This window comes from Falco cherrug, chromosome 3 (assembly GCF_023634085.1).
Source record: "Falco cherrug isolate bFalChe1 chromosome 3, bFalChe1.pri, whole genome shotgun sequence".
In the NCBI taxonomy this organism is placed as follows: domain Eukaryota; kingdom Metazoa; phylum Chordata; class Aves; order Falconiformes; family Falconidae; genus Falco; species Falco cherrug.
The window spans coordinates 115026579-115162468 of NC_073699.1; the positions used below are offsets into that span (position 1 = coordinate 115026579).

Sequence of the window (135890 nt, forward strand, 5' to 3'; positions counted from 1 at the left end):
CGCGCTGCCTGTATAGATGTGAACAGGGGATGCTTCATTCAAACAGACCCTCACACGTGCTGCCAGAACAAGATCAAGTACGTTGCCAAGGAGTGAAAATAACCCTGGACAGTGCTCAGGAGGGAGAGCCGAGTAGAACAGTATTCCCAGCAGCACAAAGTCCCTATAGCTTTTGCAAGGTGGGACAGAAAGTACCTGCCATGCCTAATATATTCCCTGCCCCAACACGTTTTCCCCCTTTCCCATCAAGTGTCAGCTGGCTAATGGATGCTGAGCATGTGCACAACATCTCAGCGTTCATGCCACAGGAAGGTGCTGGCCAAGCCACTTCAGACTGCGACAGAAGCCCGGCCAGCCTTCCGAGGCAGACCAGTACCCCTCCTCACCCCCAGAATGGTCTCTGGAGCCTCCCCCAGGCAGGGCTGCCGGGTCCTTTTGCTCAGACCCGGGTGACAGCTAATTGGCTGTTTAGCATAAATCCAAACTGTCTCTCCCGCTTTCCCTTGGGATGGAGGGAGAAATTTTTAGCGTCTCTGAAGTGAAGAAAAGCAATCTTGTAGGAAGGGGGAGCGAGGGGGGTGGGGTGGGCTCACAGCAGCTGCAGGGTGATGGATGGGTGTTCAGGGTGCTCTCCCCTGCTTCAGCCCCAGGTCACAACAACCTCCAGGAGCAGAGGGGGGTGACAGGTTTCCCTGGGACATCTCTTGCTATGAAGAGCTAGCACGAACCCCACAGCTGAAAGCAGAAGGGAATTACAACCCCATCCTGCTCCTTTGGAACCTGGAGGAGAAGGAAGCAGCTCCTGAGGGGGTGGGAGGAGGAGAATACTCAGCCCCACTCCCCGAGGGTCACAGCAGCAGCCCTACCTGCTTGCGGGCATTATCAGCTGGGCAGGGAACCTCCGTTCCCCTGCCCCCCCCCACCCCCCGCCAGGTCCCCTCAATTTCTGTACCGACCTTTGCTGGGCTGGGCTAAGCCAAGGGAGTGGGCAGAGGCATTTCCCCACTTCTTGCACCTCCTGGTTGTTCCTACAGCAACTCTTATAACTACCTGCCCATGCTCAGGGAGGCACTGAGTCCCTGCCGCTGGGGTTCCCACACTGCCCAACAGTCCTCCCCCTCCACCTGCAAGGCAGAAAGAGGGAAGGGTGAACAAAGTCACATACAAAACGCTATCAGGGCACAAAGCACTTCTCCCAGCCACAGAATGCAACCACCTCTGGGCTGATTCACAGCAAGAGCAGCAGAAACATTTAGCACAGGTTAAAGAGGACATCTCAGTTATACTGGACAAAGAGCCAGAAATACAGATAAGGAAACAAATCCTGAAGAATAAAAGCAGCAGCACAGAGTAGCCCAAGAAACAGCAAGAGCAGTAGCGTACCTTTCTCCTCTCCTCCTTGGTGGTGCTGCTGCTCCTTTGGCAGGGGCAGGAGGACCAGCTGCTCCCCCAGTATCACAGGACCCCAAACATCACTGTGGACCACCTCATGGGGCTGGGAGAAAGCAGAGAGGGGTTTGCTTTTTCCAGCTGTCTTCAGTTTAGCTGCAAAGCAGAAGCCTGAAAGGCACAGCTGAACTGAGGCTCTGCCTGAGCTTCACACACTCCCGCAGGCAATGGTGAAAGCAAAAACTAACCCATTATTAATTATATCTTTCTATTTCGTGGATGCAAACACAAGGTAGAAATCCTTGGAAGAAGCCTGAGACAAGAGCTGCAGATCACCTCACATTAACTCTGAAACCCAAAGGCATCCCCACGGAGGGGTGTCTTGGAGCCAGGCAGGGGAAAGCAACATCCTTCAGACCCACAGTGCCCGTCCCTGCTCAATGAGCACCCCAACTGAGGTGGCTTCTGCATACCTGCTGGTCCTTTGAGGCTTTCCCCATTGGGTCACGCTACAAAATTAGTGTCTCCAACGCTTCATTATAAAGTGGTCAAAATTACAGCCAAAACTGGATCCTGGCAGCTTGTGGACTGGACATAGGGCAGGGTCTCAAACACCCCAGCTTGCGCTCAGGCAGGCCTGAGCTGGTGCCATTAAGATGATCCTTTTGCAATGGGCCATGCAGGGGAGGGCGGGGGGGGGGGGGGGGGAGGGGAGGGGATGAAAAAGTTGTAAACCAACTGCTTTGATTAAAATGACTGATATCGGAGCTGTTCTGTTAAGCCACACAACTACCCACTTTATGGCAAGAGCTCTTTGCAGGAGCTGGTGGTTGTAAAATTGGTTTCCCTTCTGCTCTGAAAGCAGAGCAGCAGGGTGATAACTTGAGAGGGACAAGAGTTCCCTTTAGCTAGAACAAGCATGCCTGAAGCCCTCCATTCCAGGTCCCCATCTTGGGCTGGGGACATTTGCCAAGGCCCCAGCTGGGTCAAGAGTTTGAGCCTTCTCTGCTCACTCCAGACTGCTCCAAGGTGCCCAGCAAGCCCTAAGTCACGAGCAGGATGGAGGCGCCTGCACCCACTATTGAGAATTTGGGTCCAGGGGCCCAACCTGACCTTTCAACTTCAGTGTTTGACTTAAGACAGTGGTCAGGTACATGTTCCCACATCATATCCCATGATGGCAGCTGTAAATATGGTCTTTTCTGGGTAAATTCTCCCATGGGAATACTCAAGGAAATCCATTAAATTTAAAGTTACACCAAGGTTTAAGCTCCTCACCAGAGCTGTGGCACCGACAAGACTCTCCATCTATAAGCAGGCAGGTGCTCTGCATGGCTGGGCCACCAGGACCTTCAAGCATCTCCTCCGATTCAAAGAGTTTTAAGGCAGCACTTAAAATGAAAGCCTCTCCCCTGTTACCTTAACAAAGGACAAAAATCATTGACAAGGAACATTAAAACTCCTTTAAAAGCACCAGAGGCAGGAGCCTTCCTGCAGGCTGCAGAGCCGCTATTGAAGCCAGGCACCAACCGCACCGGCTGGCCACGCCACGCCCCGGGACAGCGGTGGGCAGCAGCAGGCACCTGCTGGGGTCGTGCTGGTTTTAATGGGAACCCGCTCACCTCGGCCGTATTCAGCGCACGGTGTGAAGTGCCTCTCTTTGTGAGACGCTCAAAGTAATCCCGGCTTCCCGGTAAGATAATTAAGTTCCACTCGATGGTGCGACTGCTACGATTTAAAGCACGTGCACAGAATGAATAAAGCCTTGTGGGGGGCTTTCTCCCCCTGAATAAGAATAAGTGGCTTTTACCAGTTGAGGGTGTTTCTTCTCGCCTTCTCAGCAGCACTGTTGCGGCAAGCTGAGCCCGCTCAGTGCTGGAGCTCGGACCATCCTTTCCACAGGAGGACCCCATGGATGTGGTACACCCCACGCAGCACCAGCTGGATGCACACAGAGGAGCTCTGCAGAGTTCATAGTCTAAATAGGCAAGAAAACAATCACAGCAGTGCAATCTGCCTTTAGGAGCAATAGCTGATGTGAAAACAGAGAATTACGGGGACGACATCCTGATGCTGTCTCTGTTTCTGGCACGTGTTTGACATACCCATGGGAATAAACACCCCCATGAGCTGGCCCTGCTGTTGCCCACACTGTACGGTGGTGACAAATGGAGGCACAACGGCAACTATGACAGTGCCCTGGGGACCCTGGGCTGAGTAAGACTGCTGCATCCTCAGGCCTGTCTCATGCACCCATTTAGCTCTAGGGGGGCCCATATGGCAGCGGCTGCTGGCACCCACGAGGTATAAGGGCTGCTCAGATGAAGGCTGTCTCCAAATCCCATCTGCTAATGTGGGCTGAGCCACTGCACACGGGGCTGGAGCAGGCGAGGGGGCTATTTGCAGCCTGGAAAGCCTGAGCATCTCAAAGGGGATAGGATCCAAATTCAGGAAGCCATGACATCTCTAAGCTTTGAGCCAGATAACATTTATCTGAAACATTAACATTTTCACCCAAGGCATCCTGTAAAATACTCACCTGCTCCATCACAGCAGCGGCACATCCCTAATAGTCAAAGAGACATCAGAAGACCTACCCAGCAGCCCAATCTGGGCTATTCCTACCCAGCAGCCCAATCTGGGCTATTCCCACCCAGTTTCTGAATGAGGTCCATCTTTATAGATTGCTGCCACTTCTCTGGAAACAGAGCTGTGCACGTTAGCATCAAGAAAGGGTTAAATTCCTGAGTGAGCCTGTAATTACATTTTTACTGTAGTTTAAAAAGGCCATCTGAGGCCCTACAGGAGCAAACATTTTCCCTTTTAATGACACTGTAATAGATTAAGAGGGACCTGTCTCCCAAAAACCATTAAACAAAGGAGATGGATTACCCTGGCGACCAGAGGAGTTGATCTCCTGTGCAGACACCAGAAAACAGGCACAACAACTTCGGCACAGATGTGGCGCAGGCAGGTCACCACAGGTTTTCTCACTGTCCCTGCCAGTCTCCTAACAGCCACTGAGGCAGCGAAGCTGGGCCAGAAAAAAAGAAAATAGAAAGTGCTTTTGGGGTGGGAGGAGGTGTTATTGCAGATGTTTTGGTTACTGCAAGATATTGCCTGGGAGAAGGACCGAAGGGGAGAGACAGTGGGGGAAATATTTATCAAGCTTCAAAAGATGCAGATGGTTGCAGTGGAAGGGAAAGTGCATGCAGGATGATGCCAGTAGGAGCAGGATTAGTTCCAGTCTTGTAAATGTTTTGAAGTGCTCCCTGCTCCAGGCCACCACATCACTGCTGAAGCTCCAGAGTGCGCTGTACTAACCAGGTGCTCTGTGCAAAGCAGGGTGCCAGTGTCTGCCCAGTCACCGCAGCCAGTTCCAGGGTTTGGGAGTAACTTCCATCAGCATCCTCAGCGCTTTGCACCAAGCAGCCAGCCAGGACACATGCTCCCCGAGCTGGCCTGGGGCCGTGTCACCATCCCAGCAGGCTCAGTTGATGCCTGGGCTGACCCCAGGACATGAGCCATCTCCAGCCAGGACCGGAGGGGGACACATTGCTGACCCCCTCCACTGCTCGCAGAGGGATGCTGGCCCTGCCGGGGCTTGCCAGCAGAGTCACCTGCCTGTGACTGGCAGGATGGAAATCTGCCTAATTAGTGCCAGTAAAAGCAGCAGCAGCAGCAGGGGCCTGGGCAGCCCCTGCCAAGCAAGCATGTTCAAATCAAACGGCAGCATCTTTGCTCCAGAGTTTACAAGATGTTTCTTTCAAACCCTCATTAAGCCCTTCTGTCATCCCCCCTGCAAATGCCGGCCCCTGCGCCCAAGCTGAGATGCCACCACGCACAGCCACAGCTCGGTCCCAGCCCTGCGCTGCTCCTGCTGCCGCTGGGGATCCGCGGGTCTCAGCACGGGTGGTGTGGAAGGGCCCAGGAAACCTGAGGGACTGGACTTTTCCTCTTTCTGGGCCATCCTCCAGACACAGCCACCTCTGTAAAAGGACACAGGATAGTGTGTCTGGAGAGTCCCAGGGAGCAGGGCAGCTTCCCCTGACACTATAGATGTATCAACCCATGTTTAAAGCCAAGCTGGCCAGCCGAGACTCCAAAATGCCTGCAGAGAGGCAGGTATCTCCCAGGTGCAATGCCACTTAGACTGGGAAAGGTAGGGCAGGACGTGTGTCTGCTTGAGTCTGGTGAAGGACCCAGCTCGTAGCAAAAGGCTGGGAAACTCCTGGACCCCAAACAGGGGCTGGCAGGGAGCTCAGTGGCGAGAGAAACGAAGAGAGGTGATAGATACGTAAGACATCTCACCATGATGGTTAGAAAGGAAGAGTCTCCACAGGGAGGGGGCCAGTCCCTGAGGATGGATGCGTGGGGAGGGGAGGGGTAGGCAGCTAACTGGGACATAGTGGGCTCAGCAAGTCCCTCACCACGGAGGACGTTTCGTGCTTACCTTGCCTTTATTCTCCCCTCTTGATTTGCTGTGGTTGGAGACCTCAGATGATGGACTCGCAGCTCCTGCACACTTCAGGCATTTCCTGCTCGGTGCAGCATCAGGTGGCAGTGGGACAGGGTCTGAACTGGAGCTCAGCTGCCCCCCTGCACACATACCCAGGTGAAGCAGGCAGGGAAGCAGGCAAGGCATGCAAATACATCCCCATCAAGCTGTTCTTTGGCATCAGCAGAGGGCTATCAAATGGGAACAGCCAATGTCTTGGACACAATTTTTAAAAATAAGTTGATTTCCTTGGACTCCCATTAAATGCTCGGCAGCAAGTCCTAGCTCTGGGTGAGTGCCCAGGCACCTTCCATCATTACAGCAGCCTGGCCCGCGGCTTCACTGCTAATTGCACAGCCCAAACCCACCCATTCACCAAACCGTGCCTCAGGTGTTGGGACACAGCACCGAGGAAAGTGCCTAACTGCAAAGCCCCACACTCTGCAGGCAGCTTTTCCTCCCCAGCTACATACCTATCCTTTGTCACAAGGACTGGGGTGCACCTGAATGGGGGTGGGGAACCCCAGACTTTGTGCCAGAGGAATAGAATGCCCTTGGCAGGTCCAGCCTGAGAGCAGGGAGCTGGGTCGGGCCATGTGGCTCTTGCTGTGTAGAGGGAGCACGGAGAAGCCCAGCCAGCACCACACCTGGAAGTGGGATAGTGGTAGCGCTCTGTCAATATTTTATTCAGCGCTTTGAACAATTAGTCCTTTTCCTTTTGCTATGCTCATGAACCTGTTAAGTGCCATTTATAAGCAGCAAGATGCCCGAGAGAGAGCCTGAGAGGCCAGGAGGCAGACATCAATAGGGGAAATGAGATGGAGCAACTCAGCCCAAGTCCCCAGCCACAAAGAAAACCAGCCCTCCTGCTGTCCTACACACAGTCACTCCAGTCCTCCCCTCGGAGTACTGCCTGATTTTCCCTGCACTGGCTGGCTCACACAAGCACTTTCCTGCCCAGTGGGGCATCCCTGCAAGCATCTCCTGTCAGCCCATGCCTGGACTCTGTAGAGGCTCCACAGATGGCCACCTCCATCACCTGCAACTAGCAGGTGATAAAACTAGCACAGAAAGAAGCTGTTCAGTTCTGGGCTATTCCTGGCCTCCCACCACTGCGCATTACTCAGAAATGGTCAGGGCCCCTGTGCAGCATACCTGCACCCTCCTTCAGGGCAACTAAAGTAGAATTCATAGCAAGAGAGCACAGCCATTGAGTTGGGTGAAAAAAAAACAACCCTTGAGAATAAGTAGGTGGTAAAGCAGAGCCACATGTGATCAGCACACCCTGCAAAACCTGCTGAGCAAAGCCCCAAGGCATTTGCTTGTGCAGAGGTTTGCTCCCCTCCAGCGATGCTCCCGCCCACGCCAAGCCCAGGCGCTTGGCCAGCCCTGCCACATGCTGCTGGGTGACCCAGCACCTGCCAGGGAAGTGCCGGCTGTGGCGGCTGTTAGACATTCATGGGGCAAGGGGGGCAGCTGGAGGCGAGGGACAGCCTCAGTCAGTTTGGGAGGTGTGTGCCCTGTTGCTGCCCAGCTGTGTGCCGTGCGGCATCTGCCCGGAGAGATGCACGTTGATCAAACAGCCACCCAACAACCAGCACAGCTGTAACGGGCATAGCTGGCAGTGCTGGCTCCAGATCAGAATCAGCATCGACAAAGAATATGATAAAGGCAACTGGCAGGCTCTCGGTGCCATGGAGCAAAGGGCTTCCTCCCACGTCGCTGGTCCCTTTCTTGCGGTGGCACAGCCACTGGTGTCACCCGCCACCGTGCCTGTGGCCAGGACGGGGCTTGTGCTCAGCTCAGCCCTGCCAAAGGAAAGCAGAGAAAAGACTTAATAAGGAGGTGTGCGCACAGAGGGGCTGGGTATGGGGCAAGACTGGAACCAGCCCCGCAGGAATCTGTCTTGGCAACTCCATCAAAAATGCATTCCAAGCTTCACAAAATCTGTTCTGGTTTTTGGGCTGGGGGAAGGCCAGGGGAGAAGCACTAGAAAATATCAGGTTCCAACACTTAGACAGTGTTGTATTATTCCCCTTTGGATGCTACTTCTTATTTTGATTGAAAAATATTTTGCAGTCTGACACAAACCTCACTCTTGCCTGAAGAGCCAACATCAACATGAAGTTCTGTGAGCTCCTCAGAGGGCAACACTTAAAATTACAGAATGAAAAAAAAGTAAAAAGCAGCAGCCGCCTTTTCCTATCTTAGCTTCTTCCTTCCTAGGACTTTTGGCATTTGTGTCATAGGGAAAAGAGCAAAAACAAAGTCACGTTTTAGGGTCTCAAGCTTCCTGCTACACTACCCACAGCTTAAGGGAAGGCCAGCTCCCAAGCAGCAGGGCAGTGCCCAAACCCACTCTGCTCCCACTCCAGGATTACCACCCCCAGAGAAAAGACCCTGGCAGGCTTTTCTGTGCAAAATTATTCCTCCTGGAGCCAAACCAAACGCCTTCCCCTCTTGGCATAGCATCCAGGGGCCAGGCAGACTGTTGATAGTTGTTTAGTTAATGCTGGAAAAACCTTGGATCAGGAGAAAACCAACATTTTCCCCACAGAAAAATGCAGCCCTCAACCCCTTCCTCAGGTCAATTAAGGCAACACTGCTAATTAGGCTTCCATCTAACCATCTCACACCCTTTCCTTAGCCAGCAGTTTTCTACCCACCCTTGTGGGGTCATTAAACAGCCTTTCACTAAATGAAAAAGCCCATGAAATTGGGCTAGGGCAGGCTTGCAAACACCTTCAGCTTCTGGATCTCAGCAATATGTTTAATTTCTACCAGAGAAACTCAAACCAAGAGGCCTTTGCAAATGGTCTCTCTATAGGGCAGTCCATGCATGGGCGTTAAAAGAATTTGTGCCCTCTCTTTGCATTTGCTCTAGCAGTGTGGAAGGGAAAAACTTCTATTTGCACGTGCATTTTTTGTGTATCAGAGTGCCTCCATATAGGCTTCCTACAGCATCTGCCTGTGTGGATGTGTTTCAGGCTTGCTAGGGGGTGTGAGCCTGTTTATTTGTGTCTGTTTATGTATCTGCATGCTGGCTGTTTGTTGGTACGGGCTGCATTTCCCTCCACATATGTCTCTGTGGCTACGTGCCTGATTGCGTAGGAGAGTTTCCCATGGCTTTTTGATGCCATTCCCAGGCAGCTCTGACAGCAAAAGGCACACTCTGCAACGGGAAATTATTAGACAGCAAGGGAAGAAGAGAAGAAGCACCACAAAATGATTCATTTGCAGAGAAAAGCCAAATGGGGAAACAGTGCGCCAGAGGGTGTTTCTGATGGCTCCCCCCGGGGGCACCGCAGGGGGCAGATGGGGTGTTCGGGAAGGGGTGTTGGGGTTGCGCAAAGTCACTCATAGCCAAGCAGGGTGGAAGGGAGAGCCACAGAAAAGGGAAACACATTCCTGCTGCCTCAAGGGATGGTTTTCAACCTACATATCATTCCTTCAGGGTTTTAAAGGCATGTTTCCCACTCACATTTCTCTGGCGTCTAAACTGAGAAGCATCCAGAGCAACAAAACCATCTGCAGCATCTGCATGGCTCACAGGAATGCCATGCCCATGACACCGGTGTCCTACACCACAGCAGATGGCTCTTCCCAATGGAAGGGTAATCCAGTTCCTCCCACATGGACTCCAGACACAACAGCCTCCAAGATAACCAACTTGAATAGCCAGCTCCCCAGTTCAGACACTGAAGCAAGGCAAGGATACATCATACACCGAGCTGTGATGGCCCCAGGAGGTACATCCTTGATGCATCTGCACTGCAGGAGCTGCTTTCTCCCAGACTAACAAGAGGCCCAGCAGCACCACCCTGCAGACATCACACTAGGCTTTCTCAGGCACCTTGGGATGACAACCACCACCCCCCAGATCCCAGGGATCTGCATAAGAACACTCCCTGGCCCTGAGGTCCTGCCCTCCTCCATCGCTATCACCTGTGAAACATGAGACCTGCCTGCCCTTGCTAACGAACGAAGGCTGATGGCTTAATGATTCATCCATCTTTCAGCCTCCTTACGAGCTTCCCTCCCCCCATACTGACAGGCCGGGCAGCTCTTCTCTGCTCTAATTGCCTTACAAGAGGATTTCTGGTTGCATTGGGTGCCTCATGCCAGCCTCATACGGTCCTTCCATGCTGTATTCTGGGCTTGTTCACCACTCGTGACCAAATTTCCCTTTTCTGGGTACATCTCTGCACGTGACTGTGCAAAGCATGCCCTCCTACCTGCCTGCCCGCCCCCACCAAAGGTAGTAGGAGCCACTGACACCCTCCATGGGTGAGCTCAGCTCCACAGCAGAGAGCAGATTCCCCTTCCACAAAGAAATTTTGCCCTTCTGATCCCAGAAGCTCCTCAGTGGCCAGACATTCACCTTCCAAATCCCTTGGGATGCCAACGGGGTAACAAAGAACCACCCACGAGGAAGCTGCCCATGGAGGACCGTGGGCTGCAGGTGGAAATAAGCCCCCCCAGCAGTCTGCAGACACCAGACACCGAGCGATGTCGGCTCTCAGCGCCTTCCCCCAGCCAGACCCACGCTGTCAGCCCCATGGTGGGCAACCCCACCTCTGCCCCACCCATCTGCACCCCTTGCATAGAGAGGAGGCATGACAGGGGTGCTGGGCTGAGGCTGCTCATCTGCACAGACCACCCCACCCCACCCCACTCCACCAGCTATTCATTCTATTTCCAAGCAGGTATTTAGCTTCAAGTTTTCCTTGCACCCCATGAGGTTTCCCCCCATCCACAGCACACAGCAACCCATAACAGGCCACTGAGTAGAAGCATCGCTTGGGTCATCTCCATGACAAAGGTCTCTGGGGATCCCATCCATTACCCTCTTATCAGCACCCCTCTTTGGTTCATTTCTTTAACAAATCTTCCCTGTGCATCTTGGTGGAAACAGCCCAGAGATAATAACAGCAGATATGTGTTGACCTATGGGATTCCTGGAGTGATCAAACTGTCAGATAACAGAATAAATCTTTCTCGTGGGCTGGGGATTAAATCAGAGAGTGTTAGCTGCTGCGGCTTCTTATTTATTTCTGTTCTCTTAAATTGCATTTCCCTTCCCCCCATGAAGAGCACTTGCTGCCTACAGCTGTAAATTACTGCAAACCTTTATGGTAAGTTTAGACACTGAGTCTCTTAACCTTGCAAACACCTCTTGTTTCTCTTAATGGTCTCCGAAAGCTCTCAGGATAAAGAAAGCAAAAAGAGGAATATGATTTGATACTAAGCACATACCTTGGCATTGCACAACAGCGTGACCCAGTCTGAAGATCACCTAAAACACACGGGCTCAGTGTTTAACTCTTGGCTATTTCACTGCCTGGCTTCATGACCTTGGACACGGAATTTCATCTCTGCTTTGCCCAGCCCTTCATCTGTCCCTGCTTCTCCGCAGCCTCTTGAGGCTGAGGATGGTCTGGACCCTGCCAACAGGGCTGCAGGTTGCTGAGGGCACTGCTCTCACCCACAGGCACGCGTCCTTCCCCCAGAACAGAGCAGCTCCCCAGTTGCTTTGGCAGGGGCTGCACTTGGGTACCTGGGCATCAGGCAGCATTGCTGGGATTTGGGTACAAGATCACCGTGACAGCTGTAGACCACCGAATCGCCTGGTTAGCTCCAAAAGAGTGGATGAAGAAATATCCAGAGGTTAGGTCTGTAGTGACTATTTAGAGAAATTTTTGATGTGGTGAAGTACGTTCTCCTTCCCCCCCCCCCCCCCCAAAAAAAAAAAAAAAGAAAAAAACCCCACCAAAACAACAAAAATCCCCAAAACAAGTTAAGTGTGAAATTTACTGTGAAATGATTACTCCCCTGGAAAAGTTTTTACATTTCACTGCTTAAGCCCCAGTGTCAGAGGAGGGTCCTGCCCAACCCCCTGACGTCCCTCCACCTCCCCAGTGTGAGCTGCCCCGGGTCCCTGTGAATTAGCAAAGCAGCTGCCTCCAGCACGGTGCGTCTGGATGCCACTGCAGCCACCCGGCGGTTAGCACGGCTGTAAGACCCTGCTCTGCCTCCGGCAGGATCCAGCCCCTCCTGCCCACCCCCTCACAGCCCAGCAGCCCGGCTGCCAGCGGTACCCACCCCGCTGCAGGCAGAGGATGGGGCCGGGATCCCGGAGCACTGGGAGTCACACCAGACACGACGAATGCAACAAAAGAAGTTTGGTAGCTGGTGCTCTTCAGGTGCAGTAGTGCATGTCCTACAAAGAAAAAACACCCCATCGGAGCTGACACTGCACAGGCTTCAGGCTGCCGTCCCGTGCTGCAGCCGTCCCAGCCCGGCCGTGGGACTGGCACCAGAACCAGCCTCCGCAGGACAGATTAAGCCGGGTGCCAGTATATCGCCATCGAGATTGGCAGACTGATATCAAGTCCAAATGTGGCACGTTAAACCAGAGGGGAGAGCAGCTCATTGCTGCTCCTGCAGTGCCAGGTCCCCTCTCCCTCCCCTCGGAATTTTCACCTGAGGAAACTCTGTTTGCATGTGAAACAACATTTCTAGAGTCACCTCCCGTCCTATTTGCACCAGCTGTTGGTGCTGGGGGCCAGCTCACCTTCCTCATCTTCCTCGCCTTCCTCCCTATGCCAGACTCGCTTGCAGATCGACATGATCGCATGAGAAAGGGAGCCCGAGGGAGGCAGGGACTGACACACTGATGGACAACCATGCAGCTCTACGCAGACAAAACTGTCTTGTGACTTTCTAATCCTTCCTTGGAGCAACAACTTTCTGAATCCCACCCCAACAGCCCCTCATCGATGCCCTTGCCAGAGCCCCAGTGAATTCCCAGGGCTCTGTCCTCAGGGCTGAGCGCATGAGAGGAGGCCATGGAGATGAGCGGGGGCTGGAGCATCTCTGCTGTGAGGACAGGCTGAGAGGGGGCTGTTCAGCTTGGAGAAGGGAAGACTCCAGGGAGACCTTAGAGCAGCTTCTAGAACCTAAAGGAGCTGACAGGAAAGCTGGAGAGGGGCTTTTTACACGGGCATGCAGCGATAGGGCAAGGGGGAATGGCTTTCAGCTGGAAGAGGGCAGATTTGGATGAGGTACTGGGCCCAGGCTGCCCCGAGCAGCTGTGGGTGCCCCATCCCTGGCAGTGCCCAAGGCCAGGTTGGATGGGGCTGGGAGCACCCTGGGCTGGTGGGGGGTGTCCCTGCCGGGGCAGGGGGCTGCAGCTGGATGGACTTTACAGTCTGTTCCAAACCAAATCCTTCTATGATTCCCACTCCCTCCCCAGCCCTTCCTGCAGCCACTTCAGCCTCCCTGCTGTGATCTAGACACTTCTTGCTGTTCCTGGCAAGAAAACCCCAGGCTACGAGACCTAGTTCCCAGACAGACACTTCTAATGAATTTTGATTTTATAAAAACAAAAATCTCAAAGATGCCAAGTCAGCTGATCCCTTTTCAAACCTCATTAAGTGTCCCACAGAGCAGGGAGAGACGAGCTGCTCCATATTTCCTATTTCTTTTTAAACACCATCCATTTAAGAATGGTGAAAGCTTGATCAATAAGCAGCACCGACATGGGCTGCCCGGGGTGCTCACGTGCTGTTTCATTAGAGGATGATTGCTCTGCCAGCAGCCTGCCACCAGGAGCCCACACTGTGACCAGCGGGGAACAAGCAGCCAAGTTCAAAGCCAGCCCTGCAAACCCACCCGCTGGCAGGGCTCGAGCCGGGAGGGCAAAGGACTAGGGAGCAATGTACATGGCCCACCGGGTGCTGGGGAGACAGCGCTCCTTTTCATGCTCCAATTTAGAAAACAAAATAGCGCTGGCACCCCTGGGGAGCTGCAGGAAACTTCCACTCAAATGGTAGTGAAAAAAAGTTTCAGGGAAGGGAAAAATCAGTGCAAAGGGCAGCTGAGTGGCAGGGGGATGGCAGCGGGGGGACGGGGGCCCAGCTGGCCGATGGACGGGGCGTTGTTCTGCACCTCCCACCCCATCACAGGGGAGAAACGTGCTCGAGCCCCCAGCACTCAGCCAAAATCCCGGTGCTGCAGGCAAAACCTCCTAAAAGTCATCTAAATATGCAACTGCCGTGGGCACGGCTCCTTTGGGCCACGTTGATTTTTTCAGCATCAGCCTCTTGGCTCCCAGCACACCACATTCCTGATGGCCAGGGGCGGTTTCACCCTGCCGCTGACCTGGCTGCAGCCCTGTGGGGATGCTTCAGGCCCTCCTTTTCCAACGTCCTTGGTAATTCTGGGAGCATTCATCTCTGACTGCCCCCAAGAGAGGCCCGAAATTCAGCCACGGCTGAGTGCCTCCTCCTCTTTGGGTATCTGGCAGCTTTACCAGCCAGCTGAGCCCTTTTTGATGGGCAGCAACAGCATTCCAGGCGCCCCGAGCAACTCCTGCTTTGTTAAGCACTGTGCTGTCCTTGGCCAAGAGTTCTGTCAGAGCAGGGGAGGGCAGGAGGAGGCAGGGTCATTGTCCCCAGGGTGACAGCGATAGGAGATGCTCTGCCCCATACAGGGGACTGTCCGGCGCCCTTCCCCAGCGATGCTGCACACAGAGGAGCAGCTCACCGATTCCAGCTCAGACAAGGTCATCCCGGTTTTAGAAAGGGAGAGGTGAAGCACTGAGAGATCTTGTCCTGAGAATACCTCAAAGAATCACCAACAAAACCAAGCAGCTGACCCAGGTCCCCTCTGCTCTTGTCTTACCCGAGGGACCACCCTCCATCCCACCAGCAAATGGGCAATTCTTCACTCCACCAGCACTGCCAACGTGGTCTCTTTGGGATTGAAAGTCCTCCCATGACTTTCTTCACCTCCTGGGACTGGATAGAAAGAAGTCACTTGGCCATCAACCCCCAAGTGCAGAGGATCTGGCACATGGAGACATGGGTCCAGCACATGGAGACATGGGTCCAGCACGTGCAGATGCAACACCAGCAACCGCTGACATAGAAGGACAGAGGTAGCACCCATTGCTGGCCATCAGAGGTTTCCTTTTGACTCAAAGGGCTTTGGGCTGCTCAGGGTGGGGAAGATCAATTACCCGCTGCCGTTAATCTGCAGGGACATCCAAGACCACAGATGTATCACAGATAAAAGCTGTTCTGCCTCTTCCAGGAGGAATACCTTCCCTGTCCTGTAAACCTCAAAGACACTGAGAGGGAAGTTAAATTATTAATTTGTTTTTCAAAATTACGTCCTGAGAAAAATATCAAATTTTCTAGCCAGAAGAAAATTCTTTTGGCAGCCTGAGCCCCCGTGAGCTGTTTGGGAGTTCATTTTAGTTGACTGAGTGTGCTTACACATCTGTGATTAGACACCCACTCTACAGATCTTTTTGTTAGCTTCCCTATTTGAAATTCTCCCCAAACTTCCTGAGCAGGATTTTCTTGTCCAACCATTTGTATTTTATATCCGTGCTGAAATACTGCTTTATAAATAGCAAGAGCTTTATCTTGACTCTAACCAGCAACCTCAACTTAAAGCTAAATGCATAATTTACTGCAAATTAAACTTAATGGGACTGGAATAATTATGTTGACTTTTGGAAGTACTTAAGGATAAATACATGATTAGATATTTTGCACACCGTGAGGAAATATTTATTTCTAAATACAAATTCTTCCCATTGAGCCTTTTGATGGAACATTTAGAGGTGACACTATCAGCATATAGATTACAGTACGTTAAGGCTACTTAGATAAATTCCCCCGCTGCATTTGCAGCACTGGAGAGATGGGGAGTCTCCAGCAAAGCGTGGTGGCTGTGCCGCCAGTTTGCTGCACTGGCCTGGGGAGCTTGGCACAGCCCTGGACGTGGCTCTTCAGCCTCTGCTCCCCATGTGCATCCCAGAAGAAGTGCCATGAGCATCCCTGCAGAGCCGGGCTGTCTGTGGCGACAAGTCATCCCACAAGGGAATCCCACTCGGGGACCCTCCACATACTTCTTCCCAAAAAATGAACCAAGCAGCATTGGTACTAAGTCATGTTTTCTCCCAAGGGTTTGGTTTTTCATGGAAATGGCTCAATTTCAGGGTTGGCTTTCTTCTTTTTTCCCTCCTGCAAGTCAAAAATTTTGGGAGATTTCAGCAGGAGGAGAATTTGCAAGATCCTTACCAGTAGTTCTTGCCATAAAACCAATGATGACCACAAATTGCTCCTGCTTTTTGCTTGTATTTCAGGCTCCAGCTGCTCTTAGCTGCCCAAGAGGTGAGCAAAACATTTCCAGCAAAACACTTTTCCAATGGGAAATCCCAGCTGGTTGCTGTGCGGGGTTAAGGCAGCCCTGTGTTAACAACCAAAACAGCAGGTAGGGGAAACATCAAGGCAAAATATCTCACCCTCCTCCTCCAGGCTGCAGCTCCCACAGCTGCTGCTCTGCAAGGACATAAATCCCCAGCACGGACCAGGCTGCTGCGGGCATCGCTCCCCACCCGCACAGGTCATCAGGCATCACCCTGGGCTTAAAACAGAGATGATCGGGTGTGGGGGCTCTTTTTTCCTTCAATAATGTTAGCAGAAGGGAGTTTTCCTTTTGCTTTTCCCAAGGGGGTTCCCCATCACAGCCCCCATGAGCAGCACTGCTGAAACACTGGCTGGTCTGGGGTTTTCCTGGATTTCAGGATCATGCTCCAGATGGACACGGGGGCTTTCCATCTCTGCACACACCCCCAGGGCCACGGGCTGGGAATAACCAGGCTGTAACATAAGTGAAACCGGGTGATATCTGCACGGGACAGACTGAATTATGGAGGTGAAACATGGCACATTGGACAGGGGGGCTGGTGTGGCATCCCAGTTTGCTCATTTGGATCGCTTCAGCTCCCAGCTTTGGAGGCAGGCTCTGATGCTGCTGGGAGCACAGAAGTAAGAAATAAACTTAAAAATTAAAAATTTTTACACATGTCCCAATGTGGAGCCTGAGGAGCGCCCCAGAGCACAACGTGCAGTAGACACCCCCCAGTCTGTCCGCCTGTGCCCAGGGCCACATTTTGGTGCCATCAGGACCAATTGTTCACGACCCATCCAGGCTGTTGGGCTCATCTGCAAAGGAAAGCTGGCCGGGACATGGCTGGGACATGGGGCTCTGCCCTCGGGGGTGGCAGTGACAGGCTTGTCCACAGTCCAGCCTCACCAGACAGGCTTGGGAAGCGCTGATGCTCAGCAGGGTCTCTAGAGTCTGAGGATCAGCGAGGGGATGGAGATGATCAGCCCATCCTGAGCCACAGGCAGCACTTGGCCTCGCAGATACATCACAGGCAATAAACGGGCCACTGTAACTAATTGAATTTGGGTTTCGCTTTAATGAATTAATCTGCCAAGGTTAATCTGGAGGGTTTTAACACACCCTTCCCCCAGCCCTGCTTTTGCTCTCAACCTTGACGCAAGACAACTTCTAAAATGCCACATAAAAAGGAACAAGGCAAAACGAGAGGGTGAACGGCCATGAACTGCTGAGAGGGACAGGGGTGGGCTGCCCCAGGTAGGACCCCCATGCCGGGAAGGGAACCACTTCACCTGAAGCGCTGAAGAAGAGGGAAAAAGAAGCACTTGCTCTGCCCATGATTCCTTCGGCTGCCTTGGCCGTGTACCTTGGTAACTACAAGGTGGCTCCACTCAAAAATGGGTGGATGAGATCTGGGTGCCATCCCAGCACTCCCCGTGCCCTAAAAACGTACTTGGGTTGCAGGTTCTCCAGGGGCTCTGCTTGCAGACAGACCTTCATGAGCCAAAGATTCCTTGGGTGGTACCTTAAATTCATTTTTCCTGCAGCCCCAAGGAGAGGAGTGCTGATGTGAGGAACAATCCACCCCATTACTGGCTGACCCAGAGAGGCAGAAGGTGGGCAACCTGGGTTTCTCCTGCCCCAGGAAGATCAGCACTTTTCTCCATCTCACAACTTCGTCAGACGTCACACGCTATAGCTGGGTCTTTGCACACAAGTAGCTGCTGTGAGAAACAGGGCCATAGCCAGAGATATGGCATGGGGAACGCCAGCAGGGCAGGAGGGTTGTGGTGGGGTTGGGGAGGACAGATCTGAGCATCCACCAGTATTGCCAGCCCTCCTGGGCGGGAAGACTGGGGGTGATGGGGACAGAGGTTCCCACCTGCCACCTCTGCAGCTACCGTAGGACACCAGCTGTGGGCTGGAGCCGGGGTCCCCCAGCACATCCAGCACTGTCTGTCAGCCCGGATTAGGGAACAGGCCTGTGAACGGAGCAAGAATATCCAGGTCACCTCCAACAATACCATGACATTGGCTTAGGGAAATTATTACCAGCTCTACCAGGACATGCATGCTGCAGATAACAGCACAAAGGAGGCGTTGAGTTGGCAAGTAATTCCCAAAGGCCAAAAGTTGGGCATTGGACAGTGTATTTGAATTAGTTATTGAAATGCAAAATGCTCCTTTTCAAGTAGCTCTAATCCATCCATGCCTGGCAGAAAGCAGCAGAGACCTGGGCACCTGCGGCTATGCCAAGGCACTCTTGGCTCTGCAGACCAGGAAAAGAGGTAATTCCCTCCATCCCATCCCCATCCTCAGGCTAACCCCGCAACACGTCACTCACCAGGACGTGCTGATGAACCAGAGCTGGGAGAGGAGGGACATCTCCATGGGATGGGCACCTGGATTTGTGGTCCTGCCCCGGCTCCGCAGGATGGTGCCAGTTACCTGTTGGCTCTCTTGGGCTGTCCATGCCTCTTCGAGATGTTGCAGGGATGAAGCAAGGAAGGAAAGAGATGCCACCCACCTCACCGAGCTCCCAGGGCCTCAGAGAGCCACAAAACCCGGTCGCCACCACCCGTCCCCACAGAAACAGCTAATTTTTTTACCTTAATGGGGCACAGCAGAGAAGGGGCAATCCATGGTGGAGCAGGGCCCCAGGGAGCAGCTGCTGTTTCTCTCTTCATTACGGACCAGCCGATGGAATGATGGCTTTCATAAAACCAGGGGGAAAGTTTTTTTTCATCATTAGCAGCCGGCGACAGCAAGTGCCCAATGAGCTGTGGCTGAAACACAGCTTGGGAAGACCAAGGCTCCAGCTCCGGCGGGCAGGGGACCACAGGGAGGAGAGTGACCAGGCACCAAAGATGGAAGAGCCACCAAGCCAGTGGCCAGCCGAGCTGTGTGCCCTGGGGCCAGGCTGCTGCAGGGCAGCCGGGGAAGCTGGACACTCGGAGCCGCACAGCGGTAACTGTGCAGAACCCGCTCCTCTTCACTTTTTCAGCGATGTGAATGTATCAGATGCTTTCCAGTTCGGTTGGTTTCAGGGTGGGCTTTTTTGCACGCAGTCATCCCCATGGATAGCAAGTGGGAAGGGAAAGGAATAGGCAGCAGTGGGATATCGCTGATGGCTTGGGGGCTCCAGAAGCTGCTCCAGCATGGAGCCCCTTCCCCAAGCAGGGGCTGACATGCCCAACCTCCCCACCCCCACCAGGGAACAGGGCACCGGAGGCTGCAGGGGCCAGCCCAGCTCCTGCTCCTTGTTACCCGGGGCACTGCCACTGCTTGAGGCCACCCTGCTCTGTGGGATGGCACCGCGGGACTTGGGGACAAGCTCACCCCCAGGGACACCCCTGCCAAGGGCTGACCCCCAGAGCCCTTCCCAAGTGCAGTTCTTGACTTTAATTTGCATTATCCCCCTTTTCATTATTTATTGGTAAAATGTAATTACTGTATCCTTCACAAACCTTAATTAAAGATGAAAAACAGTCCTGACAAGTAAATTGGTTTTTTTTTTTTCCCCTTGGTCTCCATTAAATTAAGACTCAAGTGTTACTGGAAGTGTTTAATATCACAACACATTTAACTAAAGGCTGCTTTGTAATAAATAAATCACCGAAGACAATGCGGGAGCTTTCTTCTCCTGAAGGCTTTTCTTACAATAGGATTTCATTTTCCAGCTGGGAAATGCACTGAAAGTTTCTTCTTCCTCCGTAACACCTTTTCCACCAATGGAAAAATTCCATCAGAAGTGTTGCATGAAGCTGTGGGCATCGAGGTTGGCTGGCAGAACTCGTCCAGCACAAGCTCTCACCGCGCTGGTATTAGGAGGAAACCCACAACAAAGCTCCACCAGCACCAAGCAACCCCATCATCTCCTCTGCGTGGTGACGGGCGAACACGGCTCCTCTGTGCTGTGAAGATTTGGCAGTCCTGGAATTTAGCCCTGCAAAGGTACTCCCCCAAAACACCCCTGAACAGCAAGACACAGCCGCTACGGAGATCTCTTCTGCAAGCTGGCTGGTGGGTACCTGCATCAGGGCTCCCTGCATCACAGCTCCCAGACCAGAGCCAGCGAAAGAAATCCAGAGGCCATCACAAATTTGGAACATTTATTTATGCAACTGATTTTCTTAAAAGGAAAGAAAGCCAAAAATAATAATAATTAAATTAAAAAAAAACAGTTGACAACAGCTGGATGTGCGTGGTACAATCCACATCAGATGTGTCCCTCCTTCGCCATCCCTCCCTTGGTCCCACCGTACTGTCCTCCCCCATGGTGGAGCTGCCCCATGGTACCAGTCCCTTTGGCAGCAGCTCTTGGACTGCCAGCTTTTGGGGTCACTTTTTTCTGCATATAGACAAAATCTTTCCGATGTGGTGTTTTTCTTGGGGTTTAATTTTTTATTTTTTTATCGTTGTTTTGGTTTTATTTTTTAAAAAAAGCACCACTCCAATCTGTAATACCAATAAACATTATCCATCTTAAGAACAGTATTTATATTTTTTATATATATTTCTATATATATATTTCTATGTACAGGATGTCCTTGCCTCATGTCATGTGAGCATCTCAGTAGGAGCTGGAGATCAGTTAGCTTTTGCAGCACTCAGATTTCAAAGTCTGCCCTTCATAAAAGATGCCCTAAAAACCCAGAGACGTCCAGCAAGGAGATATAAAAAAAAAATAATCTTGCTTTTAAAACATATATACAACTCTTCCAGTCTCTGCTGTGTCTTTAGGACTAAATGGGGTTTTTCAATTTTCCTTTTTCTTCTTTCTGTCAACACTTTACCTGTGAAGCACTGCAGGATGCTCCCTCCCTCTGGACCAGAGATAGGATGCAGGTGGTCTAGGCTCCCGCAGGGTCTGGGATGAAGCAGCAGCATCCCTCCAGGCTCCAGGGCTGAACACTGCCAACATCATCCCATTCCCAGGAATTTCAGAGGCTCAGCTCAGCCATTTTCATACAGAACCAAAAAAATTCTGCACCCTGGGACCTCTCTGCACCCACCACACAGCACCTTCCCTGCAGCGCCCTGGGACAGCATGGACACGTCTACAGAGAGATGAAGACTGGGAGAAGGACACTGATCTACTCTAAATCAAGGCTTGCAAGGAGAGTACTGGTGTTACCAAGTACTGGTGTAACTGGACCATTTTGCAGGCTCTGGTGGGGTAAAAAGACTGTCACAAGACAGAATGGGCACATGGCACGCATGGGAAGAAGGGCAATAATGATGTATAGCCCTTGCAATAAGTTACTGTCAGGCCATGTGGATCACTCGGTGAGCACAGGGGAAAGCCAAGTGTCTGGGCAAAACCTCCTGATGCTGATGAAATCCCCATCGCCACCCCTGGGCGTTTGCAAGGCAGCGAGGGGAACATCCTCCGGGGCGAAGAGAGGGCAAAGATTTATCTCCTTGCTCTCCTCCACCCTTGGAAGGTGGATGGTGGATGGAAATACCTCTGGGTTTGCTCACACAGGGCACAGCCATTTTGGCTCTGCAGCCTTCATGCTGCAGCTCGGTCCAGCCAAACGGTGTCTTTCAAAGAAAGCTTTTGTGGTACGGATCCAAACACAACTCCCTGGGGAGAGGGACCCCAGCCTCCCAGCAAGTGGGGCGGGGAAGCTTCCCTGCCCCAGGCACATGGGGCTGATGGATGGGGAGCATGGAGGATGGGGGGATGAAGGATGTGGGGCAGGATGAAGGATGGGGTTCCCACATGCAACCTCCAGCGTATTGAGGACCGTTTCTCATCTGTTCTGCTCCACCCCCCCAAAAAATGACTCTGAAGGGTTCTGTCCGGCCCTCAACACAGAAGCAACCTCCTCTTGGTTCCTCGAGTCTCCAAAGCAGACCCCAGACCTGCATCGCTCTGGCTGCGCCTTCTTGAGACCATTTGCAGGGAGAGAAAACCCTGACCGCAGCTTTACTACAACCAGGCTGTAAACAAAAACCCCTGTAATAATCACATCAGAAAAAGTGACATCTCACACCTGCCTGCAGCAGGATGAAGCCAAGAAAGTATCAGGTACCTTCAATCACCAGCCCCATATGCTTGTCCCTGCCTGGGTGGCACCAGGGGCGTGGGGACCTCCCCGTGCCCAGCCCTGAAGAGCTGCCATGGCTCTGGGCTTCAGCACAGCTTGCCCCGCAACAACGCCATCACCAAACCCATCACCAAAACCACCGTCCCGCCTCGCCAGCCCCAGCAAAAGCTGAGCAGCATCGATGGACAACTGCCCCGGGTGGCATCCAGGAGCCACATGGGATGGACCCAAACATTGAGGATTTTACTTCTGGGCACCAAAGGTTGTCTCATATGCAGCAATGCAAATGCACAAGGGAAGGGTTAAAAACAGACCTGTGGGCTGGTGCCTTTGGGTCAGCCCAGGAGGAATTCATTGCTACAGATGGAGAAGATGGTGTGGAGATGCCAGGGAACCATCACTTGAAAACCTTGCAAAGGCACCAGGAGGGCTCCGGGTCGGTCCCTGCAGAGGGACATCGCCTGCCCAGTGCCCCCCGCCCCACAGCCTGAGCCCAGGCAGCCACTAAGCCCTGCCCACCCGCCTCCCACCCCCCATCCCTGCTCTGTCCAGGGCTGGATACACAAAGGGTCACAACTCACAGAACTAAAAAAAGCGAAGATCAAACTCATGGTGTGAATGGGCAGAAACTCAAGAGCTCCTCTCAGGCAAAACCTGCCAGCAGCCGTCTGGGCTCCTCGGAAGAGCAGCTCCAATTCCACGCACAATTGAAAAAGCAACATCTCTTCTCCAAATATCCATCCTTCCCTGCTGGGAAATGGCCTTGGCTCCTTCTGTCCTCCTCCTCCCCTCCCTGGCCTCCTCTCCAGCTGCTTTAGAGATGCCCAGGCAGCACCGCAGGGCCACATCCTGCACACACCGACCCACGGCTGTGACTCAAAGCAATGCAGGGACTGGACGAGTTGTGACATCCATCCTGTGGCCACTCGGACACGCTCGGGGCAGGAAGAAAAGATGGGAGAGCGGAGGATGAAGATGGGGAGCAGCTGACACATCCCCACATCCTTGCGTTTTTCTTGATCTGATGGGTTTTCTCATTGGGTCCTTTGCTGCTTCCCTCCTCATCGTCAGCACTAACACAACATCTGAGTGCGAAATGCACAGAAATGCGCAAGCCCTTGCCGCCCCTCACCAGGCAAGGTGCTATCTGGTCTCCAGGGACTCCAGATATTCCAGTGCTATGTCGTAGCAGAAATGATACTGCTCCTGTTTGGAGAGAGAAGAGAGTATGCTATGACTCAGAGTAAACGAGCTCCCAAAACTACCCCTACTCAATCCAACAGCCCTAAGGAAAAGCCTATGGGGGGCTCCTAAGGGATGAACACAGGCGTCACCCCTCGCTGGGGGCTGCCTCCCCCTCTTGGCCCCTGTGACAGCCCCGCTGAAGCAAAAGCCAGGAGAAAATCTGTTTCTGGCAAACGACACCCGTTGCTGGGGAGGGGGGGATGAACCATCCTCCGGATCCAAAGGCACCGCACGCGCCGGATTTCCTGCATTTCTGGGGCACATGGCACCTTTGCCTCCCCCGAAGGACAGACAAGGACTGCGATTTCCCCTTCCCACGGAAATATGGTTTATTCACTACACCAGGGTACAAACCGGGCAGCACCAGTGCAGGGCTCCACCGACCAGCCTCACCCATGTCCGACCACGACCCCCCTCACACAGCGACTGACACGCCTTAACCTGATGGTGGCAGAGCTGTGGGAATGATGGGCTCTGGGGTCAGAGGCGTCTGAAAGAAAATCCCAGGCATGATATCAAGGGGAGTTTTTATTTTTGAGTTCAGCAGAGGCTGCTAACAGGAAGCATGTCCAGGCAAGCATCCATGGTCCAGCACCGGGATTACCGGAGACACCCTGCCCTGGCTGCCAGGACATTCCTCATCACAAATTCTCTTGCTGCAGATAAAAAAAATGCCATTTTCCATCCCTAGCAGGAATTTGGTCTGGGCGTTTGCTTTGCATGGGCGGGAGGACAGAGATGCAAAGGAAAGTCCCGGAAGCTCTCACTTCCAAAAATCCAAATTTTCCAAGGGAAATGCCAAACAAATGAGCATTTTGGTGCTCAGGTCAAAGTCTGACCTGCCTGCAATGGCTGAGCTGGAGCCAAGGGGTGCAAGTGGGAAAGCTCGTCTCCGATCCTGCAGCAGGACCAGGCTCGCTCTGCCACCCTTCCCCTTTCCCAAGACAGCTACGGACTGTGTCAGCATCTTCCCAACCTTTGCTCTCCCTCTAGCTGGCTCCCCAGCTGCACAAAGGGAAAGCCCCGTGTGCCCGGCTCCTGGTTTTATAGCAAAAAATCACTGAAATCGGGCTTGCGAAGGCAGCCTCATCCATCCTTGGGCTCCTTTACGTGATCTGTTCTTGTGCTCTCCTGTCCTCGTACAACTCGCAGCCCAGAAAACTGCAGTGGAGCTCAGACCTTGGAAGTGACCATCCGCATGAGATGTTGCTCCTCGGAGCATCCGACAAGCAAAACCAGCCAGAGCAGGGAAAAGAAACCAACTATATCAAGTTTCTGATGCTGCTGCAAGTGCTGGGACATCAGGTGGGAGCATTCCAGGTGCAACAGCAGGGAGGGAAAGGGGAGAGCTTATCTCCCCAGATCCCCAGCAGCAGCACAAGGATTGCAGCTTGACCACCAGCATGAAAATCCTGTTATTCCCCACACAGGTGGGCAGCTGCTCAGGGAGTGGGCAGCGGGGAAGGGCTTCAAAGCAAGGAAGCTGCGACAGCTTAGATTAAAAGCACATAATGCTTTCTAGATTAAGAGAAGGGATTGCTTTCATTTATCATCATATAAAAATAAAGCCCACAAGCAAACAGAGGAGGAGGATGCACAGGCAACAGGAAACTGCTACGTGCTGGCTGCTCTCTGCTGGGCTGTGGCTCTTTATACCAGGCGAGGATCTGGCCCCCCAGTGACTCCAGTAGATTGGGATTCCCAGAATAGACGGTTCAGGTTCATTTGAGGCTGGAGGACGCTTGTGCCCTGATGTGAAATGTTGCCTTTTTTTAATACCTTTGCAATTTAGCCCAGTGGGTCCTGGTGGCTTCATGCTTGTCACATCATCTTTCCATTATCTGCATCCATTCCTCCCTCACCTTCTCCTCCACTTTAATTCCTAATGCAAATCACATCCCCTCCTCTAAACCATTTCATTTTGTAACTTAGGGATTTTAAATCCAAATAGGGTAAATGTTTCCAGCTGATCTGCTTTTAAAACATTATGAGGCACCTGGATTTCTCCACCACGGGGATGACCACGCATCTGCTTCATCCCCTGTCCCCTGATTGAGGGCCTGAAATAGGGCACGGGCTTTTCACCCTGACCCGCTGCCACCTCCAGCCTCCTCACCGTGAAATGTGAGTCCATTGCTGCTCCCAGCAGCTTGTCCACTAATTAATTTCACTCAAAATAGAGTTCCCTTTTGTATTTCCAACAGGAATTTGTCTGACTCCACCTCAGAGCTCTCGGCACCACAAACCCTCCAAAGAACTACAATTACATCCTGTGAATTAATGTGAACCTGCCTTATTACCCCTGGGAAGGACTGCCAACAAGCCCGGCGCTGACACCAAGGGCATGTCGGCACAGCGAGATGAAGGCAAGCCCAAGGCTGCTTTCAAGAGCTGCTGTCTCACCTCCCCGCCCGCCCCAGCCCGTGGCACGGTGCTGGCACACTCCCCGAGACACACTCTGCATGAGGATGCCCATAATGCGAATTAGGATTTGGGATGGAAAAGGAGGTCTTCTGGGAGGTGGGCATCCCCTAGCACCTCTCCCCTCTGCTGGAGGGATGCACCAGCAGCCAGGGCAGACGCCGGCGGTGCCTGCTGCTTACCAAGGTCTCTACCATGTTTGGCTTGTAGTTGCGGAGGGTCTTTGCAGCATAGAAAACATCTGCCATGTTGTGACACTTGATCATCTCCAGGATCATGGTGGAGGCACAGAATGTGCCGCTCCGGCCACCTCCGTTCCTGGTGGGAGAAACACACGTGTCATTGGTGAGAAGGTGGCATTAGAGCATCTTCCTGCTCCCTCTAATTCCTCCTTCCTCTACCCACCCCTGCATCCCAGGAGATGTTCCAGAGCAGAGGCTCGTACCCCACAGACCTTCCAAACTGGAGGACCTGAAACAGAGCCACGTGGCTGCAGGAGCTGTGATCCTGCCCTCCAGTCCCCACAAGAGCCAAAACAGAGCATGAAAACACCTTTTTGGACCATCAAGGCTGGGTCTTGGACATCTGGACTCAGTTTCCAGCCCTGCCATGGACCAATTCCTCATGTGACCTTGAGGAAACCACTGTGACCCTCTACCATCCTCTTGCATCTGCAGGGTGACCCTGGGCTGGTGAGCTGTTGGGTAGCGCTGGCTGGAGGAAGGTCTGACCCAGCACACAGCTCACTGGATGCCTCCCCCATCCTGGGCTGAAACCATCCCGCACCACCACGTCTGATCCCTGGCAGCAAAGGGGAGCGGGGAGGGGAGGAGAGAACATGGTGCCAGTGTTGTAAAAGCACGTTCTCAAATTATCCTTCCGTTAATGAAGATGGACGAGGCTGTTAATTGATTTTTGATTAAAGGCTCTCCTGCTGTCTGTACCAATCTGCGAACGTGCTAGGTCCCATTCGAGGGGAGCATGCACGGGTGTGTGTGTGAGCCCAGCCCAGCTGGGAGGAGGGGGATGAAGAGCACGTCCACCTCGATGAGAAGCAAGCGGTGGGAGCTGCGCAGCTCCTGCCACATCCCTTTGGAGCCCGTCACTCACGGGATGTGGCGAGGGGGCTGGGATCCGCTGCAAGGCAGGCGCTGGTGTGAATGGCAGGGCTGCCGAGCATCCATCTCGGGGAGGAGGTTTGACATGGTGACCACAAGGTGCCTCACCCAAAACCCACGTTGTGGGAGAGGCAGCACTATCTGGAGACAAAGCCATTCCGGTGAGGGTTTTTTAGAGGATTTCCAAGAACTGTGGACACGTAAGCTGGTGGCATCTCCCCCACCACCACAGCCCGCTCCTCCCCAGCTGACACTCACAGGCAGTGCACCACGGTCCTGCCATCGCCACTTTCTTTCTGCCACCTCTCCACTTGGGCCAGGAGGTGCAGGAAGGACTTCTTGGAGTCTGGGGTGTCCCGATATGCCGACCACCGCAGGTACTGGAAATGTCGGACCATCAGGTGCCCCTCCTGCAACTAGAAAAACAAACCTCATCAGCTTGAACCCATGGTCTGCCCTCATTTGCCTCCACTGGAGGTGTGATGGAGGACAAGAGAGGTTTGCCACGCATCAACAGTAGAGGAAGAGAGGAAAACCCTTTCCCGATGCTTTAAGATGGTGGTTCAGCCCTTTCCTCTGCAGCTCGCACTTGTTCCACCTCCCCATCCCACCCAGGGGAAGCTCCACTGACACGGTTTATCCTAACTCACAGCATCTTGGGCTGTCTGTCACCCAAGCCCTGTTACCAGACCCCTTAGCCTCCCCAAGGCTTCTCCATCACATCCTCGTCTTGCACGCAGAAGATCCCAGGGGATGTGGTTTTGTTGTGTTTGCTTTAAACCAGGAGGCTGATGAGAAGCTGCCAACCACAGAGGCGGGAAGCGGTGGAAGTACGCCTTAATACCCTGGTAATCTGGTTAGTTTTGAAACCTAATCTGGTTAGCAGGCTCCAGGAGGAAAATTACGTCCGTAAAGCTAAATGAGGCCAGGCTTTAGCCAGGCAGATGTGGGGCTCTTGCTCCGAAGTGCTCAGGGCACCAGAAGTACCTGATGGGATGAAACCACAGGTCACACACCCCAGCCGCATCTCAGGGCTTCGTGGCACACATGTCAGGAGCGCTGAAGGAGAAAAGGATGCAAATGGGGGATCCTCAGCTCTGGAGGGCTCCAGCCACCCAGTTTCAGATGCCTGATGAGCAGGATGAGCACCAAAGCATCTCCAGCCAGCAGGCTGTGGCTCTGCAGGGAGTCCCGCCTGGCGAGGGCATTGGGGGCATTTGGTGCCCACTCCAACCAGCACACCCCACACGCACGGGGGCTTCCCTGAACCTTTCCGGGAGTCAGTGATGTGGCTGGGATGGGCTGACCTCCCCGGGCTTGTCGCTGCTTCCAGCTGGAAGCCAGGAAGACAGAGGGAAAAGGTGAAACAAAAAAGTGAAGTTAAACAGGAGAAAAACCCCTCTGACAGCCATGAAGGAAAGCTCTGGGATGCGTTCTGAAGCTCAGGTGAAAGCTCTGTCTGGCTCTGGAGGACTTCTGACACCCCACAACGCCCAGCTCCCCTCCAGACAGCGAGACTTGTCAAGAAGCGGCTCCAGACGTTTACCAGCACTCCTCCAGCGATCTGCTCCCTGGGGAAGTCTCTTCTTAGATGCAGAGATTTCACTCGCGCTGCATTTTAATTTAGCACGGAGTTATGTTCTACCACCTGAGAGCAAAGCACATTTTTTTTTGTGTTGACACCCAGGAAATGCCAGATGCTCCCACTGGGAGCTCAAACCAAAACCCTCTTTGTTTTAAGAGTCCAGATAATCAGGATTTATCTTCTCTGACCCCAGGTCCCGGGCCAAAGCGCCCTTCCCAGCCAGGCCACCAGCCAAGCCGTACACTCTCTTCCAAGCTCTCTAATTCCCATCTGCCCAGTGACCTCCAGTAGGACGCTGGGCTCAGCCTCTTGGCAACCCTTGGGAGATTTAAGGATCTCAAGAATGCCAGCTCTTCCCATCTGGCTTTTGCAGTTAAACCAGCTTTCTTTTCTGCGTATTCTACACCCAGGTGCGCTGTTCATCGCTGTCCCTTCCCGCTTTCACTACGTTTCTCCTTGTTCGAAGGCAAGCTGAACCAGCCAAGCACCAATGCAGCAAGGACAACAGGTGAAAACCTGCATGGATCTTCTCGCCCTGCAGGAAAAGGTCTCTGCTGGTCCCAGGGGAGCTGCTGTGCCCATGTGGGGAGTCTCCATCCTGTGATATGTACGTGGCAGGGCAGAGATGGACCTCCAGGCAGGATGAGAAAAGTCTTCTTACAGAGTTATCTAAAATCCCGCAGGGAGCTGTGAACTCCGGAAAGGTTGGATGGAGCCAATGACAATTTTACAGCCACCATTCTGCCACGAGGAAGGCTGGGCCTGCATCCTCTGGAGAAGCTGGGCTGGGCTGCAGAAGACACCAGCATCTACAGCACCACTCAGTCAGTTTATATGGAAAATTACTCGGCCAAGCAATGACAAGCTCTGGGACAGCGTGGCCTCACTAGATGTATCATCCTTCTGGCTCTCCAAAGGTCTTTGTTCACATAAAGCAGCTCTTCCTCAATGCAGAGGCTGACAAAAGCGATCCACTCCCTGCACAGGCGCTCCCCCAGCCCTGACCCCTGCACTGGGAGATGCCTGGGGGGCACCTGGGCGCACACACAGGCATGCACGGAGCCCCCCAACCACCCTTCACTGACATGAAGCCAGAGGAGAGACCCTCACCCGTGTGATGTTCTGGACTCGGAAGAGACGGGACACAATGTCCTCATCCGCCGCTCCGGAAACGTACTCCACCTCCATGGGGCCGTACTGCTGGAGCCCCGGCTCAGGCCAGTACTGCAAACAGGGCTGCGGAGAGAAGAACAGCTCACCAGGACTGGGAACATGTACAGGGACACGGGGAAATGGCATCATGCATCACAGACAACGTGGAGTGGAACGGAGCAGTTGGTACTGGACACCGAGGGGCTGTTGGCACAGGGGGTGGCCCCAAGATGGGACACTGGACCCATGATGCTGTTGCTCACTCAGGACCCATGGCACACTGATGGATGGAGGATCCTTCAGCTTGTTGTGGGATCAAAGCTGAAAGGTCAGGTCCACCCCCCAGTATCCACATAGCCCTCTCCCCACTGCACAAACAGAACAGCTGATGCTCCTGGAGATGGACCTTGGTGGTCCAGAATGATGCAGGTGGTCCAGACCTGACCCTGCACAATGACGGAGCAGGGCTTGGCTGCTCCAAGTCCACCCTGTAACCCCACTGGCTTTAGAAGCTGCTCTGCCATCAGCAACAGCAACGTGGGGTGACAGAGACCCTCGCCCCACGGCCAGGACATCCCACCAAGCCAAAGCCACCCCAGGCTGCAGCCCAGCAAAGGGCTGGGGAGTGACTCCTGCTCCCCCGCCGTGCGTCCAGCACAGCACTGATGGATGCCTTGGTCCAAGGGTCACAGATGCGATTGTTTTTACACCATGACAGCTGGGAAACCAGCATTGACACAAAATATATGATATTTGTCACCGCACTTTAACAGGGCATTTACCATTTCAGGTCATCTAACGGCTTGGGCCTAACTGCATGGCAAATGTCTTTGAGAAATAATTGGTTATTAATAGGGGCTATAAATCTCCACAATCTCCAAGCCTTCTAGACTCAGAACTATAATTTGGATATTAAAAATTCCTTCAGCAAGACACAAGTTCAAGTGAGGGATATACCCTCCAAGTCACCTTTCAGAGCTGCCTGCTATAAAGGCTGATTTATTACCTGTTGGTCCTAAACTGGTAAACATTTAAGATCCAGCTAAATATTGTAACACAGACATCCCTGAAGAATCGACATCCAGAGAGAGAGGGAGGGCTGACTAATGAAGAAAAATAGCAGAGCCCCGTCAGACCGTGCCAGGGGACAGCGGCCACTGCAGGGGATGGGGACCTGGGTGAGGATGGCACAGGAGCGGTGAGCTCCTGCGAGGCTGAAGGGCATTTCTGGACTATGGAATGAAAGAACAGGATAAGAGAGAGAGAAATTAAATCAGTTTTGCTGTCTCCTTCCCCGCCGTGGTCCACTGCAGCTGGGCAGGACAGTCAGACGGTGGCACTGCTGTAGGGCTGGGTTTTTGAGGGGGCACTTGGTCCCTAGCAGGTATCTCGGTGCACACGAGGGTAAACATGAATCCAGATGAAAAACACAGGTGGGAGCGAGCATCGGTCACCCTGCCCTAGCTGGACCTGCCCACTGCTGGGGCAACGCAGCTGCTCTCCTCCGCAGCCACCTTGCTGGCAGAGCCCTTCCACCCTCCCACCTCCAACACCTCTGCACACGGGGAAGCCAGGCAGGTCTGTCCTGTCGGGACCTGCCCGCAAGGCTCCGGGCAGCCCCCGCTGCCAGCCAGGGCTCAGTGCAGCAATGTGCCAAGCCCCGTCCTCGTGCTGGGACCAGAGAGCCTGCTCGCCCATGACAGAGCCACCCTTGGGTGCTGGGTCTGCACTAACACCCTCTGCTCTGGGCTTGCAGAGAAACAGAGAGGCACAGCCACCACCAGAGCCCCCTTCTCACACCTTCAGTCACACCGTCCTGCAGAGGGGCTGGCACTGAAAACAGAACGGAACAGTTCCATCGGAAGGGCCCCACAAGGGTCCAGCATCTGGTCCAACTGCCTGAACAATTCAGGGCTGACCAAGGGTTAAAGCATCCCATTAAGGGCATGGTCCAAATGCCTCTTCAACACTGACAGGCATGGGGCATCACCCACCCCTCCAGAAAGCTTGTTCCAGGGTTTGACCACCCTCTCGGTAAAGAAATGCTTCCTAATGCCTGCTCTGACCCTCCCCTGATGCTGCAGAGAGCAATGAGGTTGCCTCCAGCCGCCTTCTCTCCAAACCAGACAAGCCCAGGGTCCTCCTCCGCTCCCCAGAGGACATGGCCCCCAGCACCAGCACCAGCTCTCTTCACTCCTCTGGACGCACACAGCAAGGCTCATGGACAGAAACATTCCTGATGAAGTCGCAAATGTCACAAGGGCTAATCCAGAGAGGGGGTTGTCACTTGTACCGAACCAGGTGTTGAAGACTTCTGGGCTTGTAACACGGTCTCCAGCAGTGAATACCCACGTCATTCCTCACTCAGATTTCCTATGGCAGTGGTCTCCACAGTGGCATGTGTGAGGCAATCCATCGAGATGCAGGAAGGAAATATTTGAACTTCTATTTATTTTCATTCTATTTATCTTTTTCTCATCCAGAGAAGGTATATTCTCAACACCAAATTACTTGTTTACAACATGTTGTAATGGGACAGGGAGCACCCACGAAAATCTCTCGTCCCACATGGAGACTTGCTGCTTATCTTGCAGCAAAGGGTTTAAAAGAGCTGTCGAACTTAAAGGAGTTTTATTTTACAAAAAGACAAGTGTTGCAAACTTGCTGATGACCAGTTGCTCTCAGTAGCGTGCTACCTAGCTGATCTTGCCCAAAAAATAAACACACCTAATTTAAGGCACCCTTTCAAGGTGAAGGTGCTGCTTGGACAGTAAGTGAGAAAAGTAACTTTGAAAAAGTGCTTTTTCAAATAAATTCATGCTATGGAAAAAGCATTTCCTAAAAAAACCCAAAAGCAACACAGGCTGACACCAGGCAGATGGCCATTTACCAGCCAAGAAAACCCTTTGCATAAGCAGTGGATGGATTGAAAAGCAAGTATGGGGCTTTAATAAGCACAGCCGGCGATGCGCTTCTTCCATTTGCATCTCCACATCTGCGTGGGGAATTCTGTTCAGCAGAGACAGCCATTAAAACCAAGTATCAAAATAAACTGGACTTGGAATGAGCCCTTCCGATGGCTCTGTCACAAAGTGCTAAACCAAAGTTTTCAAAACTAATGAAGCGTAGGCAATCACAGAGCCCCTGCTATAAAATACTGGTATTATTAATGGTATTTTTTTTTTTAGCAAGAGCAAAAAGGGAGGTTGACCATTAATACATTAAAACAAAAAAATGTCTCTAAATATTGTTCATCTTTATTGCTTGCTTTGTAAATTTATACTGCCTGTGTACACCTTACAGGGTACCTAATATATTAGTACAGGAGAACGTACGTATGATTTATAAATATACGCAATATATATAAATAAATACCCATATATTGGGGGGGGTGTATGCTCAAAAATCTTCTACTGATAGGAGTGTGCAATCAAAAAAATTCTCTTAAACAGCAGCCAGCAATGACAAGATGGACCTTTCCTTCCCACAACGCTCTCCAGGAAGACCCTCAGCCACAGTCCAGCTATTGCACTGATTGTCACAGAGTCATAGAAACATTTAGGTTGGACAAGACCTTTAAGATCATCAAGTCCAACCATCAACCAAACACCACCAAGCCCATCAAGTAAACCGCATCCCTAAGCACCACCGTCTACACATCTTTTAAAGACCCCCAGGGTTGGTGAGCCCACCACGTCCCTGGGCAGCCTGTTCCAGTGCTTGACAATCCTTTTGGTGATGAATTTTTTCCTAATATCCAACCTAACTCTCCTCTGGCACAGCTTGAGGCCGTTTCCTTTGTTACCGTGTTTCTCCTCACATCCAGTAAAGCACGGAGATTCTCCTTAGCCATTTGTTTGTTGCTAATCCACTTACAGAAACACTTTTTATTGTCTTTTATGGCAGTAACCAGATTGAGTTCTAGCTGGGCTTTGGCCCTTCTAACTTTCTACCTGTCCAACCTCATGGCATCCTTGTTGTCCTCCTGAGTCACCTGCCCCTTCTTCCTAGAGTCATAAGCTCTCTTCTTCCCTAAGTTCCAGGCAAAGCTCTCTGTTCAGCCAGGCTGGTCTTTCCCGCTGGCTCGTCTTTCAGCACATGGGGATGGCCTGACCCTGTGCCTTGAAGACTTCCTTCTTGAAGCCTGTCCAGCCTTCCTGGAGCCCTTGGCCTTTGGGACGCCCCCCCAAGGGACTCTGTCAGCCAGGTCCCTACAGACGCCACTGTCTGCCCCCAGGGAGTCCAAGGGAGCAGTTCTGCTGATCCCCTTCCTTACCGCTCCAAGAATCAAAAAACTCTTATCTAAATTTCATGATTGCTGAGCCCCAGATAGCCTCCAAACATCATGTCACCCACCAGTTCTCCTCTTCTGGCAAACAGCAGGTCCAGAAGGATGTTTCCCTCACTGGCTCCCTCAGCAGCTGAGTCAGGGAGGTCTCTTCCACACGCTCCAGGAACCTCCTGGGCTGTTTCCTCTCCACTGGATTGCATTTCCAGCAGACATCTGGGAAGTTGAAGTCCCCCATGAGGACAAGAGCTAGCGATCGTGAGACTTCTCCCAGCTCCTTACAGAGTGTTTCATCAGTCTCTTCACCCTGGTTGGGTGGTCCATAACAGACCCTCACCAGGATATCTGCCTTGTTGGCCTCCCCCTGGTTCTTACCCAGGAACACTCAACCATCATCATCACTACCATCACTCGAACAACACCATCATCAAGCTCTGGGCAGCCCAATCAGTCCCAGCTGCTGGTGCTAGACGGGGCCTTCCAGCGATGCTGGTCACACAAGTTTGCTCACTTCAGCGCGTCCACGGGCAGATGGCTTCATTAAACATGAGCCTGATATCAAAGCGACTCCTCGGAGTCAGCATACGAGCTCGGAAGCTCGTTGGGGCCAGCTCTGCCTCCTCTGCCAGCAAACCTCCACAAGGAGGACGTCATCCCAGGACATCCTTCAATGCTCAGGGTCTGCTCAATGTCACCCCACAAAGGTCCTTTGGAGCACGTGGCATTAGCTCAGCATGGAGGGACGCGTGGGCGCGCTCCATAGCTCTGCATGTGCTCAGCATATTTATATATATAAATAAATACCAGCTTATTTACACACCAGTCAGTACCAGTGCCGCATCCATCTGCATCCTGGTGACGAATGGTACAACTGCTGTTTTGGGTCATTTACATCGAGTATCTGATCTCAACTCATAAAATAAACCAGCTAATGAAGTCTTCTCCAGACATCCATTAAGAGTATGTAACGCTAATTTTATGTAAAAATCCAATAAGATTCCTCATTGAATTAACATTACAGACCTGTAGCAGACTTTTACATCCACTCTGCTGGCAGCAAAGGTGCTCGAGGCATCCCCCTGGGAGCAATGCACCGAGGTGAGGCTAAGCATGGCCCCCGACTCCCTGGCTTCTGTCCCCTCTCCCCCAGGTGACACCCCTCCTCCAGCCTGGCGGACTTGCACATCCCACCACACCATAAAACCCGCAGGACAGCTCCTTTGCAGCAGGCTGATTTATAAAGCAGCCTTCACAAGCCACCGGTGCCCTCGGAAGATGAAAGCAGGAATCCCCTGCGCCTCACTGTCCCCTTTGTAAAAGGAGGATAAAAACCAGTTATTTATAATGACAAGGTTATACTTGTCATCAACCTCGTATCTCCCTGGGTCATCCACAAAGATTAGGGTACAGTGAAGCAATGGCAACGCAACACCGGGAGGCTGGTTTGCTGCTGAACGCATCTTTGGTTCCAGCTGGCCAGCCCTCTGCTTACAGGGGATAAATACTGGCTGCTGCAGGCAGTCCCGTCTCCCCTTGCAGAGAAGAAGGAGCTGAGCGAGCAAGGCAAGGGCGGCGGTACTGCCAAGGCGGTGGGGACAGAGCAGGACAAGGCCACCCGCGGGGCTGGTGCAGTCCCCAGGGCGGCAGCACTCACCCAGGCAGAGTTGGACTGGTTGAGCTGGTTGAGCATGACAATGGAGGTGCAGCCGTAGTCGTACACCAACCGCCAGAAGTCGGTGGTGGTGTTCTGCAGCGGGTGCAGGGTGACGATGAAGGCAGCGCTCTTGGTGTAGCTCTGCAGAGACGGAAGACAAGCACCATTAAGGACAGCGCTGAATTCATTGCTATCGCACCCCAAAAAAAGCCAGGAGATGAGTGGCACCAAAGTCATCTCCGTGCTGGAGCAGAGCTGGCCTCCCTGGCACAGCCTCAGTCCCTCCATGCCCTGGTGCTGGGGAGATTCTGTAACACCAGGTCTAAGCCTTCCCTGCTCTCGGTCAGGATGAAAGTGCTGGCTTCCCGCTCTCACAGGGAAGCGCGTTTTGTACAACGACCAGGGAAAAGATGCCACCTTTGAGCCAAGAACAAGCAGAAGCCGTGGCTGCAAGGTGGCCCCAGCCCCCAGCTCTGGGCTGAATGAAACCATCACCCACAGCATCACCCCCCCACAGTGCCCCAACACCACTGGGCACCGAGAGCAGCGGAGACAACCATTGACACGGGCTCAGTGTTTTTGGGGGGAGAAAAGGAAACCCCTAAGCAAAAGATCCCTATACAAGAAAGAAAGGGGCCGGGGAGGGAGGGAAGATGATTACTGTATTTCTCATTTGTGCTTCGATCGAGATTTGTACCCTGGGCCATCCTGACACTGGCTTGCCAAGGGACTGGGAGCCCACAGCTTAGCTCAACGCTGCATCAATCGGACTTTTCAATTTACACACTTTAGCTCAAGCCTCTTCAGATACAGGAACAGAGCAGAAAATGTTCTGTGCCTGCGAATTAGCACAGCTCTCCGCTAACAGGGAGTCCCCTGGCTGCTGCAAAACCCCCTCATTTAGCTCCTGGAAATGCCTTTATTGGACCTTTCCTCCTGCCCTGTCCATGGGGCGGTGGAGAGAGCTCTCCACCCTCAAGGAGGGCAATGGCAGCAGCAGGGCGAGGGGAGAGTTCACCAGGTGTGCACCAGGTTTGCCATGGCACCGCAGACCTTGGGCACCACTGTAAATGACAGCAGCCGGCATGGAGCAACGTGGCTCCTCCAGCATCGGCACAGCGCTCGGCACCAGTGATGGGCAGCACGGACCAATTTAATCTGACAGATGGACAGAACGACTAAGCAAACCACTTTGGCACTTAAAGGAAATGAGACTTTTTTTATTTTCCCTCCTCAAAAGAAGGAAATGGGTTTTATCCCTTCAGCAAGAATTTCATCCAAAGGGCTTTTTCTGTCTATAAAAAAAAGTTTTATTCTCTGACCTTGTAGCAGAGATTAAGGGAGGCTCAGTGAGGTATAAAAATAAAATAGATATGCAAACAGCAAGCAAGCTGAAAACAAAGCTCCCATCCCACAGTAGCCAAAGCCTGCAGCCCAATGGGTGCAGCTCCTCCGCTTTATAAACTGCTTTTTGCTGCAAGAGCAAGTATCGGTGAGATGAGATCTGCACAAAGATGCAATGTGATAAATCACCCGTGGGGTAAAAATGCAGGGCTCAGCTGCGAGCAGGAGGGTTCAGGGAAGGTGCCCGGGGCGCAGCAGGGCTCAGCGCTGCCCATGCAAAGCACCCCGGCTCGCTTCCAGGAGAGGAAAGTGGCTCTGGTGGCAAAAGGCCCATCGCTCAGGGCGGACTTCTGCAGTTGTCAGCAGGTAGGACACAGCTTTGCTACTGCAGGTGTCCTTTCTGACTGCACGGGAGGGATGCACGGCGGTGCTGGGAGCAGCTCAGAGCCCCCTGGATTGCCCCGGGAGGATGCACACCAGAGCGCTGGCAGCACATGGGGGCACCTCAATGCTACCAACCCCTCCTGTGCTCCACTATCACCACAAAATAAATGAAGACCCTTTGCACACAGCTTGTGAGAGCAGGTGAAAAGCTCTTTCGAGACAGACAAGATGCTGCTATACAAAAGGGGTGAAGCACCCCGCTACGCCAGTCCCAGCCCTTCCTCCCCACCCCCACAGCTGCCACGTGCCTTGACGCCCTTGCACAAAATTCAAACCAAGTGGGGTTTTGCTGTGAAAAGCAGCCCAAGACAGGGGAAGCCAGCCCCTCCCCCCTCCCCCACACGCTCACATCAGTTAAGGCCGCGTTGATGTAGTTGTTGCTGTCTCCATCCACGGAGATGAGGAAGGGAAGGCATCGGTCGGGCGGCAGGACGTCCATGCTGCGGTTCCTCTCCCGGTTGCGGGGCAGGAGGGCAATGCTGCACTCCTCCACGTCCAGGTGGGGAGTCACCGAGTTGAGGGTCTGCAGGCACAGGTGCTCCCCTCAGCTCCCCTCCAGCCTCCACCGGGGCCAAATCCCCTGCCTGCTGCTCGCCACAGCCTGCTGCTGCAGGCAGCGGTGGGCACTGGGAGGGCGAGGAGCAAGGGGGTGTTGCTGCGGGGGATGCAGAGGTTTTGGGGCCGCTCACCTGGAACTCCTCCCGCAGCTGCGAGGAGTTGCTCTGCGGCTCTATCCTCACCATCTCCTTGTAGGTGGGCTTGAACTCGCTGGCAGGGATGCTGGTCTCCCCGCACAGGCAGGCTTCCAGGATGGCGTCGTGAATGAAGACATACTGCTCCTTTCAGGGGGGAGGGAAGGGGAGAGGGCTGAGCCTCCGCAACATGCTGGTGACAGTGGCCCCCACATGTCCTCAGCTGTCCCTGACACCCGCTCACCTCCGTCTGTATCATGTTGATCCTCCGTGAGCACAGGGTCTTCACACAGTTGTAGATGTCCACAACACCCTCGCACTCAGCCATGTCCAACATAACGTCCAGGACGATGTAGCAGCCTGTTCTCCCCGTACCAGCACTGGGGATGGAGGAGGAAAACACAGCAAACACTCCCAGTCTGCACAGCATCCACATGCAGCCCAAGACGCCAGAGGGCACAGAGCAAGGTCTGTGTGCGTGAGGGCTCGATGTACGGTCCCTGCCTATGAACGTGGGGGCAGCGGGGGTCCAGGCAGGGCTGCCAGGACCTCACACACCTTCGGAACCAAAGCCCAGTTTTGCCTTAAACCACCTGCCCAGACACACCCCTGCAGCGGCTGGGGGTTGTGCCGTGGTCAGGCTGTGGGCACCCACGCCTGCAGTGCATTTTTACCGTAAGACAGCAAACCACATGCTTTTTTGCAACAAAAGCTGCAGCTAAACCACCTGAGCGCTGACAGTCCTCCAGGACGCCCTGCCCAAAAGGGGTGAGGAGGATGCTCAGTACCAAGCCCCAAGAGTACAGGGAGGCACCCCTGGCACAGAGCGGGTCCAAATCCCCCCCAGGGGAGACCCTCAGGTTAAGGCTGAGCCCAGCAGGATGCCCAGAGCCAGACAACCCAGCAGCTCCCAAATCCTGGCATGCTTGGACTTACAGCAGAAGACCTCTCAATGCCGCAAGCCCCCCGCGACACATCAGGAACAGAACTGCTCCCCCCGATTCCTTTCCTACAAAGTCTTTTCCAGCTAAATACTAATTTCTTGGGCTGATGAATCACTCATCGTGATTATCACTGATTACAGGCTACGGGCACTAACCACACTCACTGTTGCCAGTGAATGAATACTGATGAGGCAGTTGACAGGGAGAAATCAAATAAAATAAAAATCCCTCCTGCTCATCAGCTCCTCCTTGTTTGCCCAGCAAAAGAAGAGCCATTAACTTGTTGCGTGGGGACGCCCGCTCAGGGGACGGAAAGCCACTGCTGCCACTCAGATGTGCCACTGGCGTCCTCCCAGCTCTGGGGTCCTGGTGGCTGAGCCCTGCCAGGCTGTCCTGCTGTCACTCCTCACCTCTCCCATCGGCCAGACCCAACATCCTGACCACCAGCAGTGGTCAAGAGAGCTGTGTCATCAGTAAGGGGTGCTGGGACAGCCCCCCCAAACATGCTGCTCCATGTTTGCCCCCTGGGACCTGCTGCCACCAGCCTGGTGGTGCCACTTTACAGCTGGATGCCATCGCAGAGGGACATCCAACCCCATGCCATCAGCCCTGGTGCCTGCCCTTGCTGTGAACCCAAATTACACATTTTTGCATCTCCCTGCTGAGTATTTTAACATCATTTGGAGCTTTTAGCATCACTCAGAGCCAGAAGCTGAGCACCCACCTAAGACACACCGTGCTCCCCTCCAGGGCCACCCATACCCCCCCAAACCCCACCCCAGAGGCAGATGCTCCCCCACAGCTGGCTCTGCCCCACGGCCACGCACGTACCTGCAGTGGATGACGATGGGGCCAGCGTCGGGCGGCGTGGATGCCTTCACCCTGCGGATGAAGGCCAGCAGCCCGGTGGCATGGTAGGGGACACCATGCTCGGGCCATGACGTGAAGTGGAACTGCTTCACCTCGTGCCGGGCCGAGTAGCCCCGCTGCAAGGGAAGGGTGAGAGGGAGTGAGGGCGCACAGGGAGGACAAAGCCACCCAAACACTTGATTTTCTTGGGAGTCCATGATCTTGCCAGCTCAGCATCCAGCCAGATAGACCACGCAGTGGGCAGCCACTCTGGCAGCCCCACAGCTCCCTCCTCCTTGACTGCAAGAGGGTTAAAAATCAGCTGAGGAGGAAAAGGAGGAGGTGGCAGCAACCACAGGTCTCATTCTACATGCATCTTTGTTACTTGCCCTATAACTAGACAGTAATTTCACATTCCTGTAGGTAAGGGGTAAATCGCACCGGCTCCATCCCCAGGTACCGTGCCGCAGAGTAATGGCCGCATAACCTGCGCTCCAGCACGGAGGAAAAAAAGCATCCTTCACCTCTGTCACATTTACATGGTGCTCACATGGAAATTAAATACTCACTCACTGCTGAAACCAGAGCGGGGCTGAGCTGCTCGCCCCAGCAGAGGGCACAGAGCCAGGGAAAAGGCAAAGGAAGAAGCTACCATCATCCCTGGAGTTCAGAAGTTGCACCTCAACCAGGGCTGAAAGCCCCGTTTTGGGGTAAATAAATAGGGTACTGGTAAATGCCAATCTAGCGATGGTTGGAGATGCCCAGAGCGGCTGGTTCTCTCCCTGTGAGGGCAGGGCATGGCCAGCAGGACCGTACCCTCTCGAGAGCGAAGGTGCGGACAGCATACTCGGCCAACGTCTCCGACTTCACCAAGGTGATCTTGATGTCCCCATACATCTCGGAGTCATCCGGCCAGTATTTGGAGCATTTCACCTGCAAGGGAAGGACAGGAAGGGGTGTAGGCTCTGTGAAGGAGGCTTCTGGCAGAGCCAGAGCCCGGAGAGAGAGGGATGGGATGGGGTCCTTACCCGGCCCACCTCCACCAGCTTGGTTATCATCACGATGCTGGAACAGTGTTCCTGCCACACCATGCGCCAGAAGTCATACACCATCTCCTGCTTGGGCCCTGCAGGACGAAGGAAAGGCCACAGGGGCTGGATGGGCACGGCCAGCAGAACCCAGCCCCGGCAGCGCCGCGGTACCACTGCCCATCCCCTCCCACGCCGGCAGCACCAGCACCAACGCAGCGCTGGAAGCACCCATCTGCCCCGGGATGTGCGGTGCCGTGGGGGACCAATGCTCCACATTGCTGTCACCCAAACTGGCCCACTCCTGCCTCCCTTGCCCACACAAGGTTAAATCCCAGTGGGAATGGAATCGGGAGCTGCTGACCCACTGGCCAAGAAGGAAGGGGAGGAGGGAGGGGCAGCTCACCTTGCGTGGCTATGAAGTGGTTGGACCTGTGGTAGCCCTGCAAGGGAAGCAGAGACCTCGGTCACCAGCTGGGGGGACACAGGACACTCAGGAGCTGGGGCACAGCCCCCTAAAATGTCTCACAGTCACCTAATTAGTAGCGACTCCCCACATCTGTCAGGCCAGGTCCTGGCCACCGGCGCAGTGCCACCCACCGCTGCAGGAGGAGGAGGAGGCTCAGCAGCCACCTGGCACCCGGCGCACCCTGTCCCGGGAGGGCGCACACCCCACAGCCCGCGAAAGGCTCATGCAACACCAGCTCTCAGCGATGCTCTGCACCAAAGTCCCCAGCAGCTCCCAGCTGGCATCCTGGGGTCCACTAGTTCAATCCCAGCTCTTGCTGCCACCACACCGGGGCTGAGCACGGCAACACCACCATGAGAGCCCCATTAATGATACCCCAATCCTACAACAGCCCCACGGTGCTGAGTGACTGCCCCATTCCCCTCCTTCATGCCAGCTGCTTACGGGGGCCGTTCCCAACTCTTCACAGGGACGTACCAGCCCAAAGAGCATATCCCAGCGAGACCACTGCCAAAGGGACCGGAGACCCAGCGTCCCACAACCTTGACCACAGGTCCAACAGAGTTAAGCCACATCACATGCATGGAGGTGGTGGTGGCTTCTCCATCCACCGTGGGTCCTTTCACGGGGCATTTCTGTAGGCTGAATTCAACCCTTCTTCCGAGCACACAGGCCTTGCTCTCCATCACCCCAGGGAGGACGTGCCATGGAGAGCTCGCTCTCCCCTTCCCTGGACCATACCCAAGTTTATCCACAGATTTTCCCAGCCTGCCTCTCCCTGATGCTATTTAACAGCATGCTGCCCAGTATGACGCCTGGGAGGACACGGGAGCAGAGAGGAGAGGGGAACCATCTACTTACTTCTCGGTTTATCCGAATCTTAATGATCCCGTTGGGACACAGGTTTAAGAGAAAAAGATCAGAGACAGAGACATTAGTGAGGCAGAAATCAAGAGCCAAGTTAGAACACCTGCCCCGGAGCAGGGCATGGACAGCCAGACAGCCACAGGGGAGAAAGGACACATGGGGACAGGGGACAGGCACAGGGATGCAGCTCGGGCACAGGGAACCCATCGCGGTGGCATCAGGCCACCACTGATAAACGACGTCCTCCAAGCAGGTGGGAAGAGTGGGATTTGCTGCCACGTCCAGGAAATGCTCGAGCCTGCGCTCGGCGGAGCCTCCCTGCACCTTCCCTGGTCTCCGCACTGCTGGCAGGGAACATCGCTGGGGGGGACGTTGCTCTCAGAGGACACCAGGGCCCAGCTCTGCCCAGACTCACGTGCATTGGGAGGACCCGGGTATCCCGGTGTGAGGCCCCAGCTGGTCCCCTCAGCCTCTGCATCCTCCACCCAGCAGGGAGGGAGGGAGCGCTATGGACATGAGAGCAGGTGAAGGGAGAAGAGAGGATGGAAAAGGGGAGGAGAGAGGGGATGAGAAAGGAGGGACAGAGCGGAGCACAGACAGGAGGGACACAGCAAGCAGAAACCGAAGGTGAAAAGAACATAAATAAATCAGGCAGGCTCTTCATGGCATGTCTCAGGAACGCACAGATCAACCCATTCCGGGCTGTCTAAGCTCCTCCAGACGCTGGACAGACCCTGACAGTCCACAGGGTCCACAAGAAGCTGCTGTTCCAGCCTAGACCCCCCACGGAGACAGGCACTGTCCCTACTTACATCGATGTAGTTGGCATTGATGTAGTCCGAGTTGGGATCACCCAGCAGCGGGTGCAGCTTCACTCGGTGACGGTCATCTGGAGAGCAAGGGGAGAAGGGACTATCAGCCCCTGGGCAGGCGAGCACGGGGACAGCGTGTCACCCCCCATGTCCCAGGGCTCCTAGGTGCCCTTTGCAATTGTTTTGCACCAGGAATCTGCAAAATGCAGGCAGGTGGGACATGCTCAGGAGCAATCAATACAAACTGGTGGGGGTCTTCCCAAAGATGGTGGTTTAGACCAGCAGGGACACGGGCGAGCAGCTGTCAGCGCAGCATCTCCCTGACCTCTGCCCAGTCCTGCCAAAGACAGAGAGCACCCACCCTCCAGCATCCTGCCATCCTCCCTGGCAGGGCACCAGGATGGCCAGAGCCCAGACAGGCGAGCAGAAAGCTCTGTCCAACCTCCGGTGCCCACCTCAGCCCCAGACAATGCTGCAGCGGAAGGGATGAAGTTGCGGACAAAGCATGCAGGAGGTAGAGAGCACCAGAGGTCCTGGAGTGCCAGGCTTGGTGCCTCCATTCAGCAAGAACATCACTGGAGATGAAGCAGGAAGCAAAGCGGCTGTGCCAAACTGACTGGAGGGAGCTGGCGAGGAGCATCCTTTCTCTGGTGGGGTCAAGCCCCTTCCCAATCTGCTGTCCTAACAACTCACCATTCAACCCCTTTGTCTCATCCTGCACATCCCCACCAAGGCAGGGCTGTAGTTTCTAAGTCTCCATACAAGAAAACACACCCCAGGTTATCTGGGGCCTTCCAGCACCAACCAGAATATCATAGTGATGTTATCATCACCCCAAGATGTCCCATCCTCAAAAGTTATGCAGTTCCAGCCCTCCTATTTGCTCTGGTGTCCAATGCCCAACAGAAGCTCTCAGTCTGGGACCCCAGCACTGAGCAAGGACCCTTCTGCTGCTCTTGACCAAACAAACCCCACCAGTTTATTCTTGCCATGGACCACACATCTACCAAAAAAAAGGCCCAAAGCCCTTCAGAAGGTTTTTCAAGCTGCTTGGGGCATCTAAGCCTTTGCTAATGGCACTCACATGTCGACACATGATCCTGTCTCCCTTTGGTCTTGTCTTTCTTCTTCGAAGCATCCCAGCCTTCAAAGAAACTCTGTAAGAAAAGGATGGTCATCATGACCCGAGGGCAGGACTGTGGGGTCCCCCCCAGCACCAGCCTGGGGAGCAGGGCAGACAGGGTGGTCCCTCCACCCCAGCACCTGGGTCCTGCAGCCCCAGCTCCACCTCCATGGCACGCTCTGCCAGCTACACGTTTCTGTTGCATCCACAACATGCCCCATTTTCCAGCAAATTATAGACAGCCTGGGTTTTTTTCCAGGGTTGGTTTTGGTTTTTTTTCTAAACCTCCCCAGCCCCTTTCTCTCCCCAGCACAGAATAGGTTTGTGTATAATAACAGTAGTATTCATAGATTGGCGTAAGAGGAGGAAAGTGGAAGGAAATTACATGTTTTCTCCCCTCCCATAATATCTGAGTGCTTTCAAATGACTAGTTCCAAGAACATATAGCAGCTTTTCAAGGAGCACTAATGATTATAGCAAGCCCTGGTTTGTCCAATACATGAAAGGCGGGGGGGGGGGGGGGGGGAGGGAGGGAAAGCTCCTGCACTTGAAACAACCAAGCATTAAACAGTATTCTCACTGGGAAATTTCAATCGCCAGACCTGTGGGACACCGAGGAGTCAGGAATCAACTCTGTTGGGTGTGCTGCAGTAGACATGGAGAACAGTGTGCTCCGTTACAAGCACTCTGGCCCAGTGAGGTGGGATGGACCCTCGGGGGGGACTTCCCTCCCCTGGGATCACACCCCCTCTCTCTCCCACATCTCTCCCTAGGGTCTGCACGGTCTTGGGAGATGCCATACTCTAGAGGACTTGCTTGTCCTTAGGCTATGGCCATGCTTATCACAGGACAAGCGTGCTGGAGAGCAGCAGAACACAAGATCGTGGTGCCCAGGAGGACCTGAGAATGGGAGAAGCATCCCCAGCTCTTGCAGGAGAGAGGGGATGATGCACTGCGGACAGGAGAGGTGTGGGCTGGCAGGACTGGCTTGGCTGATGATTAAATCCTGAGCTGCCAGGACCAGAGATTTGATCCAGACCCAGGGACACCCCACGTGCTGCTAACGCCTGCCCAGAGAGCTGTGAGCTCCAGCTCCTGCTGTCCAGAGCATCGCAGCTCCAAGTCTGCAGCATCTCCTCCCTGCACAGGGGTCCTACCCGCGCCACCTTCTCCAGCCTACCTCCCACCCTCCCCAAGACACCAGCACAAGATGTTCCCACCTCGTACTCCTGCTTGAAGCCGTAGCCTTCTGCTGTCTTCATCTGGTTGATATGCTGGAGGAGATCTGCCACCCGCACGGCAGGATGGAGCTGCCCAGTGTGATATGGGGACCCTTTGCGGCCGCACTGGCGGCGGGGGGAGCCCCCCAGCAGGCTGCTGGACTCGTTGACCACGCTGCTGCGCTGGTCACCTGCAGAAGCAGAGGGAGAACCAGGGGCCATCAGGAGAGCAAAGCCTTAGACTGCATCCCCATCACCTCCTAGCACCCACAGAGGGGTGACAGGGCACCTGGAAACATCCCCAGGGGATGCCGGTATTGCAGCCAGACCCTCTCCAGGCACCACAAGCAGCCCAGACACCCCTCTGCTCTCTGCAGCGCTTCCCATACCACAAAGCTGAAAATACCCATTACAGCCTTTTAGGACCACAGCAGATCTCTTAGAAATCAGTGGGCAAGATCTTAAGGGGATTAATAAACTTATTTCCCACCTACTGGAACAATTAACTCCCCTGCAGACAAGTAAGAGCTACGTGCCCAAATATTCACACAAAGTCCTAACTTGAAAAATCACATTGCCAAAGGCTCCAGCCCAGCTTAACAGTTAGTTTTCCTCACTCCTAGATACCGGTGCCATATTCCTAGCACTGACACAAATGGAGCTCGCTGCTGTTTAATTGGGGAGTTTATGCAGCATTTACCTGCTTTATGCCTTTGCTGTGTAATTACCAGCAGAACCAGACTAAGACCTCACCTACATTTATCAGGGGAAGGTCCCACACCAGATCTTGAAATCTGGGTCTGCACAAAACCTGACACACTCCAACAGCTCCCCGAGATGTGGCAGGCATGGATCCTGCAGCAGCCAGCCTGGAACGCTGTCCCCACACTGCTGGGAAGCAGCTTTGCAAGACAGTGCATCCTGGGTGCACTTTCCCCTAACAACACTTCTGAAAATCGCCCTTGCCATCCCCCCTCGCAAAGCTCCCAGGCTTGGTGGTTTTGATCTGCTTGAATGCAAGGAGCAGCCCCTCGCCCCCTGATGCACCTCCCGGCTGCTCGTGCAACACTGGTGCAGTGTGGGTACAACACGGGTGCAACATGGGTGCAGCACATGCACAGAGCAGGGTCTCCATCAGGCATCACAACCCCTAAGGAGATGATGCTGCAACCTTTGCAACCAGAAACATCTCCCTCCCAGGCTGCCAGCGCATGGCTGAACCAATGGGACAACATGGGAGAGCCATGCTGCACCCCACGGCGTGGCTGACGGGTGCACTGACCGCTGGGTTTTAAGAGAAATTAAATCCACGAGTCTGCGAGATGCTGACAGCTCCATGGAGCCACACACCGAGGACGCACCTGCGTTTCTGTAAGAAGGATTAGTGACACCTTTTAAGTGCAAAGAAACTGAGGCATGGTGGGGAACAGCCCCCAGCTGCTCACGGAGCAGCCTGCTCATTTACCTTCGTTAATTAACGATGCTTATAGGCAGGCAGTGGCCACAGCAGCGGCTGCCCCCAGCTGTGGCAGAGAACCCAAGCTCCTCGCATCTCCTCCTCTACCAAGCAGAGGGATGAGTAGCAGCCAGCAACAGAGCCAGCACACAGGTGGGAGCAGGATGCGGCCCCACAGCCCCTTCCCTGAAGAAACCGAGGGCCAGCAGTCCCCGCTCAGAGACCCATCAGCCTTTGGGCATGTTGAGGACAGCAACCAACAAGTAATACACCTAGCCAGATGTATTAAGAGGAGGAAAAGTTTGCCCTCTGGGCTTCCATTATCCGTGAGACAATGCTGCGAAACGTATTAATCCCGCAGCCGGCGGAGAAGAGCCGTGTGTAAGCAGCATCTTGAAGTTACTGTAACAGATGTTATTAGCATATGGTTGAAACTGGGGCATCCAACGAGTTATTTTACAACTAAATCAGCACAGAGATGCATACTCCAGTGGGTGTTAAATTATCAGTCTCCCTCTGATGTGAACACTGTGGCTCTTTTAACCCTTCAAAGGCCAGGACTGTGCAGAACACCGCGGAGCAGAGCCACGTCAGGTGTGCGGGGTGAAGGCTGGTGCAAAGCTTTCAGCCTCGGCATAAGAGAAGAGTTGGGGTTCACCCAGCTCCGGGGGGCTGCAGCCAGCGTTTGAGCCCACAAATGGCCTCAACCCTCCCAGCCAGCAGCTCAGCTCTCTGCTTCAAGAGGCTGAGATGCAGAGACCGAGCCCCAGCTCAATTTCCTTCAGCAAAGCCTGGATGATAACAAAAGCTCCTACAGACACCAATGAGATCAATGTCCTTGGAGGTTTTATGCAGAGCAGGGAAAAGCCTGCAACATCCCACACATATCAGATTCAATACCTGCTACTGAGCCTCGGATAAATGTTTCAGCTGTTTTGGGGATATTTAGGGATCACCGAGGACCCTCGCTGCAGCTGGATGGGGGCAGGGGGACACCACAGGTCCCTGTCCTCACCTCGGTTGCCGTAGTTGTGGGTGTCCATGAAGGAGAGCCCCAGGCGCTCGTCCTCCTGCAGCGTGCTCTGGTCGGTGAAGCTCCTGTCGATAGCACTCATCATGTGCGTCTTCTCGTGGCGGTAGTTAATGGTCGCTTTGGTCATGTTGACGGGTTTTCTACAGGGGGATGCAAAGGGGAGGAGGGGGAAGAAGCGCAGGTAAGTAGGGCTGACCCAGCGGTGCTGTAAGATGTCCCCCCAAAGCTACAGGGCTCGGATTATTTCAGGGAGCAGGATGGATTATTTCCATCAGCTATCAGCATGCTTTGCTCTTCTGGTGCCCCAAGCTGGTCACACACATGGGTCAGCTCTCACTGGCTGCAGCAAGTCCAGCTGCTCATCCTCAACGTGCCCTCCCATCCCCTCCCCAAAACACCCAGCGGCTGGCACAGCCGGGAGCGCTCCTTGTGCCAGCAAAGGCTCTCCCCGGCTGCCTGGCCCCGCACAGGTCTGCCCCAGCTCTCCCCCAGCCCCATTTCCCCAGGCATCACCCACCCCTCGCTCCACACCACCTCGCTGGTCATCCAACGCGCCAGGCACATCGCTGCGCTGCACGGTGTGAGCGCAAGAAGCAGAGGGCAGATGGGGAACTGCCGGAGCGGGTCCAGGGGGACCCACACGAACGGGGAGAGGGCTGGAATGCTGCTCCTGCGGGGACAGGCTGAGGGAGCTGGGGTTGTTCAGCCTGGAGAAGGGAAGGCACCGGGGAGACCCTACTGCTGCCTTACGGTAGGTAAAGGAGGGTTGTAGGAGAACGACGGGGATGGACTCTTTGATAGCGCCTGTAGCAACAGGACAAAGGGTAATGGTTTGAAACTAAAAGAGGGAAGATTCAGACCAGACAGAAGGAAGAAATTTTTTTTATGATGAGGGTGGTGTAATGGTGGCACAGGTTGCCCAGAGAGGTGGTAGATGCCCCATCCCCTGGAAACGTTCAAGGTCAGGCTGGACAGGGCTGTGAACATCCTGATCCAGTTGAAGTTGCCCCTGCTCACTGCAGGGGGCTGGACTAGGTGGCCTGTAAAGGTCCCTCCCAACCCAAAGCCCTCTGTGATTCTATGAATTTTCATTTGGGACCATCTTCTTTTTTTCAAAGCCCGCATGAACAGATAATGCCCACCACAAATCACAATAATATGTAATTCTATGAATCTAAAACCATGCCTGGGGGCCAAATCCATCCCAAGGGACAGGCTAACTGCACATGTGCTCAGCACCCACCAGGGAGGCTTTTTCCCCCCCACGCAAGGTCCCTGTTAGGCACCTAATGAAGATGCTGGGAAAGCCCAGGAGCTCTCGCTAGAACCAAACCTCACACCACAAATCCAAGACATTCAGGCAAAAAAAACCCAACTGAGTGTTTTTGAGAGGCACCATCAGGCTCCCAAAACCCAGAGCAGGGATTAAACCAGGGGAAGGACGAACAGGGGACCCAAGCCCATGTCAGATCTTGGAGGGGCTGGGATGCTGCCAAAATCCAGAATTCAAGCCAGAGTCACTGACCCTTTCCCTTTATGCTGTCTTTAGTCTAACGAGCTCAGCAGCATTATTTTCCCCGAGCCAAAGAGGCCTTTAAAATGTACTCAGCAGAGAAAAGGACTTGTTGGAGCAGCAGGGCAAGGGGGGCGGCCGAGAGGAAGGGTGAAGGAGAAAAAGAATGACAATTACTTACGGGTAATAGGAATAAGAATAGTAGTTCCTCCTGGCAAGCATGCAAACAAAGAGAACAGCAGAAATTGCATAAGCAGCTTTTCTCCAGCATAGGGAAGGGGGGTTACAGGGCAACTCGGCTGCCATAAAATTAAATGCACCGTAAAGAAACCCGGCTCCCCTTTTGCATCCGTATCTACTCCGGGCAGGAGCCGGCATCCCGGCAGCAGGGCCCAAGCACCGGCTCTCAGGGTGACCTCAGGCCCCGCACCAGCAGTGGGGTGTCCATAGTACCGTTGTCCAAGGGGTTATTCCACAAGTTTTAAGGCTGAACAGCAAACGTATCCAAAATATAGGGCATCCCCAGGGAGCCAGCTAGGGGCCGGGCAGCCCCAGGGGGAGAAGCAGGGTCAGGACATCATGCTTCCAGTGCACTATTTATTAGGGGCAAGCGTATTCCGGGGGTGCATAGCCCTTCCACCACATCGGTGTTTTTCCAGCAAAACGCTCTGGAGAAGACTTATAAGCTTGTCCCACTTTCCAACAGCCCCAAATTCAGGGCCCTCACCACCGGGTCTGATTTGTGGTTCTGGTTTGTCCTTCAACAGGTTCACCCCGGGATGCTGAAGCAAAGCTGCTCCTCCTCCTCCTCCTGCCCTGCAGCACTGGCAATGGGAATGCAGCAGCCGCACTCATGGCTTCCTACCCACAGCGTCACTCCCAAAAATACATCAAAAATACATCGGCACCGCCGCCACTTGCTCTGTCAGGGACAGATCTGATGCCATACGCACAGGCATCTGCCCAGAGCAGCAGCAGGCGGGGAGCCACGGGCCAGTCCTGCACCCCTTGCAGCGTGCAGGGATGCCACAGCCTTGCTTCTCCAGCTGGCATAAATCAGCAAGAATCCTTTCAGGGTGAACGAAGCCATAAAGAGCTTTGCAGATTTACAGGGGCTGAGGTTGTGCCCTGCTATTTTTCTCTCCCCCCTGGCTGTTAACGTACTTTCCTCCCATCATCCCTGCACGGGGAAGGCATTTAATTGCTGCCCTTTCTCCCCTGCTTCGAGAGCCCTCCAGCTCGGCGCTGCCTCCAGCCCCGCACCGTCAGAAGCTGCTTTCCAGAGCGCTGCACCCAAGCAAAACGCAGCGGCCACATCCCCAGCACTCCCGGGGCTGAGTGTCCCCAAAAGCCCTCGCCCTCCTCCCTTCCCAAGTGAAAGCCCACCGCCACGGCAGCCGCGCTCAGCTCCCCAGCCAGCATGGGGAGCATGGGGACCCCCAAGGGGGTGGGAGAGCAGTTTGGGGGTCCCCAGGAACCATCAGCCCTGGGAAAACCTCCCCTCCAGCACGCACCCAAATCTTAACGACTCATTTAGAGCCAGGTGGAGGCTCTCAGCAAGGGATTGCTCATGTTTCACTGGAAGCTCAGTGGCTCCCCATTAAAACAAGCCCAGGAGAAGCTGGGATGGTTTGAGCACCCGCACACCAGGGCACCCAGCCCCCGGCAGCCCCCTGCCCAGCCCCAGAGGAAGGGGGGATGCTGCTCCTCCCAACACTCTCAACGAACTAGAGCCCAAGATGAGAGCCAGAGTCTGCCCCAGTATTTCAGCAAGACACACTGCACCACTTTCCAGGTAAGAGCCATGGATGGAAATTCTTTTTCCAGCCATCACCCCAGAAGCGAGCACCCCCAGGGCTCTGTCCCCCAGCGCTGGGAGGTGCTGGGTGCTCAGCAGAAGGGTGATGGTGAAAATGCCTTCCCCTCCTCCCTGCCCCCAGGAATGCCAGCCCGATGCATGGGAACCGTGTGCAGCCCCATCCCCAACACCCCCCATGGCAGGGCACCAGCACGGCCAGAGCAGAAGCATTTCCATCAATGCAGAACTGACAGAGCAGCACAAAATTGAGAAGCAGCAGAGAAAGAAGCAAAAGATTGAAAAATACAGGGGAGAGGGCCAGTGGAACAGAGCTCCAGAGCCCCGAGGGCAAAGGGATGTCCCCAGAACTTTGCTCCTCAAGCCCCAGCATCCCCAGTGCCTCCTGACATGTCTCATGTCACAGAGCAAGGAGGGCACCATGCCCAGCAGGATGCACAAGCACATGGAGGCACAGCTCAAGGGAGGGTTTGGAGTCTGACCAGCGCAGCGGTATCACCACCAATAACTCCCAGTTAGTGCTGGGATAGCGGAGAAAGGCTGAGCTGGGAGGAAGGCATGGATGGTGGCACCAGCCACGACACCAGGTTGCCTTACCCTTTCCGAATGATGACGATGATGGCTCCCAGGAGGATAATCAGAACGATGAGCCCTCCAGCACAGATCCCCAGGATCAGGCCCATCTCCTCCGAGTGCTGCGACACCTCCAGGGGACGCTTGCTCTCTTTGCAGGCAGCTGCCAGGGGACAAGGACAGATAGGAGGGGTCAATGCTCAGCTCTGTGGGGGGAGAGGGGGTGGCAACATCAGACAGGAAAACACTGGGATTTGTCCGGTGGGATGCACATTGCTCCTTGAATATATTTTATTCCACCGAGACATTATGGGGCTCTGCAGTGCCACACCATGACCATTGGCAAGTCCCTCTCTCAGTTCCTGTGGGATGAGACCGTCCCTTTGTGCCACTTTCCATCACGCCCAACATAAGCTTGTCCATCCCTGGATTCAGCATCCAGCCACAATAACGGCATTAGGAGGAAAAACTCAACCAAGGGAAAAAACCCAGACACTAAAGAAAGTGCAAAACGAGTGCAGGATAGGGCTGTAATAAACCACCATGCGCACCCCGACCACCGCCAGCACTGGTAACGGCACCCACCGGCACGGCCCCGACTGCCAGAGCAGCCGCAGGATCGGGTCCGCAGCCTCGGCGGGATCCCACCAGCTGGGAAAGGGAGGGCTCACCTTTGCGAGCAATCCGGACACAGTTCAGTCTGGTTTCCTATGGAGGAAAAAAGGAGGATCAGTGTCGGGTAAGCACCCTGGCGACTCCGCTCCCCGCTCGGAGTGAGGCTGGGCGGACACAAGGCTGGTCCATTGGTGCTTTGACACCCAAACTGAGGGAGTCTGCAGGTTATTTGTGCTGCGGCACCCACTGCTGAGCCAAAGGAACTCCTGAGAACACAGAGCAAGAGATGCTGCTTAACGGCGTCCTCAGCATCCCGTACACCAGCATCCCCAGGTCTAGTCGAGGCCATCGCTCCTGGCACAGAGGGGACAGTAAAGCTCAAGATCATCGAAGGAGGGACCCAGCAGATCCAGCTGAGCCGCATGTCAGCAGCACGTCACCAACTGCAGCTAAAACTCCCAGGTCATGATTCAGAGCTTTACAGGGCTGTTTTTCACGAATCAAAGTTTTCAAGCCCCAGCCCCAGTGCTCTGCACATGCTGCCAAGGTTGCCATGAGGGCTTCCAGCTCAGGTCTCCAACGGTTTCCACATTTGCATTTTTTGGGATGGCTTCAGCTAAGATATTCCATCTTTCCATGCATCCAACTTCTGTTACAAAATAAAAAGCACCATTTTGGCAGGACTGCCTTCTTCCCTGAGCATCCTCCAGCCCCTCAGGATATCAGTGCTGGCAACGCTGCTCCATCCACCCTCGGATCAAGACCTGCCCACGCAGCGTGCCCAGGGCAGGGCCAGCTCCAGCCCCTCTCCCCAAGGTCACCAGCTCTTGCTTCTCCTGCTTCTTGCTCCATCTGGCACAAAACCCATGAAAAACCCAAGCTGGGATCTAGTTTTTTCATGACATCTGACAGCAGCCGGGACAAATCCATTGCCTCCCAGCAGGAAGGCTATAAAACAGTGTCAGCTACCAGTTATTATCCAGCAATGCCCGAGCGAGGCAGAGCAGAGATGGTCCCTGTCTGTCTCGGCTCTAATTACAACCCAGTGAGGTGTGAATGATCCCGGAGCAGAGGAAAGGATTCAAAAACCAGCACTTTTCCAGCAAGGTGGAGCCGTGCAGGATGAGGATGCTGCCGCAGTCCTGCTGCTTTGCTTCACAGCTCATCCTCCCCTGGGTGCAATGGGAGCTGCTGGAGCAGGTGAAGCTGGGAAAGGTCCCCAGGGGTTCCCAGTGGTCCCACCGGTGACTTGGAGGACACCAGCCTGGGGGGATGGACGGGCTGCTGCCAGAGCAGGGCTGTTACAGCTTCGCTGAGAGAACCGGCAGCAGCAGGCAGGGAGAGGGCAGCCCGGGAATTCAGCAGCTTCCCAGGAGCTCCCTGCAGCAGCCGCTGTGTCAGCAGAGGGTCCCAGCAATGTGCACACAGCTCTTGCTGCCCAAATGGTCCTTCACCCCAGGATTAGCTCCTGGAATGTGGTCTCCCCAGCACCGGCGCTGGCTGGGGTCTCAGCTGATACCGCAGCAGGTAGCAGAGGTTGGGCTCCTCCACCCCCAGCATCGGCACTGGGAAGGGGACGGGCACAGCCCAGGGTGCCGGGAGGAAGGGGGACACCCATCCATGACCCCCATGTGCCACGAGGGTGGCCCGGAGCAGCAGCTTCCCCAGGGCAGGACCCCAGGGTGAGACCAGAGAGGGACAAGCCTCGTTTTCTTTGACTCCCCCCCAGACCCCAGCTGGGCTCCTGCCTGGTCCAACTGGGACCTCAGACACGCTGCTGGATAGTGGGGTCCCACGGCTACTCACCCCTTTGAGGTTGCTCATGGCTTGGAAGTAGATGAGATAGGCTTTCTTGGGCTCCAGCGGCGGGTTCCAGTAGCCGCTGTAGGTCTGGTTGTCCCCCACAGTGAAGGGTTTGGCTTCGGTGAGGCTGCTGGCAGGCAGCTCAGCCCCAAAGTAGTGTACGGAGCCACGGGACACAGCGTCGTCAAAGGTGAGCGGCACCGGGAAGCACTCCTGCCCACCCAGCTCCCGCTTCAGCTTCTTGGGCCGGTCTTCTTCTACAATGACCTGGTAGGTGCTGGCGAGGGCCAGGCACACGTTAGCTTCAGGAAAAGGATGATCCTGCCCTTTCCTTGGTGCTCAACCCCACCATCCATGCCGTACCACCCCGTTTGGGGGGGGGGGGGTGTCTCACCCTCGTGCAGCCCCAGCCTACCTGATGGGAGCCCCTCTGCCCTGTGCCGGACGCAGCAGCACCGTGATGGTGCTCTCCGACTCACTCAGCGGCGACGGCATGTCCCCATAGTCAAAGGTGGGAGCTGCAAAAGGAGCAGGGGAGAGTGGGCAGGGGGGAGTCCTGGTCCCCAGGGATGCACCTGGGGCTTCCCTCTGCTCAGTGGGGAAACTGAGGCACAAGCAGCCTTGCCCACAGCATGGCATCACCAAATGATGTAATGTGAATTATTCCAAATAAAGAAAACCCCTCCAGGTCTTGAACAAGTGTTATAGTTGGGAAAGGACCCATGGGTGTGCGCTGAGGGGGGCTACCAACACCAGTCTGACAGACTGGAGGAGACTGGAGCAGGATCCAACCTCAGCAGGACCCGAATGCTCCCACCTTCAGATGCACCCCTAGACAGCACCACTCTGAATCGCCAGCACAGCATGAACGTCCCACCCCAGAGCAGAAACAGACCCAAGCCAGCCCAGCAGCACCCCCAGACCAAGGTGGGGGACCCCCCTGTGTCCCCAAGCCACCAGCCGCCACTGGGGTCTGGCTGACACTGCTTTGCAGTTTCGGTGCACCCATTAGTGCTCATCTCAGCCCATTTGCTGCAGTTAATAGCGACGCCACGGACGTGAGCAAACGGCCCCAAGTACTGCAAGGCTTATTAACAAACCCCAATTAATCCCTTGCTTGTACACCGATAGCTCAGACAGCACCAGTGCACTGGGCTGGCTGGACTCCCCAGCCAGAGCCCCATAAGCAGCTCAGCTGATGGGTCTGGGGGGCTGCCAGGGGGCTCCCGGCACAGCTGCCACCACCAAGAGCATCCTTTGATAGCAGCATCCAGTCACCAAAATCCATGGGAACACACCGGAGGGTCAGCACTGCCATTGGACACCTGGGCAGAGGAGAAGCCCCAGCACCAGGTGCAGAGCCTGGGGGAACATACCGGAGATGTTGGTGGTGATCTCGGTGAGTGCTGTCTGGCCAAAGCCCTTGCCGGTGCGGGCTCGGACCGAGAAGAGGTAGGTGGTGCCGGGGTGGAGGTTGGAGAAGACGTGGTAGGTCTCGTTGCGTAGTTTGGAGACGGTGCGCCGCGGGCCAGGCACGTTGACTGCCGGGTCGGAGGACTCGATGCTCTGGTAGCTGATCTGCAAGGACAGGGAGAGCATTACCAGCGGCCTCAGGAGAGGAGAGACCTCAGATCCAGGTGGAGAAAGGGTTAAGGGATGGATTCAGAGGAGGGGATGGGCATGGGGACAGCCTGGAAGCCAGAGGCTTTTTAGGATACATCAAAAGCAGAGGTTCATCAGAAAAGCTGCTGCTGGGTAACACCGGTGACCCTGAAAGCAGGGTCCGCAGCAGGGACAAGACCTGTGAGCTGGACCATGCAGCGTGGGTCCGTGCTCCAAACAAAGGGCTTGGGGGCAGCAGTAATGCTGCAGCCACCTTTAACCCCCACGACCGAGAGCCAGAAGTTGCCCCAGATCCTCCCCACTGCATCCCTCCAACAGGACCCTCCCACGTCCCCGCGGGTACCGCAGCCAGGGCATACCTCGTACTGCGTGATGAGGCCATTGGGCTCCACCGGTTCCTCCCACTTCAGGAATATCATGTCCTCCAGCGGGGTGAAGGTGAGGGACTCCGAGGCAATGCCGCCGGGCACTGGGGAAGGAAAGGGGATGTGCTCGGACGTGGCAAAAAAACAGCTGGAAGAAGAAATCCTCCGGGAAACCCCTCCAGACGGCTGCAGCAGCTCTGCCCCACTGCTGAGCCACCGCATCCCCTCTGCCACGTCACCCAGCTCCAGCACCCACCAGACAGCGGTGGCTCCCCAGGGAGATGCTCTCCCAGGCAATGACGCTCCCGCTGCACTCCCAGGCCCACCGGTGACACTTCGCTGCTGGGGGTAGGTCCCCATGCCACAGCACAAGCCCCGCAGGTACCATTTCTGGTACCGCGCTCAGTTTCCAACAGCAGAGCAGCAAGCACCCTGCCTCAGCATCACCAGCAGAGCTCGCCTAAGTTTGCCAGTGTGAGGAAAGAAAAAAGAAACTCCCTCTTCTCATACAATCCAACCCCTCCCCCAGAGCCGCCAGCATCATCAGGAGACATTGCCGGCACTCCCCGCAGTGAGCGATAACCTCCTCATCTGCAGACAGGCTTGACATGCCCCAGCACTTCCCCCCTAATTAACACCACCACCACCAATAACCACAAATAATAACCGCGATCGACAGCACTGGGATCAATATTTGCTTCTCTACCATGGCTTTCCTGACCCGAGGGGGTCAGCAAGGAACACTGCCGAGCCATTGCCTCCCCCAAGACCACGATTCACCAGCAGCATCCTCCGCTGCAGGCTCGAGGAGCCAAAACACACACCCTCTCACTGCAGAGGGACATCAGCTTTTCCCCTCTATTTTTCTTTTTTGCAGCTTTTGTTCAGATCTAATTACAGGGCCAAGAGAGAGGGATCGCCTTCCGCATGCTTCCCACTGTGCAAATACACAATTTCCACTTGATTTACAAGTTAATTTAATCAGAGGCGCCATGTCCTACACGTGTACACAAGGCACTTATTAAATTCACAGAGAATTACGGAAACCTTTAGAGCAGGAAGTGTGCACCTATATAGATATTTTATATATCTATATGTATTTAAAAAAATGTATAGGCACTATATATGTGTACATGCACACAGGCACCATGCGCTTCTGCATGCACCAGGTTGAGACCAGCAGAGGCACGCAAAGGCTCCCAGGTGTACATATACCCCTCTGCCATCCATATACGCATATGTATGTATTTGTACGTATTTATTCTGACTTGCGTTGCATGCACCCTGCCTGCAAGGGAGAGAACTGGCTCCCCACACACACCTCCCCATGGTACCGACATGCTGCACAGGTATTTCCACACACCTGGGGTTGAGTCTCATCGTTTCACGCAGACCAAAACCAAAATCTCCCGCCGTGGGTCACCGACCTTCCCTGGATCTATATGGGGCACCTATACACCAGCTGGGCAACTTATAGATGCCCACCCTCTTCTCTCAGTGTCACGCCCACACACCCAGGAGCCAGCAGGACTCAGCCCAGGGTCCAAGGAGGACGCTGTGAGAAACACCCTTGATTTGGCCCAGTTATCATTGCCCCAGAAATACGTTTTCCAGCCCCAAACCAGGGTTTATCCCTTGGGATGGGGGTGTGCATCTTTGCAGCCCACACCAGGCCTCCCCTCTGAGACAAGCCGCAACGGATGCTGCAACTGAAGCTGACCTTGTGCCAAAAAAAAACATAATCAAGGGTCCTATTATTAATGAGCCTTCACCAGCTTGACTTAATTGCACGGGTGGCTGTTCATCACCCGGTTCTAGATGCCTGAATCCTCATCACCCTCCCAGGCAGGCAGGCAGGCAGATGCTGGGCCAAGCCTGTGTGCAATATCTGCAATATATCCATAGGCAGACATCCATCAATCAACCTCACCAGAGACCAAACGCATACACAGCCCCAGGTTCAATCCAAGGGGGAAGCCACAAGCCCCAGTTAATCACGGCATAGGGGAAAGCAGCTGGAGTGATTACAGTACAGCAAAAAGACATCTGGAGCTCCTGTATTAATATTCAATAAGAAAACAGCTGGAGCAGTCACAACACAGTGAGAACAGCTGAAACAATTATAGCCGGAAAATAAACCGTCAGGAGCGTGAAGCTGGGTGCCCCCAGTCGGGCACACTCAGGGCTGGGGATATAGGAAGTGCTGAAGCGCAGAGAAAGGTGCCAAATTTAGGCTTTCAAGATAAAAACAGGACCCAGAGACCCTCCCGGCTCTGCTCCCGCTCTGCAGGCTTTGTTTTCCAGCCTGGGAAATGGGAACGATGAGTAACACGCACACAAAAGCTGCACGTTTCGGTGGGTCCCAAATCAAGGCGAGTCCCATGCAGGGGAGTTTCACGGCAGGCTTCTCCTCAGGGGTCATCCAGGGGATCTGGAGCTGGCCAGATCCTTTGCAGTTACCAGTTCTTCCACCTTAACTTCTGATTGTTGATGCTAAGAAGTGCTTTGGAGATTAATTATGTTTTTGCTGAACAGTAAGCGCCGGGAACACGGTGAAGCCAGGGATGCTCCAGCCACACTTGGCACCCAGCACCCACGCCAGTGCACAGTGGCTCTTGCACTCCACGCGAGCCCCAACCACTGCTGCCCTCCATGAAGCAGGACGAGACTCCTGGAGCCCACCAGCTGCAGGACCAGCCATCAGCTTTTCGGGGCTGCCTAGCTGTCCCTGAAGGCATCTGGGTCATCACAGCACACAGAGATGCTGATGGGGCAGTGAAGAGGATGTGATGAGCAAGAGGAGTCATTAGCAGGAGATGCCAGCTCTGGATGTGGCCTGTCACTGATGGGTGGCACCAGAGACATGGAGCCAGCTCTGCCCTGTACCCCCAAACACGTCCACCAGATCTCCATAGCCCAAAATGACCCAAGCACTCCGCGGACAGAGAGCCAGGGACCGCAGTGCAGGGTAAGCACAGACCTGGGAGACCTTTCTGGTGGCCCCAGCCCCAGCACATCCTCAGGGAAGGGCTGGGCAGGAGCAAGAGATGCCAAACCCAGGGGTCTTGGCTCAGCGCTGGAGCCTCCAGTGAGGACATCAGCCCCGCTCAGGTGCTGGCAGCAGGGATCCAACCCCAGGGCACAGCCAGGACAGAAGAGAAACAGCTCAGCTGTTCAGGAGCGATGCAGCTGGCAAATAACAGGAGCCGGACACCCCTTATCAATGTGCGCTCGTCCACAGAGCTCGTTCGCACAACCCAACCCCACTGGGGAGCAAACCTAACTGGGGAAGACCAGTGGGGTAGCCGAGCAAAGCTGCACCCAGCTCCGGTTAACAGCACTCCCAAAGGAATGTAGCAGTGCCGAAGTTATCAACAACCAAGCGGATAAAAGGTGTTCCCTAAGTGCAAAGCATTAGTTACTTTAATTGTTATTATGATCACTGCTAGGCTTTGGTTCCACGTTAAGGGATGAGCCAGGATGACTCATGCTGGGAGAAGCAGGGCATCAACCAACCCCCACCCTCTCTGCTGGACCGGGCATGGCTCAAACGCTGCGCTCAAAGGACGAGGGCAGCGTTTCTGCGCTGATGTCCCCATCCAGTTCCCTCATCCCTGCAAGCCACTCTCAGCATGTCCCTTCCCCAGCCACCATCGCTGCCCCCTTCTCTTGCCTCCCCTTGCACAGCCCTGGGGCTGCAACCGCCTTTTCCCCTCCCCATTAGCATGATGGCCGCAGGAGATAATTGCATCATGCCCCTGGCCGAGAGCCACAGATGAGCACCATGCCACAGGGAACACCCCGCAGCTCACCAGCCAGAGTCCCATTTCTGGGGATGATGCACCTCCCTGAGCAGACTCACCATCCTCATCCGTCTGGAATATCACCTCCTTGCCCTCCTTGCGTCCCTCAGGGTTGGAGAGGATGAGCTTGACATGGATGTTCTTGTAGGGCAGCAGGTTTTTGATGGTGTAGCGGTTGGTGTTACGCTCCATCTTCATGCACTCCTGGAAGGTTTGGTTGTGGCCAGTGCCCACAAAATAGCGGTAGCAGAGCAAGACGGTGTAGGTGTGACAGCGGGTCAGGTTGTAGCCCAGCGGCTCCCACTGCAAGGTCAGCTGCCTGGACTGGATTTCGGAGAAAGCCAGGCCTTTGGGGGCCCGCATGGGCTCTGGGGGGGAGGAGAGATGGGGAGAGATGAGTGATAAAGCAAAACATCTCATGGGTTTATATGTATTATCAGGAAAAGCCCTTTTACAGTGTAGGAACAAGACAGGCAAGTGCAGAGAGCAACCCTGACACCAAAACTGGGACCAGCCCCAGCACAGGATGACGCTGCCCTGCAGACAGGGCTGGGGACATCACTGGGTCTCAAAGCCACCAACACCACAGGGACAGCAGCCCCTGTTGGCTCATCGTCCCCTACAGAGGTGAGGCCGGGTACCAGCCCCGCTCCCTCGACCAGCACCAGGAGCATCCACAAGGCCCCAAATAACCAGATAAACACGCCTGCATGGTGGGAGCCCTCGCATTTTCATTGAGCCCATGTCAGACGCTCGAAAGGACAGAGATTGAGTGCCATCACTGGGAAGAAGTCTAATTAGCTCTAATTGGTGTGAACAGGAGAAGTCGGATTTAATGAGCTGAGCTTTTGCCAGCAGCCCACGCACACAGGTGGTTTGCGTTAGCAGCAGCAAGCTCTTCTCACCATCCCAGGGTGGTGGGAAGGACACCGAGAGGGAAGGAGGCTCTCTGTCCATCCTGTCCCAGAGCTGATCCCCCAGGGAATTCCCCTGAGGTTTGTGCAGTGGAGGAGCTGGGGCAGCTCGAGGTTACAAGAGGCTTTTGCAACCCCAGCAGATGCTCCCACAGATCCCAGTGCCCTTGTGGGACCCCTCAAAACGCCAGCTGATTTTGTCAGGGGGCAAGCACAGCAGAAGGCACGCAGCCCCATGCTGTGGGCAGCCCAGCCCTACGCCCATTGCCACGTCCAGCTCTACTGAAAAACACCAAACCTCAGCCCCCATGCCCACCGACGTCACTCCCACTGGGTGGCCAAGGGCACAGAGACACCTCCTCCTTCCTCTCCCCGAGGGGTCTGGAGGCCCCCAACCTCTCCCTGGCAGTGCTGAGTGGTGCCAGGCTTCAACCTTCCCCTCTCCCTTTTATCCCAGTGTATTTAAATGCTGGGGGGGGCGGCTGGCAGTACGGCATCCAGGGCTGATGATGGCCGGCAGTGTGTGGCTGCATCAGGAATCTCAAACCCGCCACGACCCAGGGGAAGCCAGGGAGAAAAACACATCGTGATGGTACGTGGGAAGAGCTGGGGGAGCCTGAATGCGGTAGCTATAGGATACTAATCACAGGGCACTGAGGGCATCACACGGCGCCTGTCACTGGCTTCAAGGCAACAGGAATCCTGGGCTTTCTCGCAGCACCTCTGAAAACTGATCTGAGATGCAAAGCCGCCGCCAGCCCCTCATGGCAATGCCTGTTTGCATCTCCCCCTCCCCCCCTGCACTGGCACCGGCCGCTCTCCTCTCGCCCACCCGTCTCCGAAGCCGACCCTGCTCGTGGGGCTCCCCACAGCCCAAGCTGCCGGGGGTGCCCCACAGCCCTGGGGCTGCAGCCGTGTCCTGCTCCGCTCCCTCCACGTGCAGGATGTGCCCACCGGTCCCCGCCTGCAGGGCAATGCTCCCAGCTCAGCAGCATCACCTGCACTTGTGTAGGGCTGGGTGTTGGGGTGTTGTGCAGGGTCCCAGCCCAGCATCGCAGCAGTGCTGGGTCTCGGGGTGAACACGGCACAACAGCCCTGTGCCTCCACCACACCTCCTCCCTCTGCCTTCGACTTTGCTCTGTTACCAGCAGCTGAATGCCAGCGCCGGGAAGGCGGTTGCCATGGAACATCTGAAACGCCACCCCCAGCCCAGCAGCCAGGGAGGGGAAGCATCCCCCAACCCATGTCTCCCCCCGTAGGGATGCAGGGTCAGCCTCCCCTGCAGCCCCACAGCACTAGAGAGGTCCTCACCCCCTCACCCCCCAGACCGACAGCAGGGCTGCACTTGTGGGCTGTGTTGCTCCATTTTGGTAGAGACAAACCCCAGCTCCCACCTTCCCCAGGGAAACCCTGAGGGGGCTTCAGCAGGGATGGGATTGCCCTGAATTACCCCCGGGGCATGGCTGTGTGGGGGAAGGCAGCCGACCCCTGCAGCCAAAGCTACCACCCCTCCAGTGTGGCACAGGGTTAACAGTTTTAGAAGAAATATTTTTCAGAGCCACAGACTACTCCAAACCAGGCACCGGGGAATGATCTACAGTTCCTCCAAAGAGGGAACAAGACGGGAACCTCCCCAGAGGCAGCCAAAGGGCTCATCCTCAGGGGCAGCCTGAAATTTGGGAATGCCCTGAGCTGGATCCAGCCCCGAGCCCACAGCCCCCGCCGAGCAGCAGCCACCACCTCTGCCAGCATCTGTCCGGCTCCAGGGATGGAAAGCAGCCGCAGCACTGCTAGCCCTGCGCATCCCGCTGCTGGCCCTTCCTGTGCCGAGGTCATACCTGGGTACTAATGACTGATCAGCAAAAACCCACCGTCCCTCAGGGCATTTTCAGGCTGGACCGATATTCAGCCCCTCTGCACAGCCTGCCTCATTCAGGATCCAGCCTCGACCGTGCACCCTGCTACCCGCCTGCCCCTGATCATAACGTGGGTTTAATTAGCCGTCCCTCCCCAGATGCTGCATACAGCCACCAAGAAATCAGTTAGAGGTGTATCTGTTGGAGCAGTGATGCCCCGCACTGGCAAACACCCTCGGCACCCAACCAGCGCCAGCCATGCTCCCTGCCTGGGGCTCAGGGTGGCAGGGGACCTTGCCAAGGCCACCTGGGGTGGCAGGGATGCACTGTGGGACCCACCTGCGCACTTGGTGCGGCTGATGAGGGGCGGACCCGGTTTGCCAGTGCCCCCCTCGCCGGGCCGGGTGAGCAGGACGCTGATCTCGTACTCCGTGTCTGGATCCAGGTGCCAGAGCTTGTAGGTCTGCATGTTGACAGCGTGGACCTCCGACCAGGGCCCCGAGGTCATGCGGTACTCGATCTCCTTGCGCACGATGGGGCCATCGCCGATGATAGAGTTGGTGTTGAGCTGAATGATGAGGTAAGTGGAGCCAGCCCGGAGCAGCTGGGGGGGTGCGATGGGTGTAGGGGGCTCTGGAAGAGAGCCAGAGAAGGGGTAGGTGGAGCATCCCCTTCCAGCAGAAGCTCTGCAGCATCCCCAAGGCCAACTCTGGCACAACCACAGGTACCACAACTTTATTTTGGTTTTTACTAGGTACAGCCAACACGGTCACATCTCTTCCCAAGCAAACCCACCACCTTTGTGCTGCAGGGCACACAACCAGCACAGATCCCCTGCCCCAAGGACACAGGGATCAGCGCTGAAGTGTGGGAGGGCACCATCCCGCCTTTGAACTGCAGCCTGCGCACGTGCCCTCCGTCGCTTTCAGTAAAGCTTTAAGAGCTGCCATAGGGTTTCATCTGATCAAACCTTAATTATTTTTCTAAGATACACTGCCCAGCGTGGCGCTGCACAATTTCACCATAATTAATTAACTCCCACCTACCGCAATCAAAAATAAATGATCTAAGTCCACCAGGAAAGGTAGTTTCCTGCTTTTATGGCGAACCATCTGCATGTAGCAACTTATTCACAACGAGAAACTGCAATCCCACCACCCAAGTGTCCCACCTTCCTCTTCCTCTGCAAGCAGCGCAGCAGAAATAGCCCGTCCGCAACCCAGGGACCTGGCGGGCAGCAGCAAGTCACCCACCTTTCACGATGAGCTCAGCAAAGTTGGAGACACCAGAGCCACGGCTGGACTGGGTAATGCAGCGGTAGAGGTCCTGCTCCTCCTTGGACACCTCGTCCAGCTGGAAGGTGGCCAGGAAGCGTCGATGGCTGATGTGCTTCACGGAGGCGGCCGGGACCACCTCGCCGCTCTGCCTCTACCCCACGGGGAGAGACACAGACGTCACCAGGAGGCACAGCGTGACATCCGGAGCCACCAAACACATCCCCAAATGATAGCTGCTTAAAAGGTGGGGGGGCTGCCCTCCCCCTCGCTGCCCAGCAGGGCTTTCTCCCAAAGGGCAGGCACAAAGGCGCTGCAGAAGTGATGCGTGGGCTTGACAGTGGAGATGCTGGTTTCAGCCCCGCTGCTGCTCACCTGCATGAGGAACCGCTCTGCCTCAGCTGCCTTGCCAGCGGCCACGCACTGGAAGGTGGCATTCTGCCCCGCGTTGACCTCCACGTCGCCCAGGCGGGAGAAATGAGGCGCTTTGGCTGCCAAGGGATGCAAGAGGTAGGTGGCCGAGCTCTGAGTGGAGCAGCAGGAACACTGCTGCAAAAATCCTATCACAGCCCAAAAACCCACCCAAGATGCCAGGGCTGGAGCTGAGCTCTGGACGGGCTTGATCCCCATCCTCACAGCCCAGGTCGGAGTCAGGAATTTGCTCCTGTCCTCGTACAAGTGTCCCAGGGAGGGATGCAGCCCTCCCCCCTCCAGCACCCTGCAGTGCTGGTGCCAGAGAGGGCTGATGGAGGAGGGCAGGTCTCCTACCCCAGCCTGGAAGAAATAGGGGGTGAACCCCAACAGCCAACGTGCTCGGACAGCCTGGGATTCCAGATCCCCACCACCAGTCCAGGTGGCCCTTTCCCTTTCTGATGGGGACACTCAGGCCACATATTCAGTCCACGCTTCTCCAAGGTCGCATCAAAAACATGAAGCAATGTTGGAGGTGGTAGCGATGGGGATGAAAAAAGGAGCCCTGGAGGAACTCGGGAGAAGGAGCTCCACCAGCCTTGGTGACAACAGGACACCCAGGTACCACCAGGCTGCACCCCAGCATTAGCCCATCAGCTCTCCCCAGGACCATCCCAGTGGGCACCAGCTCCAAACACTGCTGCCCAGCCCACCCCCCACCGCCCACCCTCACGTCCCGTCCCCTGGCACTCACAGCACGGATAATTCAAGAGCAAAATGTCATCCAAGCCAAGATAACCCCTGCGCTCGCTGGAGACCATCGCCTCGAAGAGGACCTGCGGCACCAAACAGAGGGGTCACCCATTGCCAGGGGGGTCCACATCATTCATGCAAGGGGGGGAGGGGGCTCTTCTGGGGCTCACCTGGTACTCGCTGGGCCAGAACAAGCTGACGGCCAACTCTGCCTGGTGCCACTGGCGGCCGTGGGAGCCCGAGGCATTCCAGACAGCACTGCCCACCGGGCCCCCCGTCACCCGGACGTAGGCGCTGAGGGTGCCAGGGCTGTGGCCGTCCCGGCTGTACATGAAGTAGCTGAACTGGAGGCAGTGGGTGTCATTCTCACTCAGTGCCTGGAAGAGCAGGTGAGCTTTCTGGCCTGGGGCGTGCTGCGAGGAGTTCACCATCAGGTAGGAGCCTGCAGCGGGAGGGAGAAGGGAGGAAAGCGTGGAGCGATCCCCCTGTCACACATTTCCTCAGCTCCACCAGCAGTGATGGAGAAGGCGGAGGATGTGGGACTGCAAAAATATTCACGGCTCAGCAATGATGCTTGGGTCCCACTGGGTATGGGACATGCAGGACAGGAGCAAGGGACCTGGGACGGAGTCAGCATCCAATGCCTCTTTGGGCAGCACCAGGACACTGAAACAGGACCTGGGCGCTGGAGGAGGAGGGAAGGATCAGACCCACTGCCTCCAGGATAAGCTGCCCCCCCCAGGACGCCGAGGTCGGTAACCGCTTCGATACCACCAGAGACCCTCCGCCTGCTTTGCTTTAATGCTCACAGCTTCGGCTGCGTCAATACTCCCCTCCCCAGCCGGGCCCCAGCCATTTAATTTCCATTCCTATCGCCTCGTATCATTTACCACACAGTTGTCGCCGAGTTTAAACTGTGCTCGGCAGGCACTCACCAGGGGAAAAGCGCTCATCGGCTTAACCAGCAGCAGCACCCCAGCTCTCCGGGATGCTGGCCCCAGCCCCAGCTCCGCCCATGCCCCAGCCACCACTGGTACTCCACCTCCCATCACCCAAAATCACCAGCAGCAAAACCAGGAGTCCCGGTGTGTGCCCCAGTGCAACTCTAAGGCCGTACTTATGGGGCAGGCAGGATGAAAATCAAAAAGGGGATCCTAAAGGCAGCAGCCTTCCCTGCCCCACACCCTCCATCCCAGGCAGTCCAGAGGCAGGAGGGGGATGCAGGAGCCCCAGCAATTCGTGGCAGCTCCCAGAGCCATCCGACGTGGCCGTGGGGCCAGGACACAGGGTGGATGAGAAGCTGCCCTGCCAAACCCTCCCCATCACCAAAGGCGAGGGGATTATTAATATCCCTTCAATTTTAATAATGGCAGAAGCTGTAAGTAACAAAGCTGGGCCATTTATTCAAGTCTGCCATTGTTTTCCTGACAGTAGGTGCTTAATTATTAATAGCTTTCACCACCAGTTAATTTAAACGAATTCACAAGCTTTCCTCCCAGTGAGCGGCATGGAGAAAAGCCTAATGAAGGCAGCAGGGGATCGTAGGGGACACCCATCCATCTCCCCCAGTGTCTGTAAGCTGCACCTAGTAGGACTTCAGAAATGCCTGGGGAGACCCCAAAACCCCCAGGGGCTCACAGCATCACCTAGGGAGACATGGTACCAGGTACCGCACCACACCTTCCAGTGCATCCCTCAGGGATGGGAGCCAGAGCAGGGCAGAGAAATTACCAAAAAAGCAAAATTTTCCCTGTGTTGCTGATCCATGTGTGCGCTTGGCACCCCCAGCTCCTCTGGGCAGATACTCAGGGTGAAATAAAATGATAACGATTTATTTTCTCAGAGCCAAGCACAGCCACATTTCAGCGACAGAGGGAAAGGCACTCTGTCCACAGCTCTTCTGGCTGGGGTGGTTTTTTTCCCCTCTTGTTTCCCCCAGCAAAATTATTTCTGCACCAACAAGATCAGCTCCATTTGGTACAGATGATGGTGGTGTGGGGAGCGACTTCCGACCCACCCCGTGCCAGGGGACATCTCCCAAAAGCCACCTCCACCTGCTCCATCTGCCAGGCCCTCACTAACACACCCAGACCCTTCTTCCTCCCCTCCCTTTAAAAGCAAAAAGCCAGAGGACCAAAATAAAGAGATCAAGACTAAAATTAAGCCACTGACAAGTTATTTTAAAAGACTGAGAACATCCATTGAGGTCATCTGGGACCACAGACATGAACGGGTGGCAATCCATCCGTGCATCACTCAGCTGGCAGGGTTTTCCCCTCTTTATTTTCTTCCCAGTGCTACTGCAACAAAAAAAAAAAAAAACAACCCAGGCTCCCACCATTCGCTTTTGTGCTAATTATATTTGTCCTCCTCCCTTGTAAATCACTGGTCCCAGCTTCAAAGTTGGGATTATTTATTTTTTTTAATGCAGGAGCAGCAGCAGTTCTTGCCCCTGGGGTGAGGTGCTGCACCCTGCATGGAAGCATCCCCTGGCATGGACAAGGTCCTGGGGCAGGCAGCTCACCAATGCCCTCGGCAGCCCCTGGGGTTTTTTTCTGCAGGGGCTGTTTTTGGTTTTCAGGGAGTTGTTTTGGTTTTGGTTTGTTTTTCTGTTTTGGTTGTGGTTTTTTTTTTAATGCAGCTCAATAAAATGGCAGCACAGCCCACCTGGCTGCTTCCACCAGCAGCACAGGGGCACAGAGAGCTCAAAGAGGCAGCAGCTGCCAAGATGGTGACAAGGGGGTGACTGCCACCTGTCACCCCCAAATGCAGTCCCCCCGCAGGTCACCAATCTGCTCCCCCTGCTCTCTCGATGCGGCTGACTGCTGCCCAGGCACCCAGGGGGCAAGGGGGCTACACAGCCCCTCCTGGGGAGATGCAGCAAGGACTTGGGGGTCCCCCAGACCCCTTCCACTTATTCCCTATTAATCCACCACTGCTGCCAGGATCTCCCCACGAGCCCCCACCCCACCAGGCGCTCAGCTTCCAGCAGGATCCAGCAGCTTCCCAGTCAGGGCAAGGGCAGAGCTGCAGCAAGAGCTGTGCAAATTGCCAAGTTCCAGCTTTTCAAGCTTAGCTTAACTCCTGCCCACAAAGCCGGAGATGGGGATGGAGAGAAGGGGGCACCTCAGCCCTGCCACATCCCAGAGCTGTAGGTGGGGGACAGGCAGGACCACTCCCAACAGCTGGGGGGTTGATGCACTATCACAGTTCATCAGCACAGCAAGGGTTATTTTTGAACCCTATCCATATGTCGGCATTACACAGCAAAAATCTGCTCCAAATATGCCGGGGAAAATAATTTCTGAACCTCCCACAAAACGGGAGCCTCAAACAGCCCCGGGGCATCCCCCAGTTCAGACTTCAAACCAAAGGACAGGATTCGGGCATACATCAATACCGTCCTTTGCTTGTTAAATCCTTCCTCTGATCCTCAATTTAAGGTCAGTTTGAATCAAGATGCTGGTCCAGGCGAGCTGTCACCCCCGCTTTGTCACGGCACACAATAAGTCAGCCCCTCTGTGTCACGTCCCCCACAACATAATTTAGCTTTCAGGTGGACTTTTAGACAAGAACCAAAGTGCTCTGTGGAGAGAAAGACTCAAAAAGTGCTAAATAATATTTCAATCAAATAGGAAAAGAGAAACAAGTTTTCAGAGATGTTCCTTAAGGAAAATAACATCAATTTGCTACGCAAAAGTCAACAATGAGTGTCGAGGTGCAAAATCAGCCCAGAGGGGCTGTGCACAGAAAGCCTTGCACCCCTCCCAGCAAGTCCTCATGCGAGGTCTCCAGCCAAATTTTTTCCACTTGTGGGATCACCAGCTCTTCATTGGGTTTCAAATAGGGTCTTCAAGGATAGCTTGGCACCTCCGATAACTTTGGCCATGAATCAGAGATAAATGAGCTCCCAAGGATTTCCCCCCCCCCCCCATTTCAGGCTGAAGCTCTGCTCGCCCACAGGGAAGGAGCAGCTCTCCCCATCAGGCTGCCCTTCCCCCAGGGTCCTGCCTGCATCCCTCTGGGAAAAACCCAAAACAGCCCAGCAAGGAGGAGGGAAGAATCCGACATCCTCCCCGATCCCCTGTCTCATCAAGTTTTAGCTCCTCCAAAACCACGGAGAGATAAAAATAAAATTTAAAGGAAAAAAAAAATCAGAGCGCTATTAAAAGGCAGCCAAAGGCAGGCAGGATGACAGGAGAAGGTGGCACCGCCAGCCAGGAGGTGCCAGGGGACCAAGTCTGAGCACCGCAGCATCTGCCTCCAGGAAAGCGTTTTGGAAGACTAAGCCCGACCGTGCCTCCTCCGACCGTATGCCCGTTTCTTCTCAACATGTCAGAGCCAGCATGGGAACCGGGTACCCGCTCCCCACCTCTGTGCCGAGCATCCCCCCAGGGAGCCCAAGCACCACCTGATCTGCCACCACCACAGGGTCCTTGGACAAACTGTAATCATTCCCCCAGGAGCCAAAAAAATTTAAGCATAATTTTTCATGGGTTTTATGGATACGCAGCAGAAGCTGGTTGGGAAGTGGTGCCAAAGCTATCAGCTGAAGGAGCAACTCCTCGGAGGAGATGGAGGGACATCAGAGCTCATCGGGGTGGGGGGGACATTGGCCCAGTCACTCCCCAGGGCATGGTGATGGGGCTGCGCCGGGAGCATGATGCTCCATGCACAGAGAGAGGGAAGAGCCAAGCAGGGAACAGAAACTGATTCACAGAGGATTTTCTAATGTCACTGAGTTTGGAAAAAGAAAAAACACATTCAAGGGAAAAAAAACCCACCCACGGATATGCTGGCTTAGTATTTTCTAGCACAAGCTGTGAGGAGCGGAGGAGCCCGGGCGCTCCAGCCCCCAGGATGGGGATGCTGGGGGAGGGGGGGTGGGCCAGGAGGGCATGCAGCCTCCATGGGCAGCTTTTCCCACAGTTTCTCACAACCCAGCTCATCTCCTTTGAACTTCCAACCAGCAGCAAAAAGAGATGCCTGCACCTCATCCAGGGAGATGTTCCACAGGGCACCCTTGACCTCTAAGGGGCACCCTGCATCTCTGCAGGGGTGAGGAGAGGGACCCAGACTCAGCTCTGTCCCGTGCTCCAGCCAAAATCATACAAGGCTTAACCTAGACACCCTGTTTTCTTTTGAGGTTCATGAAGTAACCCCAACCTGCAACCCCAAGAGCTCAAAAAAAAAAATCTGATTTCACTCCCGTGCCCCATCCCCACCTGGCAGCCCCCCCCCCCCCCAACACCTGGCCCTCTGCTCCTCAAAGGGCATCCAGCCCATCCTCAAAGGGCAGGATCTAGCCGCATCCTGCGAGCCCTGCGGGTGCCAGCAATGCCAGGTGCTGTAGAGCACAGCACGCTGTCCCTCCTCACCCCAGCTCCAAACAGCAGGGCTTCTAGATATTGCAGAGCCCCTGAAGGCAGGTACAGACCAGCCTGGCACATAGAAGTGATGCTTGGGGGAAAGCAGGAGGAAAGTACACCCAAAACATCTAGGGAGAATTATTTTGGTGCGGGCACAGGGATGGTGCAGCCTCATCCCTGCCTCCCTGCAACTGCTCCTTTAAAAAGAGAACAAAAAATAGTTGGAGGGGAAAAAATAAATAAATCACAATTGCAACATGGGAAAGACCCATCCATTGTCTTTTGGTGAAAGGGAGACTAGTCAAGAAGGGAAGAGAGAGGGGGGGAAAGAAAGACCCAAACCAAAGAAAGCAAAAAGAAAGAGGGATGGAAAGGTAGAGGCAGGTGGCCCGCAGCCAGCATCCGCTCCAATAAATCCTACACTCCTTGAAACTGGCTGATCTCCAATAAAAACTCATTTTAATCTAAGACCACGAGACTTCTTTGGAAAGTGCTCCCTGGAGAGGCCCCGGTGCTGTGAAATACTCTTCATCCACCAAGCTGCTGGGGGGGACCAAGAGGGGCAGTGAGGCTGCAGGAGCCTCGTCCACAGCTCCCCCTGCACGCCAAGGCACAACGACACAGAGCTGGGGTGCCTGCACCTGCTGGGTGCCCCAAGACCACGAGCAAACAGTACCTACCTGGTACTGGGGGAGCCCCCAGCTGTGGGGATGAACCCCCCTTCAATCAGCACTGGGGACTGGTGCCCTTCCTAGGGACCGGATCCAGTGATGCTCCGTGCCCACAGCTCAGCCTCACAGTGCCCAGCCTGGGACACTTGCATCCCCCTCCCCATTCAACTCTGGAGTTTTAAAGTCTTTGCATTCATTTAAGCCCCCATCTCTCACTAACCAACCGTTATTTCCTCAAGCAGTGCGAGCAGCCCCATTCTACCCAACCCCTTCAACCCCTGCAAGCCCCCAGGCTTTAAACTCTGGCTGTTCACTGCAGATTTTTTAATCACAGCTGAAAACCAAGCAGAAAACCCAACTAATTACAGGTTTAAGACTCCCCATCATGAGCCACCTCAATCCCCAGCTCTGCTTCCCTCCTCGCTGCCCTGGGAAACCCCCCTCAGGACACACACAAATTAGGATAATTCAGTTTAAAGCAATTATTTGGAATATCATCAAGGGAGGAACTGGGATCTGTCAGCAGTCCTACAGGCAGGCTAAGGGTTGTTTGCCCTCACCCAGCACCCAGGATGTGCCAGCAGGGACGGGAAAGGAAGGAAAAGGTGATGGGAAGAGGTAAAAGTAAAGGAAGAGGAGGGTTAGCAGAGGGGAAAAGCCAAATTAAGCCTTGGCACGAACAAGGCACAAGATAAACAGCTGGAGGCAGACTGATGGAGCAGTAAAGCGTTTTCTATAAGGCAGTTAATGTTTTAATAAAAAAAGTCATTTTTACTATTGAGCTCTAAAATCAGCTCTCCTCTCCTGCTCTTCTTCAGCATAGGACCTGACCTCCAGGCTGGGCAGGAGCCGGAGCGCCAGCACCAGGCAGGAGCCGGCAGTCCCCGAAACATGGAGCATCTCGAGCCCCCTGCATCTTGCTGAGCAGATGGGCACAGGGACAACTCCAGGGGGTCACAGCAGGACACAGTCCGGAGCTGGGAGCAAGCAAAGCCCCCAAATGCCACCCAGGCACAATGCCCATGCCAGCCTGCTGGGAGAGGGGCAGCCCCCCACAGCTGCCCGGCTGGCCATGCTCCCCCAGCCTGGCCACCAGAGAGAAGCTGGACCCAGAAAATAGCAAAAGCTGGTTTTAAAGCAACGAGATAAAGAAGCCCATTTGCATTTTTTTTTACAGTTCCTCAGACTTCGGAGATGCCTCCAACTCACAGCCACAAGTCCTTCCCCACACTCCCATGAGCCAGAAACACATTTTTCCCCCCTTTTCCACATTTCCCAGGGATGAGAATTTCTCATGAACCTGCAAAAGCAGCAGGAGCCGACACGCCAGTGGGGAGAGAGCAGGCAGTGGCTGCCGACCCCAGGCAGGGAGAGTGGCTCTGAAGGTGCCCCTTTACGATGGGATCTGGGTGCATCCCAGCTGGCAGCAGCCACAGCTGCCGCGCTCAATGCCAGATGGGGAATTTGGCATCACCAGAGATGCTGCCGATACCCACGGGAAGCGTAGCAGCAGCTTGGGCAGCTTTCCATCCCGCTGCTGCGGGCAGGGGGATGCCAGGGTGCTGCGGACATCCCACACACAGCCCCTGGCCAGCCCCCGGACCAGGGCTGGGGGTGCCTGGGCTGAGGGCAGCAAACGCAGCGATGGCAGAGGTCATGTGCAGAGGGAGCAAAGCTGGAAATCTTGACTTTCCACCCCAAAAATACATGCCTGGACCGTATGCAGGCTCCCCCACCTCAGGGTGGGCTGGGGGTGCCAGGGGGTTACACCCCGCCAAGGCAGCAACACTGGGCTCAGAAGTACCCAGGGCCATTCAATGTCCCTGTCACTGCTGTGCCGTTAAAAACCCTTCTCCCCTCAGCAGCAGGGTCCGACATCCCCCGTGCCCAAGCAACGCCCTCCCCAGGGCCACGCAGCATCTGCCTCATCACACTGAGGACCGACAGCTCATCACACACAGCAGCACCCTGCCCATGTGTCTGAGGGCAAATCAAGCCTAAAACATTGCAGGAATTAAAACCAGGAGAAGCCACCTAGTCCAGCTCCAGGGTCCAGGACTGAGGGGTGGGTTGGGGGCACTAGGGGGATGCAGGGTGACGAGCATGGCCCTGCTGGGGACCAGGACTCACCGTGAGGCAGGTCAGCTGTCAGGTGCGGCATCATATAGCTGCGGACGAGCTCCCACCCAAAGTCATCATCCTCACCCTGGCTGTACTCGCACTGGTTCGGGTCGCCGTCCTCCTCAAAGGTGCAGCCGGCTGCAGAGAGAGAGACCCATCAGCCCCCGCTGAGACCCCCTTAGAGCAGCTGGTCCCTCCCTAAGAGCCATGCCAGGATGGTGTGCTGCACCCCACAACACAGGGGGACCCCAGGCAGCCCCCCATGTGCACCCATGAGCAAGGTATGACCCTATCTGCTGCTAATCCCCCACCTCTCCCATCCAGTTCCTCCACCAGTGAAATGAGCTGACAGGTCTCAGCCATGGGAGCAGGACGCAGCTCCCAGCTTTGCTTCCCAGGGGTCAGTCACCAAATAAGGTGTTTCTCCCAAAAAACAGGCACTCCACATGAGGATTCGCAAAACCCTGGGGGCTCCTGCAAAGGTCCTGCTTTGACCTCAGCCCTTCGTTTGCCTGCACCGGGTTTGACCTTGAGCTCCTGGGGGTCTGCCCGTTGCCTGACACGACGGCAGCAGGTCCCAGGAGGGCCTTCAACACCCCACAGCACCCACACCCCTGGAACAGCATCACCGAGTCCGTGTGTCCGTCCGTGTCCCCCCCCCCAGCTGCGGGCTGGCACTTCTGAGCCCTTTCATTTATCTGTCGGGGCTTTGGGGTTGGTTTTTATCCCTCGTATCCTCCCCGGTCTGCAAGGTGCTCAGCTCAGCACGGAGATTCGGAATAAACGCCAAGCCACTTGTCCCCACGTGTACCCAGGTGACACGGAGATGCCAGCCAGCCCCCCAGCCCCCCAAACCCCGGAGCTCTGGGGCTGGCTTTGCCCACGGGGCCGCTCCCAGCCCTTCATTAACACTGACCTATTGTTCCCTTAAACCCACAGATTACACCAGGACCAGAGCGCCAGCGCTAATTAATACGAGCCCCTGGACTGACAAGGGCAGGCACGTTAAGAAAGCCCTGAGCTAGCAGAACGAACAAAGGCAAATATCCCCTAATGGGCCAGCATGAAAGCAGAGCCGGGCCAGGGGATTATTTCTTCTGGGTTTTTTCCTATTTTATCCCCAAATTACAGCAGTAATTCCCCCACCACCCGGGGATTTGCCTGTTAATGGCCTCGCTGCTGCCGCACGGGTTGTGCTTCCCAGTGCCGGGGGATGCTTGGGCACATCGCTTATGCAAACACGAATCCAAACACTGGAAAAAATCCTCTAAAATGCCCAGAAAATTACGATTGCCAACTCTTTCACACGTAAGAGCATATTTGAGGCTTTCCCCCGTTTTACACTCATTTTTTAAAGCACGAGGGCACATTCCAGCTCCATCACCAAGCTGGTGGGTTTTTTCCCCCTCCCCTCTCAGAACCACAAGAAACTTCTTTTTAAATAACTTAAAGCTAATTCTCTCATATTCATATGCCTGGAGGCACCGAGACCTCACAGCTTGCTTAAAATCCTTCCCGAAATGGAGCGTCTGCCCAGCCCACGTGCGGATGTGCCCCCGCACCGCAGACACAGTGCTCAGCGCCTCCAGCTCTCCCCACGGGACACAGCAGATTTTTAAGAGTCTGAAATTTGACTGCGCTTTCTAATGGGAGAAAAAGTACAAATCTGTCAAAAATTTCCAGGAAGGAAAGAAAATAAAAAAATCCAAAATAAAACAGTGTCAGAAACTAAGCGCCAAGTGATTTTAAGAAAAAAAAAAAAAAGCACTCAAGTGTTTCTTTCCAAGATCTGCTGAAACGGGATATATTCTGGGAGGAAGAAATTTGTTCTTGGGGCTTTTTTTTTTTTTTCTCTGAGAAACCAAAGTGGAGGCAATTGGCGTTTCAGGCTGGCAGAGCCCCATTTCCCAGGGAAAAGCGATCCCTCCACCCCCAATAAACTACTCCCAGCCACTAACAACACTGGGGGAGACAACCCCCCCCTCCTAGGCCAGACCCCCACCACCCGCATCCCACTGCCACCCCCAGCACAGCCACTGGCACCAACCCACCCTGTGCCTCCGTTTCCCCACTACTCCATCACCACAAGGCTGGATCCTTGGCCACCTGCAAGACGATGCCCAGGCTCCAGAAGCTTAAAATGCAATTACACAGAGCAGATATTTTGCTGGCAGAGGCACAGCTGGCCAAGCCGATCCATCTCCCTCCTCGGACAGGTTTATTGTTATAGCTTTTCCCTGCACGAGCCTTCCCTCCCATCCACGGCGCAGAATGAAGGAGGCTCGACTGGCCACTCCACCTCACTGACAAATTTGTCTATGATTTGCATACACCGGGAAAAAAAAAAGGGGTTTTGCAGAGCCTCAGTTTCCATGAGCTATGGGATGTTTTGGCACCATTTCTCCCCACCCAAAGGCAGGGCTAGGGAGAAGCTCGACCTCCAGTCCCTTCTCCCTCCCCATCACAAGACTAAATGGGGCATAAAAATTAACACCTGAGCAATTAAACATCAACATCCCAGCTCCAGAAGGGGTGGCTGTGGGTGCCCTGTCAGCCATGGAAAGTCAGAGGGGTTTTCAAAAAAAAAAATTAAGGTTTCATCAAAATGTTTGCAAGGAGGGCAGAGAGACTGCAACCTGAAATACCCATCTGCAACAAGGGGGATGGTTGTATCCATCATAAGGGCTAACAGCAGTGGGACAGGGGCTGGGGGAGCCAGCCAGGGCTGGATGCACCCTAAAAGTCACCAGGCAGAAACAAGGAGACCCCAGTTCCCAGCCCCTGCGCTGGCTCAGGGCCAGGGTAACAGCAGCTCCGGGTGGTGAGATGAAGGCAGTGAGCGCAGGAGGTGCAATATGAATGCAAGAGGCTAAAAATATTGCTGGGGGCATGACTGTCTGCTCCCCGGGGGTGTGATGCATCCAAGATGATGCCTGAACACCCTGAAGTCACCTAACACACACCCCACACACACATCCCAAACCCTGCCCCAACTCACGACCTGCATCCCGTGCCAAGGACAAGACATCACCTATTAAACACCCCACACAAAACCCCCACGGCACCGTCACGCACCCAGGCACAGGGGAGAAAGATGAGTGCTAACACAGGTTAAACACCAGATGGATTGACATTTTAAGAAAAGGAAAGAAAAAAGATGTGGTTCAAAGGATTTGCCAGAGACATGGCTACCAGTGATGCTCAGCATCCTCCCTGGGTACCACTGCCAGCTCCGTGGTGCCAAAGCATACCCAAGCAGAAGGGAGCAGAGGGGCAAGTGCTAACACAGGGGTTAAACACCAGATGGACCAAAATTTTAAAGAGGAAAGAAAAAAAAAAAAAAAGAGGTGGCATGAGGGATTTGCTAGAGAGACTGGTACCAGTGCTGCTCAGCATCCCTCCCCGGTACCGCTGCGGCACCAGGGCATGCCTGGGCAGAGTGGAGCTGAGGCATGAGCAGTAATATGGGAGTTAAACATCAGATGGACCAATTTTATTAAAAAAAAAAAGAAAAAGAAATGGTGGCTTAATGGATTCACCAGCAACACAAGTACTGGTGCTGCTCAGCATCCCCTGTGTATGCTGCCACCCAGCATTCCCCTCCCCCGGGATGCAAAGGAGGAAGCTGGGGAAGGGGAGAACAGGAATGAAGGATTTGCAGAGGGAGTAAAAGACAGACCAAACAACGGAGTACAATGGACAGCATCCAATTAAATCTCTGTGACCACTGAGGAATATGATCACCCACTCACCAGCCCACCTGGCGCTCTTTCATCCACCAAGTCCACGCTCCTCTCGCTTCAAAGTTAATTACACACTTAAACCTTTTCTGTTTAACCTCCTGCACCATGGGACATGCTCCACAGGCTTCTTTTTTTCTTTTATCGAGCAGCCTTGAAAAGGCTCCTGTGCGATAGGGTGGCCCAGCACCATCCATGACGGGACCACAAGCTCCTGTATCCCAGTGAGGGTATAGCCACACCACCTAGACCCTTTGAGGCATCATCTGATGGGGATGCTACACAAATAACATACCAAGAAGTGGAAAAGCTTTCTAAAAAAGTTTATACCCAAACTTCAGCAAGCACAAGCTCCCCAGAGTAACAAAACTCAGGGTGGGTGCTCCAGACTCCTAGTCCAGGAAGAAGCAAAGCCTATCGATGGGAAAAAGCCCCTTTTGCTCCTGTCCTGGCTCAGCCAGGACGGCATTAGCCCCACGGTCATCTCTGGGGTGCAGCATCTTGGGGGCACAAGCCCACAGCACCCCATGCTGCAGGGCACAGGCACCAGCTGGCAAAGCTAACACAGGTGACCTTTCAGAGTCAGGATTAAATTTTTATCCATGGCCTTTTCCAGCAGCTCCTGCCCAACATCCCAGGTAATTACCAGCAAGAAATCAAAAGGATTCAGGTACCTGCAGGACACACCGTGCATTGCCCCAGCAGCCAAGTGGTTGCATGCAAACACCCTGCACAGCAGAACAGGGCTACGACCCATCTTCACCATCAGTCACCATCATCCGAACACACTGAGATGTGGCAGGGGGCGAGCAGAGCTCCTTTGTCTCCCAAATCCAGAGCTCCCACTGCTTCCTGGGAACACGGATGGAGCCCGAGGCTATGCAAAGTCACACAGCCCTGGACTATCATACCCAAGACCTCTTAAACACATAGGAGAAAGATGCTCTTTTTCTGCACCAAAGGATAAAGTTCTTTTTACAGGATAAATGGCCAATGCTGGCACTGCCAATGGGGAAACTGAGGCATGCAGCTGATTTGGCAAAGTCCCGTAACACCAGCAGTCCAGCATCATCCCCCAGGGATGTGGGAAGCCCAGGGAGGCGGGCTTTGCTGGGATGCAGAACCCTGCTCCAGCGGGTGCTGGCAAGATGCCATCCCTTCCCCAACACCCCCCCACAGCCGAGCCAGCCTCCCACCTCCCAGATCCCTGTTGCTATTTAAAGGCAATTTCCCTGGCACGCTCCTACAGGAACATGTCCTGGGAAGGAAACATTGGGAGCGGTTTTCCTCTGGGCACCAGCAGACACGGGGGATAGGGAACACATACTGCAGTTCATCTAAAATTAGATACCCTTCTTATCCAGCAAGGTCTCGTACGTACCATGCCACAGGCTCCCGGCCGAGGTTATTAACGGTTACGGGATGGGAAGCCCCAGGTCTGTCGGCAAGGGGCTCAGACTCCCCAGGGGATGATGCTACAGGGGTCCGGGACTCAGGACTCGCTCGGGGGGATGCGGCACCAAGGAATCCAGCTCAGCAAGAAAACCAAGACTCAGAGCGGTTGCCACGCTGCAGCATCGCAGCATCTTCACACCAGTGGAGACCCCCACCACATAGGGCACCCCATCAGCCCCACGGCCAAGCCCAGCTGAGCCCAAACACCCCAGGGTTTCAGTCTCAGCAGTGGGAAAACCTCTTCTAGTCCAGGCAAAGGGGAGCTAAATCCCTCCTTCACTGTACTTCGCACACTCCAAGGGCCTGGGGCACCAGCACAACAGGCACCTGAAAGTGGTTTTGTGCATTATGCACCCCAGAGATTCTGACAAACACCCTCCCTGCTCCTCTCTGTTCCCCACTTCTGTGAAATAGAAACATTCAAAAATATTACCAATTTTCTGGCCCCGATAAAAGCTGATTAGAAGAATATGGAAAGCAGCTCCATTAAAATTCTCACCAGTAGTTTGTTTTGCTTCTCCAAATCATTTTAAATATTGCATTTAATAGAAAAATAATTTGCTCAGCTGTAAGAAACATCAATTTGCAACTTGAAGCCTTGTATATTAGCCAAAGAAGCTAATGTGTAAACATTAGCAGCTCCAACAACACATGGGGTTTAGCCAATGCAATTCCAGGGAGAGAGCAGCCAGATATTAAGACAGAGGATTTGCATAATAAGTCACTTATGCCTGATAACCTCAGTGTTTGGAAAGTGCAGGACTAGGAGAACAATATCCGTCTACCAGCAACTACAGAAGACATAAATCTTTTTTTTTCCCCCTTTTTTTTTTTTGCCTGTTAAAGACTCTTTATGGTTTTTACCTGCAGGTTCTCATGGAGGCATTAAACCTCCCGCAGCGAGTGCCCAGCTCCAGCACTGGCCCCAGGAGCCTCCAAAGGACCCCAGGCACAGCAGGGAATCAGGAGATGTGGATTCAATGCAAGCATTCCCAAAGCTGGGGGGAGCAAATACAATGGGGAAAACACGACTCTGAAGGGTTGGCAATGCCACGGGGCCAGCTTCTGCTTGGGCAAGGACCAGGTACACCATGCCTCACCTTATGAAGATGCACTCAAAAACAAAGGGGGAATAATTAATCTTTCCTTGGGGCACATCCAGCTGAAAAATGCAGTTCTCCTTCCCTCCCACCCCCTGAAGCAGCTCCCGGGGGGGATCAGCACTGCTGGGATGCAGGTGCTGCATCACCTCGACACAGGTGCAGCCAGGCACTGTGATGCCCCAGCTGTTTCGCAGTGATGCTGTGGGGCACAAGCCAGGAGGCTTCCCCCCCACAGCTGGAGCAGACACAGGCATGTAACACCCCATCCCAGTGTTGCTCCCAGATCCAGCCAGCCCTGCTCCCTGGGAAGGACCAGCATCACTCCTCTAACACTATTTATACCCAGGTCAAGAGAGGTCCTGCAGCACAGAAACATCCTCAAGCTCCCCAGCCAGAAGGCCACTCACCTGCAACACAAGTCCTTTAATGATGAACCCTCACTTAATTAACATAGTCAGAGCTGCCTCTTAAATGCCATAGGAAGAAAAACAAGGCAGGCCTTCGGAAACCTCTGTACTGCCATTATCGATTGCTTTACTGTGCAGTTACAGATCCTGGGCTATGGACCCACCTGGAACCTTGGAAGGGGAAAAAAAAAGGGGACAAAAAAGATTAAAATTAATTGGAAAAAAGGGAGAAAAGGGCCAGGGGTGGGGGGAGTTCATTTCTCCCCCAGCTCCTTTATTACCACCAGGTCCCCATGGCCCTGCTGAAGGCTATCCCACCCCACATGCCCATAGACCCAGAGACACAAGGACTGTGAGCTTCGAGGGTAAAATGCTGCTTTCAGGGAACCCCTGAGGACATGGAGGTGCTCCCTTGGCACGAGTGCAGGCAGGGACAGCAGATGCCCCAGGACGCAGCAGCAGCACCATAGCCCTGGGGGGCTCCAACACTAGCTCCAGAATCCATGAGGAAGACCAAGTTTCCCCACACCAACCCGGTTCTGCAGGGGACAAAGATGGAGGGAACCCTCAGCCTCCCCACCCTGGAATCTCTCCCTGTGGGTACCATCTCTCTGCAGTGATGGATGTGGGCATGAAGGATGCAGGTGGGCTAATCCTGCTGTGATGGAACACATGGCAGCACCAGCAGGGCCTTGGGGAGGCAGCTCAGCCAGGTTATTTATGGTCTTTCAAGGCAGAGAACGGAGCAGCTTGCATTTGCAAAACCAGCCGGCAACAGGGATGCACAGTCCCCACCGTGCCCAGCATCCGCTCCCCAGCCCTCGAGGAAAATAAGAGCAGGAGGAAGAGGAGCAGGGAGGAAGGTCAGGGCAGAGCAGGAACACATCCCAGTACAATGCAAAATCCAGGCTGACATCCTCCTCTTCCTCCCGTCGAACCGGAAAAAGCCAGGAAAAGCAACGTGGGAAGACTGACACTAAGGTTTAAAGGTGGCAATGCGGCTGACGTGGGCAAATCCGTCACTCACACACATGCACACCAGCACGGGGGAAGCTAAACCCTGTGCTGTTAAATGGGAGGAACAGAATCAGCCAGGAGGTTAAAGGCACCAGCAGAAACTTGCATGGGGGAATAACAAGGAGCCCTGTGCCCAGATGACCCATGTCACAGCTCTGGGGAACACATTGATCCAAGCTGGGCACCCTTTGGCCAGGTAAAGGTGGGAATAGTGCTAAACAAGCACAGAAGAGGTAAAAAAATAAAAAAAAATCATCAGCAGGCATGTTTTTACCAGTCCCCCAGCTGGGCTCAGCCATCCCTGACCAGTGCTGGCTTGGGCATCCATCCATCCCTGAGGCTAGAGTAAAACCCAGCAGCTCCAGCAAACTCATCTCAGGGTCTCCACCAGCATCCCAGTGCCACCCAGTTCTCCCAGAGGTTACAACCTCTTTTAACTAGATAGAAACGTCCCTCAGGTCCCCCAGGTGCAGGCACCCATGCAGACATCAGGTATAAAAGCAGCTGGCACTTGGGGACAGCACACTGTAAATCCAGAGTCACAGAAGCTCACAGATGCTTTGCCTCAACAGCTTATTTATCGCTTTTAATACCTGCCCTCGGTTGCTGGCAGCACTGGCTGCAAAGCCAGGTTTGCTTCACAAATGGTGGGGGAAAAAAAAAAAACAACCCCAAAACCACACAAATTTCCCTTTTCTGGAAGGCTGCTGGAAGTCCGTTCCCACCCCTTTATTTTCATAGGGCCTATAAAAACTCAGCTGAGACACAGGCAGGAGCCCACCCCCTGCCCGTTTCCCATGGGATGGGCACAGGCAGGGATACCACAGTGCTGCCGCACTGCTGAGACCTGGCAGACTCAGCGCACGGAACCGCTGGGTTTGGACCCACCTCCCCAACAGCAGAACCCCGAGTCTGGTCGCACAAGATGAACTTGCCGCTGACAGCCGGGGCGCAGGGTGGATTCACAGGCAGTGCTGGCAGCTGGCACCCACCCACCGCACATCCCGACTCCTGCCCGCCCTCCTGCTCCCAGGCAGGGACCCACTCCCCAGCCCCATGGCAGCATCCCAAACCCCCTGCCCTCCCTCTGCCCCCCTGCCGCGGGGTGTCCCTCCCCATCCAGGCAGGGGAAGGCATCGCCCACCCTGCAAACCAGAGACCCCTCCAGGGCTGGATGCTCAGCAAGCCCTGATGCGGCATCCACCCCCACCACATCCCCCCGCAGGATGGCTCAGGACCCTCCATCCAGCTCCAAGGTCAAGAAAACTGCTGCCAAGCAGCAAGTACACAGGGCGGGGGGGGCTCGCCTGCAGCACTCCCTTCATTCCCCTCAGAACCCCCCCACCACAGCTCTCATCACAGAAGATCCCACTCCTCTAACCCCCTCCCCACTACCACCACTCCAGACACCCAAAGGCTCATTCCTGGTATTTCCTTCCCCAGCATTTTATTTTTCCTTGCTCCTGCAGACCAGGATGCAACTGCTGCCTCACCCCCACCCCAACAGCCACCCACGACAGATTGCCCTACTGTTCCCACGCAGGCACAGCCCCACTGGGACCCCACTTGCTGCCCTGGGCAGACAGTGTGACCAGGGCACTGTTGCTCCTACCCTGCCCCACTGCCGGGTCCCCAACCCCACAGCAGGGCTGACCTGCAACATCCTAAGCCCATGCCCTAAATACTCCGGGATTACATTAATTATGCAGCAATAACTGAAAAATATTTGTTGAGCGCATGGGTGGTCAAAGAGACCTTGCAGTGGTGCTAGAACTACACACAGCAACTTCCAACCCCATGTGAGCACCTTCCTGCACACATCCTGCCCAAGCCACGTCCCAGCTCATAGCCCTGCCCAGCTGCAGCCACCAGCCAGGCAGGACATCCCCGGGAAGAAAGGCAGGAGATGGCTCCTAGCACAGAGAAATGCTGTTCAGAGCCAGACACGGCGAGCAGCAGCTACCCAGACAGGAGCCGGTGAGATACTAAATAAAAAGTTCAGCTAATAAAACCAGAAATAGCTCAACGCAGAGATGCGCTGCTTTAGTCTGATATTGTTATAATCCAAGGAAAGCAGGCTGATTGCTGGCTGCAGAAAAATCAATGGGACATTATCACTCAGCAGACAGCTGAAAAAACAGTAAAAAAATAAGCAGAAATAGGGGAAGACCCAGCTGGGCAGTGGCCAAACCCACACCACATCCTCAGCCCCAAGGAGAGAGGTCAGAGCCTGCCCTGGCACTGGGGGGGCTTCAAAAGTCACCCCCAAGATGCTCCTTCCCCAAAGCTACACTGGAAAGCTACGGCACCCACTGGCACCAAAGCCACAGGACGAGATGTCCCAGCTGCGACTATGAGGTGCTGGCTGGGGGCAACCAGGGACCACCCGCTTCTGCTAATTCAATCGGCCAAATGGCAGCACCTTGGAAATATGTGAAAAACATTTGCTCTGTAATTTCACAGGGTTGCTGACATGCCTCCGCTGACTGGCAGGGATGCGCTGTCAAGGGATTGGCATGTGCTTTGCGCACCCCATGACAGGTCCTTGTCCCCACAGGTGGGCTGCCAGCTGCCAGGGAAGGGCTTTGGAGACTCTCCCCTTGAGTGGATCTGCCTGGACTTGCTGCCCAAGTTTTAAAACCCCTGTTGTTGAACCCTCCACAACCACAGCTCAAGCTTCAGTGGGAACCACAGCACCACACACGGCACAGGACAGGGCTGCACCCCAAGGAACCCTGTGGAGCATCACCCAAAACTGCAGCAGCTCCACGGGCACCTCCACACCCACCCAAGCCCAAGCATGCCATCTGCCTGCAATCCATCGCTCCGCGAGCGGCTGCAATGCTCCAGCCCCTCCAGCCCTTCAGAGAAAAAGCCATTTGCACCAGCTCCCGGCTGACAGCAAGACAACTCCCAGGCAGCACCCCAAAGATGAGCCCCCAGCATTGGGGGTGTCTTCTTCCAGACCAGCCACCGCTTGCCTCCCAGCAACATCCTCCTCCCGGTGACCCATACAGCAGCTGATGGAGCGATTGCAGGGTGAAGCACACTGGACCTGAGCAGCACTTGCTCCTCAGCTGGGCTAATTGGGCTAATTAGGCTGAAGAAGGTCTCTGGCATGAAGCAGCATGCCAAGCTCAAATGCCCAGGGGCTGCCTTGGCTCATCTCCACACAGTCATCTGCGGCACCGAGCAGGGCCGCAGGGACTGTGGTCTCATTAAGATGCATCAGGTCATCAGTGTCCTTGTCCCCTTGTCCTGTCCTGGGAAAGCTCAGCGCATCTCGAGCCAGCCAGCCGCTGCATCCCGGCCACAACCCTGATTAACTTAACGATGTCAAGAAAGGTCTGACCCAGGCAGGGTTGCAGAAAGTCAAAGCAGTTTACTGGCTTGTGTAGGGCTCCCCACAGCAAGGGGGACCCCAGCACCTGGTGGGTGCCATACTGGGGCAGAGCCCAGCACAGCTGCAGAGCAGGGAAGGATGGGTTCTGCACCCACTGGGAGCCAGGGAGGTCTGCACCAGCAGAACCACCCCACTGGGGAGACTGACCAATACTGTAAGTCAAATAAACAAAAACCCCACAAAAAATAACATGACAAAATTATTCAGAGAGTTGCTCCAGCTGCAACACATTTACAGCCCCAGCTGCAGTAAGGGGACAACGCTCTGCTCCTCACACATCCTGGCCTGGGATGGGGGGGCTTTCCCCAGACCCCTACTATCAGCACAGGCAGAGGAGTCCCCAGGCAGCAGGGTGCACGGCAGATGTGTGTCCCTGCTCCCCCATCAGCAATGGGACAGCCCAGCAAAGCCGCTCCCCCCCCGCAGCACCAAGCTGTGGCCCCCAGATCCAGGCCAGGACACCACTGGGAAGGCAAGACAGATGCAGAATGGGTGCCAAGCACCCACCAACCCCACCCAGCTCCTGTTTCCTCAGCATCTTGAGCACTTTCAGTGTCAGAAAACAATGAATTTACAACTGAAGACAAGAGACTCCTTCCAGGTGTGAGTCTGCCAGGCACGAGGCGTGGGGGCATGCACCGAGACCCCGCAGCCCCACTGAACCCCAAACAACTCCGGGAGCATCACCCTCCCACTGCAGCCCTCCTGCCTCTGCTCAAGCGAGTGGCTGCTCTGGCACCCCGAAGGGCAGCCACCCCATGGGAACAACCCCCACACACCCCGGCGAGGGGGGAGCCTTGCTGTCCCGCTCCTGCAGCCAGCAGAGCGCCAGCACCCAGATTTGGGGGGGGGGCAGCGGCACACCAGGACAGAAGTTGGGGACAGCCCCATCCTGACTGAGCATGCCACTGCCACGAACCAAGCTACATTCATTTGCCGGGTGGGGGGCACTGGGGTGCAAAACCTGAGCCCCTGTAGGAAGCTCATGGGCTACTCTGGGACATCTGTCATCGTCCCCCCACCAGCAGCCAGGGAACAGGCAGATGCTGCAAACCAGGACCCGGAGGAGCACAAAAGCAGTCAAGGGATGAGCTGCAGTAACAACCGCCCAGCAAGCAGGAACAACCCTCTCTATTTAAAATTTAAAAAAAAAAAAATCCCAAAAGCGCGGCAGATGTGCGAGCCCCCCCAGCCGGTACCAGCAGCGGCTCAGGGGGCCAGGGCTGCTCGCGCAGGCAGGGGCAGGGGCTCTGCCTTGGCTTTCCAGCAGCTGGAGCAGAGCTGGACTCTGGCTCCCGATCCGGGCAGAGGGTGGAGAAACCGCCGCTGCCAGGGCTGGGAAAGCAAACAGCTCCGGGAATACCCAGGGAAGTCCCCCCCAGCACACCCCAGCTCCGCAGCCCTCCTCCTCCTCCCCAGAGATGCCCTTCATCCAGCAAGGAAGAGCAGGTCCCATGTCCCCAGGACTGCTCCAGCCAGGGAAGGCCTGGGCACACAAGGCTGGCACCCCCCACCACATCACCCCCCCGCATCCATCCCAGCACAGGGAAAAATCAGCAGCTTCTGCCAGGCCACCTGCAGCGGAAAGAAAAAGCTCCATCTCCAGGACTTATTTATTTTAAGGCTGCCAACGAGGAGGCAATTAGCTCCGGGGGACAAATTGCTGGGTATTCTGCTTGTCCGGAGGAGAGAGCCTCAGTTTACCCCAGGTACAAGGGGGGGGGGGGGGGCATCTCCAGCCTGCAATGGGGGGAGTGGGATCCAGGGAAAGCTGCAAAACAAGTCCCAAGCTGCCATCGGGGAGAAGAGGAGGTTTGGGAATCTTGACATTTAATCACACAGCAACTAAAGGTTCCCAGACATATCTAATAAGACAATTATAGTGCATGTTAATAATATATTATTAAAAAGCTTATTTATGGAGGTTTAAGCAGGCAGATGGCAGGGCTGTGTCAATAAGGCTCTCCCTGCTGCATGCTTAGAGCTGGGAGGTAGCACACGGATTTACCTGCCTCTGCCTCACCAGCCCCTCATGCTTAACCCTTGCATGGCTGCCAGAAGCAAAGCAGCAAATCCCTGGGGGGTGCAGCCAGAAGAGGGCTGTGATGGTGCACTTTGGGGTGCTCAGGGCTCTCAGCCCCTCTGCAGAGTGAGGATGGGGTGATGGGTTACACGCGATAGAAAAGCTCCATCCCAGGTGCAGTCAGGGGAGAAAAAACCCCAACATCAACAGGCAGCAGGGAGGTCATCACAGCCAAGGCAGGGGTCAAAGCCACAAAAATGCATCTGCTTTTGTCTTCCAGGAGGTGTCCTTACTGCCCCCCAACCCCCCCCCGCCCCCGACACCCCCACCCTGCCCGGGGGGGCAGGGGCTGATTCTGCTGGGTGCTGCTCTGGGAAAGCTGGAATGGGGCTGGTTTGTCTTAGTTTGGATAGCAAAGGGAAAAATGTGCAGCTCGGGCCAGGAGGTGACTCACCAGGATCCCTGTTCCCAAGGCCAGGGCAGGTCCAAACACCAAGAGGAAAAACAAGGAAGAGGAGTTTTGGAGCAAGAAGAGGCCAAAAATGAAGCAAATGCAACTCTAAGTCTTGAGGAGAGGGGGAGGGAACAGGCGTTGCCACCCTCCACCCTGGAGCTGCAGAGAAGGGGCCAGAGGCATGGGCCCATCCAGGAGCATCAGCATCACTCACAGTATCCCTCAGTTCTGCTTCACCCCTGCAGACAGCGAAGATCTACCACGCTCCAAGGCATGGAGAGGGGACACTGGAGAGCCAAGGGCTTGGGAGCAGAAAACCTCTGCCCTGGGCAAACTTGGGCATGTCAACAGGGTTTTCCGGAGCATCCCAGTGCAAGAGCCTGCGGCTGTTCACACTGTCTGGGTGCTCTGGGAAAGGCCATGGCACACCCAGGGCGTTAAAACACACACCTAGGAGCAAGCAACAGAATGAGACTCTTCCCTGGCACAGCAGAACAGGCAGGAGAAAAAAAAAAAATCCAAGGCTGAAACAAGCTGACAAGGAAAATGCAACGCTCCTGCATGTTTTACATGTTGGGTGAAGGTAGGGTGGGGATAAAAAAAATGCCCTGGCAAGGGAGAGCCCATCAGCAGCCAGGCAGAGGGAAATAAACACTGGGCAAAACACTGACAGTCCCCAGCACCCCAGGGCTGGTGCAGGGGGCTGCCAGCAGCACGCAGGGACAGCCCCCCACACCAACCCCCAGCCAGCTCCTGCACTGGGACACACAGAGCATACATCCCCCCCTCACTCCTCTGAGCATCCCCACCCCCCCACCCCCACCCCGTGACCTCTGCTGATGAAGATGCTGCAGTTAACGGCCGGGGCAGCGGGACGCCAGGCAGATTTGTTCCACTCCCCAACCCCAATCGCAGCCCTGGGGACAGCATCTGCTCTGCCATTCCCATTCACTCAGCCGAGACAACACAGTCACCCTGAGGTCAGGGTCACCCGTGCCGCCTCCTGCCAGCCTGCAAGGACTGTCCCTGGGGGTGACGAGACCCTCAGGTGGTCCCAGCCCTCCAGCACCCCAGCGAGGGGCTCATCCAACACAACCAGCCCCCCCCACCCCCAAACCAGTCTAGTGCCACCAGAGATGGCACCAACCCCAGGCTGGGGCTCCCCAGCAGCACCAGCCTCCTGAAGTAGAAGCTGCAAACCCAAATATTTTATTTGCTTAATTGCCACTAACACAGTCAAACCCCAGTGCAAACAGCTTCCGCATGATTACGGCGGGAGTGCCACGCAGCGCTGGCAGCTGCAGGTGTGTGTCCCCACAGCATGTCCCTGCAGCCCAGGAGCATCGGGGGGACACAGGCTGGGGTACTCCTGGGCAGCAACTTACTGCTGAAGTGTCGGGGTGCATGGGTGCAACACAGAGGCGCAGAGCTGCACCCGTTCCTAGCAGGGGAAGGCAAAAGGAGGAGGAAAAAGAGCTGAGCCTGTAAAACCCGCTGCCCCATGGCCCAGCGAGCCAGCCTGCCCTTAGCTGCAGGCTTTTTAGCAAGGGGGAAAGGCTCCATGTTTCATTGCAAAGAGCCCAGAAAGGGACACACCAGTGCCAAGTGGCAGGTCCCTGTCACGGCCAGCTGACACCACAAGAGCACCAGGGACCACTCCGTTTAAAGGGTCAGCAAGTGCCTTGCAACACCACCCCGGTCTCCGCAGCGCAGGCATGCACCGACAGCTTAGTCGCTGTGAAATCTTAATGAATTGCAAAAGTTTGCATGCTGCAGGAGGGAGCAGAGAGCACCCTGAGCCAGCAGGGAGGCTGGGACCCGGGCACCCAGCTTCTCCCCCACCTCCCTGCTCAGCCACCGGCATGCCCTGCCTGTTCCCCCACCCCTAGACAGGATCATCCTACACCCCTTCTTTGCAAGGGAGTGTCAAGAAAACCACCCATCTTCCAAACACCCACCAAGACAAGCAGCTGGTGCTCCCCGTGACTGGCTCCAGGGTCCCTGTTGACCCCAGAGCACATGCAGATGGCTTAAATTTATTTTATTTTTTACCAGCACTGCCTGCCGTGCAGCCCCCAGGCCCACAGGGATGAGCCTGGCCATGTCCCCGCAGCCAGCCAAGCCACACTAGCAGGAGCAAATGCTGCGATTCACATAAAAAGCAGCATGCGACAGAGGTGGGGGGCTGGAAGCAGACACCCCACCCCCCACCTCCAGCCGAACCCAGCCCCTCCGGCTCCACCGCGGAGCTGAGCCTGCTCTGCACCTACCAGGGAAACACAGGAATCAACACACTCCTCATTTACACCAGGAGGGGGCTCGATCCTGCCCCTTGCAAATGCCATCTTGTAGGGAAGGATGCCTACAGAGGGGAAAGGGTTTGCTGGGGAGGGGGTGCCTCCCCACAAAGCCCCCCCCAAGTAACACTGGGTCCTCACTGCTATCCTCCAGCCCCTCGCAGGCTGCAGCGGCTCAGCCGTGACAGCCAGAGACACACAGAGCCCAGGACTGGGGAGCAGCGCAGCTCAAGACCTCCCCACTGACACCCGGGGTGGGGTTGCTGAAGCCCCTTCCTCTGGGGGAGGACGCCGAGCCCCTCACCAGCAGCGTGCCTCAGTTTCCCTACTGCCTCCTTGCTCTGGCCTGAAGCACGGGGCTGCTCTGTCCACAGATCAGCACCTCCCCCCACACCAGCACACAACTCCCCCCTCCAGCTGCCCCAGAAAAATCTAAGCTCGCTCCCCCTCCATCTCCTCCACCTTGCACAAGCCATGGGGAGCTTCCGCTGCTCTGTATCCCCCCACCCACCCTCCCTACCACCGCATGGGTCTGCCTTTTTTTGCTTTCTGCTGATGGGTGTCACTATTTATAATTTTTGGAGAGAAGCCACCACCCAAAAAAAAAATCAATGCACCAACATAGGGGCTGCATGCAGGTGAGCTGCTTCATTTTAAAGGTAAAAAAAATTGAAGAATCGGGCAAAAACATACCTTAACGCACCAAGCATCACCCAAGCACTGGCAGCTGCACCACGAGGGTCCCCTCGGAGCACGGCACCAGGTCCCCTCTCCCCTGTGCCTCAGTTTCCCCCAGCCCAGAGCACTCGCAGCCCCCGGCAGCACCCCGGGAAGCCCAAACACACCCCACCACCCCGCGCAGCACCCAAGCCCCTGCCCCCCAAAGGGCTCGGGAGCCAGCAGTGCCCCCGCACCCTGCCCCAACCCACCGCCCACCCCCGGCTTGTAGGGTCCAGCCGTGCTCCCGACCAGCAGGAGAGGGGACGGGGGGCGACGAGGGGGGGAGGACGCACAGCGCTAAGCTGCTCAGGGGAAAGGAGAGGGGAAAAAAACAATTCAATCGATTGTGAAAATAAAATAAAGAGACGGTGCTTTGGTCAAACTCTAATTACACCCCCGTCACACGGGAGCCGGGGAGGCTGCCAGGGCGGAGCGGGCTCGGCCGCCACCTGTTCCTGCCCAGGGACCCCCGGTAACTCACCCGGGTCCCGCCGCCCCCTGCCCCGCGGGGCCCCGGTCCGCGCCCCCGCGCTGCGCCGCGGCGAAGTTCCCTTTCCCGGGGCTGCAGCGAGGGGGCACACGGAGCGCCCCACGGTACCGGGAGCCGGGGGAGGGGGGCTCAGCTCCAGCCGTGCAGACACGGGGGGTGCCCCTCCCCACCCCGCGCTCCACCGCCGGTGTCCCGAACGCGACAGCCGCTCGCTCGCCCGGAGGAAGCCACCTCGCACCGGGACTCCCGGCATTGCCCCGCCGGCGGGGGGGCTGCAACCGCGCACCCCGAGCCCGCAAGCACCCGAAGCACAGTTCCCCCCCCCCTCCCCGTTCCTACCGGCGGGCGTCTCGGTGTCCAGCGCGCAGACCCGCAGGGCGAGGGCGAGCAGCAGCGCCCGGGCACTTCGCATGTTGCGGCCGGGCCAGGGAAGGGGGGGGAGGGGGGGGCGGGGACGGGGGGGGCCCCCGCGGATCCGGCGCGGTGGCGCAGCGGGGCACGCGCGCCCGCCCCGCGCCTCAAATACCGGCGGCCGCGCGGCGGCGGCTCGCTCCGCCCTGACGTCACCGCCGCGCGGGCCCCGCCGCCACAGCCGCCACCGCCGCCACCGCGGGCGGGCCGGGGGCGCCCCCTGCCGGCCGCCGCGCGCACACGCTTGGCGAGCCCCGCCCCCGCGGAGGCGGAGGGGGGGAGTCCCGGTGACTGTGGGGGTGGAGGGGGGGGGGGGGCACGGTAACGGGAGGGGCTTCCCGGTACCGGGGGAAGCGGGGGAGGGAGCCCGCGAGCGCTGGTTGCTTGAGGGTTGCGGCGGAGGCTATGGGTGAACTGGGGGGGGTGGTGCTAGGGGTGACCTCCCGGTGCAGGAGAGGGCATGGCTGCGGGGGGGGCACGGCTGCAGGGGTCCCCGGTTGCACGGGGGTTCCGGGCTGCAGGAGAGTCCCGGTTGCAGGGGGGTGCACGGCTGCAGGGGGGGTCCCAGGTTGCAGGGGGGATGTGGGGGGTCCCTGGCTGCAAGGGGGTGCAAGGCTCTGGAGGGTCCCTGCAAACAGGGTGGGTGCCTGGCTGCAGGGAGGGTCCCCAGGGGTCAAGGCCGGTGGGTCCCCACTAAGCTGGAGTGAATCTTGGGGGGGTCACCAGCTGCAGAACGGGTGCTGGGGGGAGGCAGGCAGGGTTATCGGGGAGGGAGGGATGCTGCAGGTGGGGCGGGAGCAGCAGGACCGTGCGGGGCTTCTGCACCTCGCAGAGCTGAGAAAAGGGGGGTGACTGCCCCCAGACCCTCGGGTGCCCCCAGCCCCCCGAGGCTGTGTGGGGCAGAGCCTGGTCCCCGTGGGCTGGGCACTGGGGACAGTGGGGACAGAGCCTCCTGCCCACCCTGGGGGGTCCTCAGACCCCGAACCTCCCCCCAGTCCTCCACCCCAAGCTAGGTGTCCTCAAGGGACAGGGACACACCATGTTGTCCTACAGGATGGTGACATGGAAGCCCGGACTGAGCTGTGCAGGGCTGGTGGTGGCCCATGGGACCCCAGTGGCACACAGCAAAGCCACCATCCCCGGTGGGGAGGGAGGTGCGGGGTATAACTCAGAGCCAACAGAAAGGGGAAAATCCAAATTATGCCAAAAAGGTGCAAAAAGAGGAAAATGTCCCCACCGGGCGCGGGGGGAGGCACAAGGCGCTGGCAGCCCCCAGTGTCCGCCAGCGCTGCCAGCAGGGATGAAAGGCGCCTTGTTCACCAACATCCTCTCCGGCCCTGTTTCTGGAGGAAAATGTTTTTCCAAAGGTTTGGGGCAAGGAAGGGGGGAGCTTTGCGTCGGCTTTCCGGCGTGATCCCTGCTCGGGGCACCCGGCCGCAGTTCCAGCCTGGGAAACTGCTGGGGCAGAGGAAAACTTGGAAGGTGGAGGGAACGATGCTGGAAATACTGGGATTTTTTATCCCAGGTCAGGCAGGGAGAAGCCCTGGTGTCAGCAGCACCCTACCACGATGCAGCCCTCGTCCTGCAAGACCAGGCAGCACCCAGGGCCAGCACCCAGCAGGGTGCGGGGGGACACAGGGGACCCGGGTGTCACTCAGCACCGGGAAGCTCCCAGCCCTGGAAGTGGGAAAATGCTGCCTGCCAGGACCAAAAAGCTTCGTCCAAGTTTGGCTCATCCCCAGGGCTGCTGCCATGCCAAGTCCCCATGTCCCCGTGTCCCTGTGTCCCCGTGTCAGGCTGGTTTATTTATTTGGCATCAAATCCAGCCCTGGAGAAATGAATCCCGGGAAAACCGAGGAGGGCAAACCAGCCCCGGAGCCGGTTCCTGGGGCACAGTGAAGGACCGCGCAGCCCAGCAGCAGTTCCCCCAGGGAGGAAAGGCCGTCGCTGCTTTTAATCCCGGCCCCGGCTGCATCGTTGCAACTTCATTTTGAAGATGAATTTTTGCTGGGAGCTGCAGAGCCAGTTGTGGAGTAAATCACGGCGGGCGCTGCCGGGACGGGAGCATCGCTTCACTCTGCGCCAGCTACAGCAGAGCTACAAAGAGCAGCCCGCTTCACAGGGCCTTCATCCCTGCAGAGCGGAGGAGGAGGCGGAGGAGAGGAAGGCTACGGGGGTCCTGGGTGGTGTCTGTGTCTGGGCCAGCCTGGGTGCAGGGTCCTGTCCCCATGGCTCCGTGTGTGGCGTGTCCCCTACCCAGAGCCCAGCAGGGGGGCAGCTGGAGCAAAGGAAACTGCTGGCAACAGGTGGCTCTGGTGGCAGCCCTGGGGACACTGCACTGACCAGGGGACACTGCGCTGCCCTGGGGACACTGTGCTGACCAGGAGACGCTGCACTGACCAGAGGAAAGTGCACTACCCTGTGGTCACTGCGCTGCCCTGGGGACACTGCGCTGCCCTGGGGACGCTGTGCTGCCCTGGGGACACTGCACAGCCCTGGGGACACCGCTCTGACCAGAGGAAACTGTGCTGACCTGGGGACACTGTGCTGACCAGGGGACGCTGCGCCGACCAGGGGACACTGCACTACTGCACTACCCTGGGGTCACTGCACTGACCAGGGGACACTGCACTGCCCTGGGGATGCTGTGCTGCCCTGAGGACGCTGCGCAGACCCCTCCCTGCCCCCTCCTCCCAGACCACAGCCACTGCCCCGGGCAGGGGTGCAGCAGGTCACCCCAGTGCTGCCAGCCCCCAACACCCCCTGGCAGCATCCCCAGCATCACCCCTCCCTGCACCACGGTGCCCTCCATTCCCAGTTCCCCCCCAATCCCCTCCAGCAGCTCCCCAGCCAGGCTGGCACCACAGTGTCACTTACTCACAGGGATGCATCCATCCCCAGGGATGCAGGGACAAACCAGACACGTCACACCGTGCCTGGTCAGCACCCTACATGTCCCCCAGCCGGGACGGCACATTCTGGAGTGAAGGCGGAGGACGATGGCCACCTCTCCCCATGCTCAGCCCCACGCCGGGCACAGATGGGACCCCAGCCCCAGTGGGCACCGCCGGTGCGTTGTCCATGCCAAGCACGGAGCAATGCCAGCAAATCCCCTCCGAGTGACACTAAAAGCCTGTTGCAATAATGCCCGGTGAAGGAATTAAGCTGCTTAAATGTGCAGGCAGGAAAGGGCTGGCATGGTGCTGGCTCTGCAGGGTCCCCCCCAGTCCATGGGGAAGAGAGAAACCCCCAAAATCTTGCTTGGAAGAGGACCCAGGTCACACAGCACCCAAAGGATGAGCTGGGCACAGTCTCTGCCCAGACTGGGGAGGAATATGGGGTTGGTTTTTTCCCAGCAGCTGAACTGAAACCCCTTGGTTCAGGAGGGAAATGCAGCTGAGGCTGAGCTGCAGCAGGACATTGCCAGGATTTTGTGGGAACCAACCTGGAAACATGGAGCTTTTAAGCCACACAAGCCTGTTAGAGCGATGCACCCTGCTTCCCACAGCCTGTTAAACCCCCAAATTGTGTTTCCAAACCAATTGCTTTGCAAACCCACATAAAAAGGTGGTTTTTTGCAGCCAGCATGGCACAACATGTTCCTCAGCAGGTCACCACCCTGCTCCATCACCCCACAGCCCAAACCACAAGGGGGAAAAATCCCACCTGCGACCTCCTCGGGTGAGTTAATTTGGTAACACATCCATGCTGCTTAACAAGGATCGTTAATGCACACTGGACCTGCCACTCACCATGGGGATGCGGCCCGAATTTTGCATGAGAGGAGCTGGAGGGAGACTGGGGGCTCCACAAAGGCGCCTTGTTCCCCACAAAGGGCTGGCGCTGGCCCAGGGCAGGGCAGGTGGGCGGCAGCTCCCAGGGGTCCTTCCCCAGGGGAAGGGGCCTGGGGGAGCCCTGCAGGATGGCGGTGCTACTGGCTGCATGAAGGGGATGCAGGGAGGGGATGTATGTGGGGGGCGGTGCATGGAGGTGATGTACACATGCATGGAAACGGATGCATGTGTGGAGAGAATGCGTGCATGGAGGGGATGCGTGCATGGAGGGGATGCGTGCATGGAGGGGATGCATGCAAGGAAGGGATGCATGCCTGGAGGCTGCGTGCATTCATGGAGAGGGTGCATAGAAGGGATGTACAGAGGGGATATATGTATGCATGGAGTGGTGCATGGCAGACGTGCATGCATGCATGGAGGGGACACACGAAGGGGCTGTGTGCATGCGTGGAAGGGATGTATGGATGAGATGTTTGCATGCATCGAGGAGATGTGTGCGTGCATGGAAGAGATGCATGCATGGAAGGGGTGCATGGAGAGGATGCATGCATGCATGGAGGAGATTCATCGAGGGGATACATGCATGCATGGAAGGTCTATATTCATATCGCCAGCAAGTCTGAGCACAAGCAGACACTGCCCCCAGGCCTCTGGGTGAGGGCAGTTCCCCCTCCAGCACATCCACCGCAAATCCCATTTGTGTAACAGGTCCAAACAGGAGCAAAATTTGGCAAAGGGCCTGTCACTGCCTGCCAGGGCTGGGGGGGAGGACCTGCCTCACAGCAGTGCCAGGCAGGGGCGCAGGGATGGCTTTGGGGTGGCACGGCACAGCACAGCACCCATCCTGCACAGCACAGCACTAATCCTGCACAGAGGGAAGAGAGGAGGGACAAAGAGAAGTAGGGAGGAAGGAAAGGCAGGTGGACAGCACTGTCCCATGCAGTGACAGGGATGCAGCTGGTGACAACCCATCAGGACCAAGCTCCATCCCATTCCCAGGGTGCAAATCCCATCCCTGATTTCTTCCCAAGTATCTCCTTCCATCCTGAACAAGAGCTGAAGGGTGAGAGGGCAGGGAGCACTCAGCACCCCGCAGGATGAGCTCGCAGTGCCCCAGCCCTTCCCCATCTCCCCGCTACCATCAGCCCCCAAGCGCCTTGCAGAAGCAATCGAGTTAAAATGAAGTAATCACTCCTCAAGCATAGTCATTTGCAGGAAAAATACAGGCCTTGCTGTGATCGAAAATGGTCTCAGCTGAAACCGTCCCTCCCATCGAGGATAAATGTTTTTAGCTCCGGGGTGTTTGGTGACAGCAGCCTCAAACCCAGCTATCATGGCACCCTCTTAAGGGGAGAACCCAGGAGGAACCCTCTTGGGAACGTCATGGAACCCTCTCCTGGGTTCTCCCGGGCTGGGGGTGGAAAGCTGGGGTTTGGGGCTTTGAATCTTATAGGAATCAGCAGTACTTTGGGGGGGATTGTTGTGCTCCATGAGGAGAGGGGCTGCCCCAAGCCCTTAGCCCAGCACCCGCGGGATGGAGCTGCAGCACCCACCAGCCTCACCCAAACCAGTGGACAAGCATCTCCACGCTGACCAGGGCTTTCCACACCAAGACCCTTTAATTTTTACTTTTTCTTCAGAATATCACACTTTGCTTCTAGCATAATAATTCCTCACTTTTCCCCATTAAATGCACAGGGCATGGGGCCAGTCATCACCTCCCAGGCATTGCTCCCAGCGCTGCCTTCCCTGCAGCAAAAGGCTCTTGCAGAGCTTCAGGAACATGACCTGACCCCCAGAAGCCTGCACTGAAATTTGGGCAATTTTACCTCACAAATTTTTAACTTCTGATTTTTTTTCTCCTTTTCCTTTTATACCACTCTCTCTCCCTCTTCACCCCACGTCCCCCTCTTTCTCTTTCTATACCTCTACCTATTACATCCCCATCCAGTTCTTTATCTCTAATAAGTCTCTGCCATTTTCTCAAATCACCTGCCTTTTGCTAATGCCAAAAATCCTTTTTCTTTCTTAACAGACAAAATAGATTATCTCATCCCACCTCTCTTCCTCGTCTGTCCAGCCCCAAGCGGGCAGACGCCCGACACGGTGCCGTGGCCGGATGTAATAGGGCTATTAGATGAGTTATCATAGCCTGAAAGGATGAAATAACTTCTGTGTCTTTGTCCAAATAAACCTCCCTGTTCCTGTTCCATGCAACGAATGAACAAGAGTTCCCAGAGGAAATAGCCAGGAAAATGTTAGAAGGTGTTACAAGGTGTTAGAAGATGTTATTTAAGACCCAGCCCCTTACCAAGCCACCTCTTGGTTTGTGCTTGAAGGGCACAGGAGTTCCTCTGTGGAGAATGGGGAAGCGCAAGGGTCAGTGCCCAACACCCAGAGCTAAATCCTCACCCAGGCACCGCTCCGACAGCGTTTTACTGAGTGCTTGTCGGCACAGCCTCACAGACACCCAACACGTGGCTGAGTCTGAGGACCACATGCATCCAGAAACCCACTGTTTTTTCACCCTCAGCACTGATTGCAAGAGGAAACATTCCTCTCCATCTCAGAAGAGCTTTCTCAAGCTACCCCTCCATCTCCCATGAGCTGCATAAAATCTCCCCAAATCTTCAGGCGAAACCACTGGCATGGCCCCATGGCAGCATCCCAGCCCGTGTGGAAGATGCTCTGGAGTCAGTGAGGCAGTTGGTAGCCCCTGGGATGGCCCCACAGGGCACTGCCCCAGCCAGCTCAGACTAACCTCCCCATGCCCATAAATTCTCCCAGTAGGATTTTAAAGGGATTTTTTAGAGTGATGCAAAAAACCCAGGTCCTCCCACCTGGGCTGGCGAAGAATGGTCTGAGGCTTCAAAATGTAAAATCCCAACACTGTTACTAGGGCTACGCTCGTTCCCTCTCGGCCACCCCACTAAAACCTCCCGTTTCTGTCCTTATGGGGTGTGACCACCGCAGGGATATGTCAGGGCCAACACTGTCCATGTCACCTCCAGGCACGCTGTGATGCTCCTGGGGCTGCACCATTGGGCCCTGGGGTCCCAGCTGCTTTGCTGCCACCCAGGCAGGCTTAGCCCAAGTGCCTCCTTCACACCACCTTTTCAGAGCTTATTCATCTCACTTTGGGTCATTTTTGTCTCTTTTTTTAACTCCCAGAAAGGCCTCTCTAATGGTGGGGGTGAAGCAGGGGAATAGCGCTGAGCTTCCCTATGGTCCTAAACCCAGCATCTGCTGATGTTGTCATGCAAAACAGTTAAAAATCCCATTATCAGGGACAAGAAGGTCGGAGTCTGTCCCTGCCCCTCTTCCAGAGCTGTCTGGGAGCATCTTGTTTGATCCTGGGATTTTTACAAACTGCTTTTAACCCAAAAATATTCCAGAGTACCATGCACTGTCTGTCCCTCCGTCCCCTCAGTGTTAACCCAGAGCAGCCACCATCCCAGCTGCTTGGATTTGCCCAGCCATACACCTTGCAATAAAATTGTCGCGACGGAGGAAAGACACAGTCACTCAATATGAGTGATCAGTAGACTTCGTTTATTGTCTCTTACAGTCACCTTTTATGCCTTGTTATAATTAGCTCATACATATTACAAAAGTTAAGCTCATTATTGGTTAGTTGCCTAAATACCAAGCCCGCCCCTAGTTTCTCTTCTGTAGTTATCTGTTCCCACCTGTAACATTCTTTTCCCACCGCGATCTTCCTGTTATTGTGTAACAAGAACAGCCAAGGACAGTGTATTTTTGCTTTACTTCAGATAAGCGGAGAGCGATGTGCATTTTTGTCCAGCCAGCTGGACTATGTCTATGTGACCCTTTTCAGCTAGCCAGTTATCCGCATAAAATGACTTTCATATAAAAAAAGAATAAAGGCATCAAACCCAAGCAGCCCTACACCAAAACTCTCTGTACTGTCTCCTCCGGTATTGCCTTGGAGGTTTATTCTTTGAGAGAGGGGGGGATGTAAATCAGCCAGAACATTTTGGGTCTCTGATCGCTTTCAAAATTGCAAAAGCCATTTATTTTCAGACCTGGGGTTTGAATATTGCTCAGATTTCTCATAATCATCTCTCAGTGCTGACAGGCTGGAGCCTGAGCACAGAGACAGAAGTGCAACCAGCCGTCATTTAAAATTCAACTGAAAGGAAAGGAGGGAATAATAGTGTATCCAATATTTCTTTATTATTATTTTTAATTTATTTTACTGCTTGTTTTATTTTATTCAATTTTATGTACAGGAGAAGGGTCAACTCTCCTCTCTCTTGTTTGTCCTCCTCTCAGCGTCGGCAGCTCCAGTTTGGTGGTTTTCCAAACCCCGTTGGAGGAAGGATGCGCTTGGCAGTTTCCACCAGAAAGAGCTCATAGGGCATTGGAGCCTAGCGGGAGTGAACAAAAGCGACCAGCTTGCGAACCAGCACACCTCAGAGATCAACCAGTTCTTTTCCCAAATAAGACAGTTCATGCTCAGGGTTCCCTGCAGTGTTGCAAATATTTTGGGTCTGCAGCCGACAGCAGCAGAATGGGAATGTAGTGGGACCTGGAGTACGGGGGGAGGAAAAAAAGATGAGCTAAAATACAGTTTAAAAGGATAAAATATGCTGATTTGCTGCCTTTCTTCACCTGGGCATCTTTTCAAAGTATTTTGAGACATCTTTCCTGCCAAGTCACCCAGGGGTGATGCCTTTGGGTGCCGTTGTGGCAACACATGTCCCAAAAAAAGCATCTCGCCCCCATGACCGTGATCCTCCTCTGCCCAGCTGGGTGATGCCTTGCCGGCATCACACCCTCATTCTGCATCAACCCCCAAACACTGATCCTGGGGACCAGCTCCTGCACGGCCCCAGGCTGGAAAGATGCCTAAACAGGGTGATTTTTGCATCAAACACCACTGAAAGTCCAGGAATGGACCAATTCTGCTGCACAACCCAAACACGAGCGGCACTGGAAAAAGCAGTGATGGGAAAAGTAATAACAAAGACCAAGCAAGGATGATGTCCTGGGGCCACGCTGCCCGCGGGCAGAGCTAGTGGGCAGCAGCACAGCTACATCCTCTCAGCATCTCCCTCTCCTTCCTTATTTACAGCTCAAGATGAAGCCTCCTTGTTCATCTCACTGGCAGAGGACCAGAACTCCTCAATTCTCCGTTAGCCACCACACATGGCATTTCTTTCTATTATTTTTTTTGTAATTATCTAACAATGAAACAATTTAAAGGGGGATAAAAAAATCAGAGGAGGAAGAAGCCATCAGCGTGCTTAAAAAAAATAAACCTCTGTGGGTACGCAGCCACATCTGCCCTTGCTGCCACGCTGAGCCAGGAGCATTAGGCGCGTGTTTTTAGGTGAAGGATTCAACAGAGTTTATGGGATTGTCCAGCACCATCAGAGGTGTTAAATGTGGGATTCGGGGATAAGCCAAGGATTATGTAAAGTGAGTCTTTAAGCACAATGTATTTGTCATTCGACGATTCAGACACATCTAATAAGAAGGCAATCCATGTCAGCGCGATGGGGCTCTGCCAGCACTGCTGGGTTTGGGGTGAATGGGGCTAGCAAGGGGAAAATCACAGCCGAGATGTCCCTTATCAAAACCAGGCGGTGGGGACAGGTCCGGCCCCAGGAGCCTCCAAGGGACACAAGGGGAGGAGGGATGGTGGCTGCAGTGATCAGGTGAAAGGAGGTGGGAGGTGTCGCTGGAGGGGGGAGCTCTGTGGTCAGTGGGATGGTGCAGCCCATCGACCACTTTCCCCTGTGGGCTGTTTCCAAGCATCCCTTTCTCTGCCAGAAAAAGGGAATTATTTTGCAGATTGTTTTACAAGATTGTTCTATTGGTGCATTCCAGCCCTGGGATCCCAGCCCAGCATCCCAACCTAAAACACCTGCAGGGCCGTTCAGTCTCCAGGAGGTCCAGCAGAGACTGGACCACATCTGCTCGTGGTGCAAAGGCCACCAAGAGGCAACACCGAGCAACCCCCTGGAGAAAAAACCCTTGAAGGCAATCTCCCCAGCCCCAGCTTTCTTAATTATCCCTAAGTGAAGCAGACACACCTTCAATTTCTCCACCAAAAAGGGAAAAGGAAATAGATTATTATACTCCTTAATTAAAAAGTGTGTCAGTCTTATAAGCAGTTAATTAATAATTCCACATTAACTTGATTAAGCAGTAGGACAGCGGGAGGCGGGAGGCAGTGCAGCACTCATGAAGCTCCCGGGGTCAGGCTGAACCGGCCGGGCTCAGCTCGTCCTTGTAAACGAGGGGATAAATTCTTTGTCCTCAACAGGTCTGGAGGTTTTAGGGATAAAATCACAGCAAACGTCAGCCTGGTGTCACCCAGCTCTCAGGGTTCCCACCACCCCCGCATCCCCCCAAGCTCCGGGCCGGGGGCTCCCCATGTCTGCAGGAACAAACCTTACTGGCAGCATTTTTGATTTCCAGCCATGGACAGGTATGAATATCTCAAATTAATGAATGGCTGTGATAAATCACAGCTCATGGACAGTAAGAAGGTTTTAAAACTGAGGGAAGCAGAAAGCATTGCTCCTTTCCCTGGCCGGAGCACCCACCCGGTGCCGGGTGCCGTCTCCACCTCCTCCTCCTCCTCCTCCTCCTCCTCCTCCTCCTCCTCTCCCCACCCACCCCTGCACCCTCAGCTGGACAGTGGATTTGCATGCACTTCTCCTCAAAAAAGAAAATGTAATTCAAATATACAAAGTAGTCATTAATCACCAGGAAATTGTGATTGTTACAGGAGAAACATTAACAAAATAATCACAAATTGTCTGCCAACCCTGATTTGCAAATGCACACGTTTCTAAGGATATGGAAAGGCATCTCATTTTGCTGGTGTAATTAGTTATTAACCCTTTGCCACGTGGTGCAGAGCGTGGGCACCCATGTCTCCCAGCACACAGGCTCACCCACATCACGAGCATCCTCTGCTGCGCCCGAAGCCACTCTCACAGCCGCCCCACCACAAAAAAATTTTAAGCACTCAGTATCCTCAGAAAGCTGTGGATTTGAGGCTATTAAAATCCTATCATTTTATTGCTGGGATTGGATTAAAACACTGATTTAAAGCAGCCAGCCATGCCGCAGATGGCTGCACACCCTGCTCAGTCCCCTCAGGATCATTCCTGCCCGGTGGTAAAGGCGCTGCCAGGACATGGTTGTGCTCAGGATCCAGCAGAGACGATGTGGGAAAAGCCAGTTTTGTCCTCTGTGGCCCTGCTGGTGCTCGAGGGCTCCTCGCGGTGCCATCACCAGTGGCACCGGGCTGCCCTGAGCCCTTTTGAACTCACTGCATGGATGGGGCATCCCTGCAGCGGCAAGAGTGGGGAGCAAATCCTGCCTCCCACGGTGATTCAGGCTGAGTGAAAGGGGGTGCTGCTGATTAGAGCAAGAAAATGTGCTTTGAAATGCAAGGGCTCATCAAATTCCTCTCTGCATCTGACGGCTTCGATCACCCTGACGGCAGGGGGCCAGGTCCCTGGCTCTGGTGTGGGGTTTTATCCTGGCAACATCCAGGCAGGGGGCTGGAAACCAGCTCCAGCACCCCAAGGGGTGGTCGTCGATCCTGACTTTGCCAGCCCCAGCACTCCTGTCTATCTCTTTTTTAATGCCATGTTGAATTTAACACCACAGAAATGTCTATATTGAATTAATTGCCATCCCGGCATCGGCCCGGGGAAAGGGGGAGATGCGATGCCACATGTCAGGATCTGGCCCACCTCCTCCCGTGGTGGATTCGGCTCCCGGAGGGTGAGCACGCCCCTCTCCCCCCCCGCCCCTCCCTCCAGCCCCTCAGCCGCTCCCCCCCCCCGCCCGGGGACAGCAGCCCGTGTCACGAGCGGTGCCGGTGCTCTGTGGCACACGGGTGCGTTGGCTCGGTGGGCGAGGGGCGGCTGTGGGGGCATTTGTCAGCGGTGATTAACTTGCCAATCCCAGGAATGTCTGAGGACTTTTACACCCACTCCGGTCACAAGCGACGCCAAGGTTCCTCAGAGTGGACAAAGGCGGCGAGAAGAGCTCTTTGTCTCCCTGCTCCCCCCATCTGCTGGCAGAGCCCCCCTCGCCCCCCCTGCAGCAGTTGTAAACCTGACCCCAGAAGAGAAAAGAGGCAGAAAAATCCTCATCAGCACCTTTAAAAAGGATTCTTTTCCAAAACTGGAGTTTCCCTTCATGTCAAACCTTCCAGCCACATGAATTCACACCCCCCAAAAAATGTTGTTTTCCTTTTTTCTCAAAAAAATAATGTGAAATACCAAGCATGTTGGTGGTTACAATCTTCTATTTCAAATCACTGCAGCCTTAGGGACGAGTCATTTGAGTCCGAAGGGACCCTCTCCTGCAGCACCCAGGATAATTTCGGATGCCCGCTGGGCCATGTCACTGGGATGGGGACACACTGGGGAGGGCATGGACTGGGTGGCGGGAGATCTGAGCATCAGGTACTTCTCGCTTGGATATCAATTGATTGCAAAGGAATTTTATGGGAATAAAATACCAGGGGCTTCAGCATGGGACTGGGGGAGCACGAAGGGAAGGGCTGGATTTAGGGGTGATGCCGATGGCCATGGGTACCCAGCCAGGCCACCCCGCCGTGGGCTCGCACCCATGCAGCATCGCCAGGAAGCTCCGGTTCACGGACCACCAGCAAAGCTCCAGGGCTGACACGGGGAGGGCTGGCGGTAATGAAGGGATCTGCTAATTGCGCTGAGAAGTGGAGTGCAATGAGCAAACTGGGGTTTATGTTGCTGCTGCCGCCCAGGTGGGGAAATCCAATCTCTCCAGGAAATAAGAAATTGTTCTTAAAATCACTGTTCTGCGGTGGCAGGCCCATCGGTAAGGCAGGCATCTTCACTTCCCTTTTTTCCCTCTGACCTAATCAGTTTTAACTGGAAGAATAAATGAGTCCTTTCCTTCAAGATAATTATACAAAACATTGAATTAAATTACTATTAGGAATTTTTACCTTCCCACTTGTGTCAGGCAACTGTTGTTTTAAATAATCATCTGATGCACATTTGTGGTGCATCTTTCCAGCGAGCGTGTACATCCCTTACAGGCTGGAAGCCGGTGGTCCATAAATCAGAGGAAAGGGGCGCTGTCGTCCCCCGTCCCCCCCCACGCCCACCGAGGACCCCCCTGCCAGGGCTCAAGGGATGCTCCTGTGCCCATCACCGAGGCCCCTGGGCTGCCACGGCTCGGCACAGGGCGCTGGCGCAGCCTCCAGCACGGCTGATGTTTTCGGGAGTGGTTTGGGATAAAGCAGCCCCGAAGCAGGACCCCGGCCCCGGCGGTGCCGGAGCCCCCCGGCCCCCCCCGGGCCGCCCCGCAGAGACCCCGCCGGCTCATCGCAGCGGTGCCCGGGCCGCCTTAAGGCGGGGGGCGGGGCCGCACCGGAGGGCGGGGCTGCGCTCGTGACGCCACTGCTGGCCGCGCCGAGCGGGGCCGAGCCGAGCCGAGCCGAGCCGAGCCGAGCCGAGCCGAGCCGAGCCGAGCCGGGCCGGATGCAGCGGGCGGCAGCGCGGGTGCTGCGCGGGGCGCGGCCCCCCCCCCGTGCGGGCGCTCTCGGGCGCGGCGCGGGCCCCCCCGCGGGGGCTGCTCTATGAGCGGCACGGGGAGCCCCCGGCCGTCGTGCAGTAAGGGGGGGGGGCGGGGAAGGGAGTGCACTGCGGGGGGGCTGTATAGGAGGTGCATTGCGACGGGGTGCAGGGGGCCTTTACTAAGGGTGCATTGCAGTAGGGCGTGCAGGGGGGGCTCTAGTGGGGATGCGTTGCAGGGGGGGCTCTAGTAGGGATGCGTTGCAGGGGGGGCTCTACTGGGGATGCGTTGCAGGGAGGTGCGGGGGGGCTCTACTGGGGATGCGTTGCAGGGAGGTGCAGGGGGGCTCTACTGGGGATGCGTTGCAGGGGGGTGCAGGGGGGCTATACTGGGGTACATTGCAGGGGGGGCTGTATTGGGAGTACATTGCAGTAGGGAGTGCTGGGGTGCATTGCAAGGAGCACAGGGGGTGCAGCTTGGAGCAAGGCTGGCGTGCGGGTGCAGCAGGGGCATAAGCGTGGGGTGGGGGCTAGCAGAGGGGTGCAGGGTGGGGTGGAGGTGCAGAGGAGGCGTGTGGGGCCCGGGGTGCTGGCAGGCTGCTTTCGGAGTGCATTGGTGGGGGGGGTCAGGGGTTGCCCACCGCAGGGTGCAGCTCCCTGCAGGACCCCCAGGCAGTGTCAAGGGGGCTGGGAGGGTCCCAGGCACACAGGGGGTCCCTGGGGGTGCTCCCATTTCCCGCATCCCACAGTGTCTCACAGGCAGGTGCTGTGGGGGGTGGGGGGGCTTGCCTCCACTTCCCCCACCCACCTGCTGCTGCTTCAGTTTGCCTTAAAACCACGTGTTTTCCCCAAAAGCCCATTCCTGATTAATTTGGGGTACAATGAAGAAGTTGGAGCCACCAGCATCGCTGCACCCTGACTTCACCCTTGGCTGCATCACACTGAGGGGGTTTCTCTGGGGTCCCAGCTCGAGGACCAAGCCAGTGTCGCAGCTCTCGGGGCCAGCGACTGGCACCTGGTGCTGCGGGATTTTCCTTCTAAAACAGCCAAAAAGCCTTGTAAGGGGAAAGTCACATTTTGGTGCGGTTTAGGCCCGATTATCAAGGGAGGAAACAAACCTTGAGGACTTGCTGCCCTGCCCCGCTCGGACCGACTGAGGTCACCCCTGGAGATGCCGGAGGTGCAGCCCGTTGTGTGGGTGCCCCTGCAGCCCGAGCCCCCGGGGTCTGGGGGGGATGGACGGTTGCTTTTTCCTTATGACCATTTAATTGTGCAACAGTGCTCGTTGCTCTTGAGATTTGCTGCCCCATCGCTTGTGCAAGGCCGGTCTTGGGCTTCACCACTTCTTGTTTCTGCAGATTTCTGAAACTATCCAAGTTCCCGTAACACTAAAGTGGGGCAGGACAAGCTGTAAAATCCCCATCCAACGGAATAGTGTATGGTATTTTTTTTACACAACCTGCTGAATTTGTTAAGATTATTGAGCGTTACTTTGCTTGGTGACATGGGATTTTGTTGAGTGGTTGGCTTTTGGCAGCCTCCATTAAAAATCTGTCCATCTGTCTAATATAAATCTGATATTTTTTTTAACGGGATGGCAATTGGAGCTGTGGGTTTGTGCCCAAGCCAATGCTGTGTGGAGATGCTGCGTGGTATTACCTTTAACCTCAATATTTAACTTCATTTAAGAAAAAGGAAGGGGTTTCAATTAGTCAGATATGCAGAGGGTGGCAAAACTCAAAATTATTTAATTGGCTGCCTAACAAGGCAGAAAAATATATACAGCATGGAGACAGCATTGCTGGGGGCCAGAGAGCCAGAGGCATGGGCATCCTTCAACAGCAGTGCCTGCGGGTGGGTCCCCGTGTCTTGGAATGCTAATTTTTATTTTCTTTTTAATCTTTTTAAGCCTTAAACAGGATGGAGCGTCAGTGTTTTCCTTCCAAAGCCTTGCCATTCAGCTTGAAGCTGGTTTGCAAGGAGCTAACTTCATCCAGCTGATTCTGGCAGGCAGTTTGCCCAGCAGCTGCTGCCGCTCCTTGGATGCTGGACACACACCTGGCTTCCAAATTCATAACCTTGCCAAAAACTGCATGGATCTGGGCAAAACCCACCAAAGTCAGGACTCTTGGTTGTACTGAGCAGCTGCGGGGCTGTATTCTGCACCTTGCTGATGCCAAACTCTCCAAGGGAGGTTTTTGGACCCTGCTGGGAGCCTGATGCCCATCTCATCGTCCAGATTGCTAATTAGGAGAGGAAAATACTTGCAAATGCCGGAGACCTGCCCCTGAGATGAGTGTGCAGGGCTAGGATAGCTGGAGTGATGGCAGAGGGCGGTCTTCCATGATGTGGACAGAGGGTTCTGTGCTTGGGGGTGCATCTGTATAGCGAGGGTGCTCAGCGAGGGTGCTCAGCAAGCATTCAGGCTGTGGGTTTCTGTTTGGCTGGCTGCTGCTGAGGAGCTGGAGCATGGTGACCTCTCCTGAAGCCGGCACTGGAGCGCATGTGGGGCCGTAGCTGGAGCTGCTGCCAGCAGTGCAAGTTCCCGTGTGCTGACAGCCGCCGGACACGTGCACGCTGCTGTTTAATTAAAACCTCAACGTCCTCTCCCAATCAGCTGCACAGCTAGGAGGAGGGAAGGGGGGAGCCACTTTGGCAGCACAAGCCAAGCCATGAAAAGAAATTCAGCATCTTGTTCCTGGTGACATGTAGTTAGCAGCGTGTAATTGCAGCAAAGAGCTGCTCCCAACGTTGGCAGCCTTTGCGAGCCCCTTTGCGGAGCCCCCAGCTCGTTTAAATGTGGTTAAAATTGCCTTCGTCTTGCCAATGGGCACGGCCAGGTGGGTTTGCCCTGGCTGGGAGGTGGGTCAGGCTGTCACCAAGCTCCCAGTTGCTCTGTCCCCTTGGTCTGTGGCATGGTGCTGATGGGTTTTATGGAGGAACTTCCCCCCTGCTCCTTGCAAGATCCAAGGTATCCCAGAAGTTTTATACTGCAATTCCCTAGGGCTGTGCACGCCAGGAGGATGCATTTGAGGCAGGGAGATGAGCTGGATTAACCAGCCCTCCTCTTCCCTTGGTGTAAGAGCATCTTCATCATGTTTAAAATGGTCTTGTGGCAAAAGGGTTGGGGATGTCATCCCTCTCAGAGAGGCTTTTTTCTGTGCCAGGACTCTTCAGGGTTTGTTCCTAACCCTGGCTGAGGGTGTGAGGTTTAGGGGTGGATGTGGGCACTGCTGCTCCCTGGGGCACAGGAGTCTTGGCGGGGTCATCGAAGTCCAATGTTGGGTTTCTTCACTCGATGAGACCAGGCTACAGCAGTATAGGTGACATGGGGTACAGGGTGCTGGTTAATGTGTAGGTGATACAGGCATCTCTCTCCAGAAGACATCAGACTGGCCAGTGTTGATGCACTTTTCCCTTGTGTCTCCCTGTTTAGACTAAAGGACCTCGAGGTGGCCAAGCTGGGGGACTCCGATGTCCACGTCAAGATGCTGGCAGCCCCCATCAATCCCGCTGACATCAATATGATCCAAGGTAACGTGCCGGCCGTGTCTTTTTTTGCGTATTAATTCTTGCATGGTGCTCCCAGCGGGATGTCTTGGAGGGCCTGGAGACGGCTCCTGGGATGGGGAGGGATGGGGTATGATGGGGTCTGCAGCTTACTTCCAGCTTCCCGGCAGGGACCTACGCCATCCTGTCCCCGCTGCCGGCCGTGGCGGGGAATGAAGGTGTTGGGGAAGTGCTGGAGGTCGGGCGTCGTGTGGCAGCTCTAAAACCTGGGGACTGGGTCATCCCGGCGGATGCTGGACTCGGTGAGTGCATACCCTGGCATCCTCGGTGCTGGGAGCCATGGCACCGCTGGGTCCTTACACACCAGCAAGCTACTCCTCTGCATCCCCCCACCTGCAAAGCATCTTCTCGGGATTTTTGGGGTGCTTGAACCCCCTGATTGCTTACCAAGCCTGCACAGAGAGCAAACCCATGGCCATGCTCTTGTGCGAACCGATGCTTGGGGAGCTCCATCCTGTTCCAGGACCCCCCAGCACCATATTTGTTGGGTGTCTATAGAGCCACGTGCCTCTCCTGCTTACAGCAATTACATCTAATCGAATGTGACTTAAATGGGAAAAAAAAAAAAAAAGCCTCATTAGAGAATGCTGGGCAAGGGAGGCAGCAGTTGGAGCCCCTTCTGTGCTGTATTAGCCTGATCATAAATATAATGGGCTGGATTGTCTTGGATGAGAAGCACCGGGATAACTGCTGGAGCTGCGCAAAGGCATCTTCATTTCTTACCTGTTTATATCATGGCTTATGTTTTATTATTTCCACCACGCATTTTTATTTTTAATGTGTTTTTTCTTTAAAGCAAGCTCAGTATGTGATCCCCAGCAACTGATGCTGCTCATCCTCTGCAGATGCAGGGGAGCTCCAGGGAAGGATGGGGGGCTCAGGGGAAGGGGCTGCTGTGCATGGGACACATCCAGTGCAAAAATCTGGAGCACTCACAATAGCAGCGATAGCAATGCCGTTGCTTATGCTAAACCTGAATTTAGAAATAATCCACTTTTCTGTAGCATAGACCCTTTATGGGGCTTCTGCGCCATTCTAAAGCATTGCAGCAATCTGTGCTTCTCTGGAAACAACTGTGTTTTGTCACATCAGCTTAGAGCTTCTTTAAAGACCTGGGATAAAGCATTTAACCTGTGCAAGGTCACGGTTACATCTCATTACAGTTTTCTCCTTAATAGTGCTCTGGTGGGAAAGCATGGGAATTTATTTTCCAACCAATGTCTCTTGTGCTTCTCCAAAATGCCAATGGCCAGAAAAATGGCTGGTTCTGGTTCAGTGTAACAGATTGGTCTCTACTTATTTTTTTCTTAAAAGGCTTTTTTGCTTAATGGGAGAACGAAAGCTATCTAGTTAAGATCCAAATGTCATATTTTTAAACATAAAAAAAAAAAAGTAAATGGATGCTAGGGGGCTAAAGCGGATATAAGTATAAAGGGAGTGAATCGAACTAAACTGGATTTGAATATATGGGCCCGTCTATAGGATGGGGAGTGTTTCCATTACCTCTGCACACTCCCTGCGCTCAGGGAGCCCCAGCCTCATTATCCCTCTGGGAAATGATTGGACTTTGCTGGGTGATAAATCTCAGCAGGCAGCGGGGAATCTACTCCCTGCCTCTCACAATATTTTGGCCGTACCCATACAGGAAAATATTTCATAATTCGCTCTCCAGGGTTTAAACTGTGCACAGCGTGGCAGTGCTGCCACGACCAGCATTGCAGCTATGGCCTGAGTTGCAGTCTCGTAACGTTTTCCTTTCCTTGCTCACCTTCCTGCCGCTCTGCCTGCAATGCTCTGGTACCCCAGGGACGTGGCGGACACACGGGGTGTTCCCCGAGGAGATGCTGCTGAAGGTGCCCAGCGACATCCCGGTGCTGTGCGCCGCCACCTTGAGCGTCAACCCCTGCACAGCGTACCGCATGCTGGCTGACTTCGAGACCCTGGCGCCAGGTATGGCTTCACCAGGTGGAAAACAAGGGGGGTGGGTTGGCCAGTTGCTTCTGCAACAAAAAAATCAGGATTTATTTATATCCAGGTGACTCTATCATCCAGAATGCCGCCAACAGCGGCGTGGGCCAGGCTGTCATCCAGATCGCCAAAGCCTCCAGCATCAGGACCATCAATGTGGTGAGGGACAGGTGGGTCCCCTGAGAGAGGAGAGGGTCTCCTGCAGGGCAGGAGCTTCCCTCAGCCTGGGTCAGAGGCTGGCAGGAGGTCAGGCAAGTTTGGCAGCTGGATCTGGTCATCCTGGCCATCCAGCCCAGAATTTTGCTGTTTGCTCCTCCAAGGTGTCCTCCAGCCTCTGCCCTGTTGTCCCCAGGCTATGTCTGAGCAGGAGGGAGGAGGAGATGACACTCTGCTTTCTGCCTCATCTTTTGGTTTTGTTTTTTTTTTTTTTTCTCCTCCCTCAGACCTGGTCTCCCAGAGCTAGTGGAGAGGCTGATGGCCCTGGGCGCAGACCATGTCATCACAGAGGAGACGCTGAGAAAGCCAGAGATGAAAGATATATTTAAGGTACCTCAATGCTGATCCCACTGGAGAGACCATCCAGCGAGTTGGCGCTGTGGGGAGAGGTGCAGGGATGGTGGGAAGGACAAATCTCTCTAGATCAGGATTTAGCCCCAGAAGTGGGGGGCTTTTGCTGCTGCCACAAGGTCCAGATCATAGATTTTAACTCTATGACTCTTAGCTGCCCCCAGGGTAAACGTTGAGGTTAAGGCAGTTGCCACCTCAAAAACCGCAGTCGCATCCTCCAAAGGAGCCCTAAAATTTGGGAACCTTCTTAATAAACTCTTGCAGAGCATCCCGAAGCCCCGGCTCGCCCTGAACTGCGTTGGAGGCAAAAGCACTACAGAGATGCTGCGGCATCTGCAGTAAGTTTGGCCGGGTGGTGGCTCGGGCACGGGCTCAGGGACAGCAGCCAGCCCTGGAGGGTCCTGCTCCAGAGCCCTCGGAGCACAGGAGGTGGCTGGAGTTGCTGTTAGCTGATGGTCATTACTGAATTTTTGGAGAGGGGAGATGAGTGGAGAAGTGGGTTTGGAAAATAGCAGGACTTCAGGTTAAGCTGTCATTGCTGCGTGTCTCAAATGCTGCCAGTGGCTGGAGGCAGCTGAGGTCCAGTTATGAAGGTCCACCAGGTCCTGGGCAGGTGTAACTGGGGTATTTAGCTGTAAATTCAGCTAATGGCGCATGGGAGCGAGAGGGGAGCTCTGGAAAGTGGAGGCTGAGGGGCCTGTCGGTGCCATGGTGGGGTTGGGTACAGCAGAAGGAGAGGCTGCAAGGTCAAAGCTGCACGTTGCGGGTGGCACAACCCAAGAGCCCCTTCCTCTTCCAGGCCCAAAGGGACCATGGTCACCTATGGTGGGATGGCAAAGCAGCCTGTGATGGTGCCTGTGGTGAGTACTGGAGATGCTCTTGATTTCCCCCAGGACAGGTCCCCTGTGCTCCACTGCGGATGTCCTGGTCCCCTCAGCACCGCAGGAGCTCGGCTGTCCCCTGCCTGCAAACTGAGAGCTCCAACCTTTTTATTTAACTGCTGGGGTCCATTATGGGACAAGATGCTTTGCATCCCAGTGCAGGTCTTTTGGCTTTATTTATGGAGGATTTGGGTGGCTGTTAAATCCCCACCGGTGCCAAGCATCAAACCCACCCTGACTCCAAGCCTTGGAGTCACATCTCCACATCCCACTGGGCCCTGGCTCACAAATGAGAGCGCTAACAAAGGAGCGAGGAGCCTCACTGCCACCCTCCACGGCTGTCACGCTGGGAGGGGACACACAGGTCTCACCTGGGTGTGTGGTTCCCTCTCTCCGCAGAGTGCCTTCATCTTCCGGGACGTGCGGCTCTGCGGCTTCTGGGTGACCCAGTGGAAGAAGGACCACGCGCAGGGTGAGCTGGCTGGGTGCTGGGGGGCGGCACAGGAACCAGTGCCAAACCACCACACCGGTGCTGTCCTCTTTATTCTTACTTGTGTCACAAGTGCTGATAGTCCTCAGCATGGCTGAAACAGGGGCGCTGGGCGGTGTGGCTTGGGGAGGGACAGCGTGAGCCACCGTGCTGGGGGCACATGCCACATGCCTGAGCTGGGAACCCATCGCACCCCAGCATCCCCTGGGTAGCATCAGGCAGGGGTCCCTGGGGACAGGCGATGGCTCTGGGACACGTGATGGTAAGAGCTCCCCCCTTCCCTTGCAGACCAGAGCCTGGCTGACATGATGGACGCCTTGTGCCAGCTGATCCGGAGGGGTCAGCTCACCGCGCCAGCATGCACCGAGGTCCCGCTCCAGGACTACAAGGCAGCGCTGGAGGCCACCATGAAGCCCTTCACGTCCTCGAAGCAGATCCTCATCTTCTGACCTGCAGCTCAACCGCGGCGGTGGGCTGAGCCCACTGCTGCTTCGCCACAGCCAGGCTTGCCCTTGCTTCCTTGTCCGCAAACAAGAGATGCTTAGGTGGAAAAAAAACCCTCCAGATCCACTGATTTTTTTCTCTTTTTTTTTTTTTCTCCTTTTTTTTTTTTTGTTGTTGTTGTTGTTGTTTAAAGTTTTTAAAGCAGCATGTGTAATTGCTTCTGGAGGAAGGCTGCAACCTTGCTTTAGCTGGGGGGGGTTTGGGTGGAAGAGAAGGCTCAGGGAGCCTGGGGACAGCGGCTCGCTCAGCTCAGGGTATGCAAAGAGCAGCAGCTCCCCCCTCTCTCATCTTTTTGGGGCTAAGCATGTTGCATTGCAGTCCCCTGCCTCCTTAGCAGCTGTCAGTGTTGTTCTGCTGTTTGCACTGTCCTTCCAGGTGATTTTTGGCTGCTTGTGGGTGGCTCTGCAGGGTAGCAGGGGGCTGGTCACTGCCCTCCTCCCAGCCAGCACAGCCCTGCAGCCTCTGAGCCGCCTCCATGTCCCCCCTCCAAGTTCAGCAGAAAGTGCCAGGGGGTTGGGGGCACTCCCCACATTGAAATGCAGAGAAACCTCAATTTTTTAAATGGATTTTTTTATTGTAAAAATTTTTTATTTTATTTTTCCCTGCGCAGCTCATGCAGTGCTGGCAGGGGATGCCTGTGCCGGCTGGAGGACAAGGGCACAAAGGGCTCTTCCAGCCCTTGGCATCCCCTCCTTTCAAAAATGAGCTCGAACAGCTCAAAAAAAGAGAAATGCCAAGTTAGCGAGTACAAGGAGGCCTTTTTGCAGTACCTGGACTTGAACTCAGTTTTGCTGCTGCCCCTGCTGTCACTACTGATCGTGATGAGAACCTCATGGAAATCCATGTCTAATACGTATCTATTTTTTTAATACGTATATATTTTTTTAAGATGCTGCCAATAAATGTTTCTATGCTCAGTCGGGTGCATGAGGGTGGGCAAGGGATGTGTGGCACTGAGGATGGGCACACGCAATGCACCAGGCTCCCTTGCTACCTGGCCTTTTCCCCATCCTAAATCTTGGGGATTTTCTATCCTATAAAGCTTTAATTACAATTGCACGTAAACAGTTATCATCCTGCTAAAAGTAGCAGGAGGATGGATGTGGTTTTGCCCCATTAGCAACTGTCAGTCATCAAAACCAGTGTTTTTTACCCCAAATCTGTGCCCCCAGACAGACAAAGATGCACTTTTTCCCCCCACCCAGTTATTGCAATGGGAAGGATGAGGCTCATCCTCAGGGCAACAAGAACCACAATTCCCTTCAAAAGCCTTTTCAAAGCACCATGGTGTTCATTTGAATTTCAATTTTTGGTCTTAATTATGATATTCAGCGGCGGAGTGAGCTGCTGCTCCTGTCCCTCTGCTCTGCAGCCAGCAAAGCCCGGGAGCAAGGGGCCAGTGCCTGCCTGGCGGGGGAGCGCCCGCCCAGCCTTCCAAGGTCCCTTACAAGTGGCAGAGAAACTCCAGGTTATTTATTAGCCATCATGTTGGTGGCCACCTGTCTACCCCTGCTCGCCCCTGGGTTTGGGGTCTGAAGAGGACAGTTCAGTCCTGAGCTGCAAGGGGGTGAGATGCTGTGGGTGTGACGCACGCCTTCACCCCTCCTTCCCCTAGCAGCTCCACCAGTAAAGCTGGAGCCACAACCAGTCTCATCCACACGCACCACAAGAGTGACAATCCCAAAGATGTGCTATAAAGCTTGTAAAGTCCGGTGGCAGAACAAGGTGGGGAGCAACTCCTTGAGCTCCTCTTGGGTGTGAGGTTCAGCACTGCTCAATCCTATTAGACAGCAGAGAATCCACATGGCAGTACCTAGAATAAAACCCACCCATTGTAGAGGGATGGGGTGGAATTTTGGGAACCTGGCTGCTCATGGCTTGGACAGGCATACTCTGCTGGGTAAGAAGCTGGCTGGCTGGGCTGCAGAGGGGTTGGCAGTGGAGTCACATCCTGCTGGTGGCCGGGCGCACGGGGTGTCCCATGGGCTGGGTGCTGTTTAATGTCCTCATCAGAGGTCTGGACCAGGGGGTTGAGGGCACCCTCAGGCAGTTCGCAGATGACACCAAGCTGGGTGGGAGTGTGGAACTGCTGGGGGGCAGGAGGCTCTTCAGGGGGGTCTGGGCAGGCTGGACCATGGCCAAGGCCAAGTGCATGGGGTTCCACATGGCTCCATGCCGGGTCCTCATGTGGGACACAGTGACCCCGTGTAACGCTACAGGCTGGGGGCAGGGGGCTGGAAGAGCTGCCCCTGGCCTGACGCTGAGCTGGGGGAGGAAGGGGCACGGAGCCCCCGGGAGCTCTGAGGGGTGGGTGGGCTCAGAGGGGCCATGGCTGCTGCGGCCTCCGGCTGGGATGTGCTGTGCCCCCCTGCGTGGCCCTGACGCCCCCCCCTCCCCCGGCCCAGGGCACTGGGAGGCTGTAGAGTGAGCAAGGCAGCGTGCCAACATTTGCTCCTGAGAACAACAAAGAGTTTACTCCTACTTACTCCTATATTAACTTGTTTCAACCTCAACGACTCCTACACTATTGTGTTTTCTAACTTGATGACTCCTATACTAATGTGTTTCTACCTCTGTATTCCTATACTACTGTATTTCTGCCTCTGCAACTCCTATACTACTGAGTGTCTACCTTCATACATCCTATACATAAACTGAGTTTCTACCTCTATAATCCTATATAACTGAGTTTCTACCTCTATACTCCTATATTCTGCGTTCCCGTTACCCCCGCAGCAAAGCCACTGTGCCCCAGCACTTTCCTGATCAGCAAATAAAGCGGGGTGAAAAAAAAGCAAGAAAAGACTTTGGGATCGTTAAGAGCACTATTAAGCGTGACATAAACCAGAAAAATTAATGCAAAGCATTCATCCCCCATGTTTATTTGACTCGGCAATAAAACCTAACAAGCTATAGAGAACTTTCACAAAATGTTCCGAGCTCTTACTCCTACACCAGGGCACAAAGGAATAAATAGTTACATTTAACTCTTCTTGTCACACAAGCGGAGTTGTCATCGGAGGTCCAGCTGCTGGCATGGTGCACACATGGGATTAATTTTTGGGGGGGTGATGGAGGGGGGGTTTGGGGAGGTGGTGGCTGCTGAGGCTGGGATATTGCTGGGAGCCTCTGCTGGGGTCTGCTGTGCTTTAGGTGTCTGTATCAACTGAAAGGATAAAAATAAGTCCCCAAAGTGGCCTTTAGGGATCTGCAAGGGGGATGTCGTTGCTCCTCAGTGGGAGTGAGGGATGGGCAAGTGGGGCCGGGGTGGGGGTGTCCCCAGGGAGGGGGTCACCGCAGGGAGACCCCTGAGAACCCCGAGCTGTGGGGGTGGGGGACCCCCATCCCTGCCTGCATTTGGGGGAGGAGGAGCCCAGCAGTGTCCCATGTGTGGGGAAGGGGGCACCCCATCAGCACCCTGGCACACCATGTGGGGCTGTGGGGGGAATGGGGCACCCCACAAGCCCCCGACCCGTGGGAAGGCAGCCCCCAGCCACACCCCATATATGGGGAGGGGAACCCCATAACCCCCAGACCCCTGGGAAGGACCCCAGCCCTGCATAACAGGCAAGTGGGAGCCCCACAAACCGGGGGAAGAGGGAAGAAGTCCACCCGACAGTGCCGTGGCCCCTTTAAAAGCGGCGCGGCCAGGCGGGGAGGTGTGGTGGAGGGGGCGTGGCCTCGCGTGACGTATTCCCTCCCCCTCCTTTATCGCTCCCCCTCCCCTCCCCGCTCGGCGCCGTGACGTCGCGCCGCCGCTTCGCCCCGCCCTTGGCGCGGGCGCTCCGCCGCCGCCGCAGCCCCGCCCCCCCCCCCCCCCGGGCCGCGCCCCCCCCCCGGCCCCGCCGGGCGCGATGCCGCGGGTCTACATCGGCCGCCTCAGCTACCAGGCGCGGGAGCGGGACGTGGAGCGGTTCTTCAAGGGCTACGGCAAGATCCTGGAGGTGGATCTTAAGAACGGGTGAGCGCGGCCCGGCCCGGCCCGGCCCTCCTGTTCCCCGCCGGCGGAGCGCGGCCCGCCCCGGCCCCGGGCGGCGGCCGTGAGGGGCGGGCAGGCCGCAGGGGTCCCTTAGGGAGTGGGGGGGCGGCCGGGCCGCCCGGGCTCCCGCCGGGCAGCTGAGCCCCAGGGGTTCGGCAAGCCGCCGGGGTTCCTGTGGCGGGGAGGGGGGCAGGACGCCTGGGTCCCCATGGCAACGGGGGGGACATGACGCCTGGGCCTCCGAGGGGAAGGGGAGGCCGGATGGCGGGGTCCCGGGAGGCAGGACGCCTGGGCCTCTGTGGCAAGGGGGGCCGGGCGGCTGAGTCCCTGTGGCGGCGGGGCGGGGGGGGGGGGGGGCAGGACGCCTGGGTTCCCATGGCAACGGGAAGGGGGACAGTGCACCTGGGCCTCTGTGGCAAGGAGGGGCCGGATGGGGGGGTCCGGGGGGAGGGGCAGGACGCCTGGGTTCCCATGGCAGTTGGGGGGGGGGGGGGCGGGCAGGACGGCTGGGCCCCTCCCTCAGTTACTGAGGGAAGGGGGAAGGTCATCTGTGTCCTGCCCCCCTCTGTGGGGAGGGGGTGTCCCACAGGGCTTCCCCCAGGCCCCTCCACACCACAGGGTGAGCACTCGGGGCTGAGCCAGGCATGCTCTGGGACACCAGCACCTGCTCTCCCCCCCCCCAAAAAACAAAAAAACAACAAAAAAAACTCCAAACAACCAAACCCAACAAACTCAACCCTCTGGGGGGGCTGAGGCCCTGCCTTGCAGCCCCTGTAGCAGCCGCAGAGGTTTGTTCTCAGCCCCCCAGGGTGGGAGGCATGTGCTGGCATCAGCCGGGGGGGGGGCCTGCCTAGCCAGCGCCCCGGTGTGCCGCATGTGTTCTGACCTGTGTGCTGTGCCAGCAGCTGAGCCCTTGCTGCACCTCGAGGGTTTGGTTCCTGCTTCACCAGGACTTGCCCAAGACATTCAAGTGTGGATTTTTCAAGAGAAAACAAATTCCTATTTTTAGTGGGTTTTTTTCCCCAACACTTGAAGCTTCACGAGTGTTGGCGTCTTTACTTTTTACAAGAAACCCAGCTTGAAGTCTTGCTCAGGAAGGCTGAGTGGAATATGGATTTTATTATTATTAGCTAGGCGAGCCAACTATTAACTTCACTTTAGAAGTGGAGAAGAGGCATTTCTCGTAAAAGTTAGTCCCTGAGCATAAAACCAAAAAAGGCACGTTAAGTTTTAATGCTGGTTGTACTGGTAGGTGGACATATAACAGGTTTATAAGATGAATAAAATCCATTACTAAAACAAACAACTGTGCACATGTCAGTGTTTTAATTAACGCAGCTTCAGGTGGTATTGAAGGTTGCCTGTAACTGGAATATCAGTGTGCTCTGTTTTCCAACCCCACTGTAAACCCTTGAAAGTGCTTTGGGGTGTGTGTGTGGGGGGGTGCCTGTCAGTTTTCCTGTTGCTGCATAAGCCTCCAAATTAAACATTTCTGGCTTATGGACAGATGTGGTGGGGGAAAAAAAAAACCAGACAAACTTTTTTAGCAGATGTAGAACTGCCAAATTACATGGCTGATGTGGCTAATGGACTTGTCACCTTGCCTTTATTGAAAAATACCTGCCAAGGACCAGCCCCATGATCCCAGCTTGGCATTCAGGAGTTGTCTGGGGGGTGGTGGTGTGGACACAGGAGTTGACTTACAGGTGCACTTGTGTAGCCCAAACTTGTGGCATCTTAAGTGCAAACAGTAACAGGTATAGAGGGGAGGAGGGCACAGTCTGCCTGGATCTAATATCCAGGCGCTCTGTATGCAGTTTATTCCAGAGCTAGAGTCCTTTTTGGAACTTCACTTGGGGGAGACAGAGTTCAAAAGTTGCCAATAAAGGAAGGAATACAGGAAGCCTAATGTTAACTGAGTTATCATCCACCTTGCTGTTTGCTGCTTCTGTGGCAGGTGGCTTCAGCAGTGGCTTCAGTCCGTATTTCTAGGATTAACTCAACAATTTTGTTCCTTTTTTAGTTTTATATTCTGCAGTTCTTTCAACAGCTGTTGGTTTGTAGTTAAATTAGGGTTGGACAAAAACTGACTTGAGCTCTCGGGTTTTGTGTGTCGCTACTTGGGATAGCCTCACACTGTTTTTCTTCAGGGTACTGTGGCATGCTTTGTTTGCTCTCTGATCCTTTCTCCACGGCTTATTTTTAGTAGTGCTTAGCAAACGATTAAAAATTACTGCACGGTGTTTGACTTGAGACATTCTTTCAGTTCCTTCTGGAAATTTGTGAGCTATCTTTGGTGCTCAGCCGGCAGGAGATTAGTGGTTCGGTATTTTAGCAGTTAAACTGAAATGCCTGAGCAGGAGGATGAAACTGCAATGTGATACAGTGGAGTCCTAAAAGCTTAGCTGGGTCTTGCTTGCCACTAATTGTAATTTAAGCTTGCAATTCGAAGGCTTAAAGTAATGCTGCAATTCCTAATTGTATGCTCATAGTTTTCATATTCTTTTTTTCTACTCAGAACTGCACTGACAACCGGAGCTCTGTGTGGCAGTGGTGTATGTACTAAGCGACCAGAAATTTGGACTTTTCAGCCTGCTTTTTACCTTCTAAAAAAATGCTGAAAGCTAGCTGTAGTAGCTGTAAGATCTGAAAGCTTTCATGGATGGGGACAACAATCTGCAATCTCGCTAGGTTAAAAAATAGTTCTACCTGTGTGCTTGTCTGCCCTGTGTCACCCTGAGCAGCTTTTGAGAATTTGCAGCTTCATCCTTATAAAATACCTGCAAGACAGAGGGATGTAACTTCTCCAGTGGATTGAGGAAGACAGATCAAAACTAAAAGCTTTGGACTTAAGTTCTTCCATCTAACTAGGCTCAAAGTCTGTATTTGCCCAAGGAGAAGTAATTTGATTTCCTTGTACTCTCCCCACCAAAATATTTAGTGCTGATTAACTTCAATTAGAGTAATCGGTATTAAACAAAATCAAATTGGTGTCACAACATAATGATACCCAGTACACCTAGATGACAGTAAGGTGACCTATTAATTAATGCCAGTGGATTTTTTTCCCCTTTTGCTAATATTGGGGTGAATAAGGTGAGATTCTAATTTCTTTTTGATTTAAAGTGTCCAGTCATGCTGGAAGAGCAGAGATTCTCATCAATGTTTGTCATTAGTGCAGAAACTTAGAAGAATCACTACCAAATCTTACATTTAAGTAGTTTAAATCTTGAAATTCAAGTATTTTTTGAGGTTGTAACTTCAGTGACTCATTAAATGAGTGTTTTGTTTCAAGCAGTCTGAAGATGCTTTTCTTTAATAACGCCTTGCTCCTGGCTGTAGCCGCCTCCAAGCAGGACTGGCAGGCAGAGTGCTGCCCGTGCCTCTGCTGTTCCCCTTCCTGGCTACAGCACGGGCGAGCGTATGGCTCCAGCAAGCAGCCCGAGTGGACTGCGAGCCACCTACAAGTTAACTTTCAGGAGTGTTTTTTAGGGTTGGACGCATTGCATTCTTTATTCCAAATAAAACCGGAGCCAGGAATCGCTTTTTCATGGGCTTCCTCCTCTGCTGCTGCTCATGTTGATGCCTGCTTGCCCCGACCTCGCTCATCCAGAGATGCAGGAGGAATGGTGGAGGTGCAATGTGCTCATTTTGGGAGCATCTGTCCATATGAAGCAATTGTGTAATATAAAATTCAGAAAGTGGTGAGGCACTGGAAGAAGTTGCCCAGAGCAGCTGTGGGTGCACTATCCCTGGTAGTGTCCAAGGCCAGGCTGGACAGGGCTTGGAGCAACCTGGGCTAGCAGGAGGTGTCCCTGCCCAGGGCAGGGAGTTGGAACTGAATGGTCTTTAAGGCCCCTTGCAACCCAAACCGTTCCGTGATTCTGTTCTTAGAAAGCTGCCAAACCATCAGCTTGATTTGCTGAGAGAAGAGCATGGTGAGAGTTGGGCATGTCTCTCTTTGCTGGGAACCTGCAAAGCAGTGGCTGAACTGGCACTGCAGCCACAGGTCAAGCTCAGGCAGGTTGCCACTCATCTAAACTTTATGGATTTCTTGTGCTGCAAAGGGTAGGGACAGTAGCTTTGAGGTCCTTCTCGGCCCATGGGACTCGTGCTCTTGGACTCCACCGCATCTCCAGCACCAGCCGTTAGTCAATAGTGGGGAAAAAATTGTCACCTGGGGAATACTATAGAGGTGAGCTTGTGGGCTTTGTGCTGGTCCTGGTGGGCTGGCATAGAGAAGAGGGTGTGGAACCAGCAGGCTTTGAAAGCAGTGCAGTGGAGGAGCAGCTGAAAGGAGAAAGATGAGGGTCTGCCTTTTATTTCAGGTATTAAGCAATTTCAGAAAATGACGTTTTTCCTTTCCTTTAAAAACCAAAAAACCCACCTTTTAGGATGTTTGGTCTACTGGAATTGCTTGGGATGAGGACAGACTCCTGTAGTTTTTTCCTTTTTTGGTACATGAACAGAAAATGGCATAGCTTCACATTAGCTGAAGTAAATTGCATTGACGTTTTTAGTAAGTAGTTTTATGCCACGTATGAAATAGTAATAGTAGGCATTTAAGAGAAGATTTACTTGCACTGCTGTCATATAACAGCAGGTTCAGATTGCTGTAGTTAAGGCTGTGTCAGCAGTTGTGGCTTTCTGTGGTGTAAAACTGTGCTTCTGAAGGTTCTTGATTCGTGATTTTAGATCACACTGCAATATTATACATATTTAACAGGTGGATCAGTATTACTTTCATTTGTGAGTGGTGTGGACTATGGTTTCTAATGTTCTTTAAATGCAAGTAATCTCAAGGTTTGTATGAGCTTGCTTGTTTGTCTTACAAGAAGAAATTTCTAATTTCTTTTTTTAACTTTTGCTTTTTCTTTTTCCATCAGAGTAATGTCTTATTCTAGAGCTACTTGCATTCTGTGTGTTCCCAGATGAAAAAGAAGAACAGCACAGGGTCAATGATAAGCCTTCCCTTTTGGAATGAGCAAAGAGAAGAAAAAATGTTAATGCTTTCCATCACCATTTGGCCAGATAAAGTCCTGTTGATGTAGGACCATCTTGGGAGCAGATTCCCGTGGGAGGCCAGGTGGAGGAGCTGGTGTCAGACCGCGAGTGCTGGAAGTGCTGCCTCTTGTCTCATGCGTGGTCCGGGTGTCCGAGTGCCCCCCCAAGCAACTTCTGGGTGCACTTCTGGGAAGAACAAATTCAGTGCTGTGCTCTGATTGAATTCAGATATTCCTGTGTTATTCTAGCCTCAAATGTCTGTGCATTTATTGTCTCGAAAGTGCTGGTGTTTACCAGCAGGCACTTCACTGTGTAAGTAATTGCTATTAAGGCGAGATCTCGTTTAAACGTTGGCGCTCACTTGCTCTATTTTTGGAACTAAAGGGAGGAAAGTTGCAATTTGAATGGTTTTATAATGGTTTCAGTTGTTATAAATCAATGACGCTTGTTTCTTCCATGAAACTACGGCACTTGCATGTGAAAGCAGCCACCTTATTTGTGGTGTTTGGAGTCATTTTTCAGTGTTTCATTATTACGGGTACCATTATGCAGCAAAACTGTAGCTGCTGGTAGTGCCATGGTTGGGGGAGGTAGTGAGAAAGCTTAAAAACAAAGTGACTTAAAAGAGGAGGAGGCCAGTGTTTTTCTGTCAGGGGGTTGTTTTTCTGGATTACTTAAAACACCAGCAGTCACAAAAATTTTGCCCTGTGGCTTGCTAAGACCTGAGCTCAGGATTACATGTTTTCCTACAGCAGCCGGAGAAGTTGCAGCCAAAAGAGACTCTCAGTTGCACAAAGGGCTGCAGCATCCTCAGCTGTTGCTTGGGCGACTTTGGAGCCTGGATCCGGTCTTGGCAGGTAACTGAAGGAGAAGTGATTTCAACTGCAGGTAGTCTCTGAACTCCGGTAGACAGCACTCTGATGTTTTTTGTTCTCTTCCCCTGACCCGTTGGGATAACGGGTGTCCACACAATGTTAGTTTTTAAATAGGTGTTTAACTCTTGTCTGGTTAGAAATTGCAGGCTTGAGTTTTGCTTCAGAGCACTGAAGCTGTGCATTTGCTCTGCAACTGTAAGCAAGTCACCAGCTTGTCTCTGAGCACCAGCTGTAAGAAATTATTTTAAAACCCTGTGCTTGGCCTTTTGGGATCTCTAGCCGACAGGGATTAGGCACTTGCAGCAGCTTGACATTGGCACTGATGCCTGTGGCACCTCTGACGATAAACTGAAAACACTGGCTTTTACCTTTTCAGGCAAGCAGTGGTCTGTAAGTTTTGTCTCTGTATTGTGTTTGGTTTTGATAATGAGAAATCAATGCCGAAATATTTCATTTCAACATTCAAATGAACATTTTTTTTTTTTTTTTTCCAATTTGTATCCTTCTTGCACTTGATCTGCTCAGGACTAACAAATCTTGAGCAAAGCTAGTGCAGCAGATGTTTTCAAACACAAAACTTCGTTCTTCTCTGGACCTGCACCCTGTGCTGCCCTTGCAAGCCCTCTTGGCTGCAGGTGGATTCCTCTTTTGCCCAGGGAACTTGTTCCGCGTTACTGTTGCTGGATTTGAGTCCCTCGACAAGGTTTGGACTTGCCATGCTCTCTGAGATGCTAGGATATTGGAAATATAGTGGGCAGAAAACACTTTCTCAGCAGTACATGGGAAGCTGCGGGTATTTCAGCAGGTGGAAGATCTGTCCTGTTACATGAGCACATGGCTTTTCTTACCCAGACCATCAGTACTGTCCACAGTCAAGAGTAGAATTAGTCTGGTTAAAACAAAATCCCTTTTCCTGACCTGCCTTTGTATTTTCTGTCTTGTTGGACCTTTCACGCAGCATATACAGACCACTTGTGTTTGCAGAGATGAACGCATATTGCCATTTGAAGAGTAGGAATTAAGATCGCTTCCTGATAGGACCAGGAATGAACCCGGGGCTTTTAAAAACTCAGGATAAATCCTGATCTGTGGAACATATATACTGCACTATCTGTCAAATGCCAGTTCAGCCTCACTGCCGTTGAGCAAATTTATGGAATTATTTATTGAATATGGTGCAGCACAGCATGATATTTAGTGGGCTTGTGGCAGGGGTAGTGCTCGTGGCCTTGAACCTTAGGTGGCCTTCAGGAGGCTGCCGCCGATGTTGGTCTGAGGGACCGTGCAGCACGCTCTTCGGGCTCCGCAGAAATCTGTGCAACGCAAGTTGTCTTTGAGCGCAGATACCTCTGGTTCAGATCTGAGTGATTCTTTTTCTCTCCATCTCTTTAGGTACGGCTTTGTTGAGTTTGATGATCTGCGAGATGCAGATGATGCTGTTTATGAGCTAAATGGTAAAGATCTTTGTGGGGAGAGAGTGATCGTTGAGCATGCCAGAGGCCCACGTCGTGACAGCAGTTACGGTTCTGGACGCAGTAAGCACTAACATGCATTTGTATCTGTGACTTATTTTAAATAAAATATTTTTTGCTCATTTTTTTAAAGAGTAATATAAAAAGAAAATTATATGAAGTTGTGAATAGTGTCGTGTAACTGTAAATGTAACTGTTGATCTGAATATTTAACGTTTGTTGTATTAAACTATTTTAACTGATAAATTAATAAACACAATTTCTTGTACCATTTTTATTTTATCATTTTGTTTAACTATTTGAATGGTTTATTTGCACTGTGATGTTTAACATAGATTTAACAAAGACCTCAATGTTTTAATTAAAAGAGTCCTTTGAGGCTAAGATGACTGCCTGTTCCATTTGCTGACCCTGGGTTACCTTTCCATGAGTGGCTCTTTGACCTTTGTGGCCCTTGGCTGACCAAAAAAAAAGGAAGCCATGTGACGACCGCAACCTTTTCCCATTAGACCTGGGTGGTGAGGATCCCAAGGGTTAGAGACAGATGAGATTAATCTGAAATAGGTGCCTGAAAAGCTTTATTCATGTCAGATATTCAGAAAGCCTTTAAGCAACGTAAGTAACATTAGTAAACTGGCTTAATTTGGTTTCTTCTTTCAAACTGTTTTTAAAATAACTTTAAATTTAATTGCATGTTAATCATAGCGTAATCATAATTATGTGCATTGTTTTAATTATGTGCCTGTAGTAAAAATTTTTTTAATGCTTTGGATCTTTGTAACATTTCATACAAGGGGGATCGAATTTAGACCAGTGGGTGGGTGAATTTTTAATGTGTTTTGTGAACATACGGGGCAGAAGAGTTTTCGTCCGGGACGTAGAGTGAGTGCTCCATTTCCCTAGTTGAAGTACTGCTGTCTGCTTGTCACCTCCTAAAGGTGGATATGGTTATAGAAGAAGCGGAAGAGATAAGTACGGTCCTCCTACCCGTACAGAATACAGATTGATTGTGGAAAATTTGTCAAGCCGCTGCAGCTGGCAAGATCTTAAGGTATGGGGCCCCTTTCTTTACCCTCTCTATTGAAGAGCACAAAGGGTAAAAAAGTTAGCTTCCATTTCAACAAGGAAAACTGGCATGCACCCATGTTCTTTACTCCTACTTATTAGTAAGTCTGTGTGCTCGTGTGCATACAAGTAGATTTTGGAAGTGATACACACTTAAATCAATATAGAAATGTATTTGCATATGTGAAATCATTAATGTGACGCTGGGTGTTGCACCTGCAGGCTTGGTGTCACTGGGCTGTAGGAGGTTAACTTTTTTCCTTAACACAAACCAGCATCACGTACAGATGTGTTTTATCTTATCTTTAAGCCCTGTCAAAACACGCTTTAATCATGCCAGTGGTAGGATTCACGAGAGATTGAGGAGTTCACCCTTGACACTTTGGATTTTACTCATCAACTTGTAAGGTGCTAGAGCTATTTGGAAATGATAGCATCATTCTTGCACAGTCTCTGTTAAGAATTTCCACACCACATAAAGCTGTTTTAAAGAGAGTTTCAGGGAAAGGACGCTCCCAGAATGAGCAATCATACAAAACCTCTGCCAAAAGCTGGTGTTTTCCTAAGTCCAAAGGAGTGAAAGGTGATTCTCAGCAGCGGAGGTGCTGGGTAATGCTGTGTACCCACAGCACCTCTGAGTACGCTGGAGGTGGAGTGTTGGCTCGTGGTTGTCTGCGTCATGGATGGAGGAGGCAGGACAGGGGAGCAGAATTTCAACAGTAGGTGCAGAAAGATAGTGTTTTCTTGTCAAACTTAGCAGCAATGGTTAAAAACATTTGTTCTTACAGGAATGCATTCTTTTATGGTTCTCTTTTAAGGATGTGTAAAATTTGTTCTAAACAAACTTTGACGTAGTAGAAACTGGTCTGTAATTGAATATGTAACACTAGTTCAGGTACGTACCGAGATTCTTCAAATGTCTTTTGTTGTTAACGCTTCACAGCATCAGTAGCTTGTCTTTGCTTCTGGTATTAAAAATTGTAAGTAGAGCATGGCATGATTAATCCTCTACTGGATGCATTGCTTCTTTTGAATAGCTTTCATTTCAGTGTACTTAAGGTGGGAGTAGCTGGGTTGAAAACAGACTGAACTGGGGTTCTGTGCCCCATTTCCATTGCAGCCCACGTCTGCAGTGGCTGAAAGATGACCCTGTCTGGTGGCTTACTCAGAGCAGGGCAGGACGGCCCTCCCTGATAAACAGGCATTTAGTAATCGAAACAGAGAAGCCAGGGAGCATGAAGTGGGGAAAATGAATTGAGCTTTTACTTGTGGGGGGGTTTCTTCCTGCAGAATGAGAGATGTTACCTAGGTGGAAGACAAAGGGAAGTCTGCTTGTCTGTAGTCTTCTTGCCTCTTCATATTCGACCTTTAAATTTGTCATCTTTCCCAAGTTACCTTTGAAAACATGATTTAGAGAGCGATAATTTTCTTTCTTTAATCACTTTCGTAATTTGAAACTTACCTTAGTCCAGAGCATATTCCATATTGGACTCGAGATGAGAGACCTTAAATTAACATTTGGCTCAGAACTACCAACACTGCTTTGGTTCTAATCACACAAACTGTGAAATCATAGCGTGTTATTTGGCTTGTTCAGAAACCTTGCCGTTAGCACTGCGAATGCTCTTTGGTTAAAACCCTTGCTGACATCCATGTGAGTAGAAGAGGCTAAGTGAGCGTTGTTGCAGAAATGAACAGAGTCAGCCTGGAAGCCTGGCTCTGGATTCGAGGGAATGGTTATTCTGTCCTCTTCCTCTAGGATTATATGCGTCAGGCAGGGGAAGTGACATATGCAGATGCACACAAAGGAAGGAAAAATGAAGGTGTGATTGAGTTCAAATCCTATTCTGACATGAAAAGAGCCCTTGAAAAGCTGGACGGGACAGAAGTAAATGGCAGAAAGATTAGATTAGTGGAAGACAGACCTGGATCGAGACGGCGCCGCTCTTACTCTAGAAGCCGAAGCCATTCGAGGTATGTCTCTTTATAACGTAGCTCAGGCCGAGTCTAGCTGCAATTACATGAATATACAGCAGGTTCCAAAACACCCTGGAAGCGTTCAGAGTTCTCAGTACATCTAGTTCTTGAGAATGAATTGGTTACCTGCAAGTAACCAAGGGGAATGAGGCCTCTGTTCAGAGCTATCTTCCTTGGTGAACGTGTGTATCTGTTAGCTAAACACCTGGCAGCGTGCTGCCATTCTTCCCCAGCTACACCAAGTCCGTAGTCCTTGCTGTCTTGCAGGAGAAGGCTGCGTGGCAGGTGGAGCTGCGCATGCAGAATGAAACAGAAGGTGCCTTTGACACTTCAGCTCTGAACACTGTGTTCTGCTGTAAGCACCAGGACTAACAGTTCTTTCTCAGCTTGGAAACCCCCACCCATTCCCTGTTTCTTAGAGATTTGCTGCTTTTATTCTATGATCAAGAGAACTGCTTCAACACACAACACCATGTATTTTCCCCTTTCCATTCTGGGGTAGAACGTGTTGCAAGAAAACTCAGGCAAGCTTCTACCGTCCATAGAACAGCTTGCTTATGAAATCAAAGCTTTATCCTCGTGTCTCACTGTATTCACTCTGCCTTGACTGGGAAAGTGATTCTCACTTCCTTATTTTAAATAAGGTTGCATATTTTCTTTGGGGTAGCCACCCTGCTCTCTTCCAGACATGGCAGCAGGGGGTGAGCAGTGGGGAGAAGGTTACTCTTAATTTAAGCCTGTAACTATCGGGTAACGTCTCACCATTCGGCTGCTTGAAAGGTGCCTTAATGCTACGGGTTTTGCCCACAGGGAACTGGGGATCACAAGCTCTCCATGGGCATGTGCTAATGTTAAGCTGATTGATTTTTTTTTTTTGTTCCAGGTCTCGCTCTCGAAGCAGACATTCTCATAAAAGCAGGAGCCGCAGCGCCAGTAGTAGTCGCTCCAAGAGTAGATCAAGATCCAGGTATGTCTTTGTGTTGGAAGAAATGGGGGCTACCCACTTAAATGGGAAGAATCATCCTAAACTTGCAGCAGGAGCACTGTTTGTTTTTCTTTTCCCTACCTATTATGCACGCCACTTGAAGTGCTAATCAAATCCAAGCCGCGCTGAAGTGGAGCTGTCTGTTGTCTTTGCGCTTCCAGGTCTGTGTCCCGTTCCAGAAGCAAGAGCCGTAGTCGAAGCAAGAGCCATAGCAGAAGCCAAAAAGAGAAAAGCAGGACTCCAAGTAAAGAGGATAAAAGTAGGAGCCGCAGCAGGAGTGCAGAGAAATCCCGAAACAAAAGTAAAGATAAATCTGAGGGCGCTCTCCATAACAGTGATGAGAAAGCAAAGAGCAGGAGCCACAGCAAGGAAAAGAGTAGGAGCAGGAGTGGGAGTAAGGACAGGGGAGACATGAGGGAGAGCATGAGGAGTAGGAGCAAGGAGAAGAGCAGAAGCAAAGACAGGGAGAAGAGCATTAGCAAGGCTAGAAGCAGGAGCAAGAGCAGGGATGAGAGCAGGAGCAGGAGCCACAGTAAGGATAAAAGGAAAAGTAGGAAGAGAAGCAGGGATGACAGCAGAAGTAGGAGCAGGAGCCACAGCAAGAGTGAGAAAAGCAAGAGGCGCAGCAAGCGAGACAGCAAACCAAGTAGCAAGAAGAAAAGGAAGGACAGCCACGAGCGGTCCAGGTCAGCCTCCAAAGACAAGGAGCATCTAAAATCAGATTCTGACAAAAAGGAGGCAAAAGGTGAGGGTGAGGATGCAGCTGCATGTCGGGTGTCTCGCTCCAGGTCTAGGTCGATTTCCAAGTCAAAACCAAATGTCAAATCGGATTCTCGTTCCAGGTCTAAATCCGTTTCAAAGCCTAGGTCCCGGTCCAAGTCTAGATCTAGGTCTGCCTCTAGGTCACACTCCCAGTCGCGGTCAAGGTCTCGCTCCAGATCCTAACCTTGCTGCAACTGCACTTGGAATGGTTGGAAAAGTCTTTTGTACATGTTTAGTAGTTGTAGCACAAGTGATTGAAGTAGAAAACATGTCAATGCTGTATATTTTTAACAACCTGATGGTCTGTCTGTCATTATTAACTGCAGTGCTCCCTCCCTGCCATGCTCTCTGGTGCAAGGTTGTTCAGCTCATTTTCTATCCTATAGAAAGGTTCTCTTTAAATATAACTCTTCCTAGAGCACCAAAATTGCCCTGTTTTCCAGGAAGAGCCTTGCAGAGAACGAGCACTGCACCTTGGTGGGTTTATGAGATTTGCAGTGATGACTGATAGGGTAGGTATGATGGCTTCAACAGTCTTTGCCCTTGAATTGATGCCCTTTGATGTATGCCATTTAGTGGAAGTGCTAAGTCTTAAGTTTCATACTACTTTTGTTTCATATTTTTTTGACTTACAGAGTTGTGAATAGCACAGTCAAAAGGAAAAAAAATATAGGTACTTGCAGTAATCCATAGGGAAAAGAAGTATAGTTCCATATTCTGGTATTGTGACAATATCCTTGTTTTATATTAAATTTTTTTATTTTATTTTTCCCTGTCTTGCAAAGTACAGTGATTCCTGTTTCCATGAAATTTGAATAAAGACTATTTTTGCTTGATGACATTTGGTGGTGGTTACATGAAGTTGTGTCGTGACTGTCAGTGTTTGATATCCATTGGTGTAAACTAGAATTTGCAGAAGAGTTACTCACAGAGAATGGGATCTTGGTTTAGAAAGCCACTTTAATATTAAGTGCTGTCATGACACTTTAATACAGTCCAGTTAAAATAACTTGTTCCTCCAGAAACACATAGGTGTTGTTTGGAGCTTTAATGTTGCAGTAAGAAGAATACAGGAAAATGAACCAGAAGCAATAATGAAGGTGACAAGCCTGTTTTCCACTGTCTAATAAATGAAATGGAGTGAGCTTCAGCTTCCATAATACAGGGAAGAAAATTTGTCACCCGCTTAACTCGCTCGACTCAAGTCAACTGAGATCATTGCTTGTCCCACAACGTTTTAGGCTTTGTACAGCTGTGCTGGAGGGAAGCGTGGCTGGCGTGGAAAGTGTGTTTTTCTGCTCTTTGCTTTGTTCTGTAGATCATTAGTTCTGTTTCTTCATTCACACAGTTGGCCTTTCTTACTGCACCTGTGCGAAATGAAGGGCAAAGAAGCACGATGCTTTTAGCAGTGCCAGGCAAGGTAGCACGCTCAGCAGGAGAACACAAAGCTACCCCAGCTGTTTACTTCTGGTTCTTCTTTGATTTCATGATTCTTGATTGCGAGTTTGGGATTTCAGTCATGAACCACGAACTTCCAAAGGGAAGGCGTTAGTTTGAGCCAGGTGGGATGGGGATGTTGACTCCGATAGCGTGAACCAGCCTTTGCTCTGGGCACTGTGCAGCAGCCAGTGTTTGTCCTAATGTCCCCCAAAAATGCAGGGGAATGGTAGCTTGGAGATTTCCAGCCATGGATTGAAGGTTCGCTTTGTGTGTGGCCCTTTCCTGGAAGGGAGCTGCTGTACAGAAACCTTGTTTGCTCTGGATTCAGTGTCCAGATGGGCTCTGTCATCTAGCTGAAATTCCCTAGCACTCACTTTCCCGGTCCAGCTTCTCTAGTCACACCCAGAGCAATTTGGAGCTGAGGCTGGAGCCTCACTCAGCTTGTCTCTTCTCAGCATATTTTCCAGGAGCGTTTCCTCCTAATAAAACACCTTTGCTTGGGGGGAACTTTTATAAAAGAAAAAAAACCCCAAAACTGCAGGACACGCTTCTGAGGAGCCTGGAAACACCAAGAGCGGTGGGGGCTGCTCTGCTGCATGTCCCCAGTAACCCTCAGATGGGGGGGGGAAGGCAGGCAGCTCCTAGCAGGAGTTTCGTAGGTGTTCCTGAATAATATCCCAGTTTTAGTCTCGGGCCATTAGCAAACTGCTCAAACTGAACTTTCTACAAGCTTTTCTGTTGCATGGGTGCTTTGAATGGCTTTTGAATGAAGAAGTGCTGTCCCCAGCACCTTGCTCTGCCTGCCAGCGGTATTCTGAAAAGTAAAAGGCAAAACACATTTTGTGAGTTTTTACTTGGTCTGGGAAAAAAAAAAAAGCTAGTTACGGCTTTATGAAAATCTTTTCTTTAGCGAATTTCAAACTGCTAACAATACTTCTGATAGCAGTTCTTGCAGCTAGATGTTAACTTCATAGGTACAAGTAATTCTGTGTAATTTGGTCATTTGAAACTTGTACTGCTGTATTAAAAAGATGAAAGGGCAGTAGATCATAAGACTTGCTTTCAACACAAAATATTTCCATAGAGTTTAAGAGGGGTCAGGTCTTGGTGAGTGGCTCAGACTTTATCAAATGTCATATTACTACAGCAGCATGAGAAAGCAATGTGGAAGTGAATTTAATTTCTTTAGAAGGAAAAGCCTTTTCCAGCTATATATATTTAGTGCTTCAACATCTTAGGCACTCATAATAACATTGCTAATCCCTTTTGCTGCTTAATCTTGGTACAGTAGCAAACCAGGCTAGGCAAGATGTTTGCTAATAGGGGATAATTAGCTGAAAAATACCTTTAAGAAAATCTGCAAATGATAAAGTCTAGGCTAAGACTTTAAAAAGTAACTCTGGCTTTTGCCATCTGGCTGCCAAGGCTGCTCCTAATGAGGTGAGCATGGCTTTAGTGAGCCCTCAGGGAGAAACATTTCTTCCCTAAATACCTGAAGACAGGCTTTTGGAGATGGAGGTACATGGAAAACTTTTGGTTGAGGAGTAAATCTGCGTTGTGTGCAGCAAAGGTTGTTCCCTGCAATGCTCAAGGTTGCATGTGTGAGCACCTCGGGTGATGCTGGAGGTACAGGGCCAGCACCTGCCCCACAGGGAATTCTGCGTGTGCAATGGGGTGTCCGTGTCATTTTTTGATAGAATTAATTGTGATGTCCCTGCTTTTGTTTTTGCTGTTTTCAAAGCAGGTGATTGATTGTTGCAAGCAAATTTTCAAGGGGTGGAAAAAGTAGGTTTTGATTAAAAAGGCATTTGAGGGTTGAGCAGCCCAGGATCTGTGCCTGTTTGCCCAAGTCTCTGAGTACTTCTGTATCAGGAGGAGCCTTTGGCAGCTCTTAACCCAAAACCACTTCAGATGCACCTAGAGCAACTATTTGGAAGCACTGTTCTCGATTCTGGTGCGAACTTGGTCACCTATGAGAGGCAGGGTCTTCTGCAAAGCTTGGGGTTGCTTCCCTGCACTCCAGGCTCCTGCTGCTCAACAAACCTTGCTGCAAGGCTGTGATCCAGCCGGATTTGTTTTGAACATGAATAACCCCAGTGAAGAGCTGGGACTCGTCTCGTGTCCGATATGAAGCCTGTGCTTAAAACACTTGTGTGATTTAGGTGTGCATCTCCCATGCTTTGGTTTACCCCTAAATGTGCCCAGATCTAAGTGGGAGTGACCCCATTACCCCCGTCCCCAGGCCAAGCCGCTTTCTCAGCCTGCTGGGTCCTTTTTTTGGCTGGGTTGAGGCTGCCACGTCTCCAGCTGCTCACATGCAGTTACAAAGCCAGGCACCCGGCTGTGCCGCCACACATACACCATGTAGCTACAGCTTGTGCTGGGCACCTGCTCAGAGAGGATGTGGTAGGAGCAATGCGGGGATTTCATCAGCATCAAAGAGGAGATTTCATCAGCTGTGCCCATCAGGAAGGTGAGAAATTAAACCCTCGTCCCAGCTCTGGACTCTGGCCTTCCCTGGGCATCGAATACCCCAGCGCCTTTCTGCAGGAAGGTCCCAGTGCTGGCAGCAGGACCAGCAAGTGGCTGGGTTGAGGCTTTGTGCCCCTGCGTCCTGCTCTGGGGGGACCTGGTGATGCTGCCATGGGGTGGAAGTGACAGGTGTCCCAAAATGCGCTGAGCTGCTGAGCAAAGCAAGCTCCAACACCCTCACCCCACCTCCTCTGTGATCTCGGCTGGGGCTGTCTTCCTCTGCCGTGAAGGCAGCTTCTAGTGACGCGAGTTGCACGTAAAAGATGTTCCTGCCACGGGTTACAGGGAGTATAGAGGTTTGTATTAAGAAAATAAAAGGTGTTTCCTGCACTTCCTGCCTTTGTGGGTGGGTGACTCCAGCCGTCACTGAGTCCCCGTGGGGGCCCTGCAGCCCCCTTGTCCCCTGTGCCCTGGGCTGGCCTGAGAACAGGCTCCTCCAGGGACGCAGCCATGGCCCCCACCACAGCCCAGTGGCCCAGCTGGAGGCTGAGACGATGACAGTCGTTGCCTTCAGCCTCTCTACCTGCAGGTGCTGGTGGGCTCTGTGTGTTGGCTTGCAGTCCTCAAACCTCTCCTCATCCCTGTGCTGTGATCTCAGCATCTCTTCTTCTTTTCCAGGACTGAGACCCCCCTCCCAAACCATCCCTGCAGGCTGCTGATGGCTGAGATGCTCCAATGCTGGGATGCTCCAGGTCACATCCCATCCCGAGAGCACCACATTGCACCCGCCCCCCCCCCCCCCCCCCAACCCGCCAGCACGTTGGCCCCTTCCCTGTCCTGAGAGCGCTGCTTCAAGCTGCAAAGCCCTCCAGCACCAAGAGGTCTGAAGCCTGGGGGTGGCACATCAACTCCCAAATCCCCAATAATCAGCATTTTAAAAAGGCAAAACATCAGCACCAAAAATGCTATGGTTCACACAGAGCTGGCCCTCGCGGGAGCACAGCCTGGTAAGAGGAGCTGCTTTCCCAAGAATTTTGGGTCCGTGGTGCTAAATTCTTACCTGAATTCGGCACGGGCGGGAGGTGGCATCCAGCAGGATGGCGCTGGAAGGACGCACATTGCGAGTCTCTTGGTCTCTTTTTTTTTTTTTCTTTGCTAATTCTACCCTTGCTCAATATTTTGTCCAAGAGAAAAGGGAAACAATTTGAGGTATGTCTGGAAAGCGGAAAAGAATAGGAAGACAGGCATTTCCATGGCACCTTCTCCTTTTGCTGCATAATTCCGGGTGCCTTGGAGGGGCAGGGGTGATGCGAAGCCTCAGCCCGCTGCCCGCACAGAGCGTGCCTCAGTTTCCCTACCTGTGGGATGGAAATATTGACTCGGGTCTGTTTGCTCTCGGGTGATGGGTGTCATCGCTTCCCCACCAACCCTTTGTGGGAACACTGCGGTGCTTTACTGCCCAGTGTAGCGAAAGGCCTAGAGAAGGGCAACTGCCCCGTGAGCGTGGTCACCCTCCCCGGCGGGTACCGCGGCTTTCAGCCCAGGTACCTTTTTGCACCAGATGCAAGGCCTGGGGGTGTTGGAGCAGGAATTTCCAGGGGTAAGGATATTCTGGGCCATCTTATTGCCACTAATTAGGCTGAAGGTAAGTGCCCCCTGCAGCAGGGCAGCAGTTGCACCAGGTCTCTGCAGGGATGCAGGTCACTGTGCCTGGCACGCCTCTGCCACTGGCAGCGATGGGCACATGGCTCAGCTGGGTCTCGGCTGTGTAATTCAATGTCTGTTTCCATCTCCTGGGTGTCTGATCGTCACCAAGTGAGTCTCCCCCACTAATTTTGCATACAGGTGTAGGTTTTGCATCAAAACCTTCGGCTCGTGTGGCTCAGTGGTGCCGGCACAGCCTTTCCCAGCCTGGAACTGCTGCAATCCCGGTGCTGCACCACGCGCTCGGGAACCTGCAGGGCCTTAACTGGCAGCAGTTGTGCAGCCAGTGCAGTAATGGTGGTAATAATAATATATAATAATAATAGTGATAACATTATATGGCTAGAGAGGAAGAATCAGTGGTACCTCTGCTATAGTTCTGCAGTATTTCCAATCGGTGTTTCTGTTTGAATAATTAAATGCAAGAAGCCAGCTTTAGGCTGGAGATACCTACCCAGGTGCACTAAAAACCAGCCCCAAAGTCTGATTTAGGGTTGGGATACCCGTTTCATGGGGCAAATGCAACTTGTAGATGAGCTCTGAGGAGGGAAAGCAGAAACTGATGCAGCAGGCATGGGGCAGGCTCTGTCAAAGTGATCGGTCAAAGCAGTGAAAAGGGCAAGAAGCCCCGAGATAGGGACCCCTCTACAAAACTTACCTTACTACAATTAACACCGAAGTATGAGTCTAAATACACATGGATAGTTTAGTTATTTGTAAACTCTTCCAGCTCTTCAACATCCCTGTAAACCTGGTCCCAGTGGGTGCTTAAAACACCAGCCGGGAACATCTGCAGAATTGGGGTTTTAGCTGGAACTTGCTGACACAGATAGGTGAAAAAAGTTTTTGTTTTCCCACTAATTTTAAAGATGGGTATTTTACGTGCCTCACTTGAGGGATGAAGAATATTATGCTGTGTATTTCAAATGAACCATTTGAAATCTCATTTATTATTTTCCTGAAATCCCATTCCATTTAAGTTGTCACAGCTTGGGGCCTGCTTGTGCTCCTTACTGCCTCACCACAACAAAAAAACCCACCCCCAAAGCATCATTAAAAAGTCCTACCACCACTTATTTTATTGTTTCAAAATTCTAATACAAAGGAAAAAAATATTCTCAGATGAGAAGAAAAACAAGTTGAAGAGAGAGAATGTTTTGTATTAATTATCGGCGAGGGAGGCAGCGCGGTCCGTCAGGGTCCCGACCCGCTGGTGCGGCGGTGACAGTGACGTAGGTCTCCATCTCCCAAACCTCCCTGCAGACCCAACCGGCGGAGGGGGCAGCGCCTGCCCCGCTCCCAGTGCCCCCACTGCCGGTGGGTGCCTCCCAGTGCCAGCCTGTCCCAGTTCGTCCCCATCCCAGTGCCAGCCCTGTCCCAGTTCATCCCCATGCTTAGTGCCAGCTTGTACCAAGTTCATTGCCATCCCAACACCAGCCTGTCCCAGTATGAGCCTGTCCCAGTGTCAGCCTTGTCCCAATGCCAGCCCTGTCCTAGTTCATCCCCGTCCCAGTACCAGCCTGTCCCAGTGCCAGCCTGTCCCTGTTCATCCCCATCCCAGTACCAGCCTGTCCCAGTGCCAGCCTGTCCCAGTTCATCCCCACCCCACTGCCAGCCCTGTCCCAGTTCATCCCCATGCTTAGTGCCAGCCTGTCCCAGTTCATTGCTATCCCAGCACCAGCCTGTCCCAGTATGAGCCTGTCCCAGTGTCAGCCTTGTCCCAATGCCAGCCCTGTCCTAGTTCATCCCCATCCCAGTGCCAGCCTGCCCCAGTTCATCCTCGTGCTTAGTGCCAGCCTGTCCCTGTTCATCCCCATCCCTGTACCAGCCTGTCCCAGTATGGGCCTGTCCCAATGCCAGCCCTGTCCCAGTTCATCCCCATCCCAGTGCTTGCCCATCCCAGTGCTAGCCTGTCCCAGTTCATTCCCACGCTT

General features: G+C 54.0%; 3 protein-coding genes across 9 annotated transcripts; 2 read left to right on the forward strand and 1 right to left on the reverse strand.

Annotated features, from left to right (window-relative positions):
* Positions 1-20187: 20187 nt before the first annotated feature.
* On the reverse strand, positions 20188-91060 carry PTPRU (protein tyrosine phosphatase receptor type U). 4 transcript variants are annotated; one of them, XM_055705519.1, is made up of 32 exons: positions 90819-91060; positions 73380-73508; positions 65380-65651; positions 65211-65292; positions 64421-64536; positions 64025-64199; positions 63111-63404; positions 60061-60369; positions 56193-56302; positions 55587-55788; positions 54626-54728; positions 54214-54487; positions 52464-52500; positions 51817-51955; positions 49585-49614; positions 47873-48030; positions 45402-45592; positions 44143-44215; positions 43059-43135; positions 42241-42258; positions 41317-41353; positions 40911-41008; positions 40699-40815; positions 39865-40019; positions 38334-38469; positions 38087-38236; positions 37747-37920; positions 35610-35750; positions 29626-29751; positions 27189-27346; positions 25995-26130; positions 20188-23352 (listed from the first exon to the last, which is right to left on the reverse strand). In XM_055705519.1, exons 1-32 carry the CDS (start codon positions 90889-90891, stop codon positions 23290-23292), a joined length of 4353 nt encoding a protein of 1450 aa, XP_055561494.1. In that variant the 5' UTR covers positions 90892-91060; the 3' UTR covers positions 20188-23289. The 4 variants fall into 4 exon arrangements, with proteins under 4 accessions (XP_055561494.1, XP_055561495.1, XP_055561496.1 ...); XM_055705520.1 differs by lacking the exon at positions 42241-42258; XM_055705521.1 differs by lacking the exon at positions 49585-49614 and having other exon boundaries at positions 90819-91059.
* A 13077-nt stretch (positions 91061-104137) lies between these two features.
* MECR (mitochondrial trans-2-enoyl-CoA reductase) lies at positions 104138-113138 on the forward strand. Of its 2 annotated transcripts, none has more exons than XM_055705783.1 (10): positions 104138-104340; positions 107678-107775; positions 107922-108053; positions 109618-109761; positions 109847-109949; positions 110223-110325; positions 110611-110684; positions 111146-111206; positions 111627-111699; positions 112006-113138. In XM_055705783.1, the coding sequence occupies exons 2-10, from the start codon at positions 107730-107732 to the stop codon at positions 112164-112166; spliced, it is 897 nt and encodes a 298-aa protein (XP_055561758.1). In that variant the 5' UTR covers positions 104138-104340; positions 107678-107729; the 3' UTR covers positions 112167-113138. The 2 variants fall into 2 exon arrangements, with proteins under 2 accessions (XP_055561758.1, XP_027668811.2); XM_027813010.2 differs by lacking the exon at positions 104138-104340 and adding an exon at positions 104820-107319.
* A 2891-nt stretch (positions 113139-116029) lies between these two features.
* On the forward strand, positions 116030-129181 carry SRSF4 (serine and arginine rich splicing factor 4). 3 transcript variants are annotated; one of them, XM_055705542.1, is made up of 7 exons: positions 116031-116182; positions 121957-122061; positions 123472-123614; positions 124490-124602; positions 126376-126590; positions 127477-127560; positions 127740-129181. In XM_055705542.1, exons 1-7 carry the CDS (start codon positions 116076-116078, stop codon positions 128521-128523), a joined length of 1551 nt encoding a protein of 516 aa, XP_055561517.1. In that variant the 5' UTR covers positions 116031-116075; the 3' UTR covers positions 128524-129181. The 3 variants fall into 3 exon arrangements, with proteins under 3 accessions (XP_055561518.1, XP_055561517.1, XP_027668803.1); XM_055705543.1 differs by lacking the exon at positions 121957-122061 and having other exon boundaries at positions 116030-116182; XM_027813002.2 differs by lacking the exons at positions 116031-116182; positions 121957-122061; positions 123472-123614 and adding an exon at positions 123975-124166.
* The last annotated feature ends 6709 nt before the right edge of the window (positions 129182-135890 follow it).

Bases quoted from the DNA above. Each gene is read 5' to 3' on its own strand.
- PTPRU (XM_055705519.1), bottom strand. From the start codon at position 90,891: ATGCGAAGTGCCCGGGCGCTGCTGCTCGCCCTCGCCCTGCGGGTCTGC. The intron at 65,652-73,379 runs GTGAGTCCTGGT...CTCCCGCTGCAG, and splicing joins GACAGCTGACCTGCCTCACG to GCTCCTACCTGATGGTGAAC. The intron at 54,729-55,586 runs GTATGTTCCCCC...CTCCTTTTGCAG, and splicing joins GATCACCACCAACATCTCCG to CTCCCACCTTTGACTATGGG.
- MECR (XM_055705783.1), top strand. From the start codon at position 107,730: ATGCTGGCAGCCCCCATCAATCCCGCTGACATCAATATGATCCAAG. The intron at 108,054-109,617 runs GTGAGTGCATAC...CTGGTACCCCAG, and splicing joins CCCGGCGGATGCTGGACTCG to GGACGTGGCGGACACACGGG. The intron at 109,950-110,222 runs GTGGGTCCCCTG...CTCCTCCCTCAG, and splicing joins ATCAATGTGGTGAGGGACAG to ACCTGGTCTCCCAGAGCTAG.
- SRSF4 (XM_055705542.1), top strand. From the start codon at position 116,076: ATGCCGCGGGTCTACATCGGCCGCCTCAGCTACCAGGCGCGGGAGCGG. The intron at 116,183-121,956 runs GTGAGCGCGGCC...GTTTTCCTACAG, and splicing joins GAGGTGGATCTTAAGAACGG to CAGCCGGAGAAGTTGCAGCC. The intron at 126,591-127,476 runs GTATGTCTCTTT...TTTTTGTTCCAG, and splicing joins AGAAGCCGAAGCCATTCGAG to GTCTCGCTCTCGAAGCAGAC.